Source organism: Bradysia coprophila, unplaced genomic scaffold (genome assembly GCF_014529535.1).
Source record: "Bradysia coprophila strain Holo2 unplaced genomic scaffold, BU_Bcop_v1 contig_151, whole genome shotgun sequence".
Lineage (NCBI taxonomy): Eukaryota > Metazoa > Arthropoda > Insecta > Diptera > Sciaridae > Bradysia > Bradysia coprophila.
In genome coordinates this window covers 4,149,384-4,261,535 of record NW_023503423.1, presented here as the reverse complement: position 1 = coordinate 4,261,535, position 112,152 = coordinate 4,149,384, and the positions used below count along the sequence as shown (strand labels likewise).

At 37.5% G+C, this 112,152-nt stretch overlaps 12 protein-coding genes and 1 long non-coding RNA gene across 17 annotated transcripts; 8 read left to right on the top strand and 5 right to left on the bottom strand.

Moving 5' to 3' along the window:
- Window positions 1-1,906: 1,906 nt before the first annotated feature.
- On the bottom strand, window positions 1,907-2,889 carry LOC119074530. Its single transcript, XM_037180694.1, has 5 exons — window positions 2,727-2,889; window positions 2,495-2,663; window positions 2,364-2,419; window positions 2,216-2,305; window positions 1,907-2,152 (listed from the first exon to the last, which is right to left on the bottom strand). The coding sequence occupies exons 1-5, from the start codon at window positions 2,851-2,853 to the stop codon at window positions 2,082-2,084; spliced, it is 513 nt and encodes a 170-aa protein (XP_037036589.1). The 5' UTR covers window positions 2,854-2,889; the 3' UTR covers window positions 1,907-2,081.
- Window positions 2,890-8,105: 5,216 nt separating this feature from the next.
- Window positions 8,106-9,951, top strand: LOC119074529. Its single transcript, XM_037180693.1, has 6 exons — window positions 8,106-8,227; window positions 8,289-8,409; window positions 8,593-8,732; window positions 8,802-8,872; window positions 9,616-9,711; window positions 9,782-9,951. The coding sequence occupies exons 1-6, from the start codon at window positions 8,211-8,213 to the stop codon at window positions 9,919-9,921; spliced, it is 585 nt and encodes a 194-aa protein (XP_037036588.1). The 5' UTR covers window positions 8,106-8,210; the 3' UTR covers window positions 9,922-9,951.
- Window positions 9,952-16,631: 6,680 nt separating this feature from the next.
- On the top strand, window positions 16,632-19,502 carry LOC119074526 (procathepsin L-like). Its single transcript, XM_037180688.1, has 4 exons — window positions 16,632-16,787; window positions 18,021-18,174; window positions 18,399-18,761; window positions 18,826-19,502. The coding sequence occupies exons 1-4, from the start codon at window positions 16,725-16,727 to the stop codon at window positions 19,395-19,397; spliced, it is 1,152 nt and encodes a 383-aa protein (XP_037036583.1). The 5' UTR covers window positions 16,632-16,724; the 3' UTR covers window positions 19,398-19,502.
- A 3,470-nt stretch (window positions 19,503-22,972) lies between these two features.
- LOC119074525 (procathepsin L-like) lies at window positions 22,973-24,927 on the top strand. The gene is made up of 4 exons (XM_037180687.1): window positions 22,973-23,102; window positions 23,705-23,858; window positions 23,913-24,275; window positions 24,340-24,927. Exons 1-4 carry the CDS (start codon window positions 22,989-22,991, stop codon window positions 24,909-24,911), a joined length of 1,203 nt encoding a protein of 400 aa, XP_037036582.1. The 5' UTR covers window positions 22,973-22,988; the 3' UTR covers window positions 24,912-24,927.
- A 72-nt stretch (window positions 24,928-24,999) lies between these two features.
- LOC119074524 (leucine-rich repeat-containing protein egg-6-like) lies at window positions 25,000-26,555 on the bottom strand. The gene is made up of 2 exons (XM_037180686.1): window positions 25,216-26,555; window positions 25,000-25,156 (listed from the first exon to the last, which is right to left on the bottom strand). The coding sequence occupies exons 1-2, from the start codon at window positions 26,486-26,488 to the stop codon at window positions 25,056-25,058; spliced, it is 1,374 nt and encodes a 457-aa protein (XP_037036581.1). The 5' UTR covers window positions 26,489-26,555; the 3' UTR covers window positions 25,000-25,055.
- A 3,868-nt stretch (window positions 26,556-30,423) lies between these two features.
- On the top strand, window positions 30,424-32,684 carry LOC119074528. Of its 3 annotated transcripts, none has more exons than XM_037180690.1 (5): window positions 30,425-30,618; window positions 30,685-30,768; window positions 30,838-31,089; window positions 31,169-31,455; window positions 32,410-32,684. In XM_037180690.1, the coding sequence occupies exons 1-5, from the start codon at window positions 30,517-30,519 to the stop codon at window positions 32,561-32,563; spliced, it is 879 nt and encodes a 292-aa protein (XP_037036585.1). In that variant the 5' UTR covers window positions 30,425-30,516; the 3' UTR covers window positions 32,564-32,684. The 3 variants fall into 3 exon arrangements, with proteins under 3 accessions (XP_037036587.1, XP_037036585.1, XP_037036586.1); XM_037180691.1 differs by having other exon boundaries at window positions 30,428-30,624; window positions 30,712-30,768; XM_037180692.1 differs by lacking the exon at window positions 30,685-30,768 and having other exon boundaries at window positions 30,424-30,618.
- Window positions 32,685-37,705: 5,021 nt separating this feature from the next.
- LOC119074523 (zinc finger protein 26-like) lies at window positions 37,706-40,274 on the bottom strand. Its single transcript, XM_037180685.1, has 7 exons — window positions 40,083-40,274; window positions 39,825-39,890; window positions 39,426-39,771; window positions 38,749-39,205; window positions 38,507-38,682; window positions 38,248-38,445; window positions 37,706-38,188 (listed from the first exon to the last, which is right to left on the bottom strand). Exons 2-7 carry the CDS (start codon window positions 39,888-39,890, stop codon window positions 37,779-37,781), a joined length of 1,653 nt encoding a protein of 550 aa, XP_037036580.1. The 5' UTR covers window positions 40,083-40,274; the 3' UTR covers window positions 37,706-37,778.
- Window positions 40,275-45,222: 4,948 nt separating this feature from the next.
- On the bottom strand, window positions 45,223-46,661 carry LOC119074518 (F-box only protein 27-like). Its single transcript, XM_037180681.1, has 4 exons — window positions 46,435-46,661; window positions 46,189-46,378; window positions 45,866-46,103; window positions 45,223-45,800 (listed from the first exon to the last, which is right to left on the bottom strand). The coding sequence occupies exons 1-4, from the start codon at window positions 46,546-46,548 to the stop codon at window positions 45,374-45,376; spliced, it is 969 nt and encodes a 322-aa protein (XP_037036576.1). The 5' UTR covers window positions 46,549-46,661; the 3' UTR covers window positions 45,223-45,373.
- A 1,603-nt stretch (window positions 46,662-48,264) lies between these two features.
- LOC119074515 lies at window positions 48,265-52,074 on the bottom strand. Its single transcript, XM_037180678.1, has 2 exons — window positions 51,319-52,074; window positions 48,265-51,253 (listed from the first exon to the last, which is right to left on the bottom strand). The coding sequence occupies exons 1-2, from the start codon at window positions 51,798-51,800 to the stop codon at window positions 50,227-50,229; spliced, it is 1,509 nt and encodes a 502-aa protein (XP_037036573.1). The 5' UTR covers window positions 51,801-52,074; the 3' UTR covers window positions 48,265-50,226.
- Window positions 52,075-56,567: 4,493 nt separating this feature from the next.
- Window positions 56,568-70,637, top strand: LOC119074509 (DENN domain-containing protein Crag). 3 transcript variants are annotated; one of them, XM_037180666.1, is made up of 14 exons: window positions 56,568-57,132; window positions 61,177-61,493; window positions 61,567-62,015; window positions 62,078-62,184; window positions 62,241-62,391; window positions 62,464-62,565; window positions 62,628-63,338; window positions 63,401-64,770; window positions 64,828-65,106; window positions 65,460-65,540; window positions 68,798-69,158; window positions 69,234-69,650; window positions 69,713-69,894; window positions 69,962-70,637. In XM_037180666.1, the coding sequence occupies exons 2-14, from the start codon at window positions 61,193-61,195 to the stop codon at window positions 70,278-70,280; spliced, it is 4,830 nt and encodes a 1,609-aa protein (XP_037036561.1). In that variant the 5' UTR covers window positions 56,568-57,132; window positions 61,177-61,192; the 3' UTR covers window positions 70,281-70,637. The 3 variants fall into 3 exon arrangements, with proteins under 3 accessions (XP_037036561.1, XP_037036564.1, XP_037036563.1); XM_037180668.1 differs by lacking the exon at window positions 56,568-57,132 and adding an exon at window positions 58,152-58,312 and having other exon boundaries at window positions 69,962-70,631; XM_037180669.1 differs by lacking the exon at window positions 65,460-65,540 and having other exon boundaries at window positions 56,569-57,132.
- Window positions 70,638-80,010: 9,373 nt separating this feature from the next.
- On the top strand, window positions 80,011-86,220 carry LOC119074517 (serine protease snake-like). The gene is made up of 6 exons (XM_037180680.1): window positions 80,011-80,219; window positions 80,298-80,477; window positions 85,025-85,194; window positions 85,252-85,355; window positions 85,523-85,950; window positions 86,018-86,220. Exons 1-6 carry the CDS (start codon window positions 80,117-80,119, stop codon window positions 86,197-86,199), a joined length of 1,167 nt encoding a protein of 388 aa, XP_037036575.1. The 5' UTR covers window positions 80,011-80,116; the 3' UTR covers window positions 86,200-86,220.
- A 4,039-nt stretch (window positions 86,221-90,259) lies between these two features.
- On the top strand, window positions 90,260-110,648 carry LOC119074513 (venom carboxylesterase-6). Its single transcript, XM_037180675.1, has 12 exons — window positions 90,260-90,878; window positions 90,942-91,073; window positions 98,412-98,555; window positions 98,698-98,767; window positions 98,835-98,909; window positions 98,971-99,095; window positions 99,174-99,449; window positions 102,197-102,359; window positions 106,015-106,196; window positions 108,460-108,631; window positions 109,576-109,711; window positions 110,388-110,648. The coding sequence occupies exons 1-12, from the start codon at window positions 90,798-90,800 to the stop codon at window positions 110,590-110,592; spliced, it is 1,761 nt and encodes a 586-aa protein (XP_037036570.1). The 5' UTR covers window positions 90,260-90,797; the 3' UTR covers window positions 110,593-110,648.
- Window positions 96,196-96,496, top strand: LOC119074521. Its single transcript, XR_005087204.1, has 2 exons — window positions 96,196-96,233; window positions 96,362-96,496. It is a non-coding gene; the product is annotated as an uncharacterized LOC119074521 (long non-coding RNA).
- Window positions 110,649-112,152: the final 1,504 nt, after the last annotated feature.

The following is a 112,152-nucleotide window of genomic DNA, read 5'->3' as shown; positions in this document are numbered from 1 at the left end:
CTTCGTACGGGCTTTTGTAATTGCGCTAAGCGCAATTTTAAAGATGAACACTTACAGTTAATTTGCAAAAATAGGCAATAATGTCAAGTACACAATAAGGTTACGGAAGCACTTTGATAACGGACGAATAAGGGTTACGGACTTATTAGGGCTAGGGTCGTATAATGGTTTCGGGCAAAATAGGTTTACGGGTAGTACGGGGCTCAGTCGCAGCAAACGCTCCGACTGTTCTGACGCCTTGTTTTCTTCGCTATTATCGTTTAGCTTCCCTTTACCAAACTTTTTACAAACAAAAAGTATTTTGATGTTCCGCAATTGAAGCAGTTATCTTAAATTTTCATCAAATCCATTTCTTGCAAATTTTGAAATATGTGAGAGCTGACTAAAAAATGCAAAATAAACTTACCTAAAAGAGGGTGAATGGACAATTTCGAGTGAAGGTCTTTCACAATATGCATATATGTCACTAAAGAAGTTGTAAACTGGTTTATTTTGCATCTTTTAGTCAGCTCTCACATATTTCAAAATTTGCAAGAAATGGGGTCCCACCACATATTTCACATGCTAAGTCATAATTTTTTTTAAATTTAATATGGAGTGTTTGGTATCGTTTGAAAGCTGAGAGTCGTAGCATTGTGATAGGGGTAATCTTATGGTGTATGAGTCGATTTTGCTGTTTGTAGTGTTCGACAAAGTTCGCCGAGGGTGGAAAATTTCAATATTTTAGCCGAATTCGAGACCGGAATCATTTTGAAAATCTAAAAACTTATTTTCTTTCGTTTTTGAGGCAGTCTGAGCCAACCCAAAAGCTATCACACCTAAATAAAAAAAAATAAAAGGTGACGAAAAAAATTTGCCATACAAAAAGGATACCAATTTTTGATGAAAATTTACGATAACTGCTTCAATTGCGGAACAGCAAAATACTTTTTGTTTGTAAAAAGTTTGGTAATGGGATGCTAAACGATAATAGCGAAGAAAAAAATATTGTTGTGAACTAATTTCAAAAAATATTTAACTTTAACCTCAAATTTAAAACTTCGTTTTTAAGAAAAGTTGGAAAAACTGCAAGTAAATCGGAAAATTCTGGAAATTTTTTTGTAGAGAAAAAAACTTTGATCTTTTAGCTTTCATTTGAGTACCCACTCAATGTTGTACGCTCATTCGTCGCTTCACAATAATTCATACAAGAAGCCTCTGCATTTGAAGTTTGAAGGGCTGAAAGGGGGAGAAGTATGGAGGGGATTTTTGGGCTACCCTTCCAAAACCTCATTTTTTTACATCCCAAACAATATCCAATCACTGGTTTGTCTCTACCCGATCTGTAAATGTTCGGCCTTTTTTTGGTCCTTATTAACTACACTATGAGGCCGTTTCCAGCCGCGATGAATATAAGTAGATGTGACGTGCTCTGTAGCAAGGACTACGTGGGTATCGACAATTCTGTTCAAGACAATTTCTAAAATCAGTGTATAATAAAAAATACAGGGCGTCATTTCGCAAGTTTCTTACGGGCGGCTGTACATTTTGAAGTTTAGACGAACTTATAAAAAAAAGTTGGTGCATTTTGGAGACATAGAACAATTTTTGCTTAGAATAATGTTTAACGTCGATTAAAAATAACTTATAAAAACTTCAATCCTCCATTGACCGGCGCCCATACCAAACCACGACCCAGAAGAGGAAACACAGTATTGTTGGACTGTCATGTAATGAACACCAATTTAATGGGATGATTTAAGCTGAAATTTTAGATGTTCTTCCCCAAACAGTCGCAAAATCGCAGTGTAATGAAGCATTTTGTCGGGGGGTAGGGAATAAAAAAAACGTTTTTAACACTAACGACACTAGAAATCACTTAAATGCTATTGATGTTTACTTTACATCACTTCACATGAGCTTTTAACTTAATAGATTATCAAGATCCGGTGCAATCATCACTGAACATCACTGTCCCTTTTTCCTCCTTCTACGAAAATACACGACACGATACGACAACTCTTTTTTTTTTAAATATCCTAAAATCGAAGTTGCGAGTCTGGTGACCAGAAACTATAATATAACCATAACGGATGACGTTATTATATGAAAGAAGATGCACTCTCTACAATGTCATCATAGGAAGGTGGAGGTTTTTCTGCCGGATCTTCATCTGCAAATTTAGCTCCAATGAATTTTGTTTGAATGTTAAATGGACAGAAAAAAATGCCTTTACTTGATGAATCGGGCAACGCTACACGTTCAATTTCTTCAACCGGAGCGAGAGCAGCAAAATTTGAACTGTGAGCACTACGGCTAGATGCAGCTGATAAAAATTTGTAATCAAATTTCGTCCAAGTAAGAAAAAAAATTAAATTCCATACCTCGACTTAACGGATGAGCCGCATTCCAATGATCAGGTGGTGATGGTAACGGATATCTGACGAAATGCCATTTTTAATTTATTTAATATGTTCGCCCGAGCAGAAAAACAAAACTTGTGTGCCAGACTTACCCATATCTAAAATTGCACGCTTGTAATTCCAAATCCGAATCTATTACCGGATTCGGCATTGCACGTATATCATTGGCATCATAGGGAATATCATAACGGAATCTATAGTGTGATGTTTCCCGGTTTAGTCTACTGTTCAAACCGGCAGCAATAATATTTTCATTGGGATCTACAGATGTTAAGAATTGAACGAACCAAAATGTGATTAGTGTCCGTCAATATAATCACGTACCTGCATTATTCCCGAACGTCTCGCCACAACAGCTAATAATCATATTGATTAAAAAAGCAACAAATGAAAAGGTCATAAATATAAAAAAGAAAATTATTAAACCATTGCCAATACCAACATCCACCATGGAGTGTGGTTTTGACGTTTACAGCATCCTATAATATAAAGTTTAATGTTTATTTGCTGGATGGTTTGCATCTCTGAAAGAGCCCCAGGCATACAGTCGCAGAGACTTGAAACTTGGTATGCCGACTACTGACCAAAGCTTTGGTTTTCCCCCTCATATCATGCGTTTGATGCGTGAATTTTTTGGTTTATGTCACCGTTTTCAAAGGAAAAATTTACAAAAAAAATCATTTTAAAGTAACCCCAAGCAAAGCCGGGTATGCTCGTCCACTACTCTTCAATACAAGGACAAGAAAATTTCGAATAAAGTGAATCACATCATAGGCATTCACAGTCATATTTGGAAAATATGCTACTGACAAAGGAGTGTCATGCGTAGAGGCGATTTCATATCCATAATACGAGAACATTAAATTCACCGAAATTTCGAAGTGGTTTTTATTCTATTTTCTTTTCTGTTTTTCTTTGCATTTTTCTTTCCGTAACATTTGCTAAACCAACATTTTAACACCAAGTAAACAAGTAAATTATTTGTAGCGACAAACCCAATGTTATTATGTGAATGATTTTGTACAATAATTTATTATTATCTCGGTCAGTTCTTTCTATCAATTCCACTTTCCATCATATGTGGTTCATAAGGCCAATACTCAAATCAGTTTAGCTTAGCGAAATTGATAAAAATTTTGATTTTTTGACCCATCGACCATCGGCTCTGCCAGTCGAATTGAGAGGTGGATAGAAAATCCTCTGTCAGCAAAAAAAAGTCCCTAGAAAATCTGAAAATTTTTAAAAACTAGAAAATATTCTGAAAATCCTCAAAACCAAAGAAAATATTCAATAAATCCTTAAAAATTGAAGCAAATCCTCGAAAATCCAGCAAAAAAGGGTAAAGAAAAGCCTCTCTAAATCATAACGAATTAACCGAAAATCATTGAAAATCCCTTGCCAACGAATTTTACAGCCCTTCTTTGTGGGTTTTTTAATCGAATTACACAATAATTAGTAGAGCTTCCGTGTGAATTTTGTTGATCCGAGGGAGAAGCCGAGGTCAATAAAAACTCGAAAATGAAATTATTATTCCGAGTATGTTGGCGACCAGAATTATCGCCCAGACAGGCTTCTAAGTTGATGCACAATTAGTTAGACTAAATGTGCCTCCATTTAAGATGATGCACAATTTGCTAGACTAGGTGCTTCTAAGTTGATGTACAATTAGTTAGACTAAATGTGCATCCATTTAAGATGATGCACAATTTGCCAGACTAATTGTAGATGCCTCTAGGTTGATGCACAATTAGTTAGACTAAATGTGCATCCATTTAAGATGATGCACAATTTGCTAGACTAATTGTAGATGCCTCTAAGATGATGCACAATTTGCTAGACTAATTGTAGGTGCTTCTAAGTTGATGCACAATTAGTTAACCTAAATGTTTCATTCAATCGATTGTGCATCGTCTTAGGTGAATCGATTGAATCAAATGTGCATTCCCCTATGACGATGCACAATCGATTAGGTCGAATGAGATTAACACAAGAAGGTGCACAATTGATTAGATCAGACGTAAATTCGCATTAAAGTTTACACACTGAGGAAGTTATCTTTCTCTACTATAGATAATGTTTTACCAAATTAATAGGAGTAAAAGATGTGTATTGTGTATATCGAAAATGTGATAAATCTTTTAACATAGTTGAAAAGTTACTGCTGACTCGGTAATACTTTGAACACAAATTTCTGGGCGATAATTCCTCAATCTCAGATAGCTGGGTGATAATTCCAAATTCACTGGGCAATAATTCCCCAATTTCAAATAGCTGGGTGATAATTCTAAATTTACTGGGCCGTAATTCCTCAGCTTTAACTAGCTGGGGAATAATTATCGGATAGCTGGGTGATAATTCCTGGGCGATAATTCCCCGGGTGAAAGTTCCCAGTTAGTCTGGGTGATAATTCCTGGGTGATAATTCCTGGGTGATAATTCCTGGGTGATAGTTCCCTGGGTGATAATTCCTATCGAGCTGGGTGATAATTCCTGGGCGAAAATTCCCCGGGTGATAATTCCCATCGAGCTGGGTGATAGTTCCTTGGCGATAATTCCCCGGGTGATAATACCAATTAATTTTTGAAAAAATCTGTCTGGGCGATAATTCCCTGGGCGATAATACCCGTCACCGGTGGATTTTTCCAAAGTCGTTAAAGAAAAACGTTCCTAACGAATACTAAACGTACTAAACATTTTAACGGGTTCAATAAATAATAGGGGTGTGCGATGGATAAAGGATCGAGACTGGCGTAGTCCACAAAAAAATGTTATCGTCCCTAGATGTCAAAAATCGATTTTAAAAATTTTAAAAATTTCGTTTACAACCTGCGACAAATTTTGAGTTTTCGGCCCCCCACCTATTTCGACCTCTACCAAAAAACTTCTTTGAGATTTTTGCGGCCTTATCAGTCCTATTCTACTAACTGGAGTCGAATGCAACAGAAAAAAATAAAATGCGGAAGAAGTTTGTCGGAAAAGTCTTTTTCGTAAATCGTCAAAGTTCGCCGACTATACAAAATTGAGTGGATCTTGAACTTGAAAATTCGTAAATTCATCAGGATTCAATTCTTCCTCAAGTGGGCTTAAATTCTTGTGAATGTCCAGCTATCCAGAACAGAAAAGTTTTTGAAAATCATCTGAGAAACGTTTGTGCCGTGAATTTACGAATTTTTTTTCTGTTGCATTGGACTCCAATCAGTAGAATAGGCCTGAAAAGGCCAGCAAAAATCTTAAAGAAGTTTTTTGGTAGAGGTCGAAATAGGTGGGAGGCCAAAAACTCGAAATTTTAACTTCTATGATTTGTCGCAAGTTGAAAATGAAATTTTTTAAAAATTTTAAAATCGATTTTTGACATCTAGGGACGATAACAATTTTTTGTAGACTACGCCAGTCTAAAGCAATCTGAGTGACCTTCGTATGAAAATCTTGAATTTGACAACTGTAAGTGTGACAACGTGTAAAAAACAAAAGTTCAAAACCCACTGAAAGCTGCTGGCGGTCCACTTGTTATGATCCAACTTTTGTCCAAATATGAGCAAGTGTGACCAACCTTCACATGTCAAAATATAAACACAAAAAAAATATTGCGAAATAAATAAATTGGATATTGTTGTTTAAGACGGACGACAGACCTCAGTAATTACGGTTGAACCAAAACAAAGGAATATTGCGATCGGAAGCGTTTCTGGTAAGAATTACCAAAGATATTCGAAAAAATATTTTGGCTCGTGAATGAATAATTTTGTATCGCTGATTCAACATGGCTGAAATGAAGGGAGGCCGCTGAAATTACACTAACACAACTACAAATTTTGTGTAAAGTAACTGTCAGCAATTGAGAAATATTGAAAATATAATGTGTACGATTGTGATCATTGTGGCAGGGCCATCAAACGAACACTACACGAACAAATTCCTTCCTCTAATCTTATGTATTTCAAAAATAAACTGTTACCAGCGACACCTCACCAACGATCAAAATGACTTATTACATTTGGCTTTATGAAACCAGACAGGAACAGCTCATTTTGCTGATGTCAGCTGGACCTATCCATACATAAATTTTTGATCCTAAAGTTACTGATTGATACTGATTTTGTAACTTCAGTATTAAATGTAATGAAAATTTTCCTTAAGTTATCCGCTTTCGTCTGAAATAGTTAGAAATAGTGAGAAAAGTGAGGAAATGCGAAAAAAAGTAACTCACTATCACTCCTCTCAAAAATAGTCTGAAAAGTGAGAATACTGAGGAGACATGCCGCCCTGTGTATGAGATTTTTTTTTACAAATCTAGTCAAAAATAAACGAAAACTGTGAAGGTTGCAGTACTTTTTAACTTGTGCAGTAGCTCTGTATTCCGTCCGTAGTATCTAAACCGGGTCACATGTAGCAACACAGTTATGTTTGAATTAGGATAAACAAACAGAATAACAAAATAATCGTAAAGTATGGGCTTTATTGTAGTGACGAGAGTCGTAAGTTATTGAAACTGGTATGACTCAGAGAAATGATAAGTTGGTACACCTGTGGCGCATGTCGAAAAAATTGGCACCTCTCATGAGAGAATTCGTATGTAAATTCCCAAACCGTACACAATTTTTAACCTCAGATTCCTTCTATCTCACCACAGGCGTACCAACTTATCGTTTCTCTGGTATGACTGAGTCGTATTAAACCGAAATTTATATTTTTCCCGCAAATAAAATAACTCATTTTTGTAGCTAATTTTCACTGAGTTAAGTACTGATACAGGGTCTGTGAATCGAATTGGAATCTTAATTTTGGACTTGCGTTCGATACTAGTCGACTAGAAGAGAAGCTTTCATAAATAAGAATACTCAGTCCATTCAGAGGTTGCGATACAAACACATTGGTGAAAGAGAGCTACTTTCGTCCAGCGAAAGTAGCCCTAATTATTAAAAAAATTCAAAAATATTTACATTTTTATGTGTGAAACGCGCGCTGAAGATAGAATAATTTCAAAATTAGATATAGAAAAACACATAAACCGAATCAACCTAAAAACTCGTACGATTTCTGCAATGTAAGGTCCACCTCTACCTATGCTAAACGATGATGTATTACTGCCTCCATAATGTGAGACATCTTCAATGATTTTTGCTTTGCATCTACACCCGTTGTCCTCTTTCGAATATTTTAATGAGAGTTCGTTTGAGGTTATATCAGAGTACCTCGAAAAGTACATATGAGTTAACAGGGACGGCAGAATATCGTTTGTAAATTGCTTTCCCACCCATAATACGCGCAATTCCCTATGTTTTTGTAGTGAGACAAATAGATGAGACGAAGGTAAACGAGAGACCTTTCGGCCACAGCAACGACATTGAATATTTAAATACGGAAAGGGTACATGTCTAATCAGCGATTTCTAAGAAAAAATAATTTTCATTGATTTAACTTCGTTTCTATCGATGTCAACAGAAATTTTTTGAAAATTCCGAAGAAGAAACATTGCCAACCTATTAGGAATGTAATTTCATTTTTCTTATAATTCGCTAATTAGACATGTCCTCTTTCTGCATTTAAGTAGATATTCTCGTACTTTCATGGGAAGACTTCTTACTTTAACTTGAAAAGAACTTCTCACATCCGGCATCGTGCGAGACTTTCCGAATCGACAGACTGATCAAATACGTTTATCAGTAAAGGCATCTGAACAAATGTTCGTTGCATATATAAAAACTCTGTAACTACCGTTTCACCAACATCAGTTTTAATTTTGGTGATTGACTCGGTGATTGATAAATAAAGTTGTTCGAACGAACGTATTTTTCTAGTAAAAGCTAAAATGAAGAGATTGTTTTGGTGAGCGAAATTCGTGTTGCTTAGTACGTTGCCTTAAAGGTTTGAAATGATCCCTTTTCAGTTTATTTGTTGTGGCGTTGGGCCTAACTATTGTGGTCGGTCAAGAAGTGGTTAATCAAATAGTGGATGGTCCTTGTTCACGTTTTCAAGTCGGCAATCAGCAACCATTTTTTAAGAAACTGGTATGTTGGATGTGAACATTGTACACTGTACAAGGCTCAAATTAAATCAATCTTAGAATTCAAAAAGAAGTTCCAACAAATCTGAAAATTCTTAGAAAACTTCAGAATTTTTCGTTGAGATTTTTTCAAGAATTCAAATGGCTGATCCGTTTCAAAAATTGAAAAATTCTTTGATTGTAACAGTACACCGGTACGTGGTACGTGTATGCTACTTATGACTATGCCGATATTGCAGGACTCGATTGCCTAGTCGCATTCCATTCGTTGACCCCAGACGGTAATGTGAGAAATACAGAACGTGGAAAAAATCTTGTGACTAATGCGTTAGTATCGCTTAAAACTTCACTTAACTGAATCCTATCTCGCTAAATTTATTTCCTTTATTTGATTAGACGCAGCTCGTTTCAGAGCACTTTTTACTTTACTCAACCAGGTGTCGGACATTACTTACACGATAGCACAGGTAATTGAGATGTAATTTTAGTTTTTTGAAACACAGCTTGGGCCCGACTTTTTCCGGAATACTTTAGTTGATAAACTGAGTACCAGCCAAAATGATGTAATGTTCTGTTCTCCTACAAACATTAAACAATTTGTGAAGAAAAAAATTCTTTCGGAACCTTTCACTTTGTAGGCGACACAAGAGGTAGCGACTCGCATTCATGTCTAACACGGGAATTATAGCCGCTGGAATCCAGTTTGAAATACTTTCAAAATCCTAAAACTTCCAAAATTCATGAATTTTTCTTTTCGAAAAACCCGGTTACCTCAACTGTCCCACCTCATTAACCTGTTACAGACGACTAGCATATGACCAGTATTATCATCGGGTCCATCGATAAAAATGTTTTTAATCGGTTGACTTCAAATCTTGTACTTCAATATTTTTTAACATGCATTTTACTATATAACTGTCCATATTACCTAGAGATTGTCACTATTTTTGTCGTCGTTATCGATAACAGATGAATAGTCGTATGTGATATTACATAATGTTTCTATCAAAAATGTTTAATTGATGAAAATTAGTCAGTCAATCATCGGACCGATTCATGTTTAGAGACTTGAATTTTTCCAAGCCGTCAAAAGAATTTTCCGAGGAAAGGACTAAGGACATTACAAAAACATGAGCGAATCGGAAACTCGTGCCCGAAGTTAATTCAATATAATCTAATTAATTAAATTGAACTTTCGACCAAAATCTAGACGCTACTGCAGAGAATCTTCAAATACCCGTCATCGATTACATGAACTATTTCATCGAATTTAGTTGCAGCGATTTACCTGATGGAAAAGCTGACTGTGAGTGACTTTTTCACTTTACAGAATAAGTTTACTAATCATGCGTATTCTCATCAAAAAATATTCTCAGGCTACATTGCGGCATTTACACGAACTCCATTCCCTGGACCAATTGTTGTGAATCTAATCAACGCTTATTTCAATGCACATAACATCGACAGAACGAAATTGAGATATGTCAACCATGACAAGACCAGATGTATTTTTTAATTGCAAATTATTTACAATAAATTGCATAGACGATTCATCGCCATCATTAATCATTAATCATTAATCATTAATTTAATACGCAGCGAATTCGTTGATTCGACTAGAGACAAGCTAGTGCAAATAAGCGACCTGAATCGATTTTTCTGTGCACTTCCGTAAGCCTGGTCCAATAGCTAAGGGCATATTTTGTGGAATTTTAATTATGAAAATTCCAAAGACATTTCTAAAAAGTTTCGAAAAATATTTCAGGATTTTTTCGAAAGTTTTTCAGAATTTTCAAAATAAAAATTCACAAAAATAGTTACTCCAATCACGCCCCTCCTCAACAAAAAAGAAGTTTTTCCGAAATGCACCCAAAAACTAAGAACGCACATCGATTCAGGGACCTCAGAACAGCATTCAGTAAAATCGGACCAGTTCCTTCCCCGTACAATTTTTTTCATTTCATGACAAAAAATGTTCTCAAGGTCTGGGTTGCTGAATAACAGATGTTGCAGTGAACGATGCTACCGTCAAAGAGATCCAATCAATGGAATCGAAAACTCACACACGTTCGGCTGGTTTGTCTCTCACAGAAGTTGGCGACTTCACGACAATTTTCAAGTCAACAAAGTGATTTTTCTCAAATAAAATACATTGAGTGGGGTATCGTTAGAAAGGCATGACCTCTGACTATAAGATAAAAATTAGCTTCGATCAAAATATGTCCATTCACTGAACCTTTGTGATAAAACGGTTTCAGAGAGGTGTATGAAATTTCATGATCTGAAAAATTTTGTATGGGGAAGGAACTGGTCCGATTTTACTGAATGCTGTTCTGAGCTCCAAATAGGTCCCTGAATCGATGTGCGTTCTTAGTTCTTGGGTGCATTTCGGAAAAACTTCTTTTTTGTTGAGGAAGGGAGTAGTTAACACTAGTATAACTGAAGAGTACAACTCTTTTTCGCAGGCGTTTTTATTAAGAAGGGCGTACAATATATAGGAAAGTTTAACATTTTTTGATTTCGCTCATTTCCCAGGACTCGCAAAAGTTAAACAAAATCGAGAAAATTTAGAAAAATCGACCAAATTTAATTTGTTTTCTCTAAATTTCTTAATTTCAAGTAAAAATTCGTAAAAGCTCAAATCCAAGAGAAAAGATCAAGAAAAGTTTAATTAAATGCAGGCAGTGCTCTAATGAGTTGGAATAATATACTCCTGTACATGACGTCAATCGTGGCGCCATTTATACATAAAAGTTGTCTTTCAATGCAGTGATATCTATAAACTCCTAATATCATCATGTACTTGTCTTCATTTCTGACGTCATCAAAATATATCAAAATGGAATTTATTTTGCTTTTTCAACTGTGTCTATTAGGCTTTAAATTGATCGAAACGCTTAAAATGTTTACTTAAAAAAAATGTCTCGTGTGAATGAATCTAAACGAGCTTTCAAATGCAAATTTATTGTTGTAACGAAGAAAAATTAGCAAGTTTTTTGTTTTCCAAGACCGATGTGATTCCGTAAACCGGTCACCTGAGTATATATCGAGATTTGTTGCAGTATAGATAGATGTAAAACACGCGTTTTTTTATTATTATCCGAGATTAGGGACGGCACGTTTATTTGCCAATTTATTTACCATTAAAAGCATGAAGATCGAATAGAGGTTTGTTGCAGGTCTTTTTTTCACCGACGAAATATAGCGACATGGGCAATTATTCTGAACGAGAATGAAACTCGGAATCAACATGCACACAAGTAAATAGTTTAATACAAAAAGGGGTGATGTTGCATTAGGGAATTATAAGGAAAATGAAAATGCACTTTTTATCACTGTCGAGTGTCAGAAATTTTATCATAAATTTAGATTTTTTTAGCCCCGTACGAAGGACGAAGGGGCCTATAGGATTACGATGCCGTGTGTAATTGATGGAATTCGAAGCAGACGGTAAGGGCAAAGTGTTTGCCTATGTTCATAGATGACGAATCCGCAATAAAAATTTGGGCCGTCTGTCCGTCTGTCCGTCTGTCTGTCACGTCGATATCTTGAGTAAATCAAATCCGATTTCAAAAATTTTTTTTCCCTGAAAGATAGTCGAAATAGTGAGGCTAAGTTCGAAGATGGGCATATTCGGGTCGGCCCTTCGTGAGTTAGGGCCACCTAAGTGATTTAAGGTCTTTCGGTGATATTTATGGCAAAATAAACGATGGAAATGTAAATGACACGGCAAATGATAGGTATTGTCAATACCAATCCAGGAAAAAAAAGTTTTTTTAAATCGGGTGAGTGGACCGTGAGATAGGGCCTTAGAAGTGAAAAGCTACTTGGGCCCTATGTGTATTTTACATTGAACTCGAGTAAATTTCATTCGTTTTTCGTAATTTTTGTGTCATTTGGAAGGTAATCAAAAGCCGAATAGAATGTAGTTGAAAAAAAAAAAATTTGGATCCTCGGACTGAGGCCGATACTAGGGCCCTATATGTATTTTACATTGAACTCGAGTAAATTTCATTCGTTTTTCGTAATTTTTGTGTCATTTGGAAGGTAATCAAAGGCCGAATAGAATGTTGTTGAAAAAAACATAGCTAACGCCGACCCGTACGAAACACCTATTCGTATCAAAAGCCTTTAATGTGAAACTCTTCATTTCTCTTACTTCATTTTCTTCTCTGCTGAAAAACTGTTCTTCCTTTTAAATCACTTACATTATCCACTCTTTGCCTTGTTATCATATACAACTAAATTGCCGGAGGCAATATAGACAGCCCCGTACGAAGACAGATTTCATAAATTCCTATTTAAACAGCTATATACCGCTATATTTAACTATATTTCACTGTAAATAAACATTTCACAGATGAATATATGCTATTATATAGCTCTATATGCCTGTATATAGCTCAATATAGCTGTATATAGGTATATATAGATGTCCGTATATGGAATCCCTGAAACCCCACACACATAACAAATTATTTCCATGTTAACAGAAACTCTCTAAGTATCATTTTTCCCAAGATATTTCTATTTTACTAAAATCCAATATGGCCGCCGGCAGCCATTTTGTTAGGAGACCGGAAATAGTACAGACGCTTTACATTCGTTAATACCTTTCAAACAAAAAAAAATCATGAAATTCGGTCAAAATTTACTCGAGATATTGTCAAAATACACCACGTTCACTGTACTTCCGAGTAGCCAGATAAGAGCTCACTCCAAGAGACCTAGCTCACGCTCCGGAGAACATAATTTCATAAAAAAAAATTTCCCTGATTGGTACGGTCAATACCTATCTAATAAAGCTAAAACAGACGAAATATGTTCAAATGTGGCCGACCTACAAGCAAAAACTGCTTGCCGCCCTGTGCCTGTTCCACACCAAGGGGTCTAACTCACGAGTCGGTCATCCGATTTCCATAAACTTTTTTTTTGTCGATCGGTATTACCTTTTAAATACCTTTTATTTGACGTATCACTTACAAGTTTAACGTTTAAATGTCCGGAGATATCTTCGAAAAACCGTAAAGCAATTATTGGGCCACAGCTCGGGAGGGGTCGATCCAAAATCACTCATCTTTGAACTTAGCCTGTCTTTTGACATTACCAAACGGGAAAAAAAAGAATTTTCAAAATCGGATGCGTTTTACTCAAGTTATCGTGCAGACAGACAGACGGACAGACGGACAGACGGACAGACGGACATTTTTTTTCGCAGATTTGGCATCTCTAGACAACCACAATAGGTTTCCCCTTACTCAGGGAGTCCAATTCGACGTGTTACAAACGTATGCGTAAACCTATAAGACCCCAGTACTTCGTACGGGTCTAAAAATTAAATTTGGGTCCTCGGACTAAGGCCGCTACTAGGGCCCTATGCGTATTTTACATATAACTCGAGCAAATTTCATCCGTTTTTCGTAATTTTTGTTTCATTTGGAAGGTAATCAAAGGCCGAATAGAATGTAGTTGAAAAAAAATTAAATTTGGATCCTCGGACTGAGGCCGACACTAGGCCCTATGTGTATTTATACTCAATAAATTAAAATTTTAGGGCTATTTGAAATTTTTGTTTTATTTGAAAGGAACGTCGTACGGGGCTTCGTAATTGCGCTATGCGCAATTTCTAAGATGTGCACATTACATAATAATTTTACTTTAACTACTTTAACCGGCGCAATAGGCTTACGGTCAAAGTAGGGTGACAGACGCACTAGGGTCACGTACGCAATAGATATACGGGTGTGTACGGGGCTCAGTCGCAGCAAACGCTCCGACTGTTCTGATGGCTCGTTTTGTTACCACACAACGCACTTCAAGCAAAAGTGCTTTTAATGACAGCTGCTAAGAGTATGAAAAATTTTTCGGCTTTTTTTTACAGTGCGAAAATTTGTTCGATGTCCAGTTTTAGTACTCTATTTAGATTACTACTCATGCTTGAAGTCAACGCACTTCAAGCAAAAGTGATCATAGTCGACAGCTGCCAAATAGAGTACCTTTTTGTATGAAATGGTTTTTTAAAGTATTTTACAGTTGTATGACATACTGTCGTCAATTTTTAGTACCCTATTGAGTGTACCACTCATGCTTGAAGTGTTGCACTACAGTGTAATATCATGTTACAACGTTACTTGAGAAGAAATTGTACAAAAATAAAAAAAAAGTTTTTGGAGATCGTGATATGTGCTTTCGCAAGTAAAGGAGAAATTCATGATTTCAAATAGCTGAAAATTCAAAATGGAAAGTGTAATGATCTAAGAAACGCAGCGTTAAATCGAAAAGCTGTAGGTCCAAAGGGAAGTGAGAAAAACTTTTAAACGTGGACTTCCAATTCTTAACGAGAAATATCCACTCGTTCCTTTAAAAATCGAATTCTGAGGCGCACTAACAGCGTCAATTTCATACTTTCGACATTAAGGGTCTGACAACTCCCTTACGTAAAGAATGTAAACTAAAATCAGTCTATTTTTGCAATAGGTTTGTTTCATCTTAAGGAAAAAACGATTTTTGACACGCCGAAAACAAACAAGACCAAACACAGAACCATAACCTCAGCTCAACGCTATGGAAGACGTTTGGACAGCTCAAATAACCTTCGAACAGACCTATACTCTACTATTAAGCTAGATTTAATCGACAGCACAAAGAATTGAAAGCTTCGTCTTCTTGAAGACTACGGTGGGCAGTAACTTGTGAAAAATTTCAAATTAAACCAGAGTGACAGGCCTATTAATCTGGTTATCATCACGGCAGAGTAAAAAACCTGACACGGCAGAGCAAAATAAACCATCAGGCAGGAGCGCTTTATTTTTGAAAAGTCAAATGAGGGAAAATGAGGGAAAATGAACTCAAATGACCATCGACATCAATTGAATTAATTTTATTCGGAAAATAAAGTCTACTAGATAATTCAGGTTCCTGGCTAGATTCACGCCGTCAGTGCGCTTTATAAGCGAACGAGTGACCGAAAAATGAACGAAAAAAATAAATTTCTCCAATACTCTCTCTAGCAAACAAACTGCTTTTATTAAGGGGGTGAAAGTGTCAAGTAGCCTTTGGAATTTACATGTAAGTTACAGCGTAGTCAGTCAAAATGTAAGATAGTGTTTGTAGAATACAAAGAAATAAGGTGTGAATTTGACACAGAGAACTGAGAGTTTGTTTGCTAGAGAGAGTATTGATATGAGAATGAGACGATTAAACGATGCGTTAAAGTCATTTTCATGCTTTATAAGAGAGCCGAGAGTAGAAATGTCAATTTGACATTTCTTCACTTTCGGCTCTCTTATGAAGCATGAAATAGTTATTTGTGTATCTGTTTTGGACGATTGTTTTTAGGCAATTTCGCGAGTTGTAGCCCGAACGAAGGGGTCGAAAACCCGAGAAAAATCTCGAAACTCCCTCATTTTCGGCCCCGACACATGAAATAGTTATTTACGTATCGATTGAGTAGGCCGAAAGAGTTACGTATTAAGTTTTGTATGCTTGCTAAGAAGACCGAAAGTAAAGAAATGTCAATTCAATGTCATTCGCGAATTGACAGCTTTACTTTCGGTCCTCTTAGCAAGCATACAAAACTTAATACGTCACGCGAAAATTAAATGTAGTTGTGACGTAAATAACTATCTCACGGTCCTTTTTGAATTTTCAGCGAACTTACGGCGTAAATTAAGCGCTTCTGCCTGGTTTATTTTACTCTGCCGTGTTATCATCAATAAACTCAGTCAATCAAATTTGTTGGAATAAAAAACGTTGAACTCTGACAAATTTTGCACTTATATTATAATAATGTTCTCTATCGACCAGAAATATTTAAAAAAAAAATCCATACCCATTGGATACCCGGCAGATCTGCACAGATTATTTACGGCTTACGACCGTATTAAACGTTATAGCTAAAATATATTTGCTGTCAACAATTAAATATTTGAGTTGTAAGAAAAAAACACCTCACAAGACGCCGGTTCGCTACTTGTTTATACTTATTTTAAATGATATAACCCAATAAAATCCATTAAACAACATATCTATAGCATGATGATCAAGATGATGACACTTTTTTCTCGATTTTTTTTTCTCTCGTATTAATCGTGATCACGCTTGCATGGCTGTATCATGTACTTTAACTATATAGCCAATATACACGGACTAGCAGAAGAAATGACAAAGTGTTCGTCTGTATTTTTAACCTCTTCAATACCAAGGCTATTTAATTTATTTACAAACAAAGTATCAACCAGTTCGACGTAGATCGGTGGTATAAATTCAGAGTACCTATGGCATCCAGCATCAGTGCGGTTTACAATTCATATAAACAACATGATGCTGAAGTTACTACCAATTGTGGTTGTGTTAATACATTTGGTCGAATCGAATCCACAAGTAAGTGTTGTGTGATCGAAAAGAAAATCAATAAAAAGTTTAAAATCAGCAAAGTGTCTCCGAATAGTCAAGTGCGAGTTGTCCAAAAAAGCCGTTTCGCTCATATTGAATGTAAAAAGCGATTTTATGGTTGATTATCGTAGATGGATCGACCAGTAACTCAAATCGCGATGTTGCCAAGCTGGGATCGGCCTGGTTTGGTCTAGGGGGCCGACGTTGCCTAACACTTCTATGAAATTTTGATTTTTGAAAATTTATTTAAAAATATAAAATGAAATATTTTTGACATCGTTCCATGGCCGAAATTATTCCGAATGGTGTCTATTTTATGTTAAAAATAAAAAACATAATTTTATTATAAAAAAAAGAATTTACCGGATTTTCCAGATTTGCACATTTTTTTGTATTGATGGGCGCCATCTTGAATTACAGAGCCACCTACATACCTTTTCAAGCACTTATATTTTTCTCGTATGCAGAAAGGTCCAAGGAACACAAGATTTTTTTCTCACTCAATTCGGATCAAAATTCAATTTTATAGAGCCGAAAGAAGTTTTAGCTGACGGCGGCTCCCCGCCCAAATCAGGTCGATCCCAGCTTGGCAACATTGCGATTCGAGTTCGTGGCCGACCCACCTACGATAATCAACCATAAAATCGCTTTTTACATTCAATATGAGCGAAAGGACAACTCGCACCAGACTAGAATCTCTTCTGATTGGAATCTTTCTGTTCCTTGTTGGTCGTTGGTACTATAAAATTCATAGAAAAAGTTCTCTTCCCGTATCGGTTGTAGCGACACTGAAACTCGAGTGTTTAGTTTAAATTTTAGTGTTCTGATAGTGCGTTAGAACGAAGGCAAAAGGATTGCCTTTCCGCGATTGCAGATGAAATCTGATTGCAATATTTTCAACATTTTTCTTAAAAATTATTTTTTTCGTTTTTAAAACGGCGGTTAGAACAATCGCAGTGACTCACTGTTATTGAAATGGAAAAAATTGCATATCCTTTACATGAATTCCAGTTACTGGTTACTGCCTCACATCCGGGTGTGGATGATTTTAATATTTATTTGTTGATGGAAAGAGCAGTAAGAGAACATTTAAATTCTAAGGAAAGAGTCGTTGTCGTTACCCTAATCGCAAGCAAAGGAATGCCTCTTCAGTTTAAAGCCTCCATTTTACTACCCCCACTTGAAAATAAGTGAACACAAAATGATTTTTTTCCCATAAAGTTTGGTGCTTTCGGGAATTCTGCCGCTGCTGCCGGTGGATTACTGAATAAAGCTCCAGGTGTTGGTCAAGCAAGTGGATTAGCGACGGGAGCAGTCAATACGGCTGCGAATGCAGGTGGACGCATAGCGGATTCGTTGAAAGGACTGATTGAAAGTAAGTCTTTCACATATAATCTCAAACGGATCAGATATGATTGCAGGGCCCATTTCCAATAATTTTCGACAATTTCAGAAAATTTCGATAATTTTCTAAAGAAATCCGAAAAATTTTTGGACAATCAAAAATTATTGAGAAAGAGAATTCGCGAAAATTAGGCCCTGGATGGCTGTATTATATGATATGGTTTGACCTCTACTTTCCATTATTTTATCGCACAGATTTCGGTGACTTTAAAACCATTTTCAAAAAGAATTACATCAGTGAAGCCGAAGAGAGACTACGTGGTGAAATATTCAAGGCAAATCTTGCTTTCATTGGCGATCACAATGAACTGTTCAAGCAAGGCAAGCAAACATTCTCGTTGGCAATAAACTTCTTCGGCGACTGGACTCATGACGAATATCTCGAAATTTTGGGAGTCGATCTATCACAAGCGCCAGACAATAGCGTTGATACATCATCGAAGCGTAAAACTCGTGCAGCCAATTGTGATTCACCCGACGAATTAGATTGGAGGAAAAAGGGAGCCGTCACTCCGGTGAAGAATCAAATGAAATGTGCCTCATGCTGGGCATTCGCTGGTAAGTTGCTTCATTCAGATTCTTGTTACGATGTGTTTGCGTTGACACAACGCCATTGTTACAGCTGCTGGAGCTCTGGAGTCTCATTTCTTTATCAAAAATCACAAACTTGCCAATTTCTCCGAACAACAGTTTGTTGATTGTTCGATTAGCGAAGGAAAGGGTTGCAAGAAGGGTTTCATGAACACGGCCTTCGAATACAGCACAAAGAATGGTCTTATCACAGACGACAAATATCCATACAAAGGCGCCGAAAACGGAAAGTCCAACAGCTGCAACAAATTCCCCAGTAAGTTGAAGATCCAACGATACGAAACGATTCCAAAGGGTAACGAGGAGGAGCTCAGAGATGCTGTATGTCGTTTTGGACCAGTATCTGTTGCTCTGGATGCATCATCCGAAAAGTTTATGCATTACAACAGTGGAATCTATCGGAATTCGGAGTGCAGCACCACTAAGACTACCCATGGCGCTTTAGTGGTTGGCTACGGTTTCGACGAAAACACCGAAGAGGCTTTTTGGATTCTTAAGAACTCGTACAGTGATACATGGGGCGAAGACGGATATGTTCGCATTCCACGAGACTTCAACAACCATTGCGGCATCGCTAACTTGGCTTCTTATCCGATTGTTTAGGACTTGAATTTTGTTTTACTTTTGCACTAACAATGTAGCCTGTCAGAATGATAGGTTTTTCTTTGTTAATAAAAGCACCATGCAGACGTTTTTAACGCACAGTATGTAACCGGTGTATTGATTTCAGTGTTGATTCTATCGGTGAACTCATTGTTTCCTCGAAGATAGTTTTTTCCACATTTATCGAAGAGTATAATTCAACATATAGCATTGAAGAGCTCCAACGGGGGGAATACAGCCATGCCGGGATTAGTCATATGGATATTCGAGCGATGCCTGAAGGACTTATTGACTTTTTTGTATAAACGAAGGTCCTTTTACAAATTTTTGTCATTCAGATTCAGCGCCAGGCGCGCTTTTTGATTGTTGGCTCGAAGCACCGTGAGTCGTTCGACCCTTTTACATATAAATACCCGACATATATCTATAAATTTCGCATCGAACTCATGTGACTACTGTTTTTTTGCCACCTGGCACCTGGCATAGTATTAGAATATGAGGTGTGTCAAAATCCTACTCTATTTAATGCCATTAATGGTATTGTGTTGTGATAAATATCATTAACCTGTTACAGACGGCAAGCAATGACCAGTATTATTACCAATTCTATTACTTCCATCGATCAAAGTATTTTTGATCGGTTGATTTCAAATCTTGTACTTCAATTTTTCTAACATTCTTTTTACTATATTAAAGACCCTATTACCCAGAGCATGTCATTATTTTTGTCGTCGTTATCGATAACAGATGAATAGCCGTATGAGCATTTTAATGGTACTAAGAAGAGTAGTATTTTGACACACTAAATATTCTAATATTTTGCTTGGTGCGTTGCTAACAGCAGTTTATTTTACGATTACGATAACAGCAGTTAAGTTAAACTTAACTAAAAATACTATTGGTACACAACTATTTGCACTGAAGTGCTAACAACCGCGTCGATTAAACATTTATTTGAATTGTAAAAAATGTAAAAATTATAGAAAAATGTCACAAGACGCCGGTCGCCACTTGTTGACATTATATTTAAAGTGATATTACCTACCAAACAACATCTCTAGCATGATGACACTTTATTTTCTTTATTTTTCTATGAGACTTGGTTCCGCTTGCATGCTTCAATGCTTTATAGTCTGGAAAGACAATCATCGTCATTAGGGTTTTGGTGAGCGACGCACGTTAGAATTGTCGAAATTTAAACATACCGATTGAAGTACCTCGACACCTTGGGAAGTACAGTCTCGCCTGTAAGTTGTGGCTTCTTTGAAATGCGATTTGCTGGCAGTAAATTTTCTTAATTTTTTAACAAACCTCTCCGGACTAACAGAAAAAATGGTCAAATATGTGATTGAAGATACCAATCAATACCAAGCCTATTTAATTTAAACAGGGGCGAGCCGAAAATAAAACACTTTATTTATTTTAAATTGTACCATTTAAACATTTATTACCGACCGGTTTCGTCAGCTAAGCTAACATCATCAGAGCAATATCTCGACTAAAACATTAAATTTAAACTGATATCCTATCACCTATCTAAATCGTTAGATAAGGTCAGACAGAGAGGCCGACAGAGAATATAGCGAAAAAGTTGGTGAAGATTTTCGGAAAACTTCCGAGACCAAAAGGAAAATCCGTTCTGAACGGTACTGAATTTGCCAGACAAGTGAATGGAGTGGCGGTCAATAGAAACGAAGAAATGGGTTCGCTAGACGTGTCATCGATGTACCCAAGCATACCAATGGATTTCACTTTGAAGATACTGTTTGCATGGTTAATCGAAAATGGTGTTAGCACACCGTTAGCAGTAGCGTACACAGATTTAGCAGCCGTATGTATGAAACACAACTGTTTCCGTTTCCGAGGCATCGTGTACACGAAAGACGACGGGGCTGGAATAGGAAATTCACTGTCAGGTTTCATGGCCGAATTGTTTATGTGTTTCTTCGAGACAAAGCTTGAAAGACATCCGCTGTTTCCACGTTTCTACACGAGATATATGGACGACACCTTTGCAATACAGAATAGGAGAAAATTCGATGCTCTAAAGAAGCTGTTTGAAGATGAAATGGATAAGGTCAAGAAAGGAGCTATTCGTTTCACAATTGAAAGGCAAACAGAAGACGGTAGACTTCCTTTCCTGAATGTAATGTGTGAAGTGGTGGACGGTAAGGTGAGAGTGGATGTCTATAGAAAGCCGACCAAAACGATGAGAATGATCACCAGTGATTCTTTCCATGATATGAAGCATAAAATGGCAGCATACCACTCGATGGCTGATTTTATGGTTAACCTCCCCCTGAACGAAGAACAAATCGATAGAGAAACAGAGAAGATTTTGGAAATCGGATGGGTAAATGGTTTCAAGAAATCTGCGATATTGGAAATCATCAATAAGCACAAGAAAAAGAAGTTGCTAAGCGAGATGACTAGTTTCTATGATGAGCCTAAAGAACCAGAGACAAGAGTCAGTTTCAGATATTACCCGAAGTTTACAAAACAGCTTAGGCCAATATACAAGAAATTTGGCGTCGATTTGGTCCACAGAAACGAAGGGTCACTGAGAGACTTGCTTGGACCTTTAAAAGATACACCACTGGATCTCCACAAGTCCGGAATCTACAGGATAAACTGCGGATGTTGTGGGCGAGCTTATTTTGGAATGACAATTAGGAAGCTTTTCGTACGTTTCAATGAGCACGTAAATTCAGCAAGGTGGAAACAAAAAACCGCAGTGGGACGGCACATTTTCATTACAAAACACATGATCAACATAAGTGACCTAAGACTTATACAGCCGGTCAAGCAAAATTGGAAGGTAGAATACTATGAGGCTATACACATTCACAAACATAAACACGAAAACCTTCTGAACGTAGATGATGGAAATATAAAATCTCCGCTGCTCAATCTGTTTGTGTTAAATAGAAAAGTGGACGAGAGAATCATTGACCTAACAGATGATTCGCCGGACTCGAGTACGAGCGAAATTTACTATGACTGTGATGCGGAGGAATGAATCAGCGTTTTTTGAGTCAATGAGAGAGTAACTGGGCAGTAGATTTGTTCTTATTGCATTCAATATGAGAGTAATTAGTCATTTGATATATTTGCATTCACATTTGATGTGTAGTTGTAACATGAGAGGATACGAATGTTTTTGTTTTTGTTTTTATTCTGAGGAAAGGTTTTTATGTTATTTATGCACCTAGTAAGACGACCTTATCTAACGATTTAGATAGGTGATAGGATATCAGTTTAAATTTAATGTTTTAGTCGAGATATTGCTCTGATGATGTTAGCTTAGCTGACGAAACCGGTCGGTAATAAATGTTTAAATGGTACAATTTAAAATAAATAAAGTGTTTTATTTTCGGCTCGCCCCTGTTTAAATTGAGGCAATTGTACCGTGTTCTGCGCCATACGTTTTGATAAGGATTAGTTATTTTCCTTTTTGAAAAATCATGCGTAATTTTTGTAAGCCTATTTAATGATTTACAAACAAAGTACCAGCCAGCTCTACGCAGATCGGTAATATAAGTTCACTGTACATCTGTCCATCAGTGCGGCTTACAAATTACATTAAGCAACATGATGCTCAAATTATTGTCGATTGTTGTTGTGTTCATACAATTGGTCGAATCGAATCCACAAGTGTTTGGAAAAATATTACAAAATTTGGAATCAGCAAAACCTGAAAACGTGGTGAGTCCCTCCGTTTTGTAACGAAAAACGTCTTCACCTGAGTTCTAGTGACTTTCTCAACTTTACTCTAACTAATGTGAATGATCGCCAGTCATTTCTCGTAATCGCTTATGGTACGCCCTTAATTGCTCATGACATCGATATTTAATCAAAAGTGTCGTTATACGCTGTTCACATCTTGCATATCAAAACGAAATTTTGATTTTGAAGGTACCACTGACTTAGTGTCTTGGATCGGGGTATATAAATTACCCCTAGGGAATTCGATCTGATTTCATTGAGGCACAACATTGTAAAGTACAGACATAAACGGTTAATTTTTCTAATGCCAAATTAAGGCCAGGTTAAGATTCCTTACATTTGTTGTAAACATTAGCGGTGGCGTTGTAGCCTTAACCTGGCCTTAAGGATTTAGATATAGAAGCAGTTAACTTTATAGAATGAATAAAATGAAATTCAAATTAAAGCCAACCTGTTTAAAATCAAACTTAGTGTTTGCCGATCTGATCGATTTGAAAACACTCCTGCCTTTATCTTTACTATGTCATGGTTGAGGTCGCCTTTAAAAGAATCCTTAAATATCCCGTTAAATATTTTTAAAGTTCGGTTTTGGAGGAAATCCTGCCGTAGCTGCCGCTAGATTACTTAATATTGCTCCACGTATTAGTCCACCGAGTGGATTACCGTCGAGAGCGGCAAATGCCGCTACGCATATTCGGGGACGTTTAGCAGAATCTTTGAAAGGACTCATCGAAAGTAAGTCTCTCACAAATGAATCAGACGGTCGAATTATATGCATTTTTCGCACAGATTTCGGTGACTTTAAAACCATTTTCAAAAAGAATTACATCAGTGAGGCCGAAGAGAGACTACGTGGTGAAATATTCAAGGCAAATCTTGCCTTTATTGGCGCTCAGAATGAACTGTTCAAGCAAGGTAAACAACCATTCTCGTTGGCAGTTAACTTTTTCGGCGATTGGACTCACGACGAATATCTTGAAATTTTGGGAGTCGATCTATCACAAGCGCCAGACAACAGTGTTGATACTTCATCGAAGCGTAAAAGTCGTGCAGCCAATTGTGATTCACCCGACGAATTAGATTGGAGGAAAAAGGGAGCCGTTACTCCGGTGAAGAATCAAATGAAATGTGCCTCATGCTGGGCATTCGCTGGTAAGTTCCTGCATTCAGATTCTTGTTACGATGTGTTTGCGTTGACACAACGCCATTGTTACAGCTGCTGGAGCTCTGGAGTCTCATTTCTTTATTAAAAATCACAAACTTGCCAATTTCTCGGAACAACAGTTTGTCGATTGTTCGATTAGCGAAGGAAAGGGTTGCAAGAAGGGTTTCATGAACACGACCTTCGAATACAGCACAAAGAATGGTCTCCTCACAGACGACAAATATCCATACAAAGGCGCCGAAAACGGAAAGTCCAACAGCTGCAACAAATTCCCCAGTAAGTTGAAGATCCAACGATACGAAACGATTCCAAAGGGTAACGAGGAGGAGCTCAGAGATGCTGTATGTCGTTTTGGACCAGTATCGGTTGCTCTGGACGCATCATCCGAAAAGTTTATGCATTACAACAGTGGAATCTATCGGAATTCGGAGTGCAGCACCACTAAGACTACGCATGGCGCTTTAGTGGTTGGCTACGGTTTCGACGAAAACACCGAGGAGGCCTATTGGATTCTGAAAAACTCGTACAGTGATTCATGGGGCGAAAACGGATATGTTCGCATTCCACGAGACTTCAACAACCATTGCGGCATCGCTAACTTGGCTTCTTATCCGATTGTTTAGGATTTTTTTGTACTTTTGCTGTCAGAATGAAAATTCTAGTTGTTAATAAAGGCACCATGCAGACATCCTTGAATCACAGGCAAAAAGACGTTCAAATTTTCTTTCAAATTTATTTTCACGAAAGAAAATAGAAAAATGGAAAGCTTATCCCACCAACGAATTAAGAACCTTGAAATCTGCACCAACTCCCTCTCCATCATCTTTTTCGGATTTACGGCTGTCCCAATACGTAAGACCATCAGGACCTGTAAAGCCGATCTGAGCAAATTCTATTCGGATTTTGGATATTCTAAACTCTACTTACGAATCGTTGTGTAGATAAAAGTAGGCTCCTCCACCACACACTTCTCCTTCACTCTCTCCTGAACAGCATTCAACTTCAAACCGGCAGTCTTTCCATCGTCAAAACATTCATTGCCAGAGAAATCGGCTTCACGCAACTTTGGTATGTAGGAGAAGAAGTTGTCGCCCACAAACTTGATTTTATTGTCCTTGAAGACAACCAGCTCAACGTTCGGATTGAATTCGAATAACTTACCTTCCAAATAGTTTAGATCGTTCGCTTCCAACCAAATTTCCCTTAAATTGCTGAATTGTTGCAAATCTCTACCGGTGACGAGTTTTAACGAAGCTTTCTTCACCGACAGTGCTTCAATGTTCTGGAATATGGAACCGAATTCACCAGGAATAATTTGGCAAACGCCTCCGACAATTTGAAGAGCCTTAACGTCGCTTATGGAGCGACCCTTGGCATGTGATCCCGTTACGTTGCCAATGAACAATTTCCGATCAAAATTGGATTTCTGCAACGTACAGCCGTAGGGATCTTTTACAGTTTTCCAAACGGATGAAACCTCAAATTTACAGTCAACGGTCACATGTAATGGCTGAGCAGTTTCTTTGACCGCGCATTTTTCTTTGATTGTGTTTTTTATCGCCGCCAATTGAGTTCCATCAACAGCTTCTTCATCCACGCATGGATTATAATGGAAGAAAGCCTTTTGCAATTTTGGCAAATACGAGAAGAAGTTTTCTCCAATAAATTTGATGCTGTTGGCATTGAACGAAATGACTTCGACGTTCGGATTGTACTGGAACAGCTTCGATTCCAAATACTCGAGTTCATTCGTGAATAGCCAAATTTCACGAAGATTAGCAAACTGCTGTAGATCCCTACTCGACACCGTTTTTAAGTTACTTCTCCATACCGTCAAAGCCTCTATGTTACGAAAAACTGAGCCGATACCGGCCGGGATAACTTCACAAACACTCAACACATTGTCACTACTTTCCTTGCCAGTCGATGATATTATTCCACCGCCGATGATTTTCAATGCTTTCACATCATCGTTCTTATTCTTATCGAGATGCTTGCCAGTAACACTTTGCACCAGTAATTTACTTTTAATGTTCAATGTGGAGAGAACACAAGAGTACGGTTCCTTGACCAGTTTATACTTTAATCGACCATTGGTCACAGAGGGTGATTTATTGTAGTCACAGTTAATCGTCAATTGCAATGACTTTGAAATCGATGCGATTATCAAGAACAGTGCAAGAATTTTCGTATTGGACATGGTAATAGAGGTGTACTGACGAAACGCGACGATACGATGAATATTTATACAGTCGGAATACAACGAAGAACTGGTTTATTGTTTGCTAAACATTTTTTCTTCTTCATTATTTAACCTTCTGATGAAAGAGCTTTTAAAGAAAAAGAAAAAAAAAACATTCGGAGCAGATCTGTGTGTCGAATTTTAATTAAATTACCGGTTGTGATGTAACGATGTGGACAAAACGATGAGAAATATTATATCTGTGCGTTGAAGCAGAAAATCACTAACACCAAGAAAGAAAAACTGAGGCAACACCCTGTCAGGTCACCTTTTGAAATGAAATCAATTCCATCGCTTCCGATTATATTGATATCGCCCAACGCATTCCAAAAGAACATAGCTAACGCCGACCCGTACGAAACACCTATTCGTATTAAAAGCCTTTACTGTGAAACTCTTCATTTCTTTTACTTCATTCTCTACTGAAAAGCTATTCGCCCTTTAAAATCACTTACATTATCCACTCTTTGCCTTGCAACAAATCAACAAATAAATTGCCGGAGGCAATATAGACAGCCCCGTACGAAGTCAACTTTCATAAATTCCTATTTAAACAGCTATGTACCGCTATATTTACCTATTCTTCACTGTAAATAAACATTTCACAGAGGAATATACTATTATATAGCTCTATATGCCTGTATATAGCTCAATATAGGTGAATATAGATATATATAGACGTCCATATATGGAATGCCTGATTCAGGCATTGCCTGAAACACCCCACACACATAACAAATTATTTCCATGTTAACAGAAACCATTTTCCCCACGATATATCACTTTTATTAAAATCCAATATGGCCACCGGCAGCCATTTTGTTAGGAGACCGGAAATAGTGCCGACGCTTTACATTCGTTAATACCTTTCAAACAAAAAAAATATTCATGAAATTCGGTCAAAATTTACTCGAGATATTGACAAAATACTCCACATTCACTGTACGGCCGAGTAGCCAGATAAGAGCTCATTCCAAGAGACCTAGCTCACGCTCCGGAGAACATAATTTCAAAAACTTTTTTTCCCTGATTGGTACGGTCAATACCTATCTAATAAAGCTAAAACAGACGAAATATGTTGAAATGTGGCCGACCTACAAGCAAAAACTGCTTGCCGCCCTGTGCCTGTTCCACACCAAGGGGTCTAACTCACGAGTCGGTCATCCGATTTCCATAAACTTTTTTTTTGTCGATCGGTATTGTAAATACCTTTTATTTGACGTATCATTTACGAGTATAGCGTTTAAATGTCCGGAGATATCTTCGAAAAACCGTAAAGCACTTATTGGGCCACAGCTCGGGAAGGGTCGATCCAAAATCACTCATCTTCGAACTTAGCCTGTCTTTTGACATTACCAAACGGGAAAAAAAAAGAATTTTCAAAATCGGATGCGTTTTACTCAAGTTATCGTGCAGACGGACAGACGGACATTTTTTTTTCACTGATTTGGCATCTCTAGGCAACCACAATAGGTTTCCCCTTACTCAGGGAGTCCAATTCGACGTGTTACGGACGTATGCGTAAACGCATAAGACCCCAGTACTTCGTACGGGTCTAAACAGGCACAAGAACAACTGCGTAACGGACGTTCCATACAAAATGACCGTTAAAAAATCGGTTCTTATCTGTTGCTAAAGTACGTTGTATCGACGCACTATTCTGCTGAGATTTAGTCATTCGTTTTATGTGGCGGCGGTGGAAATTATAGGTCTTCTGTTCAGTAAATAAATGAAATAAACCTGAATGCGTCTCAGATGACAAATGTTTTGCTATTAAGACGAGTTGGATCTATATACAGCTTAATATAGATCCATAGTCCAGGATACTTTAATCGGCCCGTGTAAGTTGAAGTTCTAATTGATTGCTATGCATAGCACTGATTCGGAAAATCAGGCTCTTCACAAAATTGCGACTCAGTAACATTATACCAACCTTACAAACTTAGTTTATATGAGAAAGTTTGACAACTGCGTCGAGGAAATTCTTGAAAATTCTGTTCTTGGTTCAGTGCTAGGTTATCCTTTGCACATCGTTCGTCACTAGAAAAAGAATTAGTCAGCTTTTTTTGCCATTATAGATAGTGAATTATTATCGCGTGAGGTTGAGCCTCTCCCAACGCACTTAAAGCAAAAGTGCTTCTAACGGTCTACTTGCCCCTTATTTTGTTTCGAACGTCGGAACGATATTATAGCAATATTAGGAATTGAATTTACATAAGAAATGCTGACCACTGCGATTTGGATACTACAGACAGTACATGTATTCATACAAAGTCAACAAAACTTGCACGTTTTCTTTACTCAAATGTTATATTATGTCACTAGGACCAAAATAGTTATTATGCAACAGTGGAATCTAAAGTTTGCAGTTTTCGAACATTGTGATCTCGAGTTGCATAATAGTTATTTATGACATCGAGTGTATATATATCGTGTTCCTAACAAAGCACTTTGCTCTGAGATTCATACAATGTTTTGTACAACAGTGACAACTAAAGTTCGTAAATTTTGTACATTAAGATGCTGAGTTGCATTAAGGTGTATTTTCAACCCAGGTGGTGAAGTCGTCCGAGGATGACACTACTATTCTGAACAAAACTTGACACAACTAGGGCAAAAAAGTGGGAAAACTGATTTCGTTTTGGTGAGAGATTGTCACGTTTTTGGCCCGCCTCAATGTAAAATTATTTTATGTTCACATTCTCCTCTTTTCATCCTATTTTGATTCTTTCTGTTTTGCTTTCATTTCACTGACAGGCGGTGTATATTATTCATCCTTAAAAATTCTTCTGTTCATTTATAACCCTAATTTTTCCATAGACTTTCCCCAAGTCAAAATTTCTTCAACACATAAAAAAAATCATCTGCACGACTACAATGCCCTGGACTACCTGGAATTTGTTGGAGACATTTCAATTGATTTTAAAGTAGAACCTAACCAAATTTGCATAACAACTTCAATCGTCACTATTTTACTAAACGAAATTGTAGTTGGAAAAATATGGATGAAAATATTGAAATGGATGCAATCTCTTGACAAACAGGTTACAATAATTCGTTGGACTTCTAAAGTTGCAAAAATATTTATTTTGTTTTGCGATGATCATGAGGACGACATGTTTCTGAGAAAAACTTGAATTGCAGGTTTGATGCAGAGAGAGGTTTAACGAAATTAAGAAAAAAACATTACGAATCTGAGACTGAGTATGTTATGTCCTGTTTCTCTCTTTTAGATATTGACATTGACACCGTTGTGCAAAATGAAGCGTATATTAGTCAAAATTTTCGGTTTTTTTTTCACACCACGCAGGGCTTACTTTTGAGAATTTTAATTCTAAAAATTCAGAAAAAAAAAATTATGAAAAATTGATATAAAAGTTACAAAAATAAGCCTTGACACCATCATCAATCATCATACACCAATGTTCCTCCTTCTTATAGGGCTCTCGTATGTACTTTTAAGACGATTATTTTTTGCAAGGTCTGTCTACCGCATTAATGTCCTTGAACGCATAAAAACCTAGTGCAAAAATGATTGAAGCAAGAAAACACGATTTTGTACAGAAAGTAAAGTCCAAGGTTGTGTATGAGGAGGTTACCGCTATTTTTTCACTGGGCCATATCGAAAAAAAAACAGGAGGCAATCGGTAACTCTAACTGCTCCTTAGTATGCAATTTAAACTGAATCGGTGTAACCTCCTCCTATACGAGCTTGTTAAAGACAAAGAACTTTCGGTGTTTTCACTCCATCATAAAACCCAAATATCTTCCTCTGTGCAAGGAATCATCGCAACCAATTTATTAAACGCCCGAATGTAGTCCATCTTTTAACGAAGACTGGTATTGCTCTTCAAGCTTCGTAAAACATTGCCAACATTGCAGCTCGAATCAGAAAAAAATCGAATTGAGAAAAATTTTCGTTTCGTGCCTCAGTATCTAGAAAGCGTCCTTACTGTATTGTCCAGTATTTTATATAAATTCTAAGAATGAATTTCATTACCGTTTGTGTAATCGTGTGCGCAATTGCGCTGAGTTTTTCATTTGATTTTGTGAATCCTCTGGTGCAGCATAAATCTACCGCAACTAATGTTGGTTAAAACCCAGAATTTTCTACGTAATAATCTCGTTAATATTCGACAAACGAACCTTTGCAGGAAAATGAAAATAATGGCACTCGAAGAATTCCAGGCTGCCATTCTGTTTCTGGCAAATGTATGAGATCTCCTCATGTTCCGATTGTGAGCCGATTACAGCCTAAGTTTTCATAATAGTCCCCGATGTTAATCGACGTGCACAAATGTTTTCAGGGTGCTGAACCCATTGATACCGCTCGAGTCGATCCAGCCGTTTCTATGGAGGAATTCGAAAGCGGGCTGAAACGACGATATCTCGAAACGTCGGCAACAATCGTCGATGCATGGCGAAAATGCAACGAGACATACCACGTGCCGTCGAACGAATCATACGACATGTTTATAAATCCTACGTGGGGCGTCGAACGAGCATTGAGCAAAGATGCTAAATGTTTGATTGACTGTACGATGCGCAAAATGGGCGTGGTAAGTGATAGGATGATATGTTTATGACCTCACCTCTCGTACAATCGATTCTCAACAAAAATCATTTTATTGCATCCAGATGACCGATGAGGGTTTTCAATGGTCAGAATATATAGACCAGATTAAGAAGCTTCGGTTCGTGTACACAACATTCAACATAAATGATAAGCCAGATGAGACAAGAATGCAGATGTGGAATGCAGTTTTTCGACAAGCACTCGAATATTCCTATCGAAAGTGTTACATCAATGCGAATTTCGACGAAGGGTCGGATTCCCTTGATCGTCATTATTGCTACGGACTCGCGATGTCCTATTATCAGGCTGTTAAAGTTTGTAAGGACATTAGGCATGCGGAAGGCGATAGGTAAATTGAATATGTTCTCAATATTGGTCTAAGCACGAGGCGTAAATATATATAAACAGGAAGGTGGGGCAAGGACTATTTTTTGGTAATTTGAAGTCTGAAAATTCGGAAAAAAAATTCGGAAATTTGAGAATTTCAATTTTCAAAAATAAGCTTTGAAGACCGTACGAGAAAATGTGGCACCAACATCAGTTTGAATACGATAACATTTCGTACGATTTTGCACCAATACATGTACGTATTGACGCGTTTGATAGTTCAATTTGCCCACAAGAGTTCAAACACTAGCAAACATTTCGTATTTCATGTTGGGACCACATATTTTACGTAATATTGTTCGAAATTTTGTCTATATTAACAAAGGCTCCTTTGAGGTGGAGAGCCTTTGATATTAGGTATAATTACTCTTAAATGTCAATTCAACTCAACAAAAAGTACTCCGTAAGAGAGCCGTGAGAGAGCAAGCTGTCAAATAAACAAAGGAAAAATTGAAAAAAATCAATTTTGTCTCTCACACAGAGTACGTTTTTGGTAAGAGGAAACTAAGCATTAACTGAAGACTCTTTGACGAGGGACCAGTAATTCAAAGTAACTTAAGACTAAACGCAATTCACCGTTTTGATTCTCCGTTTAGATATTGCGCATGCGCACAGAGGGAATTCTCTCTCTGAGCTTGCACATTGTCTATAAACGGAGACCCAAAACGGTGAACTGTGATTCCAGCTTTAAGTGTCCACTCCACACTCCACTTAACAAAAAGTACTCCGTGAGAGAGCGAGCTGTCAAATAAACAAAGGAAAAATTGAAAAAAATCAATTTTGTCTCTCACACGGAGTACTTTTTTGGTAAGAGGAAACTAAGCATTAGGCTCTGATTTTGGGAAGTGATAGCTTAGATGTTTACTATGTCGTAACGATAAATTGCTCAGGAAATGTTTTCTTCTTCATTTTTCAGCTGTGAAACATCTTTGATGATAATGAAATGCATAATCAGTGACAACCGGAGACGATCGTATGATGTACCATTTTATCCGGCTGTTTATACGATTTCAGTTTTTCCACAAGAAACATTGGCTAATGGTACTGAAGCTGCTACAACTCTGAATTGACATTGACCACATTTGACTGACGCTATTGCGTCTGACTTAGAATTAGCGTTAGAAATTTTTGAATTTTTGAATTATTTTATTCTGTTCTGAATAAAAGTTATTTTTTACTGTGTGCTCTAGCAATTCTGCTGTTTCTATTATTGAGTCGGATATCTCATTCTCAGTTGATAGTACAGGGTGACATCACAGAGATATTCCGCCATCGTGATCAACTCAAAGGTGAATGAGAGTGTTCTTTGGAATTTTCAAAGTTTTATTTTTATGTGAATCTCTCACATAGCAATTTCTACACTTCTCATTGCTTCATTTGGCTGTGTATTACAAAAAGCATACCTTTGCTCAGTCCTCAAAGTAGTCTTCATCAATCGATGATAAAATATCCAAATAATCGATGCAATGGAATTTTTTATCGATAATCGATAAATATCGACTGATAATCGAATTATCGGTCGACATATACCGATAATCGATAAGACATTCGATTGATATTGATTTTTTCAAAATATCGATAGGGTAATCGTACCAATCCTCGGACAAGAATGAATCCTCGGACACCTATTGTTCTTTCATTCATAATCTTACGAATGAGAGATCAATATGTGTCCGACGATTCATTCTTGTCCGATCATTGATACACTCACCCTACTCGATTCTAAGTAAATAATCGATATTTCATCATCCGAATTAACATGCCTAGCAATACCATATGATGGCGGACTATGGGGTTCGCAATGACAAGAACGTCACCCAATAGATAGTTTAAGAAATCTCTGCGAGAAACTGATAAAATAGGGCAAACCAACGCACTTCAAGCATGAGTGGTTCATTTAATAGGGCCCGGAAACTTTTGACAGTGTGACATACAACTGTAAAGCTCAGTAGAAAACCATTTCATACAAAATAGTACTCTATGTGGCAGCTGACGACTATAATCACTTTAACTCAGGTCCACATCGGTCCACATACAACAAGCTCAATGACATTTCCTGTCCAACAACGCTCTACAGCACATACCTGAAAAGTTATCGAGGTGGGAGGAACTTTTTCTTAAGAAAGAACCCTGAAATCTCCGAATTTTGCTTACAAACTTTTTCCAGAAAAGTAATTTCTCCACGTTTTTTACATGCATACTATGCATTGCGTGCATTGCATAGTCACTTTTTAGTGAATAGGAACTGAACATTGAAAATCATGAACCGAAGCGATAGCGGAGGTTCGTGACGCTAGTCGACTCCCTAAGAAAAGAAAACAACCAACGGGAGACTAAGGAACCTATATATAGGCGAACATTTTAACTTTTCCATACTGAACCAAATCAAAAAAAAATTATGTTCAAACGAAAGTGCTCGTCAATACGAGTTCAACGAGCTATAGATCATTAAAAACGGTGGTCTACATCCGGAGAAAACACCACTTGAAAACCACTTGAAATGAAGCATCTTCACACATTTTCAGCACATTCTCCATATTCGAGTTAATAGAAATGTTTCATGTGGGTTTGATATACGTATCGAACCACTACATCTGTTTGCGAAAACGAAGTGACTATTTACAGGCGCCTGCGAATAGTCTTTACATTCTAGAAAATGCTATTCGTAGGCGCTGGCGAATAGTCAAATTAGTATTGAAAATGCTATTCGCAGGCGCCGGCGAATAGTCAAAGTATTATTGAAAATGCTATTCGCAGGCACCATCACATCGTAGTTCATAGCGCGGCGCGGCGCCATCACATCTAGTATTCTCGGCCATTCGATACTTGTGTGCCTGCGAATAGCGTCTTTATAATAATGGAGCTATTCGCCGGCGCCTGCGAATAGCATTTTCAATAATACTTTGTCTATTCGCCGGCGCCTGCGAATAGCATTTTCAGTAATACTTTAACTATTCGCAGGCGCCTGCGAATAGCATCTATCTTGCGAAAACTGCGCTCGCACTTTTGCTAAAACTTATATTAATTCAATCTTAACACTTTTTCATCGGCAAATCAATAAATTTTATTGAAGTTTTTTACTTAATTTCTGTAAATTTAATTAAAACATTTTCATGCACATTTCCAAAAAACACACTTAAAACACACTTATATGAAAGCCATTATTTCATTCATAAGACAAAAATATGACAGCTACATTTCTATTATAATGATTGGTCAGTGTTGCCGTGCTTCATATAAAATGTGCGCGAAATTATGAATTTGAAAAATTTGTTTGTTCGCAAAATTTTTGGATCATCTTCGAGTTTCAGGTTTCAATGTGGAATTTGTTTTAGGGTTAGAATGTCCAACAAAATGGTGGAAAGCAGCCATATTAGAAATTCTTTGAATTTTTTGTATTTATTGTATTTAGGCCTATATGGCACATACATAGTTGCAGTAAATTGATAATCATAGAGTTTCGTTGACGGATAACTTTTTCCGGCATTTCAAAAAAATAGCGTCCATCTTGAAATTTCGTATTTTTTTAGATATTTTCGGCTATAGAGAGTTGGGAAAAGTATTGCTTGTACAGTTTCGTTGACGGAAGACTTTTTTTCGATATTTCAAGATCATGGCGGCCATCTTGAAATTTCGTATTTTTGAGATATTTCCGGCTGTACGGCATGTAGATAGTTGGGACAAAGTGTCACTTGTACAGTTTCGATTGCGAAAAACATTTTTTTTCTAGATTTCAAGAAAATTGCGGCCATCTTGTGAAATTTCGTATTTCTGAGATATTTTCGGTAGAGAGTTGAGAAATCGTTTGTACAGTTTCGTTGGTGAAAAACTTTTATCGATATTTCCAGAAAATGGCGGCCATCTTGAAATTTCGTATTTTTGAGATATTTCCGGCTGTACGGCATGTAGAGAGTTAGGATAAAGTGTCACTTGTACATTTACTGCATGTTCAACTTAAGAAAACACAATTTTAGATCATTTATCAGAGTTTTAATGTCCATCGACGCACCCAGTGCATTAAGTGATTTCCAGTGTTTGATAACTTGGCGCAAAATATCATAAGTGGAAACAACTTAATTGACTGGGAACATCGATGACTGTTAAAATTCGAAAATGTCTCAAAATGTTCCGAACCAAAAAAAGCCCACTGTAATTGTACGGTATGTAGACTTGGGATAAATTGTCACTTGTAGAGCTTGCTTAACTCTATGTATTACACCCAAAACTTCCAAAACAACTGATATCCCACAAAAACCTCGAAGAGGAAAAGGTGACGCTAGTGTAGTAAAAATTAAACTTCCAAAACATTTGATATCGGTTTTGGTGACGCATTCTGCGCCTCAACGTAATCAATTTTCACCAAGAAAATTTTAACAAGAAAATATGTCGACTAGAAGTTTACCGATGAGATTTTACAACGAAAGCTTTACAAAAAAAATGAGTCACAAAGTGGCAGATGATTATTGTCGTATGAGGGATTTCCTCAGCATCTGCCACTTGTGACGCATTTTTTTGTAAAGCTTTCGTTGTAAAATCTCATCGGTAAACTTCTCGTTGACATATTTTCTTGTTAAAATTTTCTTGGTAAAAATTGATTACGTTGAGGCGCAGATTGCGTCACCAAAACCGATATCAAATGTTTTGGAAGTTTAATTTTTACTACACTAGCGTCACCTTTTCCTCTTTGAGGTTTTTGTGTGATATCAGTTATATCTCAAAATAGGACATTTTATACAAAAATAAAAACCAAAATCAAAAATGAAATTAAACATCTTGGTCGAATCATAACCGATTTTGACATTTGATAGTCCGTTGAACTCGTAAGGATGTTATCGTAGTCTCTAAACAAAATATTTTTTTTTGTATTAGATGGCTGTCTCGGTTGTCTGCCGATCTCATTGTTATGAACGGTGTTAAATGACATCCTACAGATCGATCTCGGTATTCAACAGGGAAAAATCTAGTAAAAGATAAGGAAAAGCAAGGATGGATTTCCGAAAAATAGTCATTGGTTCTCAAGCTCTAGTGATTTCTCTTTTTCTCTGTAGTGTGGTAGCTCCTTAGTTCCAAAACATTTTGGATTTTTTTTTTGAAGTAGTGGACTTGCGTCACATAATTCTACATAAAAAAATAATTATTTTTTGTAATACTATGGTACACCCGGTGCCAATAGTCTCTTTATAATACTGTGGCTAATGACACCGGGTGCGATTAGCATTAGTATAATAAAGAGACTATTGGCACCTGGTGACATTAACCACAGTATTAATAAAGAGACTATTGGCACCTGGTGCCGAGCCGATAGCATATTCGATAATTATTTATTGTAACTTCTGCTTATGATTTCTCTAAGAATTTCTGGTTTTGAAAAGATCGTTTTTCTATTGTGCAATTTGAACAGTGCTTTTTTCGCTTATCTCCAAGGTATCTCCAAGGCATTACTAAGGCATAGATTCAGAAGAAATTAATTGATTTAATCTGTCATATCATCTGTTATCATCTGTTATCGATAACGACGACAAAAATAATGACAAGGTCTGGGTAATAGGGTCATTAATATAGTAAAATGAATGTTAGAAAAATTGAAGTACAAGATTTGAAATCAACCGATCAAAAATACTTTGATCGATAGAAGTAACAGACCTGATAATAATACTAGTCACATGCTTGCCGTCTGCAAAAACGTTGTGGGCCACTGAATAAGATGTGTTAATAACGAGATTTATTTACCTTTGATTTGAAATGTGAACCCTAGGTTGATCCTCAGAAGTCAGCCGTACTGTCAAAGACTATTGATCTTTCACAAAATTCACATTCATCGAAATGCAATGATCCGATTTTCCAATCCGATAAGCATTTCCATTGGATTACAGTGTGTGTGTTCTTTGCTAAAATTGTTCGAAAGTGATACCCCAAACTCTTATCGCGAGTCAGTTTTTCACGTTTAGCTTATAAAAATAATCAAAACAAAAAATGGTCACAAGACAAACGGGTTGTTGATATGTTGATCCAATTACTATGTCGAACGTTTGCGAGTTCAACAAAAATCATAAAATTCTGCTACAGTTGCCATCAATGACTAGGGTCGGAGAAACTTGAATTTTTAGTTTCACGCGGAGAAGCGAAGTAAAGAGAAACAAAATTTGGTTCGAGGGGCTGTTCAGTTTTTGCAGTCTCGTTCAACCGCTTTCGAAAATATAAAATCCGTTTCGTTCGAAAACCGAATTCCGAATTTTATTTCAAGCAATCAATTCGTACGAAACACAATCAACCGGATCCTGTTCACTAAAAACTTCGATAGAATTTCGAAACAGCATCGGCGTACGCAGAATACAGCGATAAATTCGTCGGCACATTATCGTCTTCCTTCACCGATGTCAAATCTATTTCAATAGCTTGTCCAGACGGTCCAACATCATCCACGCCTTCGGCAAAATGCTTGGCTCGATGTGCGTCCAGTTTCTCACGGCTGGTAAACGATTTCGCCTGACAAATATCACACTCCAACAGACTGTCACCGTGTGCCTTGATGAAGTGTTTTTTCAGATTCCCTTCGCTAGCGTATTTGTGCGCGCAGATCTCGCACTGGAATGTCTTCGATTCCTTTGCGTCAATATGCTGGCTTAAGTGAACGCTAAGACCGTGTGATGTGGTGAACATCTTTCCACAGAATTTACAACTTCCTTCTTCGTCGCCTACGGTAAATTTATGAATGAAAAATGTTGCTCAACAGAGTAAGAACTCCGTGACCCACCTTGCATTTGCAGAATGCGTGCGTGTTGTTCCAAGTGACGCGTGAGCCTATAGTTTGCCTTGAATTCCTTAGCGCATAAGTCACATTGAAAAACAGTTTTCTCTTGAAAGCAGGGACGTTTCCTGTGTTTCGATAGTGACGATCGATGATGAAAGGCTTTCGAACACCGATCGCAAATGTGATCCTTTGGTCTGTCCCCTGTTTGAATAAATTTTCATTCAGACGACTGACACCGAAATGGAATAGGGTGATGCCATACCTGTGTGAGTTTTAACATGAGTTTGCAGCAAGTAGTTCATGCCAAATTCTTTGGCGCATACTGGACATTTGAAACTCTTTTCGCTTTTGCTGCCGTCCGGATTGCCATGCGTAGCCCTATGTTTTCTCAACGTTGAACTTAAGGTGAATGGACGATCGCAGACGTCACAAACGTGCCTGGAACAGGGGGACGGACATGCTATTATATCATCTCTTTCCCCGACTCGACAAATTCCAATTTACCTCTTCTCGCCCGTATGAATCCTTCGATGGCTCGCCAAATTCGACGACGAAGCGAACTTCCTCTCGCAAACTTCACAAGAGTAAAGTTTCTCGCCGGTATGCTTCACGCGGTGCTTCTTTAGACTGTGCGCATCTTTGAACATTGCATCGCACAGGTCGCATTTCACGTCCCGGCTTTTCTCGTGATATTTGATGTGTACCCTGAGACACTTGACGTGTTTGTTGCAAATAGGGCACTGTTGCCGCTGCTCGACAGCCTTATCACCCGTGTGGATTCTTAAGTGCCTCCTGAATGAGTATTGACTGTTCAGCACTTTACCACAATATTCGCAAGTGTAAGATGAGTTCGACGGACATTGTTTCCTTTTTTCGGCGAAATGGGTCAAACGGTGTTTGCGTCGGGTCGACGATTCGGTAAAGGCACGACCGCAGACATCACACTTGTACGGCTTGTCACCTATGGAATAATAAGATGTCTGTTACTTCACTGCATGAAGTGCATTTGAGGTGAACTGGACTGTAAGACGGTGAGTGTACAGATGGTGCAAAGTATATAAACCACTCATTCATACTACCGTTATAACACAAGACTGAAGGAAAATCCGCCAAACTCAAGCTTTGCACGACCCACGCCCCGAAAATTCTTGCAAACAATTTTAAAGCAACGAATCAACTACCTGAATGAATCCTCATATGTCCACGAATGCTCGACTTCGTTGCAAAATTCTGCGAGCAAATCTCACAAGTGAAGATCCGATTGTCATTGTGAATCGTTAAATGAGCCTTTAAATACGTCAACTTTGCGAACGCTTTTGAGCACAGTTCACATACGAATCTCTTGACATCGGTGTGCCCAGCGACATGCTTCCGAAAACTCGAAAAGCTTCCGAGCCGTTTGTTACATATAAAACACTCGTTGTGCTCTCGCGCTCGACGCAATTGCTCTTCGGTGAGATTTTTGTACATCTCTTTTTCTGGATCGTCCGAACTCTCTGCATCTTGTTCCAAATGAGGTGCTTCGTCCTATCAAAGAAGGCATTTCGATTTGATGTCCATAAAAATTTCAATTGACCTACCTCCGATAAGTCAGACTCGATGTCGTCAACCATCACTTGTAATATCGTAGTGCCTTTGGCACTCATCTGTGGATTTAAACGAATCGTGTGATAAGAATCGTCGATTGTTTAGAAGTAAGTCGAGGTGAGGTTTCGAAATTTTTGTTCAAGAACGATGGCTATTTTGTGACCAAAGGGATCGAAGACGATTTACAATTTTAAAGACATCTACAGGTCCTATCCACTAATCGATTCGAAGTGAATATCGAACGAACTTACTCTTAAAAAGGCACAGCACACAACTGATCAACAACGAATCTTTTGTTAGTCCATTGTCTTACGAAGGAAGCTAGAATTTAATGCGATATTGGTACTTTAGCTTAAAGAAACTTTAATAGTAAATCAGAGAAATATCCATCAAAATAATGGTGTAACCTGTACTTTGACAGAAGAACTGCATACATACAGACGCCATGAATTTTTATTAGGACATCTATCGCCAGACACTGTAAACTGATTGAATGCAAAATAAATCAGAATTTAAGTCGGGTGCAATTATTTTTGAAAGGTGTAGGATAACTAGTGTTGGAATATGCAATTTCTATAATTAGATTGAGTGAATAAGACTAGTAGCCTAGATAAGTCGTAGTGACTTAGTGGGAAAGCTAAGAGAAAATAGTAGATTACTGTACCAGTGAAGGAATTTGATATATCGTATTCAGATGAGTAAAGGTATCCGAAGGCGTCAGCTCAAGGTACTTTTACTCATCGTGATACGAGATAACAAATTAATTTACGTGTACAGTATGGCGTTTTACTTTACGAGCGATGGAAAGACTTTTCACTAGTGAGGAAATGGCCACATTCCTTAACTAGTAAAGTAAATTATGTTTAATCACTTTTCAATAAAACAGTTGTGTTTTATTGGAAGTCCCGATATAAGTTCTATCCGAAATATCCTGCAGCCAGTCCACCACTTCCAACAACTAGATCCTGATCTTGTATGCACATTTTGAATTTTTCGAATTAAACACGGTCAATGACTATTATGGAAATTGATCGAAATCAGTAACGTTCTCACATTTGAGGGCATATAAATGTAAAGTTCAAGCTGATCAAAAAACAGATCAACATCACACATGACTCTCTAGACCGTATTTTCATGTACGTTTTTCTTAAGTCGACGGGTAATAGTACATTACTGCTATGAGGCTGTATATAAGAGACGTGTACGTATACGAGCGCTTGCGCGAGTATTAGTACGAGTCTCTTATATACAGCCTTATATCAGTGAGGTATTTTATCGCAGTAAGCAAACATCTCTTTTTTGCAATTCCGGTCCGTAATCATCACCTTTCCATGCATCCATTTAATGTCGTTTTGAAGGTATTTATTTCACTGTATTCCTGGACACAGTGCGATATCAAATTTTTTTCGCACGCTAAAGAACCTATTACCTTCAACGAAGGCTAAATTTTTATAAATAAAAATCTTGCATTGACCAGAAATCGAACCCCCGACACCAAAAGGTTTTTGAACACAAAGCAGCGACTATAGCCATTCGGCTATAGAGTCACACAATTATACCGGACGTATTGTTGAAGCGTATATACTAAGCATTGACTACGCGATTTCATTCTACGCGTCTCTTTACATCACATAGCAATGTGTATCATAATGCAGCCTTCTTGATCGTTCAAATGAATTTCTGTATACACAAGAATTTTGGAACAAAATGTACAATCGCTAAACCGAACTGGTGTGCATACGTTATTTTGCACCAGCTGGTCACATTTGGAATTGTATGTGTATGTGTATGTGTATGTGACACGACGTCTTGTCGACCTCGGCTTCGCCTCGAGTCGACAATCGACATCTAGTGCGAAAAAATACCTTCATACCTACCTTGGTAGATAAATAACTATTTCTAGTGATATAATTTTGCTTGCAAAACCCTTAGCACGCTAGGATAAATTTGTTTATGCTTATGTACGTAGTGTATATATCGCACACACACACACACCGTATGCGATAAAAAATCCTACCATATCAAGACGGTATCGACCTAGATTACACCAACTCACTTTAGAGTGCTTGAGTGCTACTCTAAATAGAGTATTGAAACAGGACAGTGTATCAAACAAATTTTGGTAGTAATAACTTTTCATACAAAATAGTACTCTATTTGGCAGCTGTCACTCGAAGCACTTTTGCTTGAAGTGCGTTGATTTCACCCTTGTTTGTCCCAAACAATCGCTTAAGTTAATTTACGTCTTATGGCAATGCAATTTGGATACGCCAATTGTGCATGGATTTGGTTGACGTTTTTGTCAGCAATTTTTAGACCCGTACGAAGTACTGGGGTCTTATAGGTTTACGCATAAGTTTGTAACACGTCGAATTGGACTCCCTGAGTAAGGGGAAACCTATTGTGGTTGTCTAGAGATGCCAAATCCGCGAAAAAAAAAATGTCCGTCTGTCCGTCTGTCTGTCTGCACGATAACTTGAGTAAAACGCATCCGATTTTGAAAATTCTTTTTTTTCCCGTTTGGTAATGTCAAAAGACAGGCTAAGTTCGAAGATGAGTGATTTTGGATCGACCCCTCCCGAGCTGTGGCCCAATAAGTGCTTTACGGTTTTTCAAAGATATCTCCGGACATTTAAACGTTAAACTTGTAAGTGATACGTCAAATAAAAGGTATTTACAATACCGATCGACAAAAAAAAAGTTTATGGAAATCGGATGACCGAGTCGTGAGTTAGACCCCTTGGTGTGGAACAGGCACAGGGCGGCAAGCAGTTTTTGCTTGTAGGTCGGCCACATTTGAACATATTTCGTTCGTTTTAGCTTTATTAGATAGGTATTGACCGTACCAATCAGGGAAAAAAAGTTTTTGAAATTATGTTCTCCGGAGCGTGAGCTAGGTCTCTTGGAGTGAGCTCTCATCTGGCTACTCGGCCGTACAGTGAACGTGGAGTATTTTGTCAATATCTCGAGTAAATTTTGACCGAATTTCATGAATTTTTTTTTGTTTGAAAGGTATTAACGAATGTAAAGCGTCGTTACTATTTCCGGTCTCCTAACAAAATGGCTGCCGGCGGCCATATTGGATTTTATTAAAAGTGATATAAAGTGGGAAAAATGATGCTTAGAGAGTTTCTGTTAACATGGAAATAATGTGTTAAGTGTGAGGGGTTTCAGGGATTCCATATATGGACATCTATATTTACCTATATACAGCTATATTGAGCTATATACAGGCATATAGAGCTATATAATAGCATATTCCTCTGTGAAATGTTTATTTATAGTGAAATATAATTAAATATAGCGGTATATAGCTGTTTAAATAGGAATTTATCGAGGGGATACTCACTTTAGTAGCTTGCAAAAATCCGAAAAATCTCTATGGGAATTTTGAGATTTTTAGGACAAGGAAAAATACCTTGGATTCTCGACACTGAAAATCATTCCGATATTATCGACCTTTTTAATGTAGATAAAACATCTTGCAGAATTAGAGAATCTTTGATGTTTCAAAATCTTTTATTAAACGCGGATGATTATTCTTACAAGAATTTCTTTGTTTAGATTTGAAAGCATCAGAAGGATTCTTTGTGTATATAACCGCCCTCTAAGAATCCTTCTGATGCTTTAGATTTTTTTAGTGCTTCAAAAAAATTCTACTACGGAAAAACATCTTTTGATTCTAGATAAAGAAAATTCTTGTAGAAAAAAATCATTCGTTCACAAGGTCCTTCCGAGGTTCCTTCAGTGTATGAGTTTTATAAACGTCTTATAAAGCTATGGTGAACAAAAAAATGTATGTAAAGCCTTAGCGTTTGAGAATATATTGCTAAAATCATATTGTGATTCTTCATATGACAAATGTATGTAGAGAAATTTTCATTTAGTGAACGCAAGTTCGAAAATTCTTCAGATATTTTAAAAATCTTCTTCCGGAGAAACAAGATTCTTCTGATGTGTAAAAATCTTCAGTGATGTTGGAACGATCTTTCCACATTTCTAAAGAAAGAAGCTTCTTCAGTTGTTCTAAAATCTTTCATAAGATTTTCTAGAAGAAAGATTCTCATGATGTTTTAAAATCTTTCCTTTAGGAAAAAGATTTTTAAGAAATTATTTACAAATTTTCAAGTTTATATACAGGCATATAGAGCTATATAATAGCATATATTTATCTGTGAAATGTTTATTTATAGTGAAATATAGCGGTATATAGCTGTTTAAATAGGAATTTATGAAATTTGTCTTCGTACGGGGCTGTCTATATTGCCTCCGGCAATTTAGTTGTATATGATAACAAGGCAAAGAGTGGATAATGTAAGTGATTTAAAAGGAAGAATAGTTTTTCAGCAGAGAAGAAAATGAAGTAAGAGAAATGAAGAGTTTCACATTAAAGGCTTTTGATACGAATAGGTGTTTCGTACGGGTCGGCGTTAGCTATGTTTTTTAGTTAAAACGTCGTTCCATGCCCCATGTAAATGGCGCTTCGGTCATATGAAATATGCATTTACATTGCATAAACATGTAAAGCATAGTGGTTTCAAAATTTTCTTTTGACGAGTGAGAATACCGCTTCCACTTCGGGTCGGGCTATAACATTCCACTCGTCAAAATGAAAATGACAACGACGAATGGAACGACGGACGTAATGTATACTATACATTACTCACCAGTATTCGGCATGGTTTAGAAATTCGGCCAAAAGAATGGGTTTTTTCGTTCTAACAACACACTTCAAGCATGAGTGGTACTCGCTACTCTAAATAGGGTCTTGAAACTGGGAAGTGTATCGAACAAATTTTGACACTGTAAAAAAATTTGGAAATTGTTTTCATACAAAATGGTACTCTATTTGGCAGCTGTCAATAAAAGAACTTTTGCTGGAAGTGCATTGGTTCTAAACAATAGAGTCTATTGAATAGATGGCTGAATTTCTAAATCATGTCAAATACTGGTGTTTTTACAATACATCACTACTGTCGTGGGAATGAGCGTTAAAACTCATTTACTGATGCTAATCAAACTGCATATACTACTAAAGCTAACGCAAATCAGCGACAACACACGGATCCCAAGCTTCGGGTGAATTCCAGTGCAGCGCACATTCGCTTCATTGTAGCACTTTTACAATAGAAATGATGCAGCACACTTTTCCAAAATTCATGCTATCACATGCACCACATTCCAGCAAGTCTATTGAAATCGTTTGCGTACTTAAGGAAGTATGTCGCTGCGCTTAAACTCGCCCGAAACATGGGTTCCGTATTTTTTTGTGATACGCTTGTATACTGTGGTGTCTAGTACTATAGTACTATCAATTTGTTGAATAAGTATCGCTCGTTGCTGCCTGTTTTGGAGTAAATTATTTTTTTACGAAAAAGAAATCCGTAGATCTACAACTAGCAACAAAAACTATTTATTTGCCTTGAAAAGAAGTTCTACCTCTGACAATAACTTATCGAAGTTTCGATGTTCCTCTTCATATAAAAATACAGATAAACGTTTACCTTCCTATACACAATACAAGATATCGAATTGAACTAAATTAATACCTCGGCGTTCGACTGTACGGACATCTACCCATCGACCGCCTCGGCAAAAGACTTTGCCAAAAGTTTCCCAGAAATATGTGGGCGTTCTGCGGATTCGTTACGTATTTTGAGTGCGGCGTAACACTTTCAGCTTCCATCGGTGACAAACACTTCAAATTTACCGCAATCCTCGAGCACTTCGTCCCGTAATGACCCGCCCAATATTGAGTGTCTTTGCCACAAATCAAAATGACAAATGATTTGACGTCGTCGAATCGATCGAATTCGTCGATAACATTCAATGAGCAAGTGCTTTCGAGCCAATTTTCACCGGCCGGAATTATGATGTCGGACATGGTGAATGATAGTGCTTCACCCCTTCCGTCTAGTAAACCCAGAACAACACAGAAGCTACCGCCACAATCCCAACGGGTGCCAATCCTTTAGTTTGAAAAGAGAACGGTTTAATGGTCGGATTAGGGTGATCATTTGTGCATCACACTAACATTTGAGTGGCTACAAACTGGAATGGCATAATGGTTCGCATGACTTCCTTGGTCAGTCCAATATCTTTGAGTATCACTTTCTGTTGCAAAACACTCCAGTCGTAGGAATAAACGAAAGCACTATCAATCTGACCGGAATACTTCGCTTCACTTGGTAAAGGCTCAATGCAAACGGGAGGTGTTTCGACTATGATTCCGTTTCCACCGTTTTGTAGCTTTTGCCAATGGTCAAATTGTTCTGGGGACCAGTTGAAAGAAAAAGGATAATTTAGCTGAATAGTCTTCACATTCCCCTGACGTCAGTTGTACTATCAAAAACTTACGATGGCCGGAATGATTCAGAATGAAACTTCGCTGAAAAATTCGATCCTTACACGCAACATAGAAAGCGATCCATGATTTTTCACGCTCCTTTATATGTAGGGGTACTGATTCCCAATCCATTCCGTTCCGTTCGAACACAATTTTCCAGAAAGTGCGTCGTAAAGTTATATCTCGCCACACTTGACATACCTGAAAGGCCAGCAAAGAATATTTTTCGTAGCTAACATCAAGTATTGGATATAAACCTGGCGCAATTTCAATATTTCCTTAATCGGCACTGAGGCAAGTACATTTTCCAACGCAATATCGGGTAAGATATAGCCAGACAATTGAAAACCATTCCAATCGGGCGTGGACATTTTGAAGAATTTATGCTGAGTTGAACAGATTGACTATCCGTCTACATTTGTTATTGTTATTAATTCAAGTGCACCTCTTATCTTACTATTAATCATCAATGAAAATTGTTCGAGTGAAAGATGTCAAAAATGACATTGAAAATGAACGGACTTCTTCGAGACAGGGTGTATGTTAATGATGTTCATACTGAGTACGTACATCCAAGGCTATAGACTTTACAAAGTTTACAGCCTTGCGTACATCGTCCTTATACTCTTCATTTCTGCCACCAATTCATATTTTAGTCTTAATGAAGTGTAAATAGTCATAACTGTTGCCTATCTTGGCAAACGTATTTGTATTGACGAATTTTGGTAAGGGAAAATGAGATTCAGTCAAGTAGCTGCTATATTTCAAAAGAAAAAGTTGTTTCTTACAACTCCACACCAACATCATTATCTCTGATGTCTACAACATTAAGTAATTCCTTTATGAATTATGAAGCGGGACAATTGACTAAATAGTTAAATAGTTATTGATTGTTGTTGCACGAGCGGAGCGAGAGCCATACATGTGAAACTGTCAACTGTCTCAAACAGCTGACCAAGCCAGATATCGAATTTTCTTAATTGAAATTTTTTAGTAAAATTCTTAGTGAATTTGGACGACGTATATTCTTCAGACGATATCGCATGTTTATCTAAGTGCGTACCGACTCCTATAGATATTGGCATCACAAGGAGAGAAACCGTGTAATTGTAGTATTTCATAATTGAAATCGTTATGGGGAAAACTCCAGAAACAGATACAGCAAATAGAGTGAGAGGTCTAACTCCGGCTTCGTATGCACGGATGTTCTAATTCAAATGAAATCGCTTACATAAAAAACGTCCTATATTGCTTGCGCTAATACTGACACTACGACCATTGAAAGACCTAAAAACCGATGGTGTCAAATAACATTCGCCGCGTTCTTTCGAACAGCATGTCCCGTGTAAAAGAATTAATTTTGCGATTAAGTCAGGAATTTGTCGCATTATTCGTTCGTCAAGTAAGTGGACACCGGTCAGCAGTACGTTTTGATTTTTTAATTTTACAAGTTGGCGCACATGCATCATCTCCGGAGCGATAGCGGAGGACTTGACGCAGTCTAACTTCCAAAAAAAGACGATTGATAAAGCGGTAGATAAAAAAGAGTTCAAACTGTTAAAAGTTCCAATGAATCCGATGCGTTTAGATGCTCATGAAAGTTACTACATCCCTAGGCATGCGAAAATTAAACCGAACGAAGGTTTAAAGAATACGGATTTCGTCAAATTATCAAATTTTCGAATTTCGTCAAATTTTATAATTTCGTCAAATTTTCAAAATTCGTCAAATTTTTAAATTTTCGAATTTCGTCAAATTATCAAATTTTCGAATTTCGTCAAATTATCAAATTTCGTCAAATTTTTAAATTTCGTCAAATTTTTGAATTTCGTCAAATTTTTGAATTTCGTCAAATTTTCAAAATTCGTCAAATTTTCAAAATTCGTCAAATTTTTAAATTTCGTCAAATTTTTGAATTTCGTCAAATTTTCAAATTTTGTCAAATTGTCAAATTTTGTCAAATTTTTAATTAGACCTGTTCTAAAAAGCAGTGTTGACTACACTTCTAAAACGACTGATGTTACCGCTTCCACCTACGTAATCAACACTTACAAAGCGAGCTGACCATAATCTATTAAGACAATATGTTAATTTCAGTCGCATCGCTGCGTTATATTTATTCATTTTTTGATAAAGAATCAAATCAGTTGAGTAAATGGTAAGACAATGTCATGCTTTTACATAATTTAATTCTACATTTCTAAATATAAATTTAATTTATTATTAAAAATCAACAATTAATAATTTTCAATTTTTTTTTTGTTTTATTTTCAATGTTGTACTATTAATTGCATCTTTATTTTAGTGAATTATTTTTTTATAGATCTTTTCATTTCATATGTTTTCGTTTTATTATATAAATTTCAATTGGAAAAACATTTTGTTTTTATTCTGATTGAACCATTGAAAACACTGAGTTTCTACTGAATTTTTTAGCCTTTTTCCTATTTAAAGATTTTATTTTAAATTTTATTGTAAAACTGAAACCCAATTTATTATTTTATTATCAGAGTTGTTGCTTCAGAACGAAAATTATTCATTTTTTTAGAATAAGAGATGTATTATGATGATGTGTTGTCGTGTATAGCAAAGAGAATGAAACTGCATGAAGAATGAACAATTTTAAATGGATCGAAATTGACGGCCACGCCTCAACAAAATTCACACGAAAACTCTTGTTGTTATCTTTCTATTCCTAATTGTACAAAGAACTATTTCCTTTTGAAAAATGTGATAAAATATCGCTTTATGAATCACTCCGGAGCGAAATTCCTAGCAGACTAGTTACTAATGTACTGTAGTACATAATTGTTTTTCCTTGAGGGGAAAACTGCTCCAGAAAGTCATGGTACAAGACCTAGAAAAGTCACTATTCAAATACACGTAAAATCAAAGTCATTGGCTCAGCTTGACTATCAGCTTCATACAAAACATACAAAGTCACAAAGTCATGGTACAGCGTTTTTCGAAGTAGTTTCCCCCTCACTACACCAGATTTTGTACGAACTAAAAATGTTAAGCCCCTAAGACTAGATGAATGACATTTTGTAATGACTAGAGAGACAAAACGTTTAAGGAACATGTTCCACCCGCTCTCACTACAGTTCGGTTAAATTTTATAAAATATAAAAAAACGACAAACTTTCACATCATCATCGTACAGTAATTGGACATCATTTTCACTGAAATGTTTCTTCTTACGTTCTTTAATTGACTTTTCATCAGTTAAAACAATTATTTTTCTTGTCATTTTCAGTTTTCAAACACACATACACACACTGTCTAGCTCTAATTATAAATCTAGTTCTCAGAATTTCTCTTAATTCTTTTGGCACATTTACTTTATTAAATCAGTAATTTTAATGAGCAAAATATTGTTTCGTAATTTTTGTAAAAATTGTTTTTCCTTTTTATAATTAAACGAAATAGAATTGCATCCTGCCCGGTAGAGCCACATTTTAAGAAATTATTTCTCGATAGTTTCTGTGTTACATTTCAGATAAAAACCCGGTAACATATATGGAATGAGGTCGCCAGTTGATCCAGTTTTGTCACTTCAATCAATTTTTTTTTTAAATAATTTTAACTTACACTTCCCGCGAAGTGACATGATGCGGTCCACCATGTGGAGTTACAGATAAGTGATCGTCGCAATAGTATAATTGGGCTCTGTGTGTCAGTTATTTTTAGGATTGGACCTTGGTTATCCATGGAAATTTAAGGATGTTGCCTGAGACGCAACAGAAGATGGACAGAAGAAGTTAGGCAATTTCGTGAGTTGTGGTAAATGGGTCTTTACTATCTCTGAACAAAATTCAATCTAATCCGAGATCATCAGGCTCCATTTCGATTTTTTTTAACTTAAAATTTTCTTTCAACTTTTGAGTTCGCAATTTTTCAAAAAATCGGATAAATCAAAGAAAAGACTCTCGGTTCTATTACTCACAACACTACATAATGACCAGAGCTACATATTAACTACCAACCTTGAAATAGAAAATCTCTTGCTCGACAACTTCATCAACTTTCACTTCTATCTCCCACAAATCCTATTGCTTACCATTCGATGATGTTGTGGATTTGGTCGGCGAATCCATTGGATAAACATATTTTTTCCGTCGCAGAAAATTACTCGGCGACGACGATTTGGACAAATTGCTTAGCAACGGCAGCGATTCGTTGCGCGAGAAGCAAACATCGTCGTTGTTCCGCTTCTTTTCGTCGCCGAAATGAGGTCGTCGAATCGATCGACACTGGCCGATCTTCGGACTGTTTGATAGTAGCGAGTCTCGTTCGTGCGAATCGTCAGAATTGTCGGTCGAGGTGGACGAATGGAGGGGAAAATGTGATTCTAAAAAGCCCACATTGCGAGCTTGCGGTTCCTCGACGATTTTTGAGAATATTTGCTTTGTACTGCCGGGGCTGTTGAACGGTTCTAATGTAGTTAAGGACGATAGTGCGCTGTAGTATGTTTCACTGGAACTGGTCGTATTTGTGTTAGTTTGTCGTATATGCTTACTGCACTGATTATCACTTAACCGACTCATTGTTGAACAATCCGTACACGCACTTTGATACTCACTCAGCATCGCACTGTCACTCATAGTCAGTTTAGCTGTGGTGAACGATTCACTAGATTTGCTATCGCCGTCAATGTTGTCGGCCGATTTGGAATTTTCTTGCGTCAATTGGTGACACCGATCGTCGTCCTTCTTATTCAGACTGTTAGCCGATTCGTAGCTTTGATCACTGGAGTCACTTAACACTAGCGGATTGGTCAGGAAAACCTTTCCCATTCTTTTGTACGTTTCCACCTGTCGCCAGTCATCCGCACATCGTGACAAATTTCCTGTAATTTTCGGGGCACGTCGTAGAACCTTCGGTGTGTGCATCTGTGATTCGTCTTCCAACTCCAGAATGTCTTGCTGATCACTGTCATTCATTTGACCATACAGACCGATTTTATGCAAACATTTTTCAATGGACGTGGCGAAATTGTTCACCAGACTAGCGCGTGAACTGATACTGGATATTTCCGATAGAGTTTCGGGACTAGCCAATGGTGCCATGCCGTACCTGTTAATGGGTTGAGAATTAGCAATGAATTGAATAACCAGACTCAGATCGTTTCAGTTACATACCAGTCGTCATGCACCAAATCCACTTTCCGTTGCAAATCCGAATTGGATCGTTGTCCATACATTGCCTGTTTCTGCATTGCATTTAGCGAACGCTTCCTATGTAAAATACTTTTCGGCATACCACCTGGCGACGTGAGTCTGGGCGGAGTAATCGGATATTGTTTTATGTCAAACGCAACATTTTTACTGCATTTCGGATTCAATAGCCCATTTGATGTATCAGCCAGTACAACGGTAGTGGCATCGCTGGGTCCGTCCGTTAAACTTGACACGTCGTATTGAAGTATCGAACTCAATTGGCTGCGACCGAATAAACTTCCGGCAATGGACGACGCCTTACTGGAACCGTTGGCTGGCTGTGACCAAATTGGACCGTCACAAGGACTTTGTAGGCTGGTGAATGATGTTTCGAGGCAAACTTTTTGTGATGCTGTCGGTGTGACAACTGAGATAAATGGACTTTGTGGACGTTGGTTGAGCATGGAATGTTCGATTATTTCGGATGTTATAGATGAATTAGCGTTTGATGACTGTCGTTGAGGCTTACGCGGTCCAAATGTTGTTATAACCTTGAAATAAATTATTCGAAATTTTTCTGGTAAGTGGCGTGGTAATGAACAGTTCGTACCAGATTTTATCGTTGCATATATGGTGGACAAAAAAGCAGTTGCAGAATAGCAACAACACGTACAATGAAATTGGATTTAAAAAAAATTACCTCTAAGCACTCACGGCCGAATCAATTATGCCTATCCGTAGTAGGAGTAATGTCAAAAAAATTCAAAAAAAATGAAAAAAAATGAAAAAATGAAAAAATTTCTTGATATTTTCTTAGAAATATTTAATGGAAATGATTTTTCTGGATATCAAAGCAATAAAAATCTTGATTTTAACAGAAATATAGAAGTTTAATTTTTCATACATCCCGAGTGGTCGCAAACAACAAAATGGCCGAAGGTCGCCATATTGAATCTGAGGAAAACAGAGGAAACACTTACAGTTGCTGCCAAAGAGGAAATTTATATATGGGTTGAGTGGACCATCTACAGCAGTAACTTAGGCATTCAAAATATCGGCACTGTTACCATGAGATATAGCTGAGACTAACAGCAACACAAAATTAATTAGTTTCAATGTCATGAGCTATACTCAGATGTCGTTTCGTTGTGGTCAATTATTCGAGAATAGCTTTGTACCACTGTGTATATACGTAGAGATGGTTTCAAAAAGTTAAGTGTTTTAAACTATTTGTAGCTACGTAGTACCTCATCTCACGTATCAACTGTTGCGCAGCGGCATCTCAACGTCAACAATAACATTTCATCAAAGAACTCAACGACAACATTACCTGATTCAACAGATGAATGACATTTGTGGTGTACTTACCGGAAAAAGCTATTCGGGCATTTGCTGTTGGAATCATATCAGAAAAGTTGTCATTTAAGTTTATCGTTGAAATCCGTATATCAAAGACGGAAAAAGTTTAATAATTAAAGAGTGATTCAGGTGTGTGTGCTTCTGAGTTGGTACCTGTTAGCGCTGTTAGCTGATGTTGGCAAGGAGGCTAGCATCTGCTAAAATTTGGATTTAAGTTTGCTCAAATATACAGCGTCGGATTACAAGCTGTTGGGCAGTAAAATGTAAGATTTAAATTGAGTCAAAGGAGATAAGAGAAAAGATGTTAATTTTAGGTTATGTTTAGTTCTAGCTACGACACAAACACCAAGGCTGTATACTTTGAGGAGGTCAAGCAGACCGCCATTTTATTAGATACGCGGGAACACACCACTTCTGATGATTTTACATGTAAACAAATTCACCACATCATCAAGACGACGAGAATCATCAGAGGTATGTGAAGTATACAGCCTTGACACACACCCCGATATTCACTCCGTAGTTTAAGATCTAATCAAAGGGAATACTAAACGTAAGAAATGAAGTTTTGAGAAGTTGTTTACATAGAATAACGTTTGTATTTTCCTTACAGAAATTTGAACCGAATAAATCGCATTCTTTTTGAACGCTATCAGACTTATCAATTCCCTCGACCGAGCAGTTACGTTTGTAGCATCAACACTGTTGTATCACCAATGGTCATCGACCATCAGAAAATGGCAATTTTTCAATTTTATCTAGTCCCCAAAAGCTCTGCTTTCATCGATTTCGAAAATTTCACCCCTTACAGAATTTTAACCCCAATCAGTTCGTCAATGTCGTTCAGTTCCCGTAGTCTGGGACTATTGCACAATCATACGGATCAAAATCAAAATTTTGTATTTAATTGATCAGTGCTCCGAGCTCATTAAATGTTATCCAAAAATATCAGATTTGCCTCTCCATGCTTAATTAAGCACTCAAACACCATTAATGACCACACCGTGTTAAATATTTTACATACTTTGGTATAATGCTCAACAATCACTCATAAAATTTGCAAATGGAAGTCAGAAGCGTCTGCGCTGATTGGAATGAAGAATATACATTTAACTTAATGCTTCTTCCAAACATTTAAATATACAGTGTGTTATGTGATAAAAGAAACCCACGTGGTGGTTCTGGACTAGGTCTCCTAATAATATTCTAATATAAGAGCACTATACTAGTCGAGCTAATAAACAGAGTAACAGTCATTTCGGGCTATTGAAATGGGGTTCTTGTGTTCATCGATAGATGTCGCCTTAGTGATTTAATAAAAACAACACACATGCGAGGTGCGGCCGGTATGCCATCATTGTTCTAAGGAAGTGAAATTATACTGAAGAGGTAATGTTCATATCACACTTTTTAGTCCATTTGTCAGCATATGAAAGTTAGACACCTAGATCACTTGGAGATACGCAAATGCTTCACATTGCTGGCATAAAATGTATATGGCGAATTAAAAATGGCTCGAGTTCTTTAAGACATTTATTAGTTCATGAAACTTTATATCATCTACTAGTGAAGCGAATTCAGAAAAATCCAAGATATTCTAAGAAATCTCTAGTAAAGATGTCGAGTCATTTTGAAGTTTCGTTAGTTACAGAACAGGTCATGGACTTGCTTTGTTGGATTTCGTACTACTCTTTGTAAGCAGAGTACAGAGTTGAGTAAATTCTTTCCAGAGATGCAGAAATAAATGACGGAACTGGTAATGCGATACATCGTTACCCAATTAATTTTACTAATTTCGCATAGTCGTCAGATTGAATAGAGGGTGTCACGCAGTTCAAAAGCAACAACCTTTATTTTCATAGCTGAGTATGGTCGTTTCGTGAAGTTTTATACTGAAAACTTAAAAGCGTCATATTCAGTTTTGGAAAAATTGCTGACAAGTGGAGAAACCGTCAACAAAAAAATAGCTATTTTCATAATAAGGTAGTAAATGGGATTGTTTTGCGCACTAGATGTGAGATTGCCGATACGAGCGAAGCGAGTTCGGCAACACATCGTGTGCGCAAAACCCCCATTCACTTCCGTGTTAGGAACAAGGTTTTATCTCCTGTAATGTCATAATCACCATAAAAAACAAATTCCAAAAATCAAACTGAAACATAAACACGCCATGACACCGTCACGAGGGGATACTCACTTTAGTAGCTTGCAAAAATCCGAAAAATCTCTATGGGAATTTTGAGATTTTTAGGACAAAGATTTTATGAAGTTTTTTTTTTTAATCTTCAAAAGTCTCCTGATTTGACGATTTTTATTTTTCGAATTTTAGAACCCGAGCTGTGATGTTTAAAAATCTACAAGATGCAGAAAAAATGTTTCCATAAAAATTCAGAAGAAAGATTCTCATGATATTTTAAAATCTTGCATAAGATCTGGAGTTCGTAAATGCAAGAAGCCGAAAGATCTCTACGAGAATTTTGAGATTTTGAAGTTTTTAAAAAATCTTCAAAAGTCTCCTAATTTGAAGATTGTTATTTTTCGAAATTTAGAACCCCAGCAGTGATGTTTAAAAATCTACAAGATGCAGAAAAAATGTTTCCATAAAAATTCAGAAGAAAGATTCTCATGATATTTTAAAATCTTGCATAAGATCTGGAGTGCGTACCTGCAAGAATCCGAAAAATCTCTACGGGAATTTTTAAATTTTTAGGACAAACATTTTTCTGAAGTGATTTCTTGGAGTTCGTAAATGCAAGAAGCCGAAAGATCTCTACGAGAATTTTGAGATTTTGAAGTTTTTAAAAAATCTTCAAAAGTCTCCTAATTTGAAGATTGTTATTTTTCGAAATTTAGAACCCCAGCAGTGATGTTTAAAAATCTACAAGATGCAGAAAAAATCTTTCCATAAAAATTTAGAAGAAAGATTCTCATGATGTTTTAAAGCCTTTCATAAGATTTCCTGGAGTCTTTCATAAGATTTCCTGGGGTACTCAATAGCGACAATAGTGTCGCTTGCAAAAAATCTAAAGAATCTCTATGGGAATTTTGAGATGATATAACTAGAGCACGTTTTTCAGAATCTCTATAAGTTCCCTCAAAGATTTTTTTTAGATTAAAAAAAAAAATTTGGCAGGAGAAGTTGTCGATAACGATAATATCTTAGAAAATTCTTGAGATGATGTTATGAGACATTTAGTGAACGCAAGTTCGAAAATTCTTCAGATATTTTAAAAATCTTCTTCCGGAGAAAAAAGATTCTTCTGATGTGTAAAAATCTTCAGTGATGTTGGAACGATCTTTCCACATTTCTAAAGAAAGAAGATTCTTCAGTTGTTCTAAAATCTTTCATAAGATTTTCTAGAAGAAAGATTCTCATGATGTTTTAAAATCTTTCCTTTAGTCTCTTAATTTAAAGATTTTAGAACCCGAGCTGTGATGTTTAAAAATCTACAAGATGTGGAAAAAATCTTTCAATAAGAATTCAGGGGAAAGATTCTCGTGATGTTTTAAAATCTTTCATAAGATTTTCTAGAGTGCGTACCCCCTCACCGTCACTCATTCATATTCCCCACAAATAAAACACACATCTAGTATACTGTCAAGAATTTGTCAATTTTCCGTGAATAAATGTGAAATTATCGAAGTTAGCCGTGCGCAAATGAGAAATTATCGAAATTTTCAGTTTATAAACGTACGTTCTGTGAATGACGTGTTTAAATCTAGCCCATTTTTTATTGGTTTTTGTTCTCTTTCTTTAAATAGAGCCAAATGTTAAAGTCATCCAAATTAATGTACTGTGTTCGCTACCTTTGTCTGCGACTATAACCTCTTGACAGCGGCTTGACAGCCCACCATCAGAAAATGGCGATTTTCTTTATTTGACAGCTACACCGCTGCCAGTGCACACACAATAAAAACTAGTTACAAAAAATGTTCTCTTAAATAAGCGGTCGAAATTGTTTTTTTGTATTTGATTTTTTTGTTGTTTCGATTCAGTTCATTACGCTGTTGAAGGTTGTGCATGAATCATTCGGTTCGTTGTATTGCAAAAATAATAACAGGTAAAAGTTTAGTCGGAACCTTTGCGTATTTTTTTTTCTCTCGTCGTTGCCTGGTTCTACCGTGAAGTTGAATATTTCAATTGTGTTTCAGTTCACCCGAAAAGTGTCCGAAAATATTGTGGTGACAAACAACATGTTGATTTTGTGATGAATTCCGACTAATTTTTGCGACAAAAGTGTGTTAATAAATTCGGAGTGAAGTTAAACTAAAATTGGAAGTTAATTTCTGTGATTTTGAAATCGATGGAAGCTAACGTGGAAATGAATAAAAAACTGATTTAGAAACCGATAAATTAAAGGAAACCAAAAATCTCGTCTCTTAACATCGAATCCCTTTTTCCTTGGTAGTGCTCCCGAGTGCTGTGAAGTAAGGGAGGTGAGTTTATTTATAGTGTTGTTCTTTGTCGCATCGATTTTTTTACTTAATCGTTTCACCATTGTTATTGACATTTTCTTCGGAATGTTTGTTACACTATTCGAACGCACAGTCCTTTGCATTTGCCTCGTTTTTTGTTTCTCTCTCTGAGCTCCGTATCATGTGTAAACAATCACATACTCATAAATGTAAATTCAGGTACAAAATTGTGTACATTCAAAGATTTTACACACATTCCTGCCCATTTACTTGTCATTTCCCGTCAGATGTGTCAAGGACTTCCTGCTATGTTTTCTTTCGATAAATTGTTTTTTTTTTTCTTTTCGTTCTAAAAATACATTTCAAGTTAAACTTGCGATGTATTCAATTACATGTACTTGTCGTGTTTAAGAATGCATCGACACAATTTATGTATGAGACGAATAAAAAAAAAAAGATCATGAATGACTCGCTGGGCCCTGTAAATCAAACCTACACAATCGTTTTCTTTATGGTAATTTTTCTGTGACTTTCGATTACATACAAGCTCAATCAAAACATAGAGGAGAATGTTCGAATTCCATGACACAATCGATCATTATTATTCTGAATATTGAATTTCTAACGATACTCAGAAACAGTCGGTTCAGATGCTGCATTTTCGAGAATCAATTAACCCGTCAACATTTCGCTCCAATTTAATTCAAGATTGAACAATATAAAGATTCAATTACATTCGTATTGAGATATTGCATTACAAAACTGTGATTGCGCCATTTAGTGATGATTGCCTCTTTTCTCTCGCTCTCTCTCTCGTCTCGTTCATTATAAAAATATTATTGCGCCACAGACCTCCAAACCGAAGTAAATTGATTTTTAATAGAGGGTCTCCGTGGTGTATTATTATTTCACCGTCTCGGTTTCGGGTGTCATAACAACCGCACAAGCCAATACACAAAACAGACGAAAACTATGTAACCACAAATCGTGTTACTTGCACATTATTTTCTCTATTTCATACTATTCGTATGAAAAATTCCGTCATTCAGAAAGTTTCGGGTTTTTGCCAAAAGTGACCTGTACCTATTTCTGTGTTTGTAAACAAAGCGAGAGAAAAAACAACAACAACGGACAACAAATTCGTGTGTTTTGAAAACGAAATTTTTGAAAAGAAAAAGTTTTACGATCCACATTTCGCGTGGTATGTACGGAGTTTCATTAAATTTAGTGTTTTGTTGTGTCTACACCTTAGCATTAATACAAAAAAAAATTACTTTTGTTTTCCACCAGAGTATATCGGTTTTGTTGTTGTTGCATTATTGAATTTTTAAACCCGTTGCTTGCAATTGACCTTGAGTACATTTTTTTCTCTTCTTCTGTTTGCCCCCGTCATGAGACACTCATTATGTTTCATTCAATATTGCAAGAAAAAGATGTTGACTTTGCTACGATATTAATTCATCAACGAAGGTCGCTGGAGATGCATTTTTCAACAAGATTCATTTCGAATCGTTTCCTATGTGAGTGGGGGGATATGATGAGACTGTCTATTTGTCCCATGTGGGTTTCATAAAGACAGAGCTACCAATGGAGTATGGGTTTTCATAATATTGTAATACGGATCCAAGACGTCTGACTAGGTCTTTGATAGTGAAATTTTGAATCACGAAAATCAGAGAAAACTGAAAATGTTTGTCGAGTTTCCTTACATCAGCAAGACTACAGTCAGAGGCAGTGAAATTTCAGCAAACAATCATAACTGTTTCTACGATGTTACCACTACCACCCGCGTGCATCAGTGTCAACCGTATAAACAAGGATAATCCGTTTTGATTGTATGTGTAGTGGATCGATGAGGCGACATAACTACACGGTCATTATCGTCAGGAACGATATTATCGTTTTTTAGACAATAGTATCGTCCAAAAAACGATAGTATCGTTTTTTAGACGATATTATCGTCTAAAAACGACATTATCGTCCAAAAAAATTTCATCCAGGACGATAATATCGTCTAAAATTATAAATTTTAAAATAATTTCAGGACATTATTATCGTTTTCTTGACGATTTTTGGACGATACTATCGTTTTTTTGATGATACTATCGTCTAAAAAACGATATTATCGTTCAAAAAACGATATTATCGTTCAAAAAACGATAATATCGTTTTTTTGACGATAATATCGTCCTGGATGAAAATATCCGCTGGACGATATTATCGTTATTTTCTTTTTCTGAACAAATTTATCGTTATTTTGGACGATATTATCGTCCTGGGCGATAATTTTTGGGACGATAATATCGTTTTTAATTAATTTATTTTTTTAAATTTGAGACGATAATATCGTCCAGGACGATAATATCGTTTTTAATTTATTTAAAATAAAAATTCTAGACGATAATATCGTCCTGGGCGATATTATCGTTCTGGATGGTTGTTGAAGACGAAACACAAAATCTTGTAGATAAACACCTTTTTATAGACGGCAAATATATATTAAAAATTGGTTCATTTGGTTCCGTAAATTTAAATTTTATATAGAAAAATTACACAGACTAATTATGAGACGATGCGAGAAAAAAAAAATTAACTCCTAAGTTCCGACACCGTTCCGGCGCCCGGCTCGCATTGCGGCCCTCCGCTTCGCTCCGGGGCAATGGGCCGGATCGCTCGGCGTGTTAAAACGCTTTTTATGTACAATCAAAGTTGATATTCATTACGTAAAAAGATGAATTATTTAGGGACGAACTAAACGCCTTCTTTAAACACTGATGTGTAGGTGATTTCCTCTGACAATTGTTTTTCGATATTTTGGAAGAGAATTTGGTTCTTGCTGCACCTCTGAGTAAAATTGAGTCCTGGACAATATTACCACCTAAAACTAAACGATAATATCGTCCTGGGCGATATTATCGTTTTTTTAAACGATAGTATCGTGCTGGACGATATTATCATTTAAGAAAACGATAATATCGCCCAGGACGATATTATCGTTTTGGACGATATTATCGTACAGAAAACGAAAATTAGATTTTCTAGAACGGTAATATCGTCCAGAAAACGATAATATCGTTTTTTAAACGATAATATCGACAAGAAAACGATACTATCGTCCAGACAATATTTTAGAATTTTTCAATTTAGACGATATTATCGTCCTGGATGAAAATTTTTTGGGCGATAATATCGTTTTTTTGGACAATAGTATCGTCTAAAAAACGATAATATCGATTTTGAGACGATACTATTGTCCAAAAAACGATATTATCGTTTTTTTTGGACGATACTATCGTCTAAAAACGATATTATCGTTTTTTAGACGATAGTATCGTTTTTTAGACGATAGTATCGTTTTTTAGACGATAGTATCGTTTTTTAGACGATAGTATCGTCCAAAAAAACGATAATATCGTTCCTGACGATATTGACGGTGTGAAAATGTCCTGCCACCGTGTGGATCAGCTGAAACAAATTCATGTTGAAATTTGACTGCATCTGACTCTGATAATCAAATCAAAGTTTTCTTCAAAATCAAAACGAATCTAAATTCACTTCACAGGTGGCGATATGACGATTTTTAACGGGATAGTAGAAGACTGACCTCTCGAAATCTTAAGATCTATTTTGCAAACTGCGATTTTATCAAATGATGATGATTCAAATGAACGGAAGAGTAGAAGACGTGAAGTGTTTCTCATAGAAGCAATGACGACTCATTTTTTGCACGGTGATGTCGTCTCATTGCGTCATTTTCTTCTAAATTTGGTCGTTTGCGATTTATTTGAAACACTTCTAACGAAAATTTTAATGCAATCGTCGTAGTACGGTTGGTTGTTATTACATTTGAATGAAGCAAAAATAGTGCTGCAAACGTTGTCGTTAGAGTGCTATCGATAGTGAAACTCTTTGTGCTTCGAAACAGTTGGATCTCTGACAAGAATGTATTGAGAAAATTTGCTTACTTGACTGTCCCCAAGTTTCTTCATCATTCCTATTCAAATCTGTCTGTGATACAGTGTGATAACAACGGTCGTAAAATTTATTTTCGTTTCGTTTCAACAGAAATTTTTCAACAAAAATGGAAGAGAAACGCGTCGCTGACTATTTCGTCGTAGCTGGCCTACCAGACAATCCACGACTGCTTCAAGAAAACATTTTCAATGATTCCGGCCATTTGCGATCGTTGAACGTAGTCGATCCGATCGTGGAAATTGGCGTCTATTTTCCAGTGCTGGGCGAAAAGTTACCGGAAAATCATGAACTCTTAGAACTGACACCGTCCGGTATGCTGGCGGATTTGAATTATGGCTCAGTGCGAACGACCCCATGCTTTATGTATTATAGACGAGGCAGAGACAAACCGCCGCTGGTCGATATTGGTAAGGCGGAATTTGACGGAAAACTATTTTTCGAACGGCCAAATAACAAAACAAAAAATTCGAATGTTCCCAGGTGTCATGTACGAGGGCAACGAACGAATTATGAACGATGCTAAAATCGTTTACGAAACACCCGGCCAACGAATAGCCAACGTAAACAATTCATCGGCAAAGACTTTCCTCACATATCGCCGAGCCAAACCGAATATGCCGTGCAACGAACTGGTTGTCACGGATCTGTGTGTTATTGTGCCCAGTAAGGGTGAACGACCGCCGCATGCCTTCTGTCAAATTCACAAGACACTAAACCGTGGAATTATGGGCAACGATGTGTTCTTATGCTACAAAAAGTCAATGAACCGTCCAAAGCTGATCAGCTATCAACCGGAAATCCTGCATCGATATCCCGAAATGGATCACAACGATTTTCCATTGAATCTGTGTCCCAGTGTGCCGTTGTTCTGTTTGCCGATGGGCAGTACGTTGGAATCGTGGCCGCATGTTGAGGGTGACGACGAGAAAGTAAGTCCTCGGGTGGTGTGTGTACTCAAGGTGTTTGGTAACTAAAAAATGTCCGATTTCAGAGAGAGCGTCGAGCAATTTCCCCGGTGTTCAGCACATTTGTTCTCACAGTCAACGATGGAACGTACAAAGTGTATGGATCGGCTCTGTCGTTTTACGAGCGATTCGAGTGAGTGGACTTGGTCGACTGACTATAACTGTACGCTAACCTAAACTAATTTTCAGTGAAAGTAGTTTGACCGAACAACAGAAGGAGCTGCTCGAATGGACTGATGAATCCAAAGACAATTTTTCGTTGCATGTTAACAAAGCCATTTGTCTGTTGTCACATCATCCGTTTGGCGATACGTTTGAGAAATGGCTGCAATTCCTACAGGTAAAACCGACGACATCTGCGGCTAGTTTCAACCGGATTCTAATCGAAACCAAAAATTTTCCTTTCGTTCAGATTATGGCATCAAGTGATGATCCGATTACAGTTCCTATTGAACGTTACATAACCCAACTGCTGGACGAAGTATACTTCTACAAGGGTGGTATACTGCTGCAAGTAAGTGAACGTCATGTCGTCTGATGAAGGAAATTTTCTTAAATTGTTCCGTCTCTCCCTAGTTGTCGCCGTTGATCAGCAACGATCGAATATTATTAACCCAACCGGAAGATTCTCCACTTCCCCGAAGTGGTGCTGGCTTTAGGCAATTACTGTCTAACTTAGGGCCAGAGAATTGTCTGCACGTTCTGCTGTTGGTGTTAGCAGAACAGAAGATTTTGATCCACTCATTGCGACCAGCCACATTAACTGCCGTAGCTGAAGCCGTTGTCACGCTGCTCTTCCCCTTCAAGTGGCAATGTCCATACATCCCACTCTGTCCACTCGGTTTGGCTGAAGTTCTTCACGCGCCGTTACCCTACCTAATCGGCGTCGATTCACGATTTTTCGATTTGTACGATCCACCGAATGACGTCACGTGCGTTGACCTGGACACCAACAATATCAGTGTCTGTGAGTCGCAGAAACAGTTCACAACGAAATTGCTGCCGAAACGAGCGGCTCGCATATTGAAACAAACGCTCCGACAACTGGAGGAATTGGGCATGTCTACGGGTAACGAATCGATGAACAGTCTGGATCGGGACTTCAAGCGACGGAAGCGGGAACAGAATTTAGAGCAGCGCATTCAAGAGGCTTTTCTACGGTTCATGGCATCCGTGCTGCGAGGCTATCGTGAGTATTTGGTTCCGATGTCCAAGGCACCAACCATCGGTGCTACGGATCCGAATGCATTGTTTCAATTGAACGCATTCTTGCGGTCCAGGGACAAGGTAAAGATTTCCGTCAATCATCTCAAAGTTGTCGTTCCCTAATGTGCCATTCTTTCTTGCAGTCGCATCACAAGTTCTACCAGTACTTAATGAAAACGCAGATGTTCATCCGGTTCATCGAAGAACGTTCATTCGTCTCGGACGATCATTTCGATCATTTGGCATTCTTTGACGAATGTTCGGAAAAAGTCAGTGCCTATGACGACACAGCGAAAGAAATCCATTTTGTTGAATGGGACACCAGCCACAGCAGCGAACGTACGAAAATCATTCTACCGCCCGACTTCCAAAGTACAACACCCGGACAGACGTTCACATACTCTCGGTTCATCCTCAACCCGTTGCTGTTAAAACAATCGCGAAAAACATTGCTCGCACAATTTGCTCACAGTGCTGCCTTGACACCAGGATCACCGATGGCTCGACGCACCAAACACGAAATCAAAATTGCTCAAAAAATGGCTCGAAAATGCCAAGCGATTCCGGAGACCTGGGCCAAACATTTGTTGGCAACGTGCTACTCAATTTACTTTCTCGTTCTGCCCAGTGTGTTACTGGACTCTCCAGCCAATTGTCATGCCACCTTGAAGTCGGCCTACGATCTGCTGTCTCGAGCAGCAAAATTGAAAATCGTTTGTGACGAAGTTTGCTATCGCGTTATGATGCAATTGTGTGGATCGAACAATCTGCCGATCCTAGCCGTACGCTTGTACTATCTGATGAAACGATCGGGCATCAGTCCGAATGCATTAACGTATGGATTCTACAATCGTTGCGTCCTGGAAGCTCAATGGCCATCAGATAGCACAACGTTGAGCAAAATGCGATGGAATCGCTTGAAGAACGTTGTCATCGGAGCAGCGCATTTCCGGCGTGCTGGCAGAAAACATTCAACTCTGCGAAAGAAACACGGTGGATCGTCAGAGATGAATTTGAATACGTTGGAAGCTGTCGATGGCACATCCAGAACTAGTCTGGATTCATCGCATTCCGTTCACAACGATACGACAACGTTTACCGATTTTTCGGCATTCGATAGACTACGTGGACGACTGGGTAGCATTGTTCGACAGTCAGGACCACAAGAATCGTCGGATGTAATGTCTAGTGCGGGATTGTTAATATCTAGTGAAGGAGCCAATAAATCACCTAAAGACACATTCAACAAGCAACCACCATCCAGTCCATGTGACTTGAGTCCACGAACGCTCGCCCGGTCGGATAGTTTTGCCGGTGACTCAAAGTTTATCGACAAATTGCACCGAAAGAGTTCCATTGGCGACGGAACCGGCGTTTGTGACACGAAATCAAAGTGCCAGAAAACGCTCAGTTTCGATGACGATTTGAGGGTGGAGAGCATCAGTGAGGTGAACAGTTCGCAGGAGGAAATCGACTTGGAAAGTGATCTCAGGAACGTGACCAGCCCCACAAAGTAAGTGACACAATCATATCATCGGTGTTGTGTTTAGAATGACCGTTCCCGTTCAAGAATTTCACCGAGAACTCCAGTGACGCAAAACGATCCCTTGGGCGCGTTGAACGAAGACGATGAAGTTATTGAAGTCCAACAAACGCCACAAATCGAAAGCATTTCGCTCAACAACAATACTATGTACACGGACCAGCCGATACTGTTCAAGGGACAACGCAGTGCCACTTTCGACGAGTCAACACATTTAAACAAGAGTCTGCATCGATCGGAAACGATGCCGGCTAATTCGATAACGTCAAGCTTGGCCGGACTGGGGTCATCGCTGAAGTTCTTTGGGTAAGTTTGTTATCGGTTTCACCATTTTCTATTTATGTGATTGTTGCATGCATAGTCGTTGTATGCACTGTCCAAGACATTCGCTACATATCGTAATTTGCTGCTTGTTGTGTTGTGTTCCGTTGAAATCGAACGGTAAAATGAGTTTTGGCTGGAGTTGGATTGATAACAGCAAAGATTGTGAACGAAGAAATTGATAAGTCTTTTCATGTTTATCGATCGGACGACGACGCCACACATAATGCGCTTAGCCTGACCACTTTGCGATAACGCAATTAACACTTCATATCAGCTTTAATTTTGAAATTTGATTTTTTTATTATTTGATTTTGCATTTTGTTAAATTTCACTAGCCGTTACTCACCGAGTCGATTATCCTTTAAAAAGGACCTGAAAATTCCCTCTCACATTATTGAGAACATCTCGAACATAAGGTAATTGTGCTTGTAGTTTTTTTGTTTATTTATCATTTGCATTTTTGCGTCCCACATTTTGGCCAAGACATAATAGAGAGATCACACACACGACGACGAAAAAACTTCTACTGCCAGCAGGGCCACACTTTTATGCTTTATGGGATATAAGTAAAATCATCAGCGAAGGGAGCAAGAGCAACTTCCAGTCCAAGTGTAGTCGTTAGTGCCTGTTTACCTCACACCTGTCCAGATTATTTAGGATTGAATTCCATTCGCCAATTTTAGGCACGTGAAGACCACTTCTTATCGACGTAACTTTAAAACGTTTGGGGTTGAAAAGTCTCGTTGCCTAAATGGCGCCTACCGGGTGGTCTGACTCCATTATGAGTCCATCTGAGTTCGACTTGTTGGTTTCTAATTCATTGGCTCGCTACTGTTCAGGAAGTTGAGAAAGTGTTCCGGGTGGATACTCCATATTGAGCCGTAGAAGAGACGATAAGCTTCTAGACATCTGAATATGGTCTTTGGCAGAGCTGAACAATGACACAAATAGTTTTCAGTTGATTCAATTTCACCACGCTTTGCTCAGTAGCGACTATCTGAGATTGTTTGATCAACGAGTAGTGACCGGTGAGGAAGTCTAATGTTTGATGCTCCTTTTGCTCTCTGGAAGAAAAAATCTCGCGTATCAAGAGGCAATTTTCAGCTTGTGCAGCTGAATCGAGCCACTGCTTCGAAAACATCCCATCTTTCCAGGTGGCAATTATTTCTTGCATGACTGAAAAAGTGACTGGTAGATTCTGGTCCGCAGGAGGGAGTGTTGCAATCCTTATGGATCGGCTTTTCTGTTACCAATGATACAAGTGATTCATACAAGAGAAACGTCACGTCGAGGGGCGATTGGCTGAACAACATTAGCGGTCATGTTATCATCTACTAGACAGATAGATTACATCTTTCGGTAGGCTTTTCCATTAAGAAGCAGGAATTGAGATCAAAGATCCTTTGTTCCCTACTCCCTGACCTTACTACTTCCGTTAGGGAAATTTCCCTGTTTTCGATAAGAAGTCCTTCAGACACTTACAATCTAATGATGGTAGATTCTCATCTTGAAGATCACGATACCCAAAGGTGCGAAACCCGAGATTGGTATATAGCGGACAATCCATAAGGATATGCACACCAGTCTCAGGTGCCAAACCACATGAACAGATAGTTTCGCTGAACCGATCGATTCTGTGAAGATGATCGTTAAGCTTGCACTGAATACTCGCCTTATTTCTGATCACGTAAGTTGAAGGAGTTAATTACTCCAGGATTTCGACTCAACTGATCATCGACTAAGGCTCAATTCAATTATTTTCAGATTCACCTCAGGTATGGTCGACCTTACCCACATACTTCTAAATTTACTTTTACCACTCCCGATGAACTATAATTCCGTATGAATTATGGGATTGTCGATCACTGTCCACCATGTAAGTAAAAAAAACAAGGCATCAGAACAGTCGGAGCGTTTGCTGCGACTTAGCCCCGTACGATCCGTAATCCTATTTCGTCCGTAACCATAATACGTCCGTAGCCGTAATACGCCCGGAACCCTAATACGTCTACAACCCTCTAATGCGTCTGTTACCAAAATGCAAGTCAAGTTGGGCACGGTCAAATTTACTGAAAGTGTTCATTTTTAAAATTGCGCATAGCGCAATTACGAAAGCCCGTACGAAGTACCTCTCAAATAAAACCAACAATTTACGACATTATTTTAGGAACCCAAAATTTTTTGCCAACTTTCCATTAGGTATTCAATTACTTCTCAAATAAAACAAAAATTAGCAAAATCGGATGATATTTACTCGTTTTATGTGCAAAAAACACTTAGGGCCGAGTAGCGGCCTTAGTCCAAGGGCCCAAATTTAAAACTTTTTTTGCCACGTTCTTTTCGGCATTCAATTATCTCTCAAATGGAACAAAAACTAGCAAAATCGGATGAGACTTACTCGATTTATGTGCAAAAAACACTTAGGGCCGAGTAGCGGCCTTAGTCCAAGGGCCCAAATTTAAAACTTTTTTGCCACCATTCTATTCGGCATTCAATTATCTCTCAAATGAAACAAAAACTAGCAAAATCGGATGATATTTACTCGATTTATGTGCAAAAAACACTTAGGGCCGAGTAGCGGCCTTAGTCCAAGGGACCAAATTTGAAACTTTTTCCGCCACGTTCTTTTCGGTATTCAATTACCTCTCAAATAAAACAAAAATTAGCAAAATCGGATGATATTTACTCGATTTATGTGCAGAAAACACTTAGGGCCGAGTAGCGGCCTTAGTCCAAGGGCCCAAATTTAAAACTTTTTTGCCACCATTCTATTCGGCATTCAATTATCTCTCAAATGAAACAAAAACTAGCAAAATCGGATGAGATTTACTTGATTTATGTGCAAAAAACACTTAGGGCCGAGTAGCGGCCTTAGTCCAAGGGCCCAAATTTGAAACTTTTTTCGACACGTTCTTTTCGGTATTCAATTATCTTCCATAAGAAACTAAATCTAGCAAAATCGGATGAGATTTACTCGATTTATGTGCAAAAAACACTTAGGGCCGAGTAACGACCTTTGAGCCCTCCCAACAAGCTCGCGTTGCATCTTACCCAAAAACAATGTTCAGCAACTTTGTTCTACTCGTCAATACCTTTCATTTGATATATCACAAGCAGCTATTGCGTGCGTATTTCGGTAGATATCGTCGAAAGACTAAAAAACACCTATAGGGCTCTAGCTCTGGAAGGGCCGACCCTAACATGCCCATTTTCGAACTTGACCTTTCTTTTGTCGATACCAATCGGGGAAAAAAAGAATTTTGAAAAAAGGTTGTGATTTACTCAAGCTAGAGGGGTCACGGACAGACGGACAGACGGACATTTTTTTTATTGCGGATTCGTTATCTATGAACATAGACAAATGCTTTGCCCTTACCGTCTGCTTCCAATTCAACATGTTACAAACGGCATATTAATCTTATAAGCCCCCAGTACTTCGTACGGGGCTAAAAAAAATCGGGAAAATTCAATCTCGTCAACGAGAACCTATGTGTCTTGTCAAATAATGTAGTTAGCGTTTGAGGTCTGTGTTGCGTAAGAAATTTATCATTTCACGGCGAAGTGTGTGGAAGGACAGTAGTGTGATCTCTCTATTATTACCTACGATTGTACAGTCTGTAAGATTTATTCCCCCATTTAATTTCAATTTCCATCGGTATTTTCCCCTGCACAGTCCCAGTTTGACCGGCAAAAAGTCAAACGAAATTATCCAAGGTGGCATCAGCAGCATAAAACATGCAGCCACATCGGTAGCGAAAAAATTGGACGAAATCAAGGAAGCAATATCAGCGAATTCGACGCCAGTCAAAGGACCATTGGAACGGGACCATGTGTCCGAGGACGATTTGCTTAACAATGACTCGTCGTCGTCCCGTTCGCGTCGCGTGTCCGGCGAATTAGACTTATGGGGTCGACTGAGTGAGTCACGCAAATCGAGCTACAATAATTTAGTGCCTCTCGGTGAGAATACGACAAGCAATAGCGTCAATGCATATCCAACATTACCTGACAGTGTGTATCCGAGCCCGAATGAGGTCAGTGTTTATTGGAAATTGGTTTTTCTAGTGAGAGGTCATTAGGTCATTGCGCAACTTTCTTTTTGACTTTAGAACCAAGACAACATTGCTTATGATGTGGTCATAGAACTGACATCCTGCTCACAGTGTCACAACTGTTCTGTATTGCTGTACGACGAAGACATAATGGCTGGATGGTCGGCAGAAGACTCAAATTTAAATACCAAATGTCATGCATGCAACAAAGTGACGGTGCCATTTCTTAGTGTTCAAATTAAAGTCGACGAGAAGCTAAGCGAATCGAAACAATCGGACAATTTAAGTGTGCCGTACCTAAATCCTCTTGTGCTACGAAAGGAATTGGAAAACATTTTGAGTCAAGAGGGTGACGTGTCACTGTCCTCACCTGCTTTTATCGACGAGCATCCCATTATTTACTGGAATTTGGTGTGGATCATGGAACGAATTGATGTGACGACGCATCTACCGAATCTGCGATTGCCTCGAGAGGTAAATATCATGATGCGACCAGATGCTTACAACACGAAAACTATTTCCTTTTAACTTTGCAGACTGACCGTGAAATCGATCCACTTCGTGGATTAGACAAGACAATTTCCGTTCAATGTTTGTGGGACAATTTACGGCTTCATGCCGAAGCCGGACCTCCAATGTATATGTTATGGAGGCAAAATCAGCCACCGAGTGCATTACTGAAAGCTTTGCTCACCGATCAAACGTCACTGAATCGAACGTAAGTGTTGCCGTCATTTACCTGGATTGATCACCATATTACTTCAGTTACTCCTTCTCTGTCACAGTGTCATTCAACAAGTCATCACATCTCTGCGCTGCAGCGATTTACTAACGCCAGTAAAGCGTCTAGCTACCGAACGTGACAAATTGAAATTGCGCGGTGTCGATCGATCACATTCCATTTACCGAGACATTCTGTTCCTTGCCTTAACGGCAATCGGTCGATCCAACATTGATATGGCATTTTTCCACCGGGAATATGCTGCCGTTTTCGACAAATTAACCGAAATCGAATGCAACACTTACTATCGCAGCCAGGATCTACCACCATCGGCGGCTGCTATGTGCTGTCGGGCGTATTTTAAGCCACTTCAATTGCCCTGACGAATAGAGCACCGATTAGAATGGTAAAGATTTAAGGCATCTGGATGTGTGTGTGTGTGTGTGTGGTGGTCTGTTGAGGTTGATGGGTAAGTAAAATTGTTACGAGTGAGAGATAAATGGTGAAGATGTGCGGTCCAAGGGAAGAGAAAGAGAGAGAAAATTTATGGAAAATATTTCGTTGTGATTTGCATTGAAAATGTGAACAAATTTTTAGTTTTGAAGAAGATTTATTTTTCGATTTTTGTTTTTCTTTTTTTTTACTGAAGAAAAGACAGAAAAGTGCTCTGGAACCAATCAACAAAAGTGTTCGTTTATCCGAATTGTTCATTAAAAATAATTTGTTTCTCTATAGAAAAAGATGTGCCGTTTTCATTTACCCCAGAGAGTTGATATGGCTTTCTCAGCCGCCATGTCATCTCTCCGTCTTTTACCATCCGAAAGTCGAGCGTTTTATGATTAAATAGATTTCAAGTCTTTCCTTCGAATTCTGTACCTCAGCTTCTTGGCTTGTCTGTACATCGCACGAATTCCAGCATTCCCCATCCGTCAAAACGAGCAGTAGATCTGGCCATGGTGCACTTGGGGCCATGGTGCACTTGGGGCCATGGTGCACTTGGACAACATGTGTAAAGGTAAAATGGAATAGGTAGCTATTTCCAAACCAAATGGAGTTTCTGGTCTCTATCATTCCGTTCTGCCAACTGTACAACAAAAATCAAACAGGTTGGAACTTCTTCTCATTTATACATTAGGCATTGGGTGGAAGTCAGACATCTGAGCAATTATACATGAGTCCCTTAGCTCCTTCGATGCTGTCTGACTTTGTGACATTTTTTTAGGTGAATCACACAGCAATTTTTTCTGATTGCACAGAGAACCTTTTCAGACTCGTTTTCAGACTTTTTTTTACTCTACCATCTGCTGTTGCGTTTTTCATTTGCTAAATTTTGTTCCCTAATGGTGTCAGCGTTCTCTCAGAGCAAATAAATTTAAGGACGTTCCCAATACCCTTTCTAGCTACCCAACCACATTCATTTTTTTTATATTTCTAATGCGTTAAACATTTTAGTCAAAAAATATTTGATTACATGGAATTGAATGTTACGAACATGCCAGTATAGCTCCGAGAATAATTCTTCTTAGTTCGATGTACTGACAAGCAAATTTGATTTAACGTTATTCAAGTGGTGGCAGTTCATAATATTATCTGATGTGTGATCATCAACGTTACAGAAAGTACATTTCGGCGATGTTACAACTCCAATGCGAGCCAAATGTTTATATAACATTCTCAGGGACTAAACTAAGGAACATCGCAGGTGGGAATTTTCCCACCTGTGCCCCTCTAATTCCCACCTGCGATTCCAGATCTGCCCACAAGAAAAATTACAATTATCTGACTTGAAATAGTCAAATGAATGTAATTTTAATACAAATTTTGCCTGCGGCGCATTGAACCTAGTTGGAAAATGACAATGGCATTGCCGATATCAGTTTTTTTAAATCTTTTATCATCATTTAGATGGAAATACAGATACAGAATCAAAGTATTTCACATTTTTAGCTTTCACTTTCCTAAAAACTAAAAAAAATGGAAAGAAAATAGGGTTGGCATGTAAAAAGTGACTTTCAGTGGAGTGGCGTATGAAACTCCAAAGTGGAGTTATTAACAAAAATGTGAATTTTGTTTCTCATTTATTTCTCTTTGGTGTGTTAACGTAAAAATCGGTAGAAATTCTCAAAAAATGTCTGTATGGAGGGTAAACATCCGAGATTTTTTCAGATTTTTTGGACCCTTATTTAACGATGAAAAAATTCAATGATTTTTTCCATATGCTAAACAAAAGTGCTACTACCGTTTTTGGTCACTTGATTTGTCTTCATGGAATGTGCCTACATTATGTAATTTACTCAGATGTTTTTTAAATGGCGGAACATATCCTCATTTAACGAAGAATATTTGAAAAAATATTTTTACCTCTAAGTAGGGGTCCAAAAATTTTGCAAAAATCACAGATGTTACAGACGTTACTTGAGAATTTTTTCAGAATTTTCAGTTACATCCATCGAGAGATATAAATTATAGACAAAACTCACCCTCATACCCAAAAACTCACCACTATTGTGATTTTTAGGGCTGATATTCTACCAAAAACACCTTTTAGTCCAGTAAACCGATAATATCTGCAATTTTCTGGAATTTGATTTTTAGGTCATATTGTGGACGCATTTTCTACATGTAAAAGTACATCCCTAACATGACCGAAAAATTAAATTCCAGAAAATTGCAGATTATTATCAGGTATGATCGGCAACTTGACTAGACTTTACATTTTGACATTTTGAATTATTTTTTGGATAAAAGACCCTAGACTTACGGTCAGGGGAATAATTCCCTTTAAATCGTAATAGTACATTTCGTACATAGGACCTAGGTCTTTTTTAGCGTGTGAGAAGTTTCCACACCCGCCCTGAACAAAAATAAAGTTTTACCGAAAATGCACCCAAAAATTGATCGCTGTTCTGAATAGAACTTCCCCAGCCCATACATTTTTTTCCTTAGTTGTATGGGTGTGGGGAAGCATCTGGTCCAGCTTAACGGACCATCGTTTTGAACTCCCCTAGGGTCCCTCTATTTAGAACAGCAATCAATTTTTGGGTGCATTTTCGGTAAAACTTTATTTTTGTTCAGGGCGGGTGTGTTTCCAGACAGAGCCGAAGGCGAAAACGAAGTCGCACGTTTCGGGTCCTAGGTATCAAAAATATATTTACGTCAACGTCCTGAACGCATGATATTATTTTTGGATAAAAATTTTTGTTTTGGCGCCCAAGATTTTGTGTTTAGGCGCCCCTTCGAAAAGTTTCCCACCTGCACAGAAATCCTTATTTTAGTCCCTGAATTCATTACATTAGGGTGGTAAAAATCCAACGTAGCCTCTTGCATCTTACATGTAAAATTAGTCAACAGTGCACGATTTTATAAACAAGTTAAGGTGGTATTTTGACAGCGTCAAAACGAAGTTTGTTTGCTAGAGAGAGTATTGATGTTTGGCATTAAGCGACAAAATGTGAAGAATATAAATAATCAACCAAAAAAATTGTTGTCCCTAGTATTTCGCCATTAGTCAATTAGACGGAGATCCTACATGCATATCAGTCACTCATAACGTTACAGTTGATGGCATGCTAAATGATTTCATCACCCGATACGAAAGACATTCGTGCCAGGAATTTTATTTTTGAGCCCGAATGAGGAGTGTATACCTAGACCTAGACTGTCACTGATTGTAGAAAATCTAAATTCATGTCAAAATGAAGGTGGCCTTATGAGGGACTAGAGAAAAAGTATAAAATAAGAAGCGCAAGTGAGATGTTGTTTTATAATATTTTTCACGAAAAGATTGCCGTGCACTGAGGAAAGAAATGCAATTGATAAAATTAAATCAACAAAATCGATCCCAACATAACCGCCAAACTAACAGGAATTTGCTTGATATTTCTCCGGTGCGCGAATGCAACGTCCCGATCGAGTGGAATGGAATTCTTCATTTTCATCCGTTCCCATTTTCAACCCATCAATCTTCCGCTGAAGCACTGCAATCGTCTGTTCATTTGTTTTGTTCGTCCCCTTCAATCGTTTCAGGTCTTGTCGAACGGATTTGAGCTGATTCTCAGCAGCAACCAATTTACCAGTTAGAATTTCATTCGTTTCTTTACATCCCTCCAGTTCGGACTTTGTCAGCGTCCATTGCTGATTGAGACTCTCGAATTTCTCCAGCAGAATTTTATATCGCCCCAAGTAATCGTCTAACAGTGGACGTTTCCATGTAAGAACTGGTGGTTTCTTCATTGCTGAGGCAATGTGAACCGGTGGTTTCTTTGTCGCAGCAGAGATATGAGCAGGGAGTTTCTTTGTTCCAGCCATATTTGAACATTGATTTCTCGGAACGGCTCCGCAATGTCTTGTGTTCGCCAGCGAATCACAATATCGTTCATTTAGGCAAATTGGAGTCGTGACGCAACGTTGAAGTGCATTTGCCGTATTTGACCGTTTCGATATCGATAATGGTATTCGCGATTGGAAATGCGGATCCATTGTGTGCTGAACAGATTTCAACGATCGTTTGTTTCGGATTTAAGTTTGCAAGGGTGACTAAGGTATCAGTTGATTTGTCTGAATTATAGTGTAAGTGGTAAGTAGGTAATCTGAATTGCCTAAAAATCAATCGTCAGAAACCGATAAGCAAATGATTATCATCAATAGTGAGATAAATAGCAAGACAGAAACGAATGTCGCAACCTGGATGCGACCCAGGTCTGAAAGTAGCCAGTCAGAAAAGGCAAAATGTAATAAAAGTCGCTTGAAGTCAAGACAAGCTCTATCCAAAGTCGCCAGCATGGCAAACTTACAAATTACAAAAGGCTCACTTGCTTTTTCCATGTCGTCTGATATGGCCAGACTGGGCCTGATGCGACCTTAGTTATTTACATTCGTTTTGTGGCTTTTTACAGACAACTATGAAACTGTATTAATACGTAGAAACTAGAAATGCCACAAATGATCCCATTACTATCGTAAACCTACATGCCCTGGAAAGTATATTATAACAATCCACCAAGCTACAACATTAATTTGAACAGAATTTCGTTACATTAAACAAGTCAACTATATATGACATTCAAATCAAGGCCCATATCCCCAACCCCCGGCACGATAATACGACTAAAGACATACATGAATTGCTGTCATGTTGCTTTGTCGACGGCATAACATGTCATATTCGCTTACAAGATAATGATAAACACGATGTTGACACTGAAAATGAAAAAGCTGAGAAAAGCCACACAAGCGACATGGTGTGGTTGAACCAACGTTGAACTCATGTGGGGGTATAACTGCAATTGTAGATTTTCCATTGTAATGCTGGGGTCGGTGTGTTGGTATAAGGTGGAATTGTTATTTATAACTGTGTCACACATTTTGTGGCGTATAAGTAAGCTTTTTCAGACGATGTGGCTCGTTGATTAGACTCATTACATATTAAAATAGCGAAAATGTTATGAATGGAAGCGGCTGGAGTATTGAAAATTGTTGTTTGTTCAACAAGAAACTATTATTAATTGGCTCTTTTGTTGCCAATGATGGATAGCTTCCACATTTTGCTTAATTTAACAATGAGATTCAACATTATGGTTAAAATTTTCCTTTTCTGCTTCGGATGGTCATTTGATCGGCTGTTAAACTTCAGTGTATATCCTCGTGTTCTCACTCAATCGCACGCGGAAAGAGAGAGCACGTTCACATCTCTATATGGACGGGAACAGCGACACAACCAGCTGAAGTAAAAACATGAAAGTGTTACCTTAATGGTGAATTTCTGTATTGAAAATTCAAAGTTTAATTAGTTATCAATTTGCCCTGGATGTCTTGCTATACACAGCCTATCTATGGTTGTGGGTTTTTCTTTAATTTATGACGTAACAGAACTAGCAAATCAAAATTGTTATAAACAAACCCAAATTTCCAACACGCAACCACAGGCTGGACCAATTATAATGTGCTGAGTCGAATTATAGCACTTAAATTATGGATTTTCAGTGTACCACAACGAGTAACAGGAACTTCCAGTCAGGATAAGTTTCTTATCCGAACCAAAGTCTAGTGTTTTACGCGGGGCATACATTTACTACCGTCACAGAATTTGAATTTTAAGTGAACGAATGAATGAAAAGTGAACAGAAAACATATTCAACACTTTCCTTATGAGAATCAAGGCTGTATACTTTGGGGAGGTCACGCAGATACAGATATACGCGGGTTACACACCACAGTTGATGATAAAATGGCGGATTTCATTCAAAAATTCACCTACTCTGATGATTCTCGTCGTCTTGATGATGTGGTGAATTATTTTACATGTAAAATCATCAGAAGTGGTGTGTTCCCGCGTATCTAATAAAATGGCGGTCTGCGTGACCTCCTCAAAGTATACAGCCTTGATTTTTCTAGCTATTATGTCGCATTGGTAGCGTCCTAAAGTCACACAGATTCAGATACGCGGGTGACCCACCACACTTAATGATAACATGGCGGATTTCATACAAAAATTCACCTACTGTGATGATTGTCATCGCCGTGATGATGTGGTGAATTTTTTTGTATGCAAAATCATGAGACGTGGTGTATTCCCGCGTATCTAATAAAATGGCGGTTTGCGTGACCTCCCCAAAGTTTACGGCCTTGATGAGAATGGGGCGATGTAACGCTGCGTTAGATAGACCTTTTGGCACATTCCACTTTGAATGTGAATAAAAAATTAAAATTTTCTGATAAATGATGGAATTTGTTTATGTACTGTTCGTTTGACAAGAGGATCGCCACGGTTCAGCAGGGGGTTTTGAACATTTGTTTTTTACACGTTGGCACACGTGCTCTTGTCAGATTCAAGATTCTTTTTACGAAGGTTACGCTGATTATACTTTGTGAAAAAGGCCAACACCTTGCAAATATGTCACATCTTGGACAGAATTTGACACTGCAATATCTGCAACATGAAAAAACTAAATGTTCGAAACCCCCTGAAACCCCGTGCTTCCACCTACGTAATATACACAAACTAGGTGAGCCAATCTTAATTTATTCGACGAGCAAATCATATTCAAATTAAATCGTCTATACTCTTCCACCAACGAACGCTTTTAAAAAAAAATTGCAAAATTCAGACTATGCAAATTGTCCAAATATATACGGTTGCTGCTTAGAGTTCGTATAAGTAAGGTATTTAACAGAAACGACACGATGACGATGTCACACGTGTATTGATACTGAATCAGGAGGTGAAATTCATTATTCTATATAATGGTTTTAACCCGTTTTACCACTACCACGCGCGTGCGAGTGAAGTAGCAACTTCAACCGTATAAACAAATATGAACAGTTTTGAATGTGTTGGTGGATCAGCCGAAAAACAGCTGAAGAAAATTCCACTGCATCTGATAGTGGAAGATAGAAAAATGACATCTTCTCCGACCAGTTAAATCTTATGTTTACTCAATCATATAATGACGCATGTGGTTTCTTTTGTTGTGAAGTACGGCAGTCAATTCACGCCGTATAGTGAAGCGCCCGTGTCCATGAAAGGTGCACGGGATGTCTTGGGTGATTTGGATAGCTCTTGGTACCTTGAAAAAGAAAAGTTCGGGTGCCAAGCTGAAATCCTGTCAGTTTTCGGGAAAAGGAGGTGGGACGTCTGTAGAGAAATAATGATAACAATTTTTAACTAAATTTGTCGCAGAAATGTTGAAGAGTGACGATGGCATTATATTTTTAATGATTTGTTTAGTGTAGCAGGGTGTTCAGCGTATTTAAGAGAGACGTTTTCACGAGGAAATTTTTTAGAAAACTTGCAGGTCCTATCCTTCCTATCAGTCCGGCTACTATTTTGATATATATTGACATTAAGAAGTAAGCAAAATTCCAAGTTAATATTCACTCACTCGTCAAATTATCGAAAATCTAACAATTAGAAATATGCCTACAAGCATTTGGACAATACAGGGTGGATCACAATGTTTGTGAGCATGTTAATAGGAAAATTGTGATTGCACGTCCTGAGAACTTAGTCCGAGGCGAGGCTTAATCTATTACAAAAAGAGGTTAGTAGTATCATTCTTGAATCTTTAAGCATCTAAGGCAACTTATAGGGTAATCTGAAAAATATCAGAACAAAAGAATTTTTCGGTTCACTTTTTCATCGACTCCTTCACTTGAAATTCAAATTTTAGGCACACTTACGGCGAGAATTAAATTTATTTGAAATAATCTTAATCATAAAATAGACGATAAAATCTCTGCTTTGTAATGATGCAGAAATACAATGACTTAACTGGTCAAACGTATTTCACAAAATAAAAAATCGGTTTAATTTGTCCAAAATAAAAGTAGATGCAAAACGTATTCTAAAATGGAAATTTTTCGTCAAAATGTTTCAGCAAAATAAACCATTCGTAATGGTAGAAGAAAGTGACGGAATGAGTTTATTATCCCAATTGATACTATACTTAACAAAAGTGTCCGTTTTTCGAATAAGCGAGGCGCGCAAAACACGTTGTCTCAGCGAAAAATATGAATTTGAAATGGTTGACTTTTCACCTTATTGTAGGTTCTGTGAGAACAGATTATGAAGCATCTGAGTACGTCAGCTACAGCGTCAGCATTTTTTTGAAGACTCTTCCATCGACATTTCAGGAATTGTAGATTTTGACGTCACCATTGGGTCTTGTTTGGAAATTTTGATTTTATCAAGTGTGACGTATGCAGCTCGAGCCGAAATCACACAAGGCAAAATTGAAAGTTCCAAACAATTACGTTAGCTATTTTTCTCACAAGTCTCCCGGGATATGTGGTTTAACGCTAATGTAAATAAAGTTCTGACTCATTTCCCGGTGGCTGAGTAAGTAAAACTTCATATTGAAAAAATCTACTGAACCGTTCACATTTTGCTGTAGAGGTGAGCGGGCCGAGGTTTTTTCAAAGCCCGACCCGACCCGAATCAATTTTTAAAACCCAAGAACCCGAAACCCGACAGATACTGAAACCCGGCCCGAACCCGACCCGAATTAAATTTTTGAGACCCGATAACCCGAAACTTGCAGGTACTGAGACCCGAAAGATACTGAAACGTGCTAAAATCGAAAATTATTTAGAAAACGCAAAAAAATATTTCAAATATTTCAAATTGAAACAGTTTCTTGAATTTCTTCCAAGAAAAACGAAATTGCTTAAGTTAGATCCACATATAAGTGTCCGACGCTGTGACTTTACATAGAAAACTTTAATTCGGGTCGGTTTTGAATTTTCAATTTAAAACCCGACCCGACCCGAATTGAATTTTGGAAACCCGAACAACCCGAAGCCCGTTAAAATTGAATCGGGTTCGGGTTCGGGCCGGGTTTTTGGCCGACTTCGGATAGCCCGCTCACCTTTATTTTGCTGCTAGCCGACTCCGTTAGTGTTTTAACCTGTTCTTTCAGAATCTGGATTCTGATGTAAGGGCGGTCGAAATTCAAAATGGAAAGTGCGAAATTCTTACATTTTCATTCATTCAACGAAGCGTTGAAATGTCGGCTCATTTCTCATCGACTTGTTCACTTGAAATTCAAATTTTAAGCAGTTTTTACGGCGTGAATTGCTTTGTCGAACGAGACGAAAGTGAGTGAAGTAATCGCAAAACAATCTCAACTTTGGGACATAATGACGGAAATTAGAAATCGAGTTGGATAAATAGGGTAATCGTTGATTATGTCCTTGTTTGTAAATTTTAACAAATCGAGAAGATTGTACTCGGCATCGAAAGAAAGAGTTACAATTCTCCACGTGAAGCCGCAGATGTCATCAGATAATGAATGATTTTCGTGGGATGCGAGTTAATCACACAAGGCAAAATTTAAACTTCCAAACAATTATGGAAGTCATCAAGCCGCTGGGACATGAGTTTTAACGTTGATGTATTTTATTCGCGAGGGATGAGTTTTTTGTGTCGTGAAGAGTATAGGTAATTGAATTTAGTTCATTCAAAAATTCATTAAAATCTGATTGAGGAGATGTACACTCAGGGAAAATTACAAAATTCTTTAAAGTCGGTAAAAGTAAGCACACTAATCCTAACTGCAGCACTGCAACGAATGTCGTCCGTTTCGATTACTTAAAGTTAGTGTAATGTGTATTTAAGACTTAGTGCGAAGTAGAGTGAATAGAGTTGCTTATAAGCATAGCACCAGTCAAAAGTAAGAAGTGCCAATCGTGTATAGGTCATTAAGGGAAATTTCCTTTTAAAATGTTTAATAAAAAATCGTTTCCGTTGTTGAGTGTTCAACTTATTACCATTATATTTGGCTTGGCGTTAGCTACAACGGGTCAAGGTCTCGATGGAAATGAAGGTATATTGACAGTCCGGTCCCTACACAATTTTCGATTGAATAAAAATTAATCCGGTCGGTGTCGTTTCAAAAACTTAGGAGACAATTGTTTCATTGAGCACACGCAACAAGAGGGCATTTGCACAAAAATATCCGAATGTGAAAAGCCGTGTGCCGCTGAAGAGGTGATATTTGAGAGGTGCCAGAAAACAGGGAGACCAACGGTGCCCATTGTCTGCTGTCCGAAAGTTAGACCCACTAAGTCAATCAGTGCAGCAAGTAATTTTATTTCACAATTTACTATGCTTCAGACATAAGGTCTCATAGAGGTGCATAGTGGCAAGTAGTGGCAGTTTACACAACGATAATGTGTAAAACTGCAAATGCTTCTTTTGCTTCACCGCTGTTGCGTGTGTTGCGTCTGTATATATTTCGATTGCTAAAACTTCACAATCATCCTCAGTAGAACATCTGAGACTAAAATTTTGCAACAAATACATCCGAGTCAAGAGCAAAGTTAACAAAATCACGTACAGGAAAGCTTTATATCACATCCCCATAGGGTAGAATGAGATAAACACATCAACTCCACTACAAATCTCTCTTCAACAAGCAATGCTAACGATACCAATAAACGAACAATTGATAATCGAAATGTATAAAGACAAAGTAATAACCGCAATCACTGAATACACTAATGAGAGTAATGAACGAAATTAAGAAATGAACGAAAACTTTAAATTAAATTGAACACTGGAGAGTGTATCGGACTGGGATTAGCATTGGGTATTTTTCTTGGCATTTCTTCACTACTAGACTTTCCCATGCATCCAACTTATACGAATCGTTAACTGGTTTTATTAACTTCAAGCAGCTTGTGTCCTTCGGGTCGAAACTTAAATGTAACTTTTCTAAAGCATAAAAAGCAACTGCTGACTTCTCCGGATGGTTATTTCTAACATGGCATCTATTTTTTTGTCAGCAAATTTATTCTTTTAGTAGCAAAATTATTTATTTCATCAGCAAATTTATTCTTTTTTTCTGCAAATTTATTTTTTTTAGCAGCAAATTTAATCTTTTTTATCAGCAAATTTAGTGTTTTGTATCAGCAAAATTAGTCTTATTTTCAGCAAACTTATTAGTACTCGAACAGCATCTTTATTGCTTTCTGAGCAGCAATATTACTGACTTTAAGCAGCAAAAATAATTCTTTTGCAGCAAATCCCTGGCAGCAAATTTATTACTTTGTAGTCAGCAAATTTATTGTTTTGTAATATGCACTTTTAATGCCTTCGAACAGCAAAATTAATACCTCTAAGTTATTGCTTTTTGTCAGCAAATTTATTAGTGTTTCAATTGCAAATTTATTTTTTTATCAGTAGAAAAATTACTATCTTCAATCAGCATATGTCCCGCAGTAGGACATATAAAATTATATCACTAACACCACTAACACGAAAACATCAACTCAACAAGCGACGAAAAGTAGAACTTTCCGTTGCCTTTATTGCGAAAAACGTTGTACACAACTCGGTGATAGATCTTTTAGGCACACGATGTGTATTGTCACGCTCGACCTGCGGTATCGAGTGACAATCTACACACCTAGTGCCTAAAAAAGCATTTATCCCTCGATTTGAATGGGGCTTCGTAATTTTGCTATGCGTAATTTCTAGGATGCACACCTTTCATAATAATTTCACTTTAACTAAGTTTACGGATCGCTCGGCGTGTTAAAACGCAATGAATTACACAGACTAATTATTAGACGATGCGAGAGAAAAAAAATAACTCCTAAGTTACCGACACCATTCCGGCGCCCGGCTCGCATTGCGGCCCTCCGCTTCGCTCCGGGGCAATGGGCCGGATCGCTCGGCGTGTTAAAACGCTTTTTAAGTGCAATGAAAATTGGTATCCATTTCGTAAAAAGAAATGAATTGTCCGTGTAGTGTCAATAACTATTTACGTTGACGTAAAATAGTAATTTCTGCAGCTAGTTGCGAAAAGTGGTAGTTTGTGTCACTAGATGTAATGTTATCAAACGTGCGAAGCGAGCGAAGCACTACCACTTTCACAACGTGTTGGATACAACGTTTTCTGCAACCAGCTGCGAAAAATGAACTTTTGAAAATTGTTACACTGCGATTATATATCTCAATAGCCGAATGGTTAGAGGTGTTGCTCGATAAGCATTGGGTTTTGGTGTCCATTTCACCACTAGTGACGAAAAGAATATATGAAAATCCATTTCACCAAAAATAGATAAAAAATAGCTAAAATAAACAATTAATTTTGCTGATGACGAATGAATACATTTTTTGACAAAAGTATTAACTTTGCTGATAGAAATAAATAAATTTGCTGCTAAAAAATAGCTAAAAAAATATTTAATTTTGCAGATTGCAAAAAAATAAATGTGCTGACAAAATAAGATTAAATTTGCTGCTTCAAAAAAATAAATTTGCAGACGAAGAATTGGTCACAATAGCAATAAATTTGCTGAACTAAAAGAATAAATTTGCTGATAAAAAAAATAATTTCGCTGCAACAAAAGATTTCCCTTTCTAACATGAGCGTAGTGCTCGCGTTAACGAGTTAGCGGCTGGCGCCTTGTTTGGCCAAAATACTTCATATTACAACACTACTTGCAAGTTATCTCATAAATCCCTGCATTTTCGTTGTTAGAAATTTTATCTTTCGTGTGCAATCTTTTCGGCACATTGTGTACGATGAACTTTGTCAGTGGTGGGCAGGCCTCTCACACCTCCTTGTTTCCTTATTTTTCCTTATTTTTATGAAAACCTCCTTATTCCTCCTTATTTTCTTAAAAAATCCTTATTTTCCTTATTTTTCGCAAATTTCACCGACAAATAATTAAAAATTCATAAAAAAATTCGTTGCGCGGCTTTTCCAAATTACTTTTATTATGCAACACAAAGAACTCTAATAGAAAAGTGAAGCGCATTGCCATTCCAATATGATTGATTTGCTGGACTTACCATATATTTTTGTGGTTTCCTTCGATAGTTATCACCACCTAAGAGGTGGCACCTCTCGAGTAGAACTATTTTATTTACCATTAACATCACCTTTAAGAGCGATATCGCGAAAAAATTAGCACGTTGGAAGACAAAGGTTTTTTTTAATGGAATGACTAATGGCTCATTTTATTTGCCTTTCAATTCTAAAAGACACGTATGTTTCAAATTTTTTTAAATTGCTTATTTTCGGACTTATAGAGGTCAAAGTGAATGGTATTCCCGCAAAACGGTGGTTGCAAAACGGTTTTTTCGATATAACTGAAGCAAGAGGCAATGAATTAAGTTGTTATTAGGTTAGAAAGTGGGGCGCATTAATAGACACAAATTTTGGTTATGGTCAGTTAATTCCGATTGATCTTAGGAAGTTATATTCGAAAATAAGGTCGATTTTCAATCGAAATTGGAGGCTTGCAATAAAAGAGCTCTGCGAAACTTACCCATGACAAAAGTGAACAATGAACATAAAACGCCATGACTGTTCTATTGCAAAATTCAGTAGGCACTATAATTTTAAATTACAATAAATGACTCGAGAAAGCTTTCACCAGGATTTCTTAGATAAAAATCCGCTGAAAGTTTTCTGTAAAGATGACTGATTGCTTCCATCAGAAGGTGTCGGAAAAAATAGGGAAAAAGAATATGAATTTTATGCACCCCCGTGAAACAGTTCGAGCCTAAAACCTCTGCTGATCAAATTACTATGTGCAATCTTTAGTCTATAGTCTATAGACTGCCCAACTTTTGAAGGATTACGCACCCTATTCGGTTCGGTAAATATCAATTTTCGTTGCTCGAAGTCGAGTAAACTCGGTCAACTCCAAAATACATGAAAAATCGATTTTGTACTTTTCGAACAGACACTTTCAGTTCATGACCAATCGTTAAATTTGTAAAATTTCGAAAGTTTTAAGTTGAAAAAATTGAACTTTACTCCTTATTTTTCCTTAATTTCAACTAACGATTTCCTTATTTCTCCTTATTTTTGTGCTAAAACCTCCTTAATTCCTTAATAAGGAGTCCGAAATTAGAGTGAGAGGCCTGTGGTGGGTCCACTACTTGTATTACTTTGACTTAAATACCAAAGATGACCTTATATACCATGGGGACTTGACAGAAGATTCACCCGTTTACAGTGCATCAGTCTGCATCTTCCACTGATCAGGGTCACACAATGAGTTAGAGGCCAGCAAATTGGTCGCAGCAGATTCACCCTTTTTCGTAACATCCCGAGACCTCATGCGTAACAACTAAACCGTCAATTTGAAATCTTTAGCACTTCAGACAACGGAATTCTCTTTGTAATAAATTTAGGGAAGAGAAGAGTGAACGTTCCTTGCAAGAGTCTTTGAAAAAACCACTGCCGGTCCTCTGCGTCATGTGACCACTTGTCAGCGCACATGTCACACGAGCACAGCACAGCTCAGAAAACAAAATCATTTCTACACTAAACCTTGTTTTATAAATCCTTCACATACAAACCCTGCAGCTTGTTCATAACATTGGTTCTTCATTATTTGTCTTGTGTCATCGCTTCCTTGTATGCATTACGGCCATAGTGAGACAGCAGCACGATTTCCCATTTTTCGCCCGTTTTTCTCTAAATTCGACTCTTGGATGCCCTGCAATGTATCGCGCGTACGTACACGTAACATATTTTCGAGCGATTCGCGTCATTTATTATTAAGAATTCATTGATTTTTATAAAATATTTTAATTAATTTTTCGGAGCTAAATTTTTCGCGAAAATATCCATTACTTGACACCATATCAAAATTTCGAAAATAGAATGCCTGGAGTACAAAGAGCTGGCGTGTACGCCACATCACATTAGGATGACTCCCTCTGACGATCCGATAGTATCCAAAGTGTCGAATTGTGCCCGTAACACGGTACGGGTACAGCGGTCGGTCATCATTGGTGGTGAAGAAGCCCAAAGACGAGAGTTTCCGCATATGGTAACATTTGAGCAATCCAAAGAAATTTATTGATTTATTCTAGTAAACTAACGTTAGGCTCTGATCGCTTGGCGAGATTATGATGATTTTGGATGTGGTGGAATATTGATTAGTGATCAATTCGTGCTCACTGCGGCGCATTGCCTTAACCATCCTAGATAGTAAGTGAAAATTGTCAAATCGTTTTCTTAAATTGTTTCTCAACGGACAAGGCATGAGATGTGCAAGTCTCCAATTTCTAGAGACCTTTGTAATCGACTTATGAAGTTGGAAATTATTTGAAGTCTCCAGTTAATCTGCTGAATTGTAAAACTTATATGAATTTTAGCGGCCCAATATCTCACGTTCGATTAGGTGAACACGATCAAAGCAATCCAAATGAATCCGATCATATCGACGTAAAGGTCGCTGAGCTTATTCCACATCCTAACTATCGGACACGATACCATTACGATGACATCGCTTTGATAAAACTCAATCATTCGGTTCGTTTTACCGATGCCATTCGACCGGCATGCTTACCTGAAGAACCAATATCTGTCGGTAGCATCAATGTCATAGCTACCGGATGGAGCTCTGGACAGCAGATAGAGCGGAGTAACGTTTTGATGAAAGTGGTCGTTGACGTGTTTGACCACAATACATGTAGTGAACAAAACAAACCGGAATACAGAACTCCTGAAGGAGTTCGTGAAACGACTCAGTTTTGTGCTGGATCCACGACGTACATACATAACACTTGTCTTGGAGATTCAGGTCGGTCGTCAGCTGCCAGTTTCTCATACTATAGTCTGCATCTACCTGTCAAACATATTTCTTCCAGGTGGATCACTTCAAATTAAGCACAAGCACCACTACTGTACATATACAATCATTGGTATAACATCAGCCGGAAAGGCGTGTGCCAACTTTAGAGATGGATCCATTAGTGTATATACTCGAGTATATCCTTATTTAAGTTGGATAGAAAGTATTGTATGGCCAGGACAGAATGCAAACGAATAAATTTATCATTTTCATTCACAATTGTTTTCGTCAGTTTTCATACTCAAACTTCTTAGAAAAACCAACAGAAACCCCAACCTGAACGGATCCATAGAGAGAATTCAACTTCAATCATAGAACACAGTTTTGTTCAGACTCAGTTAGTGAATCTGTGCAATGATTTCGCTTCAGTTAAGTTGAAATTCTTAAAACGCTAATGGTTCAGCAGATGATATATACTTTAGTGATGAAATGTAGTCACTTTTCGTCACTTGTGATGAACAGTGAAGCCACCAGTAAACCAGCGGAAAAGACCATGCATATGTAACCAGAATGAGGCATTAGTCCAGGTACTTGTGTAATTCCGTGCGCCTTAAATTCTTTAAGATTTTTCTCTGTGAAAAGTTGTGGAACAAAAAAAATTTTGCAGCTGGAATAGCCATTCATATGAAAACCTTCAAAGTCGAATATCTTCTAAAATTCAATGTCTTTTTGAAAAATTTCTTCTGTTCTGGAAAGTATGGCTCATTACCGATATTTAAACATTTGGACTTTGAACAAGTTTGATGTCACCAGAGGTCAGTTCCTAAAAATAAGTGACGTCTTCATGGTCCACTGTCTGTCCTGTCCCAGAACTATAGAATTGCAGGGAATTTTGACGATTTTTCTGGTTCCCTCCTGGTTTTCCCTTATACTGATACCTTAACCACCGAGAGAAATCAGAAAGGAACCAGAAAAATGGTCAGAATTCGCAGCAGTTCTATAGTTCTAGGATTGGGAAGACGGTGGACCACATTTTTTTTTTTTAACTGACCTCTGGTGACCTCAAACTTGTTAAAAGTCCATATCAGAAGTACTTGAATGTAGTTTTCGAATGACACCACTTTTATGAAAAATAAATTGAAAATGGCCAGGGAAAATGGCTTCAAAGTTGATGAATTTTCCGGGACACTTTTTGAGGTAATCCTTATAACGACTTCATTCCGACTCCTCAAAAAAGTTCTTCCGTGAAATATCGGTAATGAGCCATACTTTCCAGAACAGAAGAAATTTTTCAAAAAGACATTGTATTTTAGGATATATTCGACTTTGAAAGTTTTCATATGAATGGCTTTTCCGGCCGGAAAAACGATGTTCCATTTTCCGGAAAAAAATTGTTCCACAACTTTTCTTGGCAAACAACATGGAACAAAGAAAAATCTTAAATAACTTGAGGCGCACGGAGCCCTTTTTTACGACATAAGGACCTGGAGTTACAGAAACATTCATCCTAACACTTTCGATGGTACAGTTATCGCATTGAACGATCGCGTTGCGTTTAACGACCAAATTCTTCAAAACGAAATTCTTCAAATTGTTTGCGTTCCATGGTTTGATCCAGACAGCAATCAGCAACTGTGTCAATATTTCCCTTGATTTCACAAAGCATACTGACATTCGACATTATGCGGCACTCATATGGGACATCAAACGAGGAATCGGCAAAATACGCGGGAAATGCATCCCGAAAAATCTTTTCCACTCGGTATTTGCGCAGGGGATAGGAACGCCGCAAATCGCATAGAAGGAAATTTTAATGTGAACTCCTCGACACCGCAGACATCCTTAATGCAGATGACAACAATAATTTTCGACATCATTACCATAAAAGACCAAATTGCTCTACACAATTTGTATCCATTCAACATTAACGCATTTAACGCAATGTTGGTTAGCGTACATTTCGAAGTAAATTTCGATTAGAAACAAAGAAACAAAGTAGCGTGATCGAGTCATACTTCTTATTAGTGGGCGTTCTTAGCGATTGCATAGTGCATTTTGTGACAAAGGTCTGAAAATTTGACCATCGGTAAATATGGACTTCGAGAGTCTAATGCGATGTGGAGCCCAAAATTTTAACCCTCCCCTTCTCCTCAATGAGATAACTCGTGAAATTTAATTTTTACAAAGAAACGATGTTCAGAAGATTTGTTCGTCATTAAATTTTCTACGGAAATAAGGTATCCCACTATTTTCTATCTTTAACGGTGGCGGATATGGAACCGATTTTCCGCTTTCCCACCATATAATGCTAGAAATGAAAAAATAATCATTTTCAAGATTTTCACAAAAGCTAAATTTTTATTTTGTTAAGAAACTTGCTGTTATGATACAGAAAGTTGTTTCTGTTGTATATGATGTCCCCAGTTCCTCATCCAGAGGGTCCACCAGTCAGAACTCTGGAATTTTGTGACTTTTCAATGTAATTTTTGATTGTGTTCTGGATTTGGAACTTTCAAAAGTTCTTCAGCACAAAGTACCCAAAATGTCATGATTCGTCAATAATCCCTGACATCCTAGCTTATTATCCTGATAGGAAATAGCTAAGAACAGTGTTGGAAGTGTCACATGTTTTTGGTTTTTCAGGGATTTCTTGAAAGAACTACATTTGTCAAGTTAAATAAGGAAGAATTACAAACCCGTATAGCCCTGGCCTCTTTCTTCCGCTCTCAATTCTAGAACTGAAAGTTTTAAAGGACGTACCTGAATTTTTTTGGGTTTCCTTTGGTACTTTTAGGATTATTGTCCTGGTAGAGTACTAGTTCCTAAAATTCAAACACTCCACATGGTCCAGCATCGTCCCAGTTCTAGAACTCTGGGATTTTAATGGATAACTCAGTTCTTTTGGATTCTCTTCTGGCTTAATGGGATGACGAAGGTAGAAGTTGGTTGGTTCCTAAAATTCCATCATTCTACATGGTTCAGTATCCTCCCGGATCATGAACTTCAGCATTTGCCGGGATCTCAAAAGCCTTTGAAGTTGTTCTTTTCATTTTAGGAAGCTTTAGGGTAATAGAAAGTTCCCACTTCCATGACACATGAAGGGGAGGGCCACATCACATTAGACTCTCGAAGTCCATATTTACCAATGGTCAAATTTTCAGACCTTTGCATAAAATGCACTATGCAATCGCTAAGAACTCCCACTATATATACTTAGTAGCCTTAATCAAAATTGTAAATTTTCTAGCATTATTAACAGTAGATTACATACTTGTGCGGAAAATCGTTGTTTTGAAGAGTGTGGAGTCAAAACAACAATTTCCGCACAATAATGTAGTTTATTTTACCTCTTAAGTGGTAAATGAATTTTTCTTTTGCGCTCCCCCGCGAAAAGTGAATTTTCGCAGCACATAGGAGGTAAAATCTATTTCATTTACGGATCTTCCGGTTGTTTTGCTTGGTGCTGAAACAACAAGAAGATCCGTAATTGAATTTTCGCTGATCAGCAATACAAATATCGTTCCAAAAATCTATTTCGACGGACCAACTTCTTCCATCATATGTTCCCCAGACTCCAACAGTATTCAACTTTGTAGAGCTTGACATTGTTTGGGCACAAAAAATGAAAGAATAAAAGCAACAAAAAACTACTTCCCCCACTACTTTTGCTCATAACTAAAATAGCCTACATGTAATGTTCACTTTCCGCATAGGGGAAACATGTATGTAATAATCAATTTCCGGGGAGCACAGCACCAAATAAAGTCGAAACAAAATCTCTACCGGTTTAACCACTTTTGTTTTCTGTACGAAAGGTTTTTAACCCCAACGTGGTGAGAATTTTGTTCTGATTCATGCATATTCGATGAGATATTACCGTAATTTATACGAACTGAATTTCGAAATGTAATGTAGACGCACATCGGTATAACTTTTGTAACATGTAAATTATTCGCATCGTTGTTAATCAATGATGGTATTTATACCACATGTTTAAAGTGCGAAAAATGAAATTATAGTCCGGGAACGTAAAGAAGTAAAAACTCTTTGTTCCGTAAAAGCATGAAGAGTTGCGACTTAACCACCCACCTATCATTTGCAAATGGTTACCTTGAGAAGATGCTTTGTATCTAGTCACTAGATTTGTATTCATCAATATCAGCTGTTCAACACTGCTGATTGGAACAGAAAATATGAAAAAAAGACCGTCTCCCTCGCACACAACCGACTAATGATAACTTGTCCACTCATGTTGCATCGCTTAAAATATAACCTGTCTGAATTGATATATCATTACAATATTTTAACTACGAAACCAGTTCTTCTAATGTTTAGCGTGTATCAAGTAGTTACGTTCGTTCTAGAATCTAGATGGAATTCCGTGTTGTGATTGAATAAAAAGTTATTATTTTTCGATTTCAATATTACGAGATTTCTAAGGCAAATTTTTATTTTCTAATTGATCTATAAATACACCTAGATGCTCAACGTAATTATTATTTCTGTGACTGTGAGACCGAAAAGTCGCTTTTCATAAATGTTTGTTCGGAACTTCGTTGTGTCTGTATGATAATTGTCATAAATATTCGATTATTGCGTATAATAAGTACAGAGTGTTTTGTTGCCACCGTACTACACAGTTTACATTGTTCGTAAATCGACTTTATTCCATCATCCCCAAGTGTATAATAATTTCCAGTTAACAGTGGTGCTCGCAAAACTTTATACCGAAAACTTTAAAACGCAAAAACTTTTCCCCAAAGTAATTTTTCTTATTTCCGTGCTTGTGAACATCATCGGTGTAAAACCTTAAGCCAATTCGCCACATTGCTTAACACAATAATTTACATTATAAAATGAAACTTTGTATCGTTGCTGCATTAAGTTTGGTGACGATATGTTCGACGGTTAATAAAATTAGTGGTAGAACGTCGAATGTAAGTGAAAATAATAATTTAAACAAAAAAAATCTTTGTAAAATCTTGAAATGTTATTGTTAGCAACTTCGTGTTAGTTTACCCAATGGCAGTAAATTGGTTGGAAGACATTTGCGGTCGCATGATGGAAAAGGAATACGAGCTTTTATGGGTATACCATATGCGGAGCCACCTGTTGCAGATTTACGATTTCGGGTGAGTTTTGTTTTGTTTGTTTGTTTTTTCTGATTTTTTTAAATTTAATGTCAATACTCTCTCTAGCAAACAAACTCTCAGCCAGCTCTCTGTGTCAAATTCACACCTTTTTTTTGTATTCTACAAACACTATTCTACACTTTGACTGACTACGCTGTAATGTACATGAAAATTTCAAAGGTTACTTGACACTTTCACCACTTGAATAAAAGTAGTTGGTTTGCTAGAGAGAGTATTGTTGATGTATATAGTGACTAAAGATGAGCTTATTATCGTGGTTAATGCACCGTAACATATGATTTTTATGATCAGAATGCTCTTCGGTTTCTCATTTTGTTGTTATTTTCTCACGATACCGGAGATACGGAGTTTTGAATGTGAAAATGAATTTTAAATGAAATATGGATATTGCTTCAGAAAGAAATTGATAAGCAATTTTAGTCTGTTGATAAGATTAAATTCGGTTAGACATTTATAAAGCGAGGGGGGCTATTAGCTTTTCATGTGTGCGGCATGATGTGATAAACCTTATTTTCTCTTCTCAAATCTATTTCTCAAATGGGAAATAGTTACTGCTTGAATTGACACACGAATTCAGTATTGCGGTATTATATTTAAAACTAGGTCCCACCTTTTGGGCGGGTCAGGTCCCTTGACTGACAATTTTATCAATATATTTTTCATCAATTTCATTTTATTTTCCGTTGTTAAAATTCCGAAACATCACAAATAACTGATATAAAAACCTTCGCTTGATTACAAATTCTTTGCAAAAGTGTTTTTTCTGTTCTCTATTTTCTTATAAATTTGCGGCCAATAATAAACAATAAATAGACAGGGACTCGTGTGAATTACGGCCTTCGCGCCGCTCTGCCCGCAAACTTCCCACTCGTATAAGCTGTCTATTATTCAGTTTCATAATCTTATTGTTAATGCTAATCAGAAGTAAACGTTGCGAATGTGGAACGATTAGAGGACTCTTTCACTTTGGTACAATATAAAATAGTACGATAGACGTTCTTCCCTTACACTTATGTACAAAAAGGAAGCCCCCGATACTTACTACATTCACAAAACCTTTAATCATGAATAAAATAGCACGACTCGTGCGAGTTACGGCCCTCGCTTCGCTCTGGCCGCAAATTTCACACTCGTGGATTTTTTAAAGTTTTCTGTATGATTGTTTTTTAGTGTCATTCCATACATTTGAATAACGATTCAGAAAATGGTTTTTCATAAAAATTTTCATAAAATATTTCATGTCGTGGCGTGAAATCTGCTACTTTTGTCCGTGATAGCTGACTATCACCGTGATAGCTGACTATCACCGTGATAGCTGACTATCACCGTGATAGCTGACTATCACCGTGATAGCTGACTATCACCGTGATAGCTGACTATCACCGTGATAGCTGACTATCACCGTGATAGCTGACTATCACCGTGATAGCTGACTATCACCGTGATAGCTGACTATCACCGTGATAGCTGACTATCACCGTGATAGCTGACTATCACCGTGATAGCTGACTATCACCGTGATAGCTGACTATCACCGTGATAGCTGACTATCACCGTGATAGCTGACTATCACCGTGATAGCTGACTATCACCGTGATAGCTGACTATCACCGTGACAGCTGACTATCACCGTGATAGCTGACTATCAGCATGATAGCCAACTAACATGCGCGATAACTAATATAACCGACAAAATCAAATTTCATCAAAGTAATCTTTTTCGATTGATTGAATTTTCCAACAGTGGAAAATACTGTTTTTCTGGAATAACTTCCAGATCCTTAATCCCACATAGCCCATCTTCGAACTTAACCTCAGGAATTGAATTCTGCGTCGATTAAAATTGGTAATTGGTTGATAATTACTCAAGTTATCGTGTATACAAGCAAAATATTGGGACAAACAATTCCGTTTTTCATAACATTTCATACAACCTTTGGTGTTCAAACATTCTCGGGTATTTTCCGGCATAAGACCCTGACCTAAAGTCAAGGGAAAAAAAGGATTCTGGTGGAAAGATATCATCAAAAGTAAACGAAAGCAAAGCATCGATGCCTCTTAACGTTTTTGTTGGTCCGGACAAGACACAAAATTAAACGGCAGCTCACAGAGTTGAGGTTAGAGTTCTCTGTGGATGACGGTGAAGCTGACAGTATTCAGGTTTACACTTGCTCGGACTTAATCTATTTAGTTTCACGTAATTGGCTTTGCATGTACAGATTGTGGATTTCACTGTGAGAAAGATACATTTTATTTCGAAATAAAAAGTGGGGAAGCACTTGTAAAAATAGAAAAGGTTCCAAGCTCAGAATTGTTTATTATTCAAATTCACAAAAAACTGCGACCGTGAAATGAGGTAATTTCTCAATTAATTCAGTAATTACATTGCTGAGTTTGTTGAAAATGCATTTCTTGCACTTTTGGGGGGAGGTGTTTACCTTAGAAATTATCAAGCAAGGTTTTTGTATTCTTTTAAACAAAAATCTTGCGTAGAAATATCATGCAAAAATCGACAATCGACACACTCAATTTATTCAGTTAAAGAATTAATTTACTTGTTTAATAGTCATTCGGTCGCTATTTTCGTAATTATTGAAAAATGTTTTTATCTGTCTGTTTGTTTATGTTGATGCATTTTAAATTTATGGATTATTTATGATGGAACATGCACATCTACGAATTAATTATTACCCCACATAATATTCACTGAAAATAGCAGCTGAAAATTTATAATAATTTAAAATTCATATATTATGACATTCAGTTTGCACCGTATGCAAATGAAAATGATTTTAAATTCCAAGCACTTAGCTGGTCAAATACATTTCACAAAAATTTCAAATAAAAAATCGGTTTAATTTGTCCAAAATAAAAGTAGATGCAAAACGTATTCTAAAATGGAAATTTTTCGTCAAAATGTTTCAGCAAAATAAACCATTCGTAATGGTAGAAGAAAGTGGCGGCATGAGTTTACTATCCCAGTTGATACTACTTTCACAAAAGTGTTCGTTTTCCTAAAAAGCGAGGCACGCAAAACACGTAGTCGTAGCGAAAAATATGAATCTGAAACTGTTGACTTTTCACCTCATTATACACCCAGAAAAAGAAAATTCATACAATACTCCGGGTATGTGTAAGATTCTTCGGAAAGGTGGAATATACTTCATCAATGTATATGATACATGGACAATGTCTTCGATACGTGGAACACGTTGAAAACGTAGTTACGTATAGTATTTCGATTGTCAGATTTGAATATTCATGTGTTACGTATTGTGGTGATACACGTGGAATATGAATAACTTACGAGTGGGACGGAAGCTAAACGCACATCAAGTATGTTAAACGTATATAGTGGATGCTGATCTCAGACATTGAATTTGGATCATATTTATATTTCTTAACACGAAGAACGACAAGAAAAATATTTTAGTAAATTAGAAAAATTCTCGTCAAAATACTTTAATTTTTTATTAAGTAATTTCATTTTGATAATAAGTTGCGTAACTTATACGCCACACACGTTTACGGCTATCAAAGTACGCTTCAACAATACGAAATGTCCACCAACACTATTGTACTGCTACATTAGAAAGATCGTTGGCTCATGATTGAGAGGTCCCCGGTTCAATTCCCAAAGAAGTCAATTTTTAATTTAAAGTATTTGTTACCAATGACTACTAAAATGTATAATAACTACTATAAACTGGTTAATATGGTGTAAATCGTAGGTAAATTCAAGAAAATTCATATTTTTAAATCTCTGTCAAAGAGAAATACGTCTCCCACGTATTATATTCGAGCCCGCTGTATAACTACCTTACCACACTTTTTAACAGGTGGCACGAATGATATACGCATAGCGCGTAAGAAATTTCGCTCAGTGTAGGTTCTGTGAGAACAGATTATGAAGCATCTGAGTACGTCAGCTACAGCGTCAGCATTTTTTTTCTGAAGACTCTTCCATCGACATTTCAGGAATTGTAGATTTAGACGTCACCAATAGGTCTTGTTTGGAAATTTTGATTTTATCAAGTGTGACGTATGCAGCTCGAGCCGAAATCACACAAGGCAAAATTGAAAGTTCCAAACAATTACGTTGGCTATTTTACTCACGAGTCTCCCGGGAAGCGGGTTTTAACGCTAATGTAAATGAAGTTATGACTCATTTCCCGGGGGCTGAGTAAGTAAAACTTCATATTGAAAAAATCCACTGAACCGTTCACATTTTGCTGATGCCAACTAGCCAACTGGCGTGAGTGTTTTAATGTGTTCTTTCAGAATCTAGATTCTGATGTAAGTGCGGTCGAAATTCAAAATGGAAAGTGCGAAATTCTTACATTTTCATTCATTCAACGAAGCGTTGAAATGTCGGCTCATTTTTCATCGACTTGTTCACTTGAAATTCAAATTTCAGACAGTTTTTACGGCATGAACTGCGTTGACAAACGAGACGAAGTAATCGCAAAACAATGTCAACATGTCTTTGGGACTTAATGACGGAAATTAGAAATCGAGTTGGATGGAGTGGAGTAGTCTATTACGCACTTGTTTTTCAATTTTCACAAATCGAGAAGATTGTACCCGGAATCGTAAGCGGGAGTTACAATTCTCCACGTGAAGCCGCAAATGTCATCAGCTAATGAATGGTTGTCGTGGGATGCTATTTAAGTAGATTACATCTTTGTTTAGATGTTTTTTTATCAGGTGTTAAGGCAGAAGCCCAAGCCGAAAAGAAAATTAAACTTCCAAACGATTATGTAAGTCATCAAGTCCCTCTTCACTTGGAAATTAGTTTTAACGTTAATGACTCGTTTTCTGTGGGTAAAGTGAGTAAAGTTATTTTATACAACTTATAATGGTCGAAAACTGCGGAATTTAGATTATTTATTTGGCGTATGTCATAAATAACCACTATTCGCGAGGGAAGAATATTTCGTGTGATGAAGAATGTAAGGGAGGGTATATGTATTTAATTATACAACATTCATTAAAGTCTGACTTGGGACATGTAGACTGTAGACAGGAAAAATTATAAACTTCTTTAAAGTTGATAAGAGTTATTACACTAATCGTAACTGCGGCACTGCAACGATTGTCGTCACTTCTGTACATTTACAATCATTGGTATGACATCAGGTGTTAGGGAATCTCGCGCCGCGTCATTCACAATAACTCACAAAGTGACAACTTCCTTATACAAAATGTGTCAAAATGTGAATTATTGTGAATGACGCGGCGCGAGATTCCTAGCAACCTGACATCAGTCGGTAAACCGTGTGAGAACTTTAGAGACGGATCCATTAGTGTCTATACTCGAGTATATCCTTATTTAAGTTGGATAGAAAGCATTGTATGGCCAGGACAGAATGCAAGCGAATAAATTTATCATTTTCATTCACAATTGTTTTCGTCAGTTTTCATACTCAAACGTTTCTCCCAGTTGACCTGAAGCATATACAATTCTGCCGTATCCTATGCTTTCCGAACGATTGAATCCACATTCGATGACTATAATGAAGTCTTTTTTAGTACTAGTTGGCCTCGCAGGCATCCTCGTAATAGCATAATATTGTCCCATATGTACTAGATGTTGAGAGCAAACAATATTGTTGTGTATATATAGACTGGCAATCACAGTACTTTTCGGGGCTAAAATGCAGTATAGGTGAACAGCGAGGATCGGCGATTTTTTGACTGGGAATGGTAGGGGGAGTCAAACTAATATTCCTTATACAAAATGACATAATTAAAATTGCTTTCCGCGGCCCAATTTTGCCTGAAATGATGAACCATTCCCAATCAAAAAATCGCCGATCCCCGCTGTTCACCTATACTGCATTTTTGCCAATTTCAATATCAGATCTCGTCTCCGGCTCGTGCAGAAATCCATGAATTAAATTTTATTTTGTGTAAAAACTGCATCTCAAAACAAAGTGTGTACGTCCGGGCGGGCAAGTTGCATCAGCGGAGTTTTTGTTGTTGTTGCTCAAAGCCAATAACTGTCGTTCCAATCTTTCAACATATTTTTCCCTTCAAAATTGTTTCCCATTTCGACGAGCACCATCTCCAAATATTTCTATTTTTTTGCGACAAAACATTGCCGAAAAAGGAAAACTTTTTATCATCCAAAACATAACAACAACCAGCAGCAACCTGCGTATCAATAACATATTTTCTCCCATCCAAAAAACCACTTTAATAATGGAACAATGAAGTTTAAGAAGAAAGAAAATCATTTCTGAGAAGAAACTTTTACGTCTTTCTTGTTATTCATATAATATCCCTGAAGCGAGCATAATGGATATTACATACTATCCGACGACGTTATAACATATCAACCGAGGAAGACGAGGGAAAAAAAATATTCTCGAAACGATAAAAAATAATGTTTCATCAAGTTGAGAGAGGTAAAAAAGAAATGTTGAATTTATTCGGAGCAAAATGTTTATTTTAAAAATATGTGAAAATAAGAAGCACATTATATGGTTGGGTATAAAATGGATATCTACTAAAATTTAACAAAATGTAACCCTTATTTCCCCTTTTTGCTTTGCTCGAAAAAATAATTCGTTTTAACCCATGAAAGAGGCACAAATATTTTGCATACTCAAGATTGTTTACTGAAAGAACGTTGTGTATGCTAAACATAATGAATTCAGAGCACAACAGCAACTAACTACGGCATAGAAGCTATTTTCTTTTAAGGCCAGGTTATCGCATATATGTCAGGAGGCATAACCTGGCCTTAAATTCTGTCACAGCACTGCTCCTAGCATGAATTGACAAGTGTCAAATTTGGAGGCTTTAGCGGTAAGAGCTATCGCTTATGATTGTGAAATGATGAGAAGCCACTCGATGTCAGTATGAAACGTTAAACCGATTAAAGTTTATGAGTGGGATGGCTCAGTGGTTCCTGATCCGGGTTCGATTCCCGGGTCAGACATTTCCGCATAGAATTTTTGTAGCGATTATATTGCATTCTTAACGTCTTTACTGTGTCTATTGGCTGCAACGACACATACACACTGAATGACTCGTTAAGTCGATGGTCCAGACAGAACTTGTTATTGGCAGTGAAAGCTGTTACTACACAAACAATCCGACTATTTTATCTAAAAGACAAAGTGCTAAGACAAATAAAAGCTCAGCGCAGCATATAAAACGGATGATCTATTCCAGCTTTGAAAGTGCTCACCGTTTGTAAACCGTGTCGGAAGTACGCGCATTTGATATTCGTTTACTTCAATAGCACCTGAGGATCATACGACCTGTACTTGCGCCACTAATCTACCAATTTTTCTGGATTTTATGCAGGCACCAGTAATGGCTAAACCATGGTCTGGAGAGCGGCTAGCAGTAAAAGATTCTGATATATGCACCCAAAGAGATCCATTTCGGCGAGACGTTGAAATCGAAGGTAGTGAAGACTGCCTATATCTAAATGTGTACACTCCTCAAGTAAGCAATGCTTCAGATTCAACTATCAAACCATATCACTGCTCCTAGCATGCATATAGACAGAGAACTGCTAGTGTTAATGCTGGGAGCAGTGCTATGGTAGAACATATGATTTAAGTGAAGATACATCTTACTACCGTAGTTTCCGCAATCGGATAAACCACTGGAAGTGATGGTATTTTTCCATGGCGGTGGTTGGCAGTGTGGCTCAGGTATAACAAAAGAAAATTGAAAATTTGCGATCTTAAATGGGCTGTTGAACTTATCGTATCGTTGCAGGAATTAGCGCATTTTACGGACCTGATCATTTGATGGACCACGACATTATTTATGTTGGTGTCAATTTTCGGCTAGGTAAACCCTGAGAACACTTCGAATGAAACAATTCGAAAATTTTTTTTTTTTTTATCCACAGGACCATTGGGATTTCTGAGTACGGGTCAAGAAGATTGTCCAGGAAACAATGGCCTCAAAGATCAGACAATGGCTTTACGATGGATTCAGGAGAATATTGGAGCATTCGGTGGAGATAAGAATAAAGTAGGATGTGACTTCCTCTCTTATTCAGTGCAATGTTGATTAATTATATAATCAAATACTCCTCGTGCGCTCATATAGGTAACCATATTTGGAGAAAGTGCCGGAGGAGCTAGTGTCACTTACCACATGATGTCACCATTATCCAAAGGCCTATTTCAAAAGGGAATATCACAGTCGGGCACGAATTTGGATCCATGGGCTCAGCCGGCGCACGAAAACGTTGCACCGACACGAGCCGCTAGGCTCGGAGAAATAGTTGGTTGTCCGAAGAATGGAAACGACTGGTCGGGTATGATAAAGTGTCTGAGGACTGTTGATGCAGCTGATATCACCAAGGCGTTCTATGACTTTTTCGTAAGTTTGTTGTTGGTCTCGTTTCAGCTGTAGTATACATCAGTCAAAAAACCCTTAAAGGGTAAATGTGACGTAAGTCCTTTATCTTACTTACAAAATAACTGATACCGCTGAGGGTGACGCATTGTGTGCCGTACGCAAAAAATTGACCCAAAAAATTTTTGAAAGAAAGTTTTACAAAAAGAAATTTGCGTCACAAGTGGCAGATGATTCGGCTTTCTTCCGTGTAAATTCTTTCATAACATTTCTAACTATTTTTCTAACAATACGTTCCTCAACATCTGCCACTTCTGACACAAATTTCTTTTTGTAAAACTTTCTTTCAAAAATTTTTGGGTCAATTTTTTGCGTACGGCGTACAATGCGTCACCCTCAGCGGTATCAGTTATTTTGTAAGTAAGATAAAGGACTTGCGTCACATTTACCCTTTAAAGGTTTTTTGACTGATATCGGTACTTTTGTAAGTTTTAAGCTTAAAGCGCCAGTTATAACAAATCAAAAGTTTTTTTTAGAGACGAAGAAAGCAATTTTATATGTCCCGTAACACAAAAAATAATACCAAAACCACATTTGAAACAGGAAAATCCAACTACCCGACAATTTTCATATCTGCCACTGTTTTCTGCTTCTAAAACACTAACACTTTGTCGAAGACACCAACCTTAAAATTGAAACACTTTTCCAGTTTTGGTCATTTCACCCGTATTCTACTCTCAAAACTCTGAGACTTTGCCGAAGACACCAATTCTCCATCTACCATACATTTCGAAAAAAAGTTTAAAAACAAAAAAATTGAAGCACTTTTCCAGTTTTGGTCATTTCGCTCGTATCTACTCCCAAAACTCTGAGACTTTGCCGAAGAAACCAACCCTCCATCTGCCACAGTTCCATAGATAAGTCACAAAACTGATAGTGACCAAAGTTTTCCACTTTTTGTACATACTGCCCTATTCTACTCCCAAAACTCTGAGACTTTGCCGAAGTAACCAACCTTCCATCTGCCACAGTTCCCGAGATAAGTCACAAAACTGATAGTGACCAAATTTTTCCACTTTTTGTACATACTGCCCTATTCTACTCCCAAAACTCTGAGACTTTGCCGAGGAAACCAACCCTCCATCTGCCACAGTTCCCGAGATAAGTCTAAAAACTGAAAGTGACTAAATTTTTCCAGCTGCCCAACCATACCACGATTTTAGGAACCAACCTAGTGGATCCACACAATTTTCAACAAGAAACACATCCCAAAACAACACACATGGCCATCCATTTCATGTGCCAAAATATACAAAACACACATACAAATTGGCTTTTATATGGCATTTGTATGGATACTTTGGGGAGCTCCAGCTCCCAAGCTATGGGTTTTTTCCAACTTTTGAAAATTCCATTCTTATTTTTGGGCCATTATTAGCCTATAACCAAAATTTCAGGAAAATCTATAGAAACGTTTTAGGAGTTGCTGGATCTACTTTTCCATAGGAACTAACTAAGTAACTAACTAACTAACGTAGGCGATTTCCATTATATGAAAAAACGAAATTTTGCTTATTTTCATACAAAAATCCCTAGATTCCAGATGTCCTAGTTTGGGGGTCGTTGGAGTTAAGGGGGAGAAGTCAAAAAGTTGCTGGAAATATGCTCCGCCGTCCTCAAAAAATTTTTGTTAAAACATTTTTGGTAGTGGACTTGCGTCACGCCCGCTTACTAACGTGCGGGCATGATTTCTGGAAGTGACATGGACAAATCGAAAGTGGAAAGATTGTTGTTATTCCGTTGATAGAAGTGACTTCACAATCATTTTGTTTATTGCACTCGAGTGTACATAATTTCTATACAGGCCATAATCTCGCATCCCCAATCTCGCATTCCCTTTCGAGTGTTTTTGTTCGTTTTTTTTAAAGAGAATTAAATCATTTGTGACTACGAGATTTCAATGTACACAATTTGTGCTTTTCAGTTGCCTCACTTACCCAATGCACAGCACTTTTTCAAGCGTAAAATGTGAACGAAAGAAAAATACCAAACAAAAATGAGAAAAACCTTTCATTATAATGTTCACTGAATTGAAAAATAAAACAAAAGGAAAAGCTTCGTATCTTTCGGGAGGAGGTTAAATGGAATCTACAAGTTCTTTTCATACCCAGGAACAATTCACTCTCGGCATGGGCGTAATGTGAGCACACAACATATTTTCATACAGCGCACAGTAATAACAAAATGTTTATTTAAAAACCTCATATCAAACGAAATTTCGCCGTCGAAATCAAAATAATTTTCCATTCTTTTTGTGTGTAATGCGACAACAAAGAGTTAACCTTTTCCCTTTTTTGTGTGTTCTGTATGCGTATGCGGTATGGGGGTGTTTGTTTGGGTAAATACCGGGAAATGTAGCATTACTATATTATACAGAATTTTCCTATCATTTAGTCGTGACTGAACAAGCTCGAAACACAGGTGCTCTGATTATCCTCTTTAAAACAAAAAAACTGTTGCCGACGGCTACAAATCTCACCACTAGAGAAAAATTATTTCAATTTTTGCTTCACTTGACCATCCATATTTAAACCATCAACAGCCACATCAACTCAATCAGTCCCGACTACTCCATATTTTCATCATTTCTTTGTGTCTTTTGTTTTTGCAAAACAAATTGACGTTCCATTCTCTGAATTTATTGCTTGCTCTTCTCTTGCGAGAAATATTCCAATTTTATTTTTCGTTTTTCTTCTTTTCACTGAAATTAGGAGTGGGACACCGACCCAATGATACCGTTTCCGCCGGTCGTTGAACCAGATTTACCTGGCGCATTTATTACACAACATCCGAGAGATGTGTACGAACCGCACGCTATTTCAATACCATGGATGACTGGTTTGACATCGGACGAAGGAGCAATGAAGTCAGCACGTAAGTTAAAGTCCTTTTTTATTCGTTGGGGCACTTTGTTCTTCGTTTAGAGAATGTGATGTTTTATTGGATGAATGAAAAGTGTTTGGTGTTGACATCATTCCTTTCATTGAACGCTGAACTATGTGATAGCATAGCACTATTACTAGCATTAGCATTGCTAATATTTGGACGTTGATAGTATCAGAATAGATTTTGCATTTGTTTTGTTAAGACAAAGACACGTTTTCTTGGTTTAGTCCGACACGTGACACATGGAAGAGTGTACAATGTGCACACATCATATATATTTATATAATTTGAAGTTTATTGACTTTTAAAAAACGAATGATGATGCTAGGAGCAGTGCCATGTCGATGTCGATAGACATGACTCTGTCAGTGACACATTAATGATCAAGAAGGTCATAGGTTTCTTCCATCGTACGGTAAAAACGAATTTTGACAGGCCGAAAACAACCGACCGTCCTCAGAAGCAAACATAACCGCAACTTAAACAAATTTGTTCGTTAAAACTTCAAAGTGAGGTTGTGTTGGCTTCTCTGTGGATGACGATTGACATTTTGAACGGCCTTGGAAGAGACCTATAGAAAAGCCATCTTACCTAACGTTGTTGCTATCGGTGATAATTCACGCCGCAAGAGTGGCTAAAATTTGAATTTTAAGTGAACGATTCGATGAAAAAGTGAACCAAAAAATACATTTCCACGCTTGTATGAAAATGACGCTGCGTTAAAAAGACCTCCGCACTTTCCATTTTGAATTTCGACCGCACTTACGGCGTGAATTCGGAAACAAACACATGAACACACAAACATTTATTTTTCTTATGCAGATCCAATTCGCGAATTGATAAGATCATTTCTTAACAAAGCCATTGAAATATAATTGAGTTTTAGTTCGTTCGATTTGTCTTCAATTGGTACTTTTCGCTATGAAAATGTAAAAAAAAGGAAAAACCTCGAGATAAAATACTCGTAAACTATGCGAAATCCAACAAGAGCGAGAGTTTCGCTCGAGTTTCAATTTCCTATTTTTTCCTGAGGTAAACACAGAAATTTGATCCGTGAGTGGCATGAATAACCGTTTTTATCCACGAAAGGAGACATCAACTTGTTATACAATTTTTCAAAGTCAAAACAAATCGATAGTTTCTCAAGGAGAATAAAACTCTTCGCCCCATGGGAAAAACAAGATGAGAGATAATACAAATTTTCTTACATGAACTGTCATCAACAAAACAATCGTCAACAAAACGCCATCTTCTCACCGCATTTGCGATAAAATACGGTCCACGCACTAACTTTTCTCACTTTTTTCAACTATTTTCAGACCATTTACTCACTTTTTCTAAAATCAATTAAAAGAGAGTAGAAAACATGTTAGCATTGTAAAATTTCGCCTGCGACGCTAGAACATTTCTAATGTTCTTCCCTTTAGTTTTCTCTGAGATGGACCCTTGGATGAACTTTCTATGCATCAATGGTTTCAACCTGTATATTTTGAGTAACGTTCATTCCAATGCGAAAAATATAGCTCCCAATTGGTCGACCGGCTCAACAGCGGCTGAAATATAGTTAGGCCTGAAAGTTCAAATCTGTACATGTATAGGACATAGGAAAAAGAACCTGACCTGACTAGAGTATGGTTTCGCTCAAACCTTTCAGTTCAAGTTTCAGGTAAACTGAAACATCTATACAAACTTTCCAGGTAATATTCTAGGTCAGGACAAGTTGGATAAAACTTGAAAAACATCAAGTGAAAGTTGCGAATATAAAAAATTCCTGAGCTCTAAAAATGGTAAAGTTTATTGAAATTTCTTATGATATGCCGTTTTGAAATCCTTATCAAGGAGGATGAAAATCTACTATAATTTGCAAAGGATTGCAGAAATGACTTAGTCGACGTTATAAGTTAGCTGCCTATAAGTTTTAAGTCAGGCTCTTATAAAAGTTATAGGTAAATTTACAAAACCTTCAAAAAACTTTGATCAACCTCAACATTTTTGATATTTGATATATATGATTCTGACCTAGCCTCTCCCGTGGCGTCTACACAGTTTCTACAATTTCCGCCAGAAATTTTAAATCTCCTACATATTAAAGACTAGGGTGTGTCGATTTTCCCAATTTGGAAATCCACAACCAGTAGGGTGTGAGGCTTGAAGAGACGAATCGATCTGCATCATTAGTTTTTGATGTCCGATTACTTTTGAATATCCCATGACAACTTTTACGAGCTCAGCGCCTTATTTAGTTTTGAGATTTTTTTCCTAAAAACTCAATATTTCACCAGAAAATCAACTATGTTTTCGATATTTTTACTCACTTTTACACTTTTTTACTTTAAATTTTGCGTGGAATCCCTGATAGGTCAATGAAGGCTTCCAAAGTTTCAGCAGAAGGGAGAAATAACTATTTTCTCGCCTGCATTGTAAAACAGTTTTTTTTTTATTTGTCTTTATTATCTTTCAATCGCATGAAGCACGAATACATCTCCACCGGCGCATCAACCAATAGACTAATTAGTTCCCATATGATGGATGATTACGATTCCATTTCGAAACTAACTTTATTTCATAAGATTTCATTCAGTTTCGTCTGCTAAGATTCTATTTTGCACGAGGCCAATTTGGTCATAGTGTTTTCCTTGTCGGTAACAGATGACATTATTTCCTATTTCTTCCAAGTCTAACGAACTTTGGTCGCTAAAGCTTTCAATTAAAACCCCAAAGCCATTCAAAACAACTCAACCAAAATTTGTTTCAGAATACCATCACCTTAGTTAGTTTAGAATGGGCGGGTTTTTGCCCCTGCACCTAAGTCTCCGGTGGGCCTGTTGTGCGTCACCTTAAGTTATTTTTAGAAATTGTAACAATCTACACCTTTTTGCCTATACATGCCATTAAGTGCGTGCGCGATATTTTGTTAAATTCATTATGCTCCCGATAAAAAAGGGGGAAGAAACGTTGTCTCGACGAAAAATTGCTTTGTAATGTACCTTTTTTCGTTTTAAAATATGTAGAAAGCTCATTCCATGTTTTACATAGTCATGCATGAATATTGGCAATTTCACCAGCCAATCTTGTATTCAAAATGTGATTTCTGGATAGCATTCCTCTCCCTGCTTTTTATTGCCTCTTCCCTTTTTCGTTATCTTTGCGTTGATAGTGAAATTATTTTCACAAAACGATGCGGAACAGTACTTTGTATTCTCATTCATTTATTCAACAATTTAATTGCAAATTTTCTGTGCCATTTACCGTTGTTGTATTTCGTTTTACAAGTATGATAAAGCTACAGTCGTGTCGTACTCATTCGTTATTGAAGGTCGAGATAAAAGAAGTGAACTAATTACACGTTCTTCAGTCAATTTTGCATAAGAAATTCCAACTTCAACACAGGTACGAAAGTTAGGTCAAAGAGAAAATTTGAACAGGACCCAAAGAAACTCTAACTTTTACTCGGTATATATACACGAAATTCTCCACATGCCACTGCGCTGCCACCGTCACCACCACCCCCATCATAAATAAAATTTAATAATTCCTAACAACAATTTATTGCCCTCATATTGCCGCAATGATGATGTCTTTCATATTCTTGATGGTAAATAATTGAAAATAATACAACGTGCCATTTTTGTGTGCTTTCCAGCAATAATTAATCTACCGGCATTGTACACAGACTATAATGCAAATACGGCAAAAGCGTTGCCCGTCGCCCTCAATTATAATCATCACGGCAACGATGTACAAACGACAATCACGAAAAATATACAAAAATATTACTTCAACAACGGAAAATTGTCAAAGGAAACCCATCAAAATCTGACAAATGTAAGTACACCGACGAGTATAAAAGGTGAATTTATTGCGTTGCATGAAACAAACAAATGATATGGAAAGGATGAATTCGGAATCGGGTGCACCTGCCGATCGTATGGGATTCGTAGTTGCGATTGTTCTTTGATCAAAGTTTTTAAAACAGAATTGCTTTCCAATTCTTTCCATCGCACTGTTCAACCACAGCACTGTACCAAGCGCGAGAACAGATAGAAGAATTCTCATTAAGCTTGTCAAATCCCGACTTAAATTTTGGCCAATCACAGTGCTGAGCCGATCGTTATGTATACCATCACGGCAGAGTAAAATAAACGAGGCAGGCGCGGTTCATTTTCGAAACGTCAAATAAGGGACCTAATACATGGGATGAAAATGAACTCAAATGAACACTGACATAAATTGAAAAATTTTGTTCGCAAAATATCAAGGGCTACTAGATTATTCAGGTCCCTAGTCAAACAAGCGCTCCTGCCTGGTTAACTTTACTCTGTCGCGATACCATGGTTTGTTGGTTGGCTTGACTGTGAGGTAGTTACTTTAATTCCAACTGAGCACTGAAGCCATTCTTCGCTTGGCGCATTGTTATTGTGCTTTTCCATAGCCATTACTCGTCTATCATTCTTACACCTATTCGTGTGGCTTAGTTAGACTCCCAAATGTACACAATCGCATGCTTCCCATTCAGAGGACGCAGCAGCTGTATTGATATGCCAAATGAACCTCGTCCTATGTATTTAATATGCTGTCAACGATACACTCTCTTGCTACCGCCACAGTCCCAACGAAGCCAAATTGGCACGCTAGTAGACATTTGTGTGAGTAACCATTGTCGGTTTGTTAAACCACTTGCTTTACGTAAATTCTGAGCCACGCCTATAGGGTAAAAAGATTTTGTAAGATCTTTATCTGGTGCTAATTATAACTCCGCCTAAAGTTAGACTCAGATGTTTGTACACAGCATTAACAGTGAATGGGTTCTGTCATTAATGTCATTCTTTTGTGTAGTTTGTTGAGAGCGCAAATACCCCAACTACCCCGATTCTGAAGCTTCGGTGGGCTTAGCAACGTTACTTTAATGCTGAATTTGTTCTCACCGGGATTTCTTGGTCGAAGGCTAGTACGTTACAACTGAGCCAACGCCTTTCCCATACCTACTTTCACTTTCAATGGCGAAAAATCATTTCGGCGGAAGTCCAACCTTCACTTCATGTAATAGTTATTTGTGTATCTGTTTTGAACGATTGTTTTTAGGCAATTTCGCGAGTTGCACTACATGCGAAAGTGCCTTAAATCAATCGTCCAGAACAGATACTCAAAAAATGTTTCATGTAAGGGGTCGAAAACCAGAGAAAAATCTCAAAACTTTCTCATTTTCGGCCCCGACACATGAAAACAAGTTTTACATGCTTTTGTTTTCCCTAGGGTCGAAAGTAATTACACACTTAGGGAAAACAAGCAATTTGGTTTGTATGCTTGCTAAGAGGACCGAAAGTAAAGCTGTCAATTCAAGGGGTGAAAGAGGACTTTCGGTCCTCTTAGCAAGCATACACAACTTAATACGTAACTCTTTCGGCCTACTCAATCGATACGTAAATAACTATTACGTTTCAAAAGCATAGTACATTTCGTACCTAGGACTAAAAGTCTTTTTTACTTCTAGTCCGTGGTACGAATAGTATAAATCATATTGGACGTTCGGGTCAAAGGTATGAAAAATCCATTACATAACTCGGATAAAAGTTGAAAAGTCTCGTTTTCGTGTGTTTATTGACCTCGGCTTCGCCTCGGATCAACAAAATTCTCACGAAAACTCTACTTTTCAACTTTTTATTCCTTGTTATGTAAATGTCTTTTAAATTTTTTAAGTTTTTGTTTGACTATCAACTCACCAAATGAAAGAACTTGCCTAACATTCCAGAATGCAAACATTCCCATTTAAGCAACAAATTTGCTAGACCTTCTTAGCGACACGGCTACACGAAATGCGTGTACACTGCTTCGAATATAACTTCAAATTTCTCACTGAATTCAACCGACAAAAAAGAAATGAGAAAAGGAAATTCGTTATTCACCCCACATCATTATGAATGTCTCCGTCGTTTTATTTCCAGCAAGCATTAAATTTTCGTTTGTTCAACGGAGAAGTTGCTACTATTCATTTTCTAGATTAATGATTCAAAACGTATATTCCAAAAATGTAATATAATTGCAATTCGCTTTCTGGTGTGTATCGTGTCTTTGTTTGTTCCACTTTCAGTTATTCACAGACGGCTGGTTCTTGGCGGGAATGGATGAATATTTAAGAATTCGGCTACTCGGTGGAAATAAACGAACATCTAAACCGGGACCGACCTATGTTTATTTGTTTTCACACAAGGGACAGGCAAGCTTCACCGAAATATTTGAGGGTGGCAGAGAGAATTTTTATGGTAAGTGGATTTGAGTGGTTGCACACAATCTCACTTAACGAATTACGAGAGACCTGAACTTTGTTCCTTTTTAAAAAATTTGAAATTCTTTGAAGCGGCACACAATTACTGGAAAGTCGATCAAGTTTAGCGCGTTGTGTAACTGAACGGATTCTGAGAAAAACAGAAGAATTCGAAAAGCCAATTAACACATCTTCAATGTCAACCGTTACAACGCGCAATTGACTGAGTAAATGACACATTTTTCAGCGTCTGATGTTCTACTTCATTTAAAATATTTCTCGAATATCAAAAATGAAATATTCGATCCATTACGAGATTCGCCATGAAATATCATTCTCGGTTCTCGGTGTCTGATTTCAGTGAAAAAGCGATAAAATGGCATAACACGACGGCAACATGATGTGAAAGATAGAAGACGAAAAAAAAAAGTTTTAACCGTGGCAGACACAGTCATGATGGAAAACATTTCCATTGTGCGTGTGCATGGTTGTTTGTGTGTAATACGCTATGTACACATCCCGAATAACCTGAGACGTAATCCGATAAGCAGATTTGCCATGATTTTCATATTTTCTTCAATGGTACGGGAAATTCATGATGCAAAGTAGACATTATCCTATTATGCAAACAAAAACAGGTGTCAAATAAAAATTGTCTTTCCTCTGACGGTAATATAGCTCTGGGTATCGCATACGACAACAAAAATACATAAGTCGATGCTTTAAAAGGCTTTTCCGAGGAAAAGTTTAAATTGAAATTAATTTCGAAAGTACACAGACGAGGAGAATTGTTGTTAAAGCTTTTTACACAGTGGTGGAAGCAACAATGTATTGAGCACACAGCTCGTTTGGTTTGGTGTAAAGAACCGACAAATGTTTAAGCGCATATCTGTGGTCACAGTAAAGTTTCTGTTTGCCATTGGTGTTCATTTTCCGTTTCAGGTGCATGCCATGCCGAAGAATTGCAGTATCTGTTTCCGATCGGAAAGGAACTTTTCATCAGCGCTGCACCGACAAAAAGTGATACAGAGATACGAAAGGCTATAACCGAGCTTTGGGTGAATTTTGCTAAGACCGGGTAAGTTGCAACCTGCTTCTATGCACAACATTTTGAAACGTTTTATCTCACACGATTTTGCATGCTGGATTTACTGTAATGTGACACACAAGGCAAGCGTATCAGCAGTTTTACCATCGGTTCTTTCGATGAAAGTATTTTGAAGTGATTCATTTCAAATCTTTTACTTCATTTGATGTAAAAGATCGACTTAGTTAGACCTTTTCGTTTATCCTGTTGTCGTTTTCGATAACAGATGACGGCCGTCCGTTAAGAGAAAATTGTGTCCATTATTGAAAACTTGAGCACACACTTTTCTGCTAATATGCTATCGCAGAACGGAATTTCCGGATTTACAAATGTTTCACTTTACCGGTATTAAGTCAGTATTTACCAATATCGGGAAAATATAACGGTAATTCCATCAGTTATATTGGTAATCACATATAAAACAACGCTTGAACCATCACACCTACTCACTCATCTACATCATTCTGCTTTTTTCTCGATTATTTGCCATAAAATCTTTTACTTCATTTTACACATTTTCCTCTAGAGAAGAACACCATCCAGAGCTTGTCGATTGTTTTTTGTCATTCTTTTTTCGATAGTAAATAGGATGCTATTTCCTTTTCGAATCCAACATTTCGATGTGTATCGATAACAAAACCATGTAATTTGTCTACCTTGTTCGCAGTAACCCAACCCCACCAGAAGCGAATCTACCCAAGTGGAAAGCAACCAAAGGTTATCCGTTAGACTATTTACGAATCGGGAACATGTACAAAGAGGACAGTCCTTTAATTGATATGGAAATTGGATTAATGGACGAACGAGCTGAATTCTGGCGGAAATTGCAAGCTCATTCAGGTGCAAGGAATGATTTAAAGGACGAATTGTAAATGGTTGCAGTAATGTAAAGCGAGCAAAACTTTCTTTTTTTTGTTAGCGAATCATGTTGTTCTGTTATGTTAAACACTATTTACTTCTGAGAGTATATCCGCAGAGTCGGTCATTATAAAATTAACTGTTAACTGCTGGTAACTGTAGTGTTTAACTCGTATTTTAATTGTTGGCTCGTAATTCTAGAAATCTAGATAGAAATTCTAGATTACTATTTGGTTTAATTATTCTTGAAGCGCAGCATGATTCGTCCGAGGATTCGTCAATTGGATACATTTTTGAAAACAATCCATTGATTAAATTGGCACATTGCCGAACCGTAAATCGCTAATTTTACGCCACAGGGAACCAGCCCAGACAAAATAGTTTAGTGATATATCGTTTACCTGACTATTTCATCAGTCTCCGAATATTTTCTATGTTCATGCTAGAAGCAGTGTTGTGGTTAAAGTAAACGAGGTGACATTTTTTTTTTCGCGGATTTGGCATCTCTAGACAACCACAATAGGTTTCCCCTTACTCGGGGAGTCCAATTCGACGTGTTACAAACGTATGCGTAAACCTATAAGACCCCAGTACTTCGTACGGGTCTAAAAACTTCTGTTGACATCGTTCATCAGCCTATCTGAAACGGAGCTAAATCAATAAAACTTCATTTTTCTTATAATTCACTAATGCGACATGTGTCGCTTCCGTATTTAACCATAAGCAATATTTACCTTTGGGCGAAAACGATCCTCTTAACTAGAACGAAGTTTTTAAGTGCCGCTAGTGGTCCTACAGCCTTCTTTTAGTCCTCTTTTAGGAGGAGTAACGCCAAACACAGTTGAGAATCTCTTACAGCAAACTTTGCCTACAGTTAATCTACAATATCAACCGCAGCTGTATTTGCATGTTGTTCTCAAGGGTGTAACACTATTCACGTTATTCACGGGGGTGCTGGTACTAGAGATGTGGCAACTATTGGAGGTTCGAAACCGTAGCATCCCTGCTATATGTTTAATGCTCAATGTCCCCACCGGAAAGAAGAACCTTATCGTTTTTGGTAATCTGGCTTACAGCAAAACAATCCAGATAAACGCCCATTCAATCAGTACATTTTGTATCTTATCAATCAGATTAGGACGTACATTCAATTGACTGGTTCCTGATAACATTATTCGGTATAAATGGTCAATCATTGAGACATTGAGTGCATTCAACATCATTGTTGTTTTTGAAACGTTGTCTCAGTGAAGTGAAGTTGACGCAAAGTCAGAAAGACAAATATGAAATTAATTGTTTTATCACTGCTCGTTCTGGCGACTGTAATTGGTGAGTGATACTTGAATTGGATTTGGTGCGAAAATAGTCGACAAAGATAATTTTGTGCCTCATTTTATGCACAGTTGATAGTGCATTTCTCCCGACCCATCACAACGCAAACGTTGACGAGTACGATTGCGGTGCAAACGAATCGTTTCGAGAATGCGGTAATGCGGCAATATGTGACGTGACTTGTGAAAATTTGCACTTACCGTATATTACGTGCCCACCAATTTGTGTTCGACGATGCATTT

What these genes read in the sequence shown, in the direction of transcription:
- LOC119074530 (XM_037180694.1), bottom strand. Translation starts at nt 2,853, where the DNA reads ATGGTGGATGTTGGTATTGGCAATGGTTTAATAATTTTCTTTTTTATA. An exon ending in GGCTCATCCGTTAAGTCGAG is followed by an intron (nt 2,306 to 2,363) that starts GTATGGAATTTA and finishes AATTTTTATCAG; the next exon opens with CTGCATCTAGCCGTAGTGCT. An exon ending in AGCGTTGCCCGATTCATCAA is followed by an intron (nt 2,153 to 2,215) that starts GTAAAGGCATTT and finishes CTAAATTTGCAG; the next exon opens with ATGAAGATCCGGCAGAAAAA.
- LOC119074529 (XM_037180693.1), top strand. An exon ending in AACCATTTTTTAAGAAACTG is followed by an intron (nt 8,410 to 8,592) that starts GTATGTTGGATG and finishes TGATTGTAACAG; the next exon opens with TACACCGGTACGTGGTACGT. An exon ending in AAAAATCTTGTGACTAATGC is followed by an intron (nt 8,733 to 8,801) that starts GTTAGTATCGCT and finishes TTATTTGATTAG; the next exon opens with ACGCAGCTCGTTTCAGAGCA.
- LOC119074526 (XM_037180688.1), top strand. Translation starts at nt 16,725, where the DNA reads ATGATGCTGAAGTTACTACCAATTGTGGTTGTGTTAATACATTTGGTC. An exon ending in TGGTCGAATCGAATCCACAA is followed by an intron (nt 16,788 to 18,020) that starts GTAAGTGTTGTG and finishes TTTCCCATAAAG; the next exon opens with TTTGGTGCTTTCGGGAATTC. An exon ending in CTCATGCTGGGCATTCGCTG is followed by an intron (nt 18,762 to 18,825) that starts GTAAGTTGCTTC and finishes CCATTGTTACAG; the next exon opens with CTGCTGGAGCTCTGGAGTCT.
- LOC119074525 (XM_037180687.1), top strand. Translation starts at nt 22,989, where the DNA reads ATGATGCTCAAATTATTGTCGATTGTTGTTGTGTTCATACAATTGGTC. An exon ending in CAGCAAAACCTGAAAACGTG is followed by an intron (nt 23,103 to 23,704) that starts GTGAGTCCCTCC and finishes ATATTTTTAAAG; the next exon opens with TTCGGTTTTGGAGGAAATCC. An exon ending in TTTGAAAGGACTCATCGAAA is followed by an intron (nt 23,859 to 23,912) that starts GTAAGTCTCTCA and finishes TTTTTCGCACAG; the next exon opens with ATTTCGGTGACTTTAAAACC.
- LOC119074524 (XM_037180686.1), bottom strand. Translation starts at nt 26,488, where the DNA reads ATGTCCAATACGAAAATTCTTGCACTGTTCTTGATAATCGCATCGATT. An exon ending in TTTTATCTACACAACGATTC is followed by an intron (nt 25,157 to 25,215) that starts GTAAGTAGAGTT and finishes TCGGCTTTACAG; the next exon opens with GTCCTGATGGTCTTACGTAT.
- LOC119074528 (XM_037180690.1), top strand. Translation starts at nt 30,517, where the DNA reads ATGAATTTCATTACCGTTTGTGTAATCGTGTGCGCAATTGCGCTGAGT. An exon ending in ATAAATCTACCGCAACTAAT is followed by an intron (nt 30,619 to 30,684) that starts GTTGGTTAAAAC and finishes GAACCTTTGCAG; the next exon opens with GAAAATGAAAATAATGGCAC. An exon ending in CGATGCGCAAAATGGGCGTG is followed by an intron (nt 31,090 to 31,168) that starts GTAAGTGATAGG and finishes TATTGCATCCAG; the next exon opens with ATGACCGATGAGGGTTTTCA.
- LOC119074523 (XM_037180685.1), bottom strand. Translation starts at nt 39,890, where the DNA reads ATGAGTGCCAAAGGCACTACGATATTACAAGTGATGGTTGACGACATC. An exon ending in TCGAGTCTGACTTATCGGAG is followed by an intron (nt 39,772 to 39,824) that starts GTAGGTCAATTG and finishes CTTCTTTGATAG; the next exon opens with GACGAAGCACCTCATTTGGA. An exon ending in ACGCATTCTGCAAATGCAAG is followed by an intron (nt 38,189 to 38,247) that starts GTGGGTCACGGA and finishes AATTTACCGTAG; the next exon opens with GCGACGAAGAAGGAAGTTGT.
- LOC119074518 (XM_037180681.1), bottom strand. Translation starts at nt 46,548, where the DNA reads ATGTCCACGCCCGATTGGAATGGTTTTCAATTGTCTGGCTATATCTTA. An exon ending in AAATATTGAAATTGCGCCAG is followed by an intron (nt 46,379 to 46,434) that starts GTTTATATCCAA and finishes CTGGCCTTTCAG; the next exon opens with GTATGTCAAGTGTGGCGAGA. An exon ending in CAGTTTGTAGCCACTCAAAT is followed by an intron (nt 45,801 to 45,865) that starts GTTAGTGTGATG and finishes TTCAAACTAAAG; the next exon opens with GATTGGCACCCGTTGGGATT.
- LOC119074515 (XM_037180678.1), bottom strand. Translation starts at nt 51,800, where the DNA reads ATGCTCAACCAACGTCCACAAAGTCCATTTATCTCAGTTGTCACACCG. An exon ending in GATTTGGTGCATGACGACTG is followed by an intron (nt 51,254 to 51,318) that starts GTATGTAACTGA and finishes ACCCATTAACAG; the next exon opens with GTACGGCATGGCACCATTGG.
- LOC119074509 (XM_037180666.1), top strand. Translation starts at nt 61,193, where the DNA reads ATGGAAGAGAAACGCGTCGCTGACTATTTCGTCGTAGCTGGCCTACCA. An exon ending in TTGAGGGTGACGACGAGAAA is followed by an intron (nt 62,016 to 62,077) that starts GTAAGTCCTCGG and finishes GTCCGATTTCAG; the next exon opens with AGAGAGCGTCGAGCAATTTC. An exon ending in AACGTGACCAGCCCCACAAA is followed by an intron (nt 64,771 to 64,827) that starts GTAAGTGACACA and finishes TTCCCGTTCAAG; the next exon opens with AATTTCACCGAGAACTCCAG.
- LOC119074517 (XM_037180680.1), top strand. Translation starts at nt 80,117, where the DNA reads ATGTTTAATAAAAAATCGTTTCCGTTGTTGAGTGTTCAACTTATTACC. An exon ending in GACGAGAGTTTCCGCATATG is followed by an intron (nt 85,195 to 85,251) that starts GTAACATTTGAG and finishes AACTAACGTTAG; the next exon opens with GCTCTGATCGCTTGGCGAGA. An exon ending in TGCCTTAACCATCCTAGATA is followed by an intron (nt 85,356 to 85,522) that starts GTAAGTGAAAAT and finishes TATGAATTTTAG; the next exon opens with CGGCCCAATATCTCACGTTC.
- LOC119074513 (XM_037180675.1), top strand. Translation starts at nt 90,798, where the DNA reads ATGAAACTTTGTATCGTTGCTGCATTAAGTTTGGTGACGATATGTTCG. An exon ending in TTGCAGATTTACGATTTCGG is followed by an intron (nt 91,074 to 98,411) that starts GTGAGTTTTGTT and finishes GATTTTATGCAG; the next exon opens with GCACCAGTAATGGCTAAACC. An exon ending in CCCATCAAAATCTGACAAAT is followed by an intron (nt 106,197 to 108,459) that starts GTAAGTACACCG and finishes TTCCACTTTCAG; the next exon opens with TTATTCACAGACGGCTGGTT.